Source organism: Eubalaena glacialis, chromosome 16 (genome assembly GCF_028564815.1).
Source record: "Eubalaena glacialis isolate mEubGla1 chromosome 16, mEubGla1.1.hap2.+ XY, whole genome shotgun sequence".
In the NCBI taxonomy this organism is placed as follows: Eukaryota; Metazoa; Chordata; class Mammalia; order Artiodactyla; family Balaenidae; genus Eubalaena; species Eubalaena glacialis.
Genome location: NC_083731.1, coordinates 38,426,690 through 38,570,868, shown reverse-complemented (window position 1 = coordinate 38,570,868; position 144,179 = coordinate 38,426,690). Strand labels below are relative to the sequence as shown.

Genomic DNA, 144,179 nt, shown 5'->3' with positions numbered 1-144,179 from the left:
TACAAAGAATTCAGTTTGGAGAGCAATACTTTTGAATTATCTTGTCTTTAGGATATCTAAGAGGGTTTGCAAAGTAGGCAGAAATCATTTTGACTCTGCTATAAACTCAACCATGTCTCCACAAAATTCATATGTTAAAGCTCTAACCCCCAATGTGACTGTATTTGGAGATAGGTTTTTTAAGAAGTAATTAAGCTTACATGAGGTCACAAGGGTAAGGTCCTAATCCAATAGGATTGATGGGTTTATAAGAAGAGGAAGTCTCTCTCTGTCTCTGTCTCTCTATCTCTCTCTCCATGTACTTGCAAGGAAGAAAGGCCATGAAAGCACACAGTGAGAATGTGGCCATCTGCAAGCCAGAAAGAAAGCCTTCACCAGAGCCCAACTATGCTGGTATCCAGGTCTTGGACTTCCAGCCTCCGGAACTGTGAGAAAATAAATTTCTGTGTTTATGCTTCCCAGTCTCTGGCATTTCATTATGGCAGCCCAAGGTGCCTAACCCAGACTCTATATCTCAGAAGATATGGCTGAATGAACAACCAGAGAAGAGGCACTGCAACAGAAACAGGAACGCCAAAATCATAAATAGGCTTATTAATCTCTGCTTGTCTTTTTATTTACCTTATTATGTCTGGCCATGTCTTTTTTTATCCCTGATGAAGTTTTAAAGATTCTCGTGTCTGTGTATACCAGATCTTTGTATATTAAGAATATCAACTCTAACTCCACTGTTTCAGGTGTGTTTTGTCAATTGCGGTTGATTTTCTGTGATGTTCGAATTGATATTTACAGACATGAGTCACTTAACCATATAGTATTGCCAGTCTCCAAATCGTGGTAGGATGTTCTAATATGTTCTAATATCTAATATTATCTCTAATATCTAATATCTCTATTTCATACTTAAAGTGATTCTTCTTTGTGTAAACTTACTTGTACATGTAATGCTTTATGAGAGATAAATGTTGGGCTAATTTCTCATTGCACTAACAAAAAATCTTTTCAGCAGTGGAACGGATGAGGTGTGCTGCCTAGCAACACTCTTCCATATATACTCTGAGTTGCTTAGCAGCAAACTTTTGATAAAATGCTACCTTGAATTGGTATAATTCCTCTCTTCCTTGAGTAGAGAAATGCATGGCTACCAGATCCACCTTCTTTAATAGCTACATTATGGAATCTGGACAGGGCAGCAAATTAATATTGCCAGTTCCTTTTGGCTCCTATATTCAGAAGCCTGTCTCCTCAAACAAATTTTCTTGACCTACCAGAGGCCTGAGGGTGACTTAATGAATAAGAAGACTAATCTCTCTCTCAAAGAAACTCATATTTTATTGGTCTTATACTTCAGGGTTGTGGGACCTAGCATATATATTTAAAACCAGGATAAAGAGAAAAATTTTTTACCATAGGTTTACCAGTTTTTTACCACAGGTTTAGCAAATGTATCATGTTACATCATAACATATTTTTTCAAAAAACAATTTGTTAGAATGATGAAAGATGCAATAATAATGCATCATTTGGCAAGACCTGAGTCTCAAGCCATTAATTGATTTCAATTCAGTAGTGTATGCCCTTACTGTTCCTCTGTCAATTTTGATATGTTTATGATCATTTTTTAGTCTCATTTGCATTGGAAATGTTACCAAAGAGATCAAGTTTTTAACATCTTGATGGGGATATTACCTTCACAAAATCTAGCCTTGGGTTTTATTATGTTCATTTAAATATGAACCTAAATAAAGAGAGTACAGGATCTTAAAGGGGAGTGTTTTCTAAATGAGAAGAATAACCCATGTGACTTGTAAACTGGATGCTTGATGACATTTATCCTGTTTATTTCTTTTTAAGGCTTATCTCAAGTGGAAATATATAATTTAAAATTAGCAGAGTGGGCAAAAATCATAAAGTCTACTTAATAACTAAGGAAAGCTGTCAAAAAGAATATGAGGTACTTAGGACAGTCAAATTCATAGAGACAGAGGGTAGAATGGTGGTGGCCAGGGAGTGGGGGGAGTGGGCGATGGGGAGGTATTGTTTAATGGGTACAAAGTTCCAGTTTGGGAAGATGAAAAAAGTTCTGGACATGGATGGTGGCAATGATTACACAACAATGTGAATGTGCTTAATGCCACTAAACTGTATATTTAAAAATGAATAAAATGGTACATATTATATTTTGTATATATTGCTGTAATAAAAAAGAATAAATCAGTGTAAAACAATATTTATATTATTAAACCAAACTAACATATAATAAGCTTATTATTTTTTCTGAAAAAGAACAGAAAATATTCAGAATTAATTAATAATGATTTAAAATTATATTATTAAGAGAATAATCTTATAAATTGCAAACACTATTATATTCATTTCTCAGATGAAGCAGCAGAGGCACACATAGATAAAGTTACTTCCCTACATCACAGGGTGAAGAAGTAACAGAGCCCAGAGATTAAGTATACAGTTTATATCCTTAACCACTGTGTTACACTGCTCTTATAGAGATAATTTCTTTATACTAAGAACTTACTATGTGTCAGATACTTTTTAAAATACTTTACAAGTATTACCTTGTTTATTCAGCAGAAGACTGGACTATTAATTAACAACAATAACAAGTGTTATATAAATATATTAATCTATTAATCTTCATACCTGTATTATATGGAGTAAATAACCCTATGCATGTTAAAATATTAGCTTGGTTTCTCATATATATTAGACAGTAAATATGATATACTATTAACAATACTATCTTTAGGTGTGTAGTCTCAGAATCACTTTTTTACCAACTATCCTGTCGGTCATATTTTAACATCATTGTCAATAATTCAGAAAAAAAGTATCATTTAAATCCTATGAATATTATTTTTTTTAGTAAATCTCCTCTCTTTGTCCTTAGTTTATCTCAGTCAATGATACCTAGGGTAGGTATTATCTTTCCCCAAATTTTTATTGTAGATTTCATTATTGTAATAACTGCCTAATTCATTTTTATGCATCAGAACAAATTGGTGGAGAGGGTCCTTTGAGTAGAAACGTTAAAAGTCTATTCATCCTACATGTATAGACAATATATGTTACATTTAAATCATAGAATTTTAAGTAGAATTGAAATACTAAGTAAGCAGCATGGTTGCTTTCTTTCTACTTGTAAGCTATTAGGCTATTAAGAGGTTTATCCTATGTAGGATGCAGCCAACTTTAAGTCAAGGTTAGCAAAAATAATACACATTCACCAGCATACTAACAAGGTGCATCATGATTTATGTGCTTACTTTAGATATGAGGCGGGAAGAGTGCCTTCATTTTAACAAGCTAGCTTTTAGTTTGAAAGTAGAAATTATTAGGCTCATGTTCTCACATAACATTCTCAAGAGAACAAAACTAAAATAGGAACTGAAATAGATGTCATATTAAGCACAGTCATTTCAGCAATGTTTTTGAAAAAAACTCACATTCGTCCAGTTCACACTTTAAAAAATTACAAAACTTATAGGATGAATAGATTTATAAGCTTATGCTTCAAAAGCTATGTAACTGTAGCTGTAACCAAAACAACAGCAATACTTATACACATACGTACAAGGCTAAATACTCTCTGATGCTCATACCTCGAATCCCATTCAGTCCATCTTTTGAATGGAATTCCTCAATCTAGCCTATATATTCTTTAAATTTCTTGCTCTCTTCCACAAGTCATCTTGAACTGTTCACAAACAACATTTTTAAAGGCTTGAGCTGATTAGCTTGATTGCTTTATTTTCCCTCACAAGGCTTAGAAAATTCAACTATCTTGTCCAGAGAGAATAATTTGGTCAAAAAAAAGGGTTGAAATTCATCTCAGGCAGTCATCCTACCAAACATGTGTTCTTATCATCAATGCCACCCAGAAGTTTAAAAGAATGAAAATGTAAGTAAAACTAATACTAACCACCAATGGCACAGTGTATTATATTCATATGAGAGTTTTATTTTAGCAAAAAAAAAAAATGTTTTGGATATTAGTAGCAGATAACCACTTCCTTAGAACTCCTCAAATGAAAATCAAATGATAGAAACTAAAAGACAAAGAGATTTTTGTTTCGGTTCATCTCCAGACCTAACCTATATCTAAATCCTGAATGCAAGATTTAAAAATATAGTTTTTTGTTGTTGTTGTTTTCCTTTTTTACATGACATAAAATATTGATATGGTTTGGTGAAAATCCATTTTCTATTCAGAATCCAAAACATAGTAAAATTTCAATAGTTACTGTTAATATTTTGAGGAAGACATATGCACATTTATGTAGAGTTTCTGTAATGTGTTCTTTTTTTTTTAATTGGAGTATAGGTGCTTTACAATGTTGTGTTAGTTTCTGTTGTATAATGAAGTGAATCAGCTATATGTATACATATGTCCCCTCCCTCTTGGACATCCCTCCCACCACCCCATCCCACCCATCCAGTTCATCACAGAGAACCGAGCTGAGCTCCCTCTGCTATACAGCAGGTTCCCACTAGCTATCTATTCTACACATGGTAGTGTATATATGTTAATCCTAATCTCTCAATTCATCCCACCCTCCACTTCCCCACCATGTCCACATGTCTGTTCTCTCTGTCTGTATTCCTGTATTCCTGCCCTGCAAATAGTTTCATCTGTACCATTTTTCTAGATTCCACATATATGCATTAATATACAATATTTGTTTTTCTCTTTCTGACTTACTTCATTCTGTATGACAGACTCCATGTCCTTCCACATCTCTACAAATGACCCAGTTTCGTTTCTTGTTATGGCTGAGTAATATTCCATTGTATATATGTTTCACATCTTCTTTATCCATTCATCTGTCGATGGATATTTAGGTTGTTTCCGTGTCCTGGCTATTGGGCAACTTTGCTAATATGTTACTGTAGTTTCATTTGAGCATGTATCTATGTTCTTATGGTTTTATTATATTGCATTATACCGTATTGTGTCTTATAAAATTATTTTCCTGTACGTGGTTTGAAAGGTTTTCAATTTTGTGAAATGTCAGGGCACAAAATAGAAAGGATTCAACACATTTTTAAAATATAATCAGGTTTGAGATGACATGATCATGTAAATGTGGTTGAAAGTTTGAGGGATTTCTAGATTACTAATTGTCAGTCATATTTTGGCTCTCATGCTACTTCTTTATAGAAACCTTCCATAATCACCCACTCTACTGCAGTCCCCTCTAACCTGCCACTGGGTATCACATTAGTCTGTTTATTAACTAAAGAAGTTATATCGATAATTTATATGATCTTATTACTTTGTATATTATGTCTATTTTCCCTGCTGTAATGTAAACTCCACATACAAGCAGGATCTTGTTTCTGTTTCTGACCACTGCATTTTGATCTAGAAGGGAATCTACTTGTAGGGCTCATAAATAAAGGAGTCTATGAATGAATAGATAAGTGAGTAAATAAATAGTATCAGTATAATCATTTTTCTTATATTATTATGTATTGAAATTACACAGACCAGAGGGAAAAAAATAACTGATAGTAAACACTGATTATGCAACTTCATTTCTACTTGTGTTTCATTGTTCAGATATGATTATCTGAGATAATATAAACTTTTTAGATACCAAAATTTGAAAAAAATTAATTAGATACTTTTTTCTAATCTAATTTCTCATATGTAAAACCTATTTAATACAAAGGACTCTGAAAGATGTGAAATCATAATATCCACTCAAGAAAACATCCCCTTAATAAACCTTAAAATAGTCACATATCCTTACAAATTCCCAAGCAGTTGGAATCAAAGAGCTTTGTTTTTATTTTGTTAAGTATAGCTATTTCAAAAGCATGTAAAATGAAAACCCAAAAGGGGATTATGGTACTTTAACATATCATACTGATTTTAACCATATCGTTAATTATTTCTTATGCAAACTTTCCTGACAGATAAATTTGGTAAGTCTGATTTACTTATGAATTCTTGAAACTGGGTAAATTGATATATTACTCATTGTTCTCTATGTAATCACAGAAATTGCAATCAAATGTGACACTGTTAAATCCAATTGTCAAGTCTTATCCATGAGCAGGTCTTATGAACAGTCAGAGTAGGCAGCTGAATATGTCATATGATTTGAAAGCACTGGGAAATTATTTTTACTTAAAATATCTTCCTCATTATCTTTTTCTGTGCATGAAATTTCATCTTTAAAAAGCTCTCAGGGCTTTAACTTTAGTTTTCACTTAATACTTGGAAGTTTGAGTCTTCTCTTTTACAAATGCTTTTGAAGAGCTCATCTGGAGATTCAGTGAGGACATACTTTCTTAACAGCCACCTGAAGAACTCTTTTCCTATTTCAGGGAAGTCTTTTCTGTCATGAAATTCAGGTATGATACATAAAGAAGAGAAGAAGGTGGCCCTTGCAGCTGACCAGATCGGCCAAATCATACCTGGGGACAAAGGCAAGTCACTCATGTTGTAGCCAGACAGCACTCATGTGCCCTCAAGAGGTTAGGTGACCAACATAAAGGCCAGGAGAAACATGGTGAGGAAGAGGAGAATCCAAACTATAAGATCTTATAATTTTGTATTTATGACAATATTCAGCGCTTCATCTGAAGTTTAGCCCTCCATTCTACCAAGGAACTGATGATACAAGAGATTATTATTTTCTTAGAGAAACACAGATAGTTCTTGATGAGAAATTTACCCACATTTTCTGAAAACTGTCTCTTTTTCTACTATGTACAATTGTTTCCTATCCTGGAATCAGGAACAGGAAAAAATACATTTGGGGTTTAATTATTCTTTTCTGTGTGTATGTGTTCTTATTTTGTTGTTGGTATTGTTTCATAAAACTTGTTTTGAATGGATCACCCATTAGAATGAAGCCAATGTATTTAATTTGTAAACAAATAGACATAAGGAAAAAAATTAAACTTCATTCCATTACTTAATCATTGTTTGTTCTACTTCCCAGTTTTGAGTAATAAATATAAAATATTCAATCACCAATATTTCCCATTTTCCTTCTTCTTTTATTTTACATTTAGCAATTAATACTCTTTGACATACCATATGTTTTGCTTATGTATTATATTTATTGTCCATTTCCTGCACCCTTTGCCAGAATTAAGCTTTATGAGGCCACAGATTTTTACTGATTTTATGTATTGCTCTGTTTCCAGTGCCCCCAACAGTATGACACATATTCAGTATTCGATAATATTTTCTGAATGAATGAATGGATGAAATTTGAGACAAGAGAACCACAATCTTCATTAAACTAAAATGTTAACAGTAGCACCTCCACCACTAATACATATTATTTCTAGTGCCAGACATAATCAATGCATGGGGAAAATGCAAATGTTTGAAACAGGCAGTGACAAACGAGTCAAGGAGAACCCATAGCACACAGTCATATTACAGAAGAGCAAATCTCGTCCTTTAGTGGTCTGTTACTTTACAGTCCAGATGTCCTTCTTAAGTGAGTACTATTTTGCAGCTTCTAAAGTTGAATTGTAAGTGATTGCATGGTTTGTTGGATTTATTTCTCTGTTTCCTCTTTTCTTTTCAAGATTTCCTAATGAATAAAAGATAAAAATATAAAGAAATTGACTTCAATCTTCATGTATTATCCAATGCTTTTCTGTGTATATGTAGTACCTAGATGTTCTTTAATTAGCTACGTTGGGCAGAAAATGTCTGGTTTAGAATGTTAAAAAAATAATAGGATTCAGAGAACAATTAAAGGTAAATGTAGCGTTAGATTGTCTGGTGAAAGATGAAAGTTGTTTGATGTTATTATCTTTTTTATAGTATATGTTATTTCACTGTAAGATGAAAATTTGTCAGTAAGCAGTTGGGACACAAACATAATTAAATACCTTTGTTCTCTACATTTCTTGAAAATATGAGAATATTAAATAATTTGTTAGTTGTTTCATACAGTGTGTGATCACTGAGATCACAATCAATATTTTTAATCTACCTATAATGATTAAGTTCACTGTTTATTTTAAGGGTATATAACCATAGTGTTCATTTTCTAAACTTACTAGAGAGAGAGCTCTCTTAGCAAAACTGTGCATCCCTGTTTGTTTTGATTTTGGTTCACCACTTAGCATCTTATCTTGTCTTTAATCAACATAAAGCTTGTCTAATTCATTGGCTTTATATGTGATTTAAGGTTTTCATGGCATGTGAAGAATGTGATTTAAACATGTAATTTTATTATGTGTTAACATAACCTTCCGAGTTAAAAAAGAATAGTTGAGGGAATTCCCTGGCGGTCCATTTGTTAGGACTTTGTGCTTTCACTGCCAAAGGTTCAATCCCTGGTCATGGAACTAGGATCCCTCAAGCCACACGGTGCGGCCAAAAAAAAATAAAAGTTGAGGCAGTTCAGTCTAATACATAAATTAGCCCTTTATCACGAGCTAGGTGTTTAAGAATAAAATCCTAGTTACAAGAAGGCCTGCATCTCCAACAGCCTTAATCTTATGGTGCATAATCATGATAGTAAAACTAGAAAAAAACAAAACAGAAAAAAATCAGACTATGAGAGAAGTAGTTATAGACCATCTGTAACCTAGACAAATCTATGCAACATAAAGAAATAAGAGTTCAATTAGTGCAGGAGATAGAAAAGAAATACAAGACCATTATCCAGACACTTGAGGTCATTTATTGTAGGCGTAAATGACTTCTATAACTAAAAAAACGCTATGTTACTACATAATCAATTTTACAGTAAGCCTTTCTCATAATTAATTTTTTAAATTATGTTCACAGTTTTTTCTTTTAGGTTAGCTTGGAAGTTCATAATTTAGGAAGTTTTCTATTAGTGAATTCAATAGAGAAATCTAAGTATTTTGGCATTGCTCAATAAATAATAATAACAATAAGGTAAATAATGAAAAGTTATTTTCCTTTCTTTTTCCTTCCTCTCTTCCTGCCTCCTTCCCTCCCACCTTTTTTCCTGCAAATATCTAAACAATATTTATTACACACAAATTATACACTAAAATTCAGCTTGTTACTAAGGCTATAAATACAAATGAGGTAAAAATCTCTGACTTCAAAAAGCTTGTAGGGGAGAATCTGGAAATTTGCAAATAAAAAGATGCCATCCCTCCCTATTTAAATCAAATAGACATTTACAAGATTCTTGCTATAAAAGAAGTTGCTGAGATAGATTTCATTATCCCTTTTTTCTGTACTACACTTACCACAATATTTGGCACCTTAAAGTTGCTCAAAATAATTTTACTAAATTAATATTTTGTGTGTGTATTCTATGTGAACTTTCTGTGTGGGACTCTTAATGTGCAAATACTACCTTGTTGGTGTTAATGTGGTAAAGACTTTTTCTGTAAGTCTGTTGATGATTGGAAGAAGATAAGTAAACTTCATCTAATGATATTTAAAAATTAATTAGTACATAATAGAGAAATCAAACATCTCTTCTACTCTCTCCCTTTATATGTCTATGTATCTTTCTCTCGACAACATATATATTCAGTAGAGGCACAAATCACAACTTACAGATGTAAGGGGGAAAAAAATGAAGAAATAAGTCTTCAACATATTTATCTCAAATCAGAGTATCATGCATTTATGAATGATAGAGTCATCCGTATTATAGGATTTTGATTATTAATTAATTTAATTATTATAGGATTTTAAAACATGTACCTTTCAGCCAGAAATAATGGTTTCTAAACCAAAGCAAAAACTACCTGATTGACAGTGGCCTGCTCTTTGCTCTTCGTCACTAGACTATAGGCTCTGCGAAGGGAAGGACTTGTCCATCAAGCTCATTGATGTATTTCTAGCACATAGCACAATACCTAGTACATAGTAGTTATTCAGTGACTATGTCTTTTATAAATAAATGGTTTCCAAAGTTTAAAAGCCTTTATAAGATTTTGTAGGAAAGCAGATAATATTCATTTTTAAGCTTGTTTTAGATCTTGCCTCAAGCAGCTTTCCTACGTAACCCCAAAGTAGATTAAGTCTCTTGATAAATGCTCCAGGAACACCTCATAATTGTCTTATGTGGCATTTACTACATTACTGCATTTGTTAATTATTAGGTGACTTTATTATTTTACTTTCTGTCTTGTCCTATAGATTGTAATTCATAAAGACAGAACACACCTACTTAGTTCATCAGTTTGTCTCTGCTAAGTATAATATTCCCAGAAACAATATTAATAACTTGGAAAATATTAAATTATTTAAGGAATTACTGTGCTTCAGCTCATAAGCTAATACAAACCTTTGTCAATTTTGCCGTGTTTTTGGTAATATTGCTACATTATGTTAGAAGTGTAAAATTATAGGTTTTATATGATGTTTCCCTCCCTTCTCAAAATCTAAAACTCATGGGCTTCCCTGGTGGCACAGAGGTTGAGAATCCGCCTGCCAATGCAGGGGACACGGGTTCGAGCCCTGGTCGGGGAGGATCCCACATGCCGCGGAGCGACTAGGCCCGTGAGCCACAACTACTGAGCCTGCGCGTCTGAAGCCTGTGCTCCACAACAAGAGGGGCCACGATAGTGAAAGGCCCGCGCACCGCGATGAAGAGTGGCCCCCACTTGCCGCAACTAGAGAAAGCCCTCGCACAGAAACGAAGACCCAACACAGCCAAAAATAAATAATAAATTAATTAAATTTAAAAAAAAAATCTAAAACTCATAAAGCTCACCAATCTGCAATTAAGTTAGCCCACCTAATTCTAATTTTGCATACGTTAGATTACCATTCCTTTATATATTTCCTTAAATTTATGTTTAAAAAGTTATTATTTGTTATTAAAACAGGATATACTAATTTTAGGCAAGGAATCATATAGTTAAAGATAAAGGAATAACTCTTAATTAGTTTTCAATAAAGCTTTAAACTCATTGTCCTTTTCGACTAGAGTTATATTGCCTTTTAACAGCTAAAAATATGAGGAACAAGGTAACCTTTGAGAAAAGAGAAGAGAAATGTCATCTTTATTGCCAATAGGGCACAAAAACATGACAGATTTTTTTATTGGTAATATTCAGGAAACTGATGACAAAGGTGTCCTGTCAGTGAATGATAATTGTTGAATATCCATGAGTGTGTTAGAATTTCACTGTTCCTGTGCAAAGCTGTGAGGTGAGAGCTGCATGCTTCTTTTCCCTCTTAGTTTCTCATTCAAATTTCTCTCTCAGCACCTCCCCTCACATGGTCTCCATGAGTGCCCAGTTCACTCACAATTCCCCTTCATTGTACACAGTTCCTCATTTCAGCACCCCACAGAATTGAAATCTCCCCTGACCTACGATCCGAGGTATTTATTACAAGCCCCACAACCAGTTCTCCACATTCTAGTTTATTTTCTCAGCTATTGTCATGAAACAAAGTAGTCTAATAAACTAAGTCACAGACAGCTGATAGTGTGTTTTATTATCCTTTGCCTTTTATTTATTTTAAGAGTAGATGTGTAGAAGTTACACTAGCTTAACTCAAATTAGTGTACCAATGATCAGGCAGATTATAAGGCCCTTTGTAGGTATATTTAAGGCATATTAGGCAGAATACAATTTTCATTGACTTTAAAATTCTAAGTCCTAGTTGCCTATACTATTCTGATACTTTGATTTGTTGGAAAAGTATCATTCAGTAGTTGCACTTATTAGGCCTTATGAACAGAGGCTATAGACTTTAAGTTTTTAAAAGTTATCTTCTTCGATCATCTTAGGAATAAAAAAGAACGATGCTTGTGTTTAAAATGATTAACCTAAGTAGTGTTATATTTATCATCAACACTGCAATGACAGTGCCAAGATTATCAGAATGTTGCTGCGATATGTGAAGCTGCACTTGTGCTACATGTAAGGCCTTTTAGAAGTGTACCCAGGAATTCCTTCTCAGTACGTAGGAACCACCATCACCACCAGCATTGAAACACAGTTTAAGTCTCTTGGCAAAGAAGTTGTAATAGTGTCAATATTTGAAAGAAAACTACAAAACTCCCCCTGCTGGCAGAAAGTACTGAAAAAATTATCCATAGTATATAAATCTTTTTTGCAGGCAACAGAGAAGGAAAAAAAATGATAAGAATCAATCAGTTGCCCAAGGAAATATAATAATCAGAAACCAATCAGCAAGTTAACTGCTCTGGGGCAGTGAGTGGCTTTCTAATGGCTGATAGATAATGATACATAGTCAGAAAAACAGGCTTATAGGTAAGTAACCTTCATTTTTTCCAAAGGCAATGCACACCATCTATTATACTGTCATGATTCCATAGCTGGAGGCTTAGAGAGCTCTTAACTTGTAAATAGATTTTAGATAATGGTTAACTCCAAATGACTTCATTCTTGAGGCAGATTACAAATAGCAATTTTTAAGGAAGGTTTGATGGCAAGACTAGCTAGTTGCCTTGTAATTTTCCACTGTTGTAACATTTTGACGCTTAGAAAAATGCTGAAGTATTGCTGTTTGACCCTTTTTCTTGTTGCCAGATTTCTGCTGGCACTGTTACAGTAGCAGCATCTTCTCAAATGTCTAAGGTTTACATGATCCATCTAAATGATTTTCAACATTAACTTTCAGAGACAATTTTAAAGCAGAGTATATATAACTAGTAAGGCATAAACTGGAGCCACTCTCTTAGGTAGTGATATTTTAACAGAAACCAAAGTCTTAATCCAAAGACACTCTAATTAGAATTTTAGGCATTGGCACACATTTGAATAGATGAGATTATTTGGGGGACATATTTCTCAAGGTAGAATTATTCTGTTCTTTTTTCCTATAAAGATAAATTGATAGGTTTACATCAGTATTTCTGCAAGGTATTATTTCTACATACATGTGTTAAAAAGTTCGGGAAACACTGCTTAATATATAGTATCTCATAGTATCCCCAATGTACATCCATATATTGAATTATCTAGAGTTTACAAAATATATTTTTGTTTGACACAGCTTTCCCAACCAAGTATGACCATGAAATTTTTTCAATGTAAATTCATGTAACATCCTATGATACACTATAAGAATACTGTTCTAGAAAAGGACATTGACTTGTCTTTGATCCTATTGAATGAAGGCATGGTAAAATATATTAAGATTTTTTTAATCTATAGAGTTAATTAACATTAGATATAAAATTATGTCATGTTGCCATATGTTAAATTATTTTAGGTGTTCACAATAGTCACTCCCATATTTATATCCTCTCCACAAGTATTTTTCAGTACATACAGCTCATGGATGCAACATATGATGATCACAGGACAATCTTTCTCACCTGAAATATTACAACGATGTGAGTCACGGGAGAGCAGAAAGCGAATTATAGATTCATCGTGCTCTCATATGCTCATAGGTGAGAAAGAACATTGCAGTTTCAGGGGAGTAAGGATGGCTCAGCACAGATGGAGGCTCCCATGTCTGCTGATCTAATGTGCAGCATAGAAGGGAGATGAAGATGCAAAGAGAGGCAGTGGTCGGAACATGAAATGCTTTGCCTGCAAAGCCAAAGTCTTGGAATATGACATATAATCTATGAAAAGAAGGCTTTTATGCAGGGGGAATAACTGGAAGAATAAAAATGTTCATGGACTGCATTTTTCTCCTGCAAATTACAAGGGCTTTGTTGATGTCTATGAATAATATATATATATTCTTATAAATTGGATGATCTATTTTCTTGAATGGAAGAATGTTACTGAGAAATTGACACTGCTCTTTAATAATGAAAGTTAATATTAATATCTAGAAATCTTTTGGAATGAACAACAGAAACGGCCTTATCATGCACTCCTCTCATTTGTGATTTGCTTTAGAATTTGCCTGGCTTGTGAGATCTCATGGCATGCTCACTTTCAGAGAAAGCAACGAAAGTTCAGAAGCTTCAGGTTACTTTCTCAGTCTCACACTGAGGAAGAGCTGGAGATTCAGATTCCTTTCAATGGGGCATTTGTTGAGCACCTATCGAGTGTCAGGTACGGTGTTGGGCATACAGAGTAGAGCAATAAATAAAAGTCTTCCGTCAGTCTTTCCAATACCAGGTCTTTTTTTTTTTTTTTTTTTTAAATGGAGGCTCTCCATCACCTTGGGCTAGTCCACCTGATGTATTGTTGCCACCTGTGATCTCTAGGGTATCCTTGCTATCATTGGATTTCTCTCCAAATCCTAGACCCAAGTCCCAGGGCGGGCACAACACTGCATCATTCACAGACAGAGCATTTCTACAGATTTCTTTTGCTAAACCTCTTTTTTATTCTCGAGGTTGTGGTTACATGCTGGTTGTACCATACTCACTCTACTTCTAGTGTTTCTCCTTTGCAAAAATGGAATGCTGTACTTGAAATCAGATTGCAAAGCTAATTATATATATATATACGCTGGTGGTGGGCATTGAGTTGCTCATGCCTGTGCTGCTGGAGAGAAATCGTCAGAACGATTTGTACCAGGAGTGTACTGCAACTTAGAAAGATGATTGAAGCTTATTTAGAACAAATAAGCCTTTCTACTTAGTGTAGAAAAAAAAAAAAAATCTAAAGAGACAAGACTAAACACCAATTGGGAGATAATTTGGAAGGTCATTGCTGAAAGCAAACTAAGAAATGATGAGGGTCCAGCCAAAATAGAGGAAATAGAGAGGATTGACTAGGAAAATACTTAGAGAATAAAATCAAATGTATTTAATGGCTGACTAGGTATAAATGAAAACAGAAGTCTAACATAACTTCTATATTTATGAGTTGTACATTGTAATGCCCCTTTAAGAAAGGAAAAATGGGAAATGTGACTTACCCAGCTTTGAAAAATTGAGCCTATGTATGTCTAGTCACACATATAAAGGTTGCTATTTCCTTGCTAACTTCTTCCCTTTCACACTCAGATTCCTAGGAAATTCCACTTATTTTTGTGGTTTAAACTAGTACTTATATACTCATAATGAATAACTATAAGATAAAATAAAATAATTAATATAATATAATATACTTATCCTGGCTCTTCCTCCTAAGCATCCTACTTTTATATCCAGCTCCCTATTAGACCCCTCCAACTCTATTTCCCACTGGTGAATTCATTCAATATGTCCTAATCTATACTCATAGTCTTTCCATCCTAAATTGTCCTCCCTGCTATATAGTATCCTTTCAGTTCTCTAAATTCATTTTCTTATCTATAAAAGAGAAATAATAATATCTACACTAGATTATTTCTATGAAGTTTAAATGAGACAAAAGTATTAGCATTATGCTCTCATACTAGTAAAAGCTCAACAATTGGAAGTTGTTGATGATTTGTTCATCCATTCAATCATTAATTCTTAAATATTTATTGAGTAGTTATTATGTGCAGGTATTATTATAGGTACTAAAGATGGAGCAATAAACTAAACAAGGCCTCATATCTCCTATAGTTTCATTCCAACTGGGGGAAAGCCAATAATAAAAAATAAATATACACTGAGGTTAATGATATAAGAGCTATAAAGATAAATAAGTCAAGCTCTGTGAATCCACATTGGTAGCGGTGCTCTTTCTGATAAAGAAATCACTGAAGGCCTTTTGGAAGTGGTGACATTTGATCAGACATGGTAAAGTGAGGAATGAATGGAAGGAAGAACTTTCAAGGCAAAGACTAAGGAACTGAAAAGACAGGACCATACTTGGTGTATTTAAGGATTAGCAAGAGACCAATATGAGACCGGCTGGGACCTGGGACCCTATGCTGCAGTGCTTACACCTGGACAAACATCTCCTCCAGCAACAAAATACAAACTCTAAGGGACTAAAATTAACTACGTGCATGAGCAGATACGACAAATTATGAACAACAAGATATAAAAAGACCAAGCACCACCAAGGGGGTGGGCAGATCACCTAAGCTACCCCTCTGGCTGGACCCTATCCTCACCCCATATAAGGAATCAGCTTGCCCTGCCTCAGGGACAAGCAAAGAAACCTGCTACTTGTTTTTGTTCCCTCCTGCTGCAGCAGGGGCCTCAATAAAGCCTTGCCTGTATTTCTTGTCTGGCCTTTTATCAATTTCTACTGATTAAGTAGGCCAAGAACCCTGGTTGGTAACAAATATGGCTGTTGTTGAGTGGGGAAATCCACAGGAAATAAGGTCAGAGAGAGAGAGAGAGAGAGAGAGTCACAGGCTAGATATTCTGGTGTTACTGTACACCATGGATTGCCATTTGTTCTAGAAACACCAGAGGGAGATACAAAATAAATCTCTTTTAAAAATCTGTTATAAATATAATAAATAGAAACAATAACAACAAAATCTTATGTAATGAAAATAATAATGAAAAATTATTTTAAATAACTCAGAGTGTATTGTGATCAGCCTAAATTTAAATTTAGTCTGGTATTATTGTTTTGTAGATGTTCAGGTGTATAGCACTAAATCAGACTTTACTTTGTCCTCTGTATAGTTTGGCCCTTCATTTACATATTTCCCTTGAATACAGCTTACTTAATCCAGGAGTTTTTGTTTTGGGTTTTTTTTTTTTTTTAACTATTTTTAACAAGTGGTAAAAATTGTACCTTTAGCTTATTTTAAGTTTTCCCTTTAAAATAAATTTAGCTTATTGTAAACATTAAAGTTGCAATCACTTTCTATTTTAAATATGCTCTACAAAATTTCACAACTATAGCATAAATGTTATACTAAAATTTTACATATCAGATTGAATCAAAGATTTTGCACTTCCCATTTTTTATAAGGCATTTTTTTCATAAGAAAATACATACTAGCTGACCCTCAATCCAACAAAAAGATATTTTCATAATTTGAATTTGTGTTTTGGGATGGTGATGATGGAAAATGTTTAATATTTACACAAAATACTTTCTCAGGATTATAAACAGAGAAATGTCATATTTCTTTTAGTTGGCTACAACATAGCTACACTCAAGAACTTTTTAAGAATTGATGCAGTTTTATAAGAAAAATCATGTTTGTGTTTATTTCCCTCATAGTGGTATATACCCATCCTGAAAGCTTGAATTTATTAGTACTCAATAAAGTACTAGGTTTGTTGGACTGATCCCATAAGACACTTTACTGCAGAAGGAGAAACAAAGACCTCCAATAATAATTTATTTGGGGGTTGAATTTAATAATATGCCAGGCAAGGAAGTGTCTTAAGGAAGAGTCTCCCCAGCTCTGGAGTATGAGAGTGTCATATAGAACAAGGTGGAAATACCTTCCAATTAGTATAAGATTTGAAAAGGCATTTACTGATTGCTTATAGAAGGGAACTGGAAATCTGTCTTGCTCATTATTGTTGCAGTGTCACATCATTGTTGCAGACATGAAACTAGGCTCATTTCTTTAAAAGGTCTGGAATGCTGAGACTTGGCTTAGGGTCATGAAAGGGTCAAACCCACATATGCATGTGCAAGACTGAATAGAGATTTCCTTTATCATTACTTACACTCATTTAGTGCCTGCCTATAACCTAGAGGATAAAAACCCCAAGTATATATTTCAAGTTGTTATATGGTCCACTAACTGTTGGTCTATTCAGCGTAAAGCCTTTATACTTTTCTGTTTTTATTTCATGATTTGACTATCAGGAATTGGTTGCAATTAGCCCATATTTAGTATGCTGTTGACACTGAAATGTCTTTACACACACTGTTTCCTTTGCCTCTAATCACCATCTTAATAAATATTTATTAACAATAATGTTAATATACATTAATTAAGTGCTAACAAATAAGATAGATAATGGTAAACTAAAAGTATCACAAGATTTATTAATTCAGTAAGTATTTCTGTTTAATATATAATTTGTGCTAGGTATGGTTCTAACAAATAAGGGTACCATGGTAAGCTGAACATAAATTACCACTATCATGGTGTTGAAGGAAACCAGAATACGTCACCTCCAAATACGTCTCTCTGACATAAAAAATTATTTTGAACAGAAGGTATTTAAGAAGCAGCAAATGTAGAGAGAGCTTTCTCTCCTTCTTCTTTACTGCCTAAAACACACAAATAAATTCTCCCTTTACTGCAGACAGACTCTTATCAGCCCAGAGGTGGCACCAGAGAAATCTGTAAACAAACCTTACTCCATTAGTTTCCTCCCGTATATTTTCCTTTTCACAGTTTGCCTTGGAAGCCTTAAACTGCTTTCCTTTGTCCTGATATTTCTCTACAAATGTATTTTTCTTTCTTGAAGTAAGCCAGAGTTCCAAACCACCACTTTGAGTTACTTTTCTTTGAGGTTTCTCCCATGTGATGTACACTGCATGTGTTAACAAGCTGTTCATTTTTCCCTTGTTAGTCTGTCTTTTTATTAAAAAGCCCCAACTGAAAACCTATGTTGGGTTAGAGGTGAATTTTTGCCTAACTTACAATGTTTACATTCAAGTGGAGGGTTCAGAAAATAAACAAGAAAATAAATGATATAAAGTTAGTATGATGAACAGTATCAAAGCGAAAACTGCAATGGACAAAGTTAAACAGGCAAGGAAGACTTTTTCCAAGATTATTACAATTGGGAAGGGAGGCCAAAATTAATCAGAACTCAAATCTACTGAAACAAAGAGCAGGAGAATTTTTAAAGTTTGCAATAAACTAGTGGAAAAGTACTGGAAGATGTTTTGAGAGCAGGCTGATCAGAGGGATGTATAAAGTACATTGAGTTATTTCCTGAGTTTGCAGATAATTTTCTCTGTGATTAGACAATCTGTGTTTGCTAATTGGCTGCCATGGAAGTTAGTATCCTATTCTTTCCACAGAGACTGAGAAATAAGAGCATTATCTTTCTTGATGACTACATTTCAAAGGGATGTCTTCCAAGTCTATGAGAAAAAACATTCCTGGGTTGTAAACTGTCAAGAGGCTTTTTAGAAAGACTTACATTTATCTCAAAGGGGCAGAAGGAATAACTCACAATTACAGTTGACCATTGAACAACACAGGTTTGAACTGCATGAGTCCACTTAAACACAGATTTTTTTCCATAGTGAATACTATAATACTATATGATCTGTTTTTGATTGAATCTAGGGATACAGAACCATGGCTATGGAGGAACCATGACTCTAGTTATATGTGAATTCTTCACTGTGCAGAGTGTTTGTACCCCTAACTCCTGCATTGTTCATGAGTCAACTCTATAACTTTTCTAAAGAAAATACTGTGAGAAAAGAGAGGGCAGGGACCTACAATGAGGAAGAAAACTATATAAAGTTTAGTCAAGCTGAGGGAAGTGTGAAGGCTACCTTGGTCAAGAGAAAGCAAGCAAGAGAGAATAATAATGGGAAACAGCTCATTTAGAAAGCATTTTAAGGAGATGGCAGAGGAGGTGATATGTCAGCGATGACAAAGAGGTGAGAAATCCTGGGAGCCAAAGTTTCTAGGCAGGGAGAAAAGAAAGGATTTTTTTTTCTGATGTTCCCCTTTTCACTTCCATTCTCAACATTGTCATAAAGCAGGAGGAGAGTTAAATGGTTTCTGTGGTCTTCTCTTTTATATCCTGGGTTAGAGGACAACCTTGATCAGGAGTATTTGTCTTCTGGTCCCCAGCTCTTCAGCTGATATGGAAGATGGTTCCATAATGAAATGTATCAAAACACAAGGCTAATGGAGCCTATAGGTCCACATACATTTCTTATAGCAAAGAAATGTTCTCATGTATTTCATTCACTGTGTTGCTTACATGAACACACAATGTGAACTGCTATTTCTTTACCCACTATTATTGTTTAAGTACTGTTTAATCTACAGTCTCTTTAACTTATATTCAGTACAATTATTTGTATAAAAATGTTAGAATGGAATTCTACACTGCCATACATTTTTATTACTTTTATACATTTCCAATGACTGACAACTATATTTGTAATTGAAATTCTTTTTAGTTACCTCCTTATAGTAGGCTATGAACTCCAAATTAAAATGTGAGTCAGCCTGTCTGAATTTAAAATTTAAAATGAATTATAGAATTTTTGAGACAATACCGTATCATTGCTATTGTATTCATCCATCCCAAACAATGCTAACAAAGTGGAGATCTTCCAAGTGGAGGTCTTCCAGGTCCTTCTTTAATGAATAAATAAACTTCATTAACACTTTATTTGCATATTAATAAGAATGAAGTACTTGAATATTCTCTCAGGTATATTAAATGTTTCCCATGCAATGTTATTTCCTTATTATTAAAATTGTTTATTTTTATACAAAACTAAGGAGGAAAAGAGTAAACTCTAGTCACAGAAGTTCAATTCAGTAAAAGTCATTATTACTCCCCCTCCCTCATAAACACACACAGTGAAGTGAACTTTCAGAAAATGGCTTACATCCTAGCTGGATTTATAAAGCTGAATGATCTATAAATAACTTAAATAAGAATCAAAATATTTCACGAGGAGTAACTGCACAAATTGAGTTTATATGACAGTGTTTTAGAACTACTGCTCAGTTTGAGTAGTAATAATTTTAAGAAAAAATGTATATCTGCCTCATATTCATATATTATTTATTGTAGCAACTATACGTATTCATATTTCAGTAAACATTTTAAATATAAACGAAGTCTTCATCATGGTGAAAACAGACAATATGAACAGCAACAAATAAGTCCTTAATTGTTCTAAAAGTACCTACTTTTTCAAAAAAGAAACTTGATTAGTGAAAATGTTATGGTAGAACATAAAAAAAATTAATGAAACATTTCAGAATTGAGTAAATTGTTTGCTTTAAAACATTGCTACTAGTATGTGAATGGAAAAAAATCTGACATTACAAAACTCCTTGTTTAAAAAATATCTTTAATTATACTATAATTTAAGTACATAGGAATTATTTCCCATGTAATGGAATTTGCTCTTCACCAAAACAATGAAGAGCTATAAAACTGATTAACATTAGCTAACAAATTATTTTATTACTGAGAATGATTTTTACTTTTTAGTAATTTGTTAATTTTAGTTGACATTTTCCAAGTAACTGAATACATTAACAATTTATTAGAAACAATTGTGCTTATTTAAAATGTAATATATTCTCAAATTGTAATGCAGCCATTGTGTTCTTTGTTATGTAAATATCGGTTGACCACTATGCAGAGTTTTCTTTACCTGAGGATTTGACTATTCCCACGTTGTCAAGGATAAAAATCCCCAATTGTTATGCATTATCACCAGTGTAGGGTACAAAATAAAGGCACTGTGTAGCAAGGAGGAAGCGGTCAACATCTCATTAGTCCACTGAACAAGATTTACACTGCAGCACATCCTCAAGCTTCAATCTGTAAATTATGTAGAACCTTTACCCCCAACCCGGGGACATATTTGAGGCTGCTATTCAAAAGGTAGGCAAAAAAATCCTTTCATGTGCTGAATTTAAGTAAAGGCATGGGTTCTAAAAAAGCAAGTTTAACATAAACTTTAAAGTTATGTAGATGGATAAATGTAATTTTTATAAAATAGTATTCTACAATGGTGGATATTTAATATGTTTGTAAGTCTCTTTAAAATACATAATAAACTAAAAGGCAGATAATTATATGAGATTAGAACTTATTTTATAAAAAAAGAATTGATAATTATTTTTGAATAACTTGTATTTAGGCCTTAAGTGTTTGTGTGTTCTTCTGTACTCTGGATTTATTTTTCCCCCAGAGGTCTTAAAAATAGAAAAATAGCATAAAGCCCATTCTATTAAAACACCAAAGGTATTTTAAAGAGGCAGAATAATAGTTTTCTAGAGTAAGTTGGGGAATTTATTATGTATCTTTCACAATTCCGATAAACAAAGAAAGAATTAATAGACATCATTTGGAAAAAGAAGTTAGTGGGACCCGAATTTGACAGCTGATGCTTTTAAGGGAAGTGAGGATGGGCATATGATTTAAACATTCTGATGCTCAGTTTGCTCATCGAATAAAATGGGGGTAACCATTTCTAATAATAATTATGAAACAAAAACTTGTGTAAAACTCTTAACATATGTGCATTAGGGTCCCTCAAATAATACGCATCTCTAAATATATAGGCTATTGTTGTTTTATTTTTATTCTTGGCCTTAACAAATGTCTTCATTATTACTATTTGTAATGACGCCATAGTGACTTATCAGTAATGTAATGTTTTAGAGCCTCTTATTCATTACATCATCACCCTATTCACAAACTTTCTCTTAATTTCTTTAATCAAGTGTTTAAGTGCCTCTACTATTTTTCCCCTAAAATCTATTTTTTCTTTCCTCTAGCTCTCTTCCCCAAACATACACCTCTGTCAAACTATATGACTTCATATTTCTTAGAAATTTCTTCCTCTGTGCCTTTACCTGCATCATTGTTTTCTCATTCTCAATTACCTTTCCCTCACTGCTGGTCTGGTCTACAGAAATTTCTCATTTTTTAAGAATTAGTCAAATCCTGTGTATAATTTTTACTGACTCTCGTCTTTCCCCTCCTTTGTGCTGTTTTTGTGTATAGTATTTATATAACATACATAATAAATTGCCTTATGTTACAATTGTATAAACTTTTCATTTACTTTCATGAATTATAAAATATTTGAAGGCCCCACTACTGTCTTATATATCCCTATAACCGTGACATCAAGTATATTATATATGTAGTTTTTTTCTTGAAGAATAATACTGTGCATTGAGTTTACCTGAAATCATGTCTGCTCACAGAAATGAATCAGTTCCCAAATGAAAATCAAACAATTTGATGTGCTTTTTTTTTTTGGCCATTAAACTTAACACTTAAATATGGAATATATACTACACTGTGTGATAGTATTGCAGTCCCAGTTTTATGTAAATGGCTTCTGACAATTTAGAAAGCAGTGTGAGTGCAAGAGTGATAACCTTGAAACAGAATTTTTAAATTATTTTTTCATATTTACAAAAGGTTAAGATGTAACTTTGTTGAGAAACATATATATCTGGAATACCAAAACACACATTTATTGAAAGTATTCTACAAATGAAGGCACAGAACAATTTTACAAGACTTTATTATGAGATGATTATAAGCTAACCTTGAGGTTAATGGAAAGTTTGCTTAAGAGTACTTTACAAAAAAAAAAAAAAAAAACCTGGTAATACTCAGTAAGTGAATGTCACTAAAAACTTTCAAGGAAAAGGGGTTATTTTATAATCAATATGTTGTTTAACCTGTAATTTGGATAAAAATCAGAAAGGAGCATGAAAATATATTCAGACTGACATCTTTTGCAGGAAAAATCTGGCAGCAGCATCCAGCACCAGCTGGAGTTTATGCAGGTTCCTCTTGGGCCAGAAGCCAGGAGAGGATTGCAGTAATCTAATCCTGAAATAGCAAAAGCGTGAAAGACTATTTCAAGGTCTAATTCAAATAGACGTGATTACAACCTAATGGGGGTTCCTTTAGGAGAAAGGAAGATAGAATACCTTCCCTAGGAAATTAAATATTTTAAAACAAAATAAATCTAGAAAATATAGAAAGCAATAATAATCTTTTATGATTAGTCATTTCTACCAACAATTAAAACATTTAGTTCAATAGAAGAGGAAAACTTCAAAAATAAACTACCATATGAAAGATAATTAATACAGAAAAGGAGCATATTGCAGCTTCAATTATTTCTGTAAATATTCTTCCACAGTCCATAGTGAATATATATCATACAATTATACTGTAGGTAATCTGGCTGGCTAAATTATAGGAACCAGGAAAATATATACTGCTACTGACTATTCTTTTTGCTATATGATTGGAATCTAACTCCTCTAGAAATATTTTAAAATGTATAAAAATAATAAGCAATACATTAAAGTGATGAATTAACAGTTAATAATAAAATATTTGTAATAAAATGAAGAAACATTTTAAAAAGCCAATTGTATAACAGACTGAACAAAGAAGAAAAATAAAAGACAGAACTGTTTTGTGAATAAAAATAGTAAATTAATATTACATATATGTGATTATAAATTACTCTGATTGAAGCAGTTATATATGTTATACACTATGGCTGCCATCAAATGTCAAGTTAAGCTCAAAGGGAATCAGTTGACCTCAAAATAATAATTTTGTATTGTTATTAGCACTATTGGTACTTAAATATAAACAGGATTTTATATTCAAAACATTTTCAAATCTTGAATTTCTGTTCAGTTGAGACTATCAAATTATTTTAACTTCTCAATTCATTCAAACCAGTTCATTTGATCTCCCTTCCCCCCTCTCATCCTCAATCTCCCTCTGTCTCTTCCTCCCTCTCTCTCTCTCTCCACACGCAGACACACATAGGACACATATTATATAATCTGCTTATCATAACTGAAAACTATTTATTAACTTTGATATTTAAAATGCTAGGTTCATCTATAGCTCTATAAGTTCACATGAAGACTGAGCTGACAGATCTTTTGACCAATGGCTAGCATTCCAATCCTTAAATTACACTGCAGGCAGATGTGACCCTCTAGGTCACATTGAAGGAATAGAAATGGTCATGCCCAGATCTTTTATCGATCCTAATGGTAAAGATCTGCTGATATTCCACAGCATCCTAAATGAAGCATTTATAAATAATTACTTGATAAATTTATGGAATCTATCCATTCCTTGAGATTAAGCAGTCAAAATAAGAATTGTGGTCTTGAAAAACTAAGAAGCAAGTTTGTTGTAAAATTTGCCAAAATACCCACAATAAATTATGGTATAAAATATCCAAATGTTTAAACCATTAAATTTAAAAATATATCTATTCATCCATTCCTTCTTAATAAAGAAGAAACAGAGTCTATTCTATTCAACCATACCTAACAACAATTTCTATTCACTAAACAATCAATTTGGAAACAAGGATTATGAGACTATAAAAACAGATCAAAATCTTAATAGATGCTTGAAGCTTCTATTTAGTGAAAATTTGAGTCATTTTGAAAATTTATGAAGGAACGGTTCTACATTTCCCTTTGTGAATTTTATGTAAGAGAGCTTGAAGACCAAAATATGGAATACTATTAAGGCCATACTGAGTTTGGCACTAAAATACAAAGAAAAAAGTGAGTGTAAAATAGCTCTTTCTAAAGAAGGTAGAGAAACAGAAGAGGAGGAAAAAAAAAATGGAGGAACTGAGTTCAAGCACATAAGCTTAGGAAAATCGAAGAGAAGTTTACGGAGTAAAGTGGTTAAAATGTTCCCCCTGGATTGTTGTAATGAAGTCATGAAAGTAAACTGTTTCTGGAGGGAAAAGCAGGTCTTTGATCTATACCTCACCTCAAAGCCTGAGGGATGTAGGTGGATTATATTTTGAAAGCAAGATCAGAAGGCTGTAAGAAACAACCAAAAAATCTATAAGGAAATATTTGGTGTTGGCAAAGGAAAGAGGTATTGTCTTATTTATTCATATTATCAAAGGAGTCAAGATTCCCTGACTCTCAGGACAGTCTCTGATACGGACAAACCAGGGTCCTCTCGTCTTATCTTTTATCGTTGATTTTTGAACCTAGATAAAGACCTTCAGATTTATCATCAGAAAATCATTTTAAAAGAGTACAACCTTCCAGTTTGGGGAGTCTTGCTTTTGAAAAATCAAAAAGTAACAGAAGCACAATAAATTATTATCAATGATATAGCTTCCCTCAGCACCTAAGCTGCAGAACTGTCGATTGGTAGGAGTTCTATTGGGAACTATAAACCTCAGGGCTGCCATTAGTCCTCATGTCTACCCTTCAAGTCAGAGGAGAATATTTTTTTCTTTTTCTACCTTCCAAATATCATGTAAGTATGTAGTTTGGACAAAATTCAAACTGGATTTTTGCTGACAACATTGTCTGGAAACATGATTCTTGTTTGCCAGTATGTTTCATAATAGAAAAAATTCAAGAGGACATAGATGATCATTCTATCAAAATACAGTATCCAGAAACATTTAGCCATTAGTTAACAATCAGAAAACTAAAGTCAAAAAAAAATTGAAAATGAAATGTAGATGCTAGATGTGAGGAGCAGAGAAAGATCCAGAACTTTTTTGTTTTTTGGTCTAGCAGTACATATTGGCTGAAATCTGGAGTGGAAGAGAATAGGGAGGTAAAGATCAACAAAAATAGATTTATAAGTGCTACCAAAGTTATTGAGGGAATACTTAAGAACCTTTCAACTACTTACATATTTTCCTAGGACTGACCTTTACACTTTTCTCAGTGAATCAACCATGGAAGAGAGTAAGCACGTCTATTTGTAACTAGAGTGTGTAATCTGATATCTCTGAAGAATAGTGGCCAGGTATATTTACTGAGGTTGAAAATAGCATATAATGAAAAATAGTAAATAGTAAAAAATAATAATTAATTAATTGTCATATGACTGTTATATGATTTATTAAGAATTAAATAGAAACACTGCTATTGAGAGCTGGAATTATCTTTAAAGATCAACTTTTCTAATCATCTTATTTTAAGTATAAAGAAACTGAGGCTTAGAAAGTTTAAGTGTCTTGATACCACACATCTAGTAAATAGATCTACGCATAATAACTTTGTCTTCTTATTCCTAATATTGTGCTTTCTTTGTGATACCATCTTTAGGTTATGTAGTAGACAACTCTTGTTTTTACCCATTCAGCCTCCATTTTGCTACTTCTAGTATTATTCCTGTCTTGGTTAGGGAACAATCATACCATTGTTGAATCATTGTTGAACCATTAAACAAGTTGCCAGATAATCCTTCTTTCTACATTACAAGTTACATGTTTCCAAGTTACATGCTCCTGACAAAGCCAGGCTAAATAAATGCTCTATGCCTTAAATTTAATCAGTAGTAAAGTATATAGGACTGAAAAAAATTAGCAGTCCATTTCTACAGTGGTGTCTTAAAGAAACCATGCATTAAATTCTCCTACATAGCTCATTTCCTATTTAAGAATAGATATTTTTTCTTTAAATTCTGTGATATGATTCACATAACTTCAAAACATTCCTTCCTGCATCCAGTAGGCAGTATAATTATTGTTATTTGCAATCAATCCTAATCATACAGAAATTGTTACCAGAGAATGAACACTCAGAACAGATGGTCAGGGAAATGTACATGATTGTGTAATGTGGGGTAGAGTAAAAGACAGTGAGATTCACTAAATATTAGTTCTGAGTTTACTTGAATCTTTCATAAATCTGGATATCACTATTATCCTTGAAACAGAGTCATGTATTATAGGAATCAGATGACAGACAAAGTTTGATTTTGTAGTGAGATCCTTTATCAAAACTTTCCCATTTCCTCCATTCTTGAGTACATAATAGAAAAAGATATACTCAGCTTCTAGAAAAATTCTAGCATAAAATTAGAGTAATTTTGGTTTTGAGGGCTAAATAGAAGACATTGAATCTCTTACTACCTACCATGTACATTCCTGCATAACTACTTGAAACATTCAGTAGTAAAGATTTTTAAAACTAGGTAAGGCAATGACTCCAACTATAATTGCTGTTCCAGATAGGGGCTTCCCATAAATTGATAAGGCCTCTGGTTCGTGGTATATGGTTATCAGCTTGACAGATGCTTTCATCTGCAAGGGAAATATATATACATATATGTATATATATACACACTATATTAATATAATGTGTATATGTATAATGCATACACACTATATTAGTAGAGATTGATTAAAGCTGCTGAGCCAGTTATATAGAAATAAGGGGTTTATTATAGATATTAAACCATATGCAATTGAGGGAGCTGGTGGAGAAGTCTAAAAGGCTGTTGCCTCTGCATACCGTGTTAGACTTTAAGCCACCATAATTAAGTGAGGCTGGTAGTCATGGTGTGTAATGGCAGAAAGCATGGAAAACTGAAACACAAAAGGAAAAACTGAAACTTATAACAATATGGAACCGTCAAGGACAAAATGGGATGACGAATGAAAAAGTAGAACTCATGTTTGCCTGGTGGGATTATGGAGCTGGCTCATTAGCCCATGAGAGGCCAAATGGTAAATGTTAAGAATTTGTTGAGACAGTTAACATAATATTGGTAGGTTGAAATAGGCCATGGTGAGAAAATTTTCACCATTAAATTGGCAAATTCTTCTAATTAGAGATTTTACTTTCTGGAAATCCAACTTCTAAACTTTACCACTACAACACTACATCTACCTCCAACCACCTCCAACCCCAATGACGTCACTGACTGATGTCACACCCTCCACCACCGCGGAGCAGCATGACTGCTTAACCCAGGACTCCGAAAAGCTGAAGGAGAAAGTCTATGGGAGCTGGAGCTGCAAGCTGGGTGATCCCACTCTCAAGGAGATGAGGCAACAACAACATGTGATCTGATGTAAGCTGAACACCTTGCCCTGAACTTCAGAGCATAAAAGCAGCTACAGCTTCACTTCTCCCTCCAAATGTTACTCAATTTTTCCACATTGTAAACCCTATTTCAGAAATATTCAGGGAAAAGAATTCTAGAAAATGTAGTTCTAACTAAGCTAAATTGACAAAGCACAAAACCACTACACAGCCAGACACCATGCATTTGCACTTGTGTGGGACAGGTATAGTTCTTTCCCATTTTGTTTTAGAGACATGTTAGCTCTCTGAATATGTATCATTCTGCAGGATTGCTAATCATCTACCATGCTGTTGACACTGTGTTGATAAAATCTGAAAAATGTGTTGTATTTAGATTTCCAATTAGGGGTCTCAAAATAAGCCCTTTTGGTGTCCTGGATCACACGTACGAATAACACTGTGGCAGGTAAGTTTCATTCCCAATTCTTCATTTCTCCTTAGTACTACAATAAGCCACACACTCTCAATGGTTTCATTGTGAGAGGAACACACTTCCATTTTCCCAAACCATAATTTTGGTGAGGCCATGTAACTTGCTTTAGTCAATGAAATGAACGCATCAGCATGAGATATGTATGGATGTTTGGATTTAGTACTCTTGTGCTTCTGCTATTGCAAAGTGAAAGAAATACTCCAGACAGCCACTATCCATGATGTCTGGAGCCGAGGCCAGCTGAGCCTAGCAGAGGCCAGCTGAGTTCATGGAAATTTCAGCTAACCTGCAGATTTGTGACTTGAAGGAGAATCATTTTAGCTAAACTGGAGAGCTATGGAAAAGAAGATAAAAGAGGATAAATGCTTATTATTGAATATCAGTGAATTTTCCGGTAATTAATAAGCATTATGGTGGCAAGAGCTAACTAACACAGCTACTTTATAAGGAGACTTTCTTTTGGTGCAGAAAACATGTTTTAAATTAACTGAAAACAATGTGTGGCTTAAATAGATATTTTATAAAACTTGATTATAATATGTCAGTTTGAATCTAGACAAAAACATTTCCATTTAAAATGTTAAGAGCGAGACTGGCTTTTAGCTTTGTATAAATTCGATGGTTTACTTGCTGAGTCAGTCCCAAAACTCAAATTCAGGACTACTACCAATGGACTTCATAAATATAAAGAATCAAATAGCCATCTTTCCAGGACAGTGTGAAAGAACGGAACATGCATGCTATTGATGGCAAAGATATAGCATCTGCAAACAGCCATTGTCAGATGTGTTCTTCCTGCCCCAACTGTATGAGAAAGGACACAACCTAGTACCTGACGACACATCACTGAGGCCTCTCTCAATATTCAGCAGGCACCTTTTGCCTTGAGTGACAAGAATCACCTCTTTCATTACTTTTTAGTATCACCCTTATCTTTTGACCTGAAATCAGTGGAAATAGCCTGATAAATAATTTTTCTCAAATCTCTTAAGGATCTGTATTACTTTCTTAGGGTTGCTGTAACAAATAACCACAAACTAAGTGGCTTGAAACAATAGGAATTTATTCTTACATAATTCTAGGGACTAAAGGTCTGAAATGAAGATTTTGCCAGGGCCATGATCTCTCTGAAGGCTCTAGGAAAGAATCATTCCTTTCCTCTTCCAGATTCTAGTGGCTTCCAGCAATCCTTGTCATTCTCTAGTTTGTGACTGCCTTCTAATCTCTGCCTCTGTCTATGTATTGTTCTCTCCTTTTTATAGGACACTAATCACTGGATTTAAGGTCTACCCTAATCCAGTATGATCTCATTTTAAATAATTACATCTGAAAAGATCCTATTTCCAAATAAGGTTGAATTCTGAGGTTAAAGGTGGACATGAATTTTTGACCACTGTTCAACAGACTATAGTTTGCCCTTGGGTCCCCTAAAATCCATACCCATCCGACATGCAAAATATTTACATTCATCTTGTCTCAACATCCCCCAAAGTCTTAACCTATTCCAGCATTAACTGTAAATCCAAACTTTAATCTAAATATCATCAACTGAAAATATTCCAAATCTTGTCATCTATATCATATATGGATGAAACTCTGGACATCATCTATTCTGGAACAAAATATTTCTCCATCTGTGGACCTGTAAAATTAGAAAGCAAGTTATTTGCATTCAAAATGTAATGGTGGAACAGGCAGAGTGTAGGCATTCCCCATTCAGAAAGGAAGAAAATGGAAGAAAAAAATGGGATTACTGCTCCAAAGTAAGTTTACAGTCAAGCAAATCAAATTCCATTAGATTTTAAGGCTTTGGAATAATGTTTTCTGGTTTTATGCTCTGTCCTCTGGGACCTTGGCTGCAGTGGTGGCTCCACTCTGCAGACCAAACCACAGAAAACTTAATGTCTTAAATAATAATTTATTATTATCACTAAGGATTCTGAGGTAAACTTGGCACAGCTTGTGGTACTTGCTTGGATTTTTCATACTGTTACAAACAATCTGGGGCTAGAGTCCCCTTAATGTTGGGCAAGCCAGATGGTTTGTTGAAAAGACTGGTAATTAATATTTACCATAGGATGGGACTGTTTACTAACTTATGACATGGCCTCTCTGTGTGTCCAGGCTCTCAAAACATGGCATCTGTCTTCCAAGAACAAGAGTTCTAAGAACAAGAGTTTCAAAAAGTGGAAATCTAAAGCTACTGGGCAAATCAAGGGCTACTTCCAGAACTACTATCATGCCACTTCTACCATGTTTGATTGGTCATAACAGTCACAAGCATGTTCAGCGTCAAGAGGTCTGAGAAACAAAAGCCATATCTTGATGGAGGAGTTTCAAAATCACATTGCAGAAGAGCATATGAGATGGGAACTACTGTTTTGACATCTTTTTAGAGATACTAGTTTATTAAATATATATATGTTTTGCATGTTATCTTGTTTTACTATGTAATATGAGTATATTAGTAAGCATTTTCCAGAGAAACAGAATCAATAGTGTATATATATATATATATATATATATATATATATATATATATATATATATATATACGCACAGAGAGAGAGAGAGAGAGAGAGAGAGAGAGAGAGAGAGAGAGAGGAATTGGCTCATGTGATAATGGAGCAAGTTGAGAAGTCCCATGATCTGTCATCTACAAACCGGAGATTCAGAAAAGCTGATGGCATAATTCCCATCCCAGTCCAAAGGGCTGAGAATCAGTGGAGCCTATGCTGTAAGTCCTGTTCCAAGGGCAGGAGAAGATGGATGTCCCAGCTCAGCAGAAAGGCAGGAAGCAAAAGGGATAAATTCCTCCTTCCTCTCCCCTTTTTGTTCTATTCAGGCCTCAACGGATTGGATGATGCCCACCCACACTAGGGAGGATAATGTGCTTTACTGAGTCCACCAATTCATATGCTAATCTTATCTGGAAACACCCTCACATACATACCCAGAAATAATGTTTAATCTGGGCACTCCTTGGCCCAGTCAAGTTAACACATAAAATTAACCATCACAGTGGGTCACATTTTTCTCCAGCATCCAATGAAAAATTTTATTTCTTCCAATCTCCTGAAGGCCTTCAAATCTCTGCCCTCTGCACAATCCTAATACTAATGTCACATAATTATTTTTTAATAACAGTATCTCATTCCAGGAAGTAGTTTCTGTTCCAATTATCTATTCTTGCATGCCAAGCTACCTCAAAACTTAGTAGGTTAAAACAATCATTTATTATTAACATTTGTATTTCTGTAGATTGTCTCAACCTAGCTAAGTGGTCTTTCTTAGCTCTCTCATCAGTTAGTCAGGTGACAGGTAGGACTGGAGTTGCCAAGTAGGGTCACTGACATGGCCTTTGATGCTGTTTGTCAATTGGGAATCTCAGCTGGAGCTTTCAACCAGAGTACTTATCCTCTTAATGTGGCTTGGGCTACAAACAGGATGGCATCTTTGTTCCAACTGGGAGCATCTCAAAAATCAGCATCCCAAAATATGTGAAGCTGCAAACTTGATTGAGGACTACCCCCAGAACTGGCAAGGTGACATTTTTCCTAATCTATGTGTTAAAGCAGTCTCAGGCCCTGCTCATATTCAAGGGGTTGGAGAAATAAATGCAAATTCTTGATGAAAGTGGCAATGCCACTTTGCAGAATAGCATATGGGAATGAACATATGGTTGTGGACATCTCTGGAAAATATGACTATGGAAGGGGTTTCTCTTGTAAGAGAGACTAAAAGGTAACTGCTCTGGTCTGACATTTTGCCTCCTCAAAATTCATACATTGAAATCCAGTCCACCAAAAGTCATGGTACTGGGACATGGGACTTTTAGGAGGTGCTTAAGTCATTAGGCTGGAACTCTCATGAATGGGATTAGTGTCTTGTAGAAAGGCTCCACAGAACTCCCCAGCCCCTCTGACCATGTGAGGATACAATGAGAAGTCTGTGATGCAGAAGAGAACCCTCACTCAACCCTGCTGGCATCCTGACCTCTCTCTTCCAGCCTCCAGAACTGTGAGAAATATGTTTCTGATGTTTATAAGCTACCTAGCCTCAGGTGTTTTCCCATAGTATCCTGAATGGACTAAAACAGAAACCATCTAAATACATTTCCATTTCACTTGAGGCACAAAGCTAGAAGACATTTGTAGTTTCTTTAACTTTTAGGAATGGCCATTTCACTGACATCTTAGAATGAACTTAGAAATATGTGTACCACCTCCATACCTGAACCATGATTCTCCCCATTGTGTTATTTCTGACATATTTTTCTGTTTTTAGTTGGCTAGGACAGTGATACCCAAGGGCAATCTGGGAAACAACATGTTGAAGATGGCAGAATCTCTGTAACCCTGTGTCCCAAAGTGACTGTGTGGATTAGACAGAGCCATTGCTGACACAAGCCACTTACCTTGATTCTTCTATGTGTAATGTGTAATGAGTGTAGAATTCTAATATGACAACTCCCACCCCATGACCATCGCCCTAATTCCCTCCTGTTGAATGTGGACAGAATCTATAAATATGATGAGATATTTCTTCCATGCTTTTATTACTGATATATTCTATAGCAAATGAGATTTTGCAGATGTAATTTTCAAAATCATTTGACTTTCATATTGGGAAATTATTTTAGGTAAGCTGGACCTAAGGGGCTCTTTCTGGTGAAAAATATTCAAAGACAGAAATCTGAAGCATAAGAGGGATTTGATGTGATGGAGATTCTACATTGTTGGTTGTGGCAAGGAATGTAGATGGCATTTAGGGCCTAAGAGTGACTTCTGGATGACAATCAGCCAAGAAATGAGGATTCCAGTCTACAGTCACAAGGAACTGAATTTGTCCAACAACCTGAATGACCTTGGATGTGTACCCCAAGCTCCAGATGACCACACAGACTGCCAAAACCTTGATTTCAGCCTGGCACGGCCCTAAGCAAAAATCCCAGCCACATAGAACCTCAACTTCTGATGTACAGAATAATGGGGGTGTGTTGTTTTTAAATTTGCTGTATTTTCCCTTTATTGTACAGGTAAACCAAGTGTAATTTTTAAAATTTAATAAACTTTTTATACTTTAGAAAAGTTTTAGGTTGACAAAAACATTGTGTAGAATGTACAGAAAGTTCTTTCTCTGAGCACAGTTTCTCCTATTAACATATTGTATTATTGTGGTACATTTGTTATAACTGATGAACCAATATTGATACACTATTATTAACCAAAGCCCATAGCTTAATTAGGATTTACTCTTTGTGTTGTGTAGTTCTATAGGTTTTGACAAGTGAATAAAGTCATGTAACAGCCATTACAGTACTGTAGTATACAGAATAATTTCACCAATCTAAAAATTCTTTGTTCTACCACATTTCTCTCCTAAACCCCTAGCAACCAGTGATCACTTTACTGTCTCTATAGCTTGTCTTTTCAGAACGTCATTTAGTTGGAATCATACAGCATATAACCTTTTCAATTAACAATATGAATTTGCTTCATCTATGTCTTTTGTGATTTGATAATTTCTTTTTATCACTGAATAATATTCCATTTTATGTATTTACCAAAGTTTATCTATTCAACTACTGAAGAATATCTTGGTTGCCTCCAATTTTTGAGTAAAGTTGTCATAAACATTTATGTGCAGGTTTCTTGTGTAGACATAAGTTTTCAACTCATTTGGACAGATATGTAAGAATATGATTGTTGGATTAGATTCTAAGACTATGTTTAACTATGTGAGAAACTGTCAAATGGTGCTCTGAAGTGGCTGTACAATTTTGCATTCCCACCAACAATGAATGAGTGTTCTTATTGCTCCACATCTTGACCACCATTGGGTGCTGTCTGTGTGGTACAGTTTAGCCAGATATGTAGTACTACCTTGTTTTCATTTGCAATTCCCTAATGACTTATGATGTTGAGCATCTTTTCATTTGCTTATTTGATGGCTGTATATCTTCTTTGGTGAGATGTCTGTACAGATCTTTAGTCTTTTGGGTTTTTTTTTTTTTTGGTCTTTTTTTATTGTTGAGTTTAAAGAATGTTTTGTATATTTGGATATAAGTCCTTTATGAGATGTATGTTTTGCATATATTTTTCTTCCAGGCTATGACTTCTCTTTTCATCATCTTAACAATAACTTTCACAGAGCAAGACTGTTTAATTTTAATGAAGTTCAACTTATATTTTTTTTCATGGATTGTGCCTTTGGTGTAGTATCTAAAAATTTATCACCAAATTTGAGGTCACCTACATTTTTTTCATTTTTACCTTCCAGATATTTTTATAATTTTGTATTTTACCTTTAAATCTATATTCTATTTTGTGTTAATTTTTATGAATGTTGTAAGGTCTAGAGAGTTGTATGTAGATTTATTTTCTTGTATGTAGATGTCTATTTTTTTCTAGAAGCATTAATTGGAAAAAAAAAATCTTTTCTGCATTGAATTATTTGCCTGTACTTTTTTGTCAAAGATGAGTTGACTATGTTTGTCTGTGTCTACTTCTGGGTTCTCTATTCTATTCTATTCATGGTTTTGGCTATTTTTTCCCTAATACCATAATTTCTTATTTGTTGTAAACTTATAGAAATACTTGAAGTCAGGTAGTGTCAGTCTTCTGACTTTGTTTTTCTTCTCTGGGTATTGTTTTAAGCATTCAAATTTGTGGTATTTTCTTACTAATCATTGGAACAGCTATATAAGGTTAGAAATGAGTAAACATTGTTATCTTTACAACACAGTTTGTGTGTGTATGTGTTATTTCAATACAATCTATCCTAAATACACCACTTATTATTATCCAGAAAAGTTTGGTAATTTTGGAATCTTTTGTTCCATGAATGTCTTGTAGAAATCTCTGCTTGAAACTTTCTAGCTTTAAGTGTTATTTATGGAAAGGTTGATTACTGATTTGAATTTTCTAAACTTTATAGGAGTATTCATTCTTATGTATTTATGAGTCAGTAATGCAAATTTTGGTTTTCTAGGTATTTTTCCATTTAATTCAAATATTTGGGCATAAAATTTTGTTTAATGTTCCTAATTGATTTTTTGTGTCTTCACCATCTGTTGTGATATCCCTCTCTTGTTGCTAATATTGTTAATTTGTACATTCACTGTCAGTTTCATGCTCATGAAAAAATTTAATATTACTACATCTTTACAAAGACTTTTTTGAGCAAGATGCTGGCTTAATTAAATTTGGTCTTTCTATATTTTCCAATATTTGATCAATTTTTGTAAATGTTTTATGTATGCATAAAAGGAATGACTATTTTATTATAATTGAGTGCATTTTTCCATATATGTATATTAGGTCAATTTTTAATTTGTGTTGTGCAATTCTGTTATATTCTAATTATTTTTGTCTTCTATAAATTACCAGAAAAGATGAATTAAAATCCCAATATGATTGGGGATTTGTCTCTTACTCCTTACAGTTTTCTCTCTCCTTCTCCTTGTTCACCTCCCTCTCTCTATTTCTTTCTCATTCTCTCTCTCTCTCTATATATATTTATATAATGTATTATATATATAATATATATTTACTTATTATTTACACATGGAATTACTTTGCTAATGCATATTTTGCATTAATTAACCTTAATGTTTGGTATTTTCAAATTCTCTATTTTTGTTTATCTGAATTCATTATTTAGTCATAGAAAATATTTTTGCTTGTTATAAGTTTTATAAGGCATCAGTTGTTTCCTTTCAGCATTATTAAAAGTATCATGCCTCTATCTACTGACTTGTATTGTGATCTTCTGCTTAACTCCATGTCCTTTGACCTCTTTTCCATCTTTTCCATCTATTTATCTTTCTTGTTACTACATCCTGGATAATTTTTTTGAGCTGTTTTCCAGTTCACTAATTTGTTGCTAACCTATGTCAACTGGGCTGTTAAACCTGTCCTGTGAGTGTTTAATTTTGATTATTATTATTTTTTCCAGCTTTAGAATGCTTGAGATTTATTTTTCATTCTTTAACCTTCAAATTACATTGATTATTATTTTTTAAAGCTTTACTCCTTAATTTTCTAAATGTCACTGGACTCAGTCCATATTTTTAACTTGATTTTATTTTTTCAAACACAGTAATATTTTTAATGTTTGTGTCCAATAATTCAAGTCTCCTCATACACTTGTATTAATCTATTAGTGCAATACACTATGTAACTCTTTCTGCTCTCTCTTCCCTCTAATACTTTTCTCTCGTTATGTTTCATTTTCTTCTGTGTTAGGATATTTTTTACTATCTTTCACATGTTTTTTTTTCTTTTGACCACCATCCTTCAACTTCCCCTCTCCCGCCCTCTGTCTCTGGTAACCATAAGTCTGATCTCTTTTTCTATGCGTTCCTTGTTTTTTGTTTGTTTGTTTGTCTCTTTGTTTTTTTAGATTTCACTGAAAAGTGAGATCACACAGTATTTGTCTTTCTCTGTCTGAGTTATTTCACTTAGCATAATACCTTCAAGATCCATCCATGTTGTTGCAAATGGTAGGATTTCCTCATTTTTTTATGGCTGAATAATATTCTATTGTGTGTGCATATATACATACACAAATATATATCACATATTCTTTACACATTCACCCATCAATGAACACTTGAGTTGTTTCCATGTCTTGGCTATTGCAAATAATGCTGCTATGAACAGTAGGGTGCCAATACGTTTTTGAATAATGTTTTTGTTTCTTTTGGATATATTGCCAGAAGTAGAATTGCTGGATCATAAGGTAGTTATATTTTAAATTTTTTGAGGACTGTACATACTGTTTTCCATAGTGGCTGCACCAATTTACAATCCTACCAACAACGGTTTCCTTTTCTCCACATCCATGCCAGCATTAGTTATCTCTTGTCTTTTTAATGATGACCATTCTAACAAGCATGAGATGATACTTCACTGCGGTCTTAATTTACATTTCCCTTATGACTAGTGATGTTGAACATCTTTTCATGTACCATTTGGCCTTTTATATATCTTCTTTGTAGAAATATCTCATTAGCCTTTTTCACTCATTTTAAAACTGGGTTATTTTGTTTTTGTTTTTTTGTTTTGTTTTTAATTTTTTTTGCTATTCAGTTGTATGAGTTCTTTGTATCTTCTAGATATTAACCTCTTGTCAGATATATGACTTGTAAATAATTTTCCCATTCCGTAGGTTGTCTTTTCACTTTGTTGATGGTTACTTTTACTGTGCAGAAGCTTCTTAGTTTGATGTTATATATATTATAATTTTTGAAGTATTATTTATGAGATATCTTTGAAGGTTGGGATAAAGATATTATCTTCAAGAGAGTATTTGGGTATGCTTCTTGTAGACTCAAATCAATACATATTTAGTTTATAATTTATAGCTTGAAGTTTATGGGACCCTGGGGATGAAAGCTTGGGCTGTAAATCAGTGTGCATGCCAAAGGTATTTGCTGCTTCTCAGAAACAGTTTTTCTTCTTCCTGCCCTATTCAGCAACAAAGAATCTAAGTGTCAAAGTATTTACTACTGCTTCAATTGTCTCAAGAGAATGTATCTCTTGAGGTATCCAAACTTAATACCGGGAAGATCTCCTTTAGGCTGCTCAATTTGATTGTATTTGGACTATGATTTCTGAAGTCCTTATTCTACTAGGTCATCAAAATTATAGTAAATTTCTTTAATATTGACAAATGCTGTCAGGAAAGATGTGGTATTTTGTCTTTCCTTCCTCTCTGTAATCTAGCTTTCTCTTAATTTTAACCTTTATGTTCATAAAACTCCTATGTTTTAAGAAGACTTTTAAATTGTTCATCCACATTTTTAGTTGTTTTCAGTAGGAGACAGGACTAAATATTCCAGTACACTGTATTCCTGAAATAAAATAACGTGTACCTTAAATAAAAATCTTGTCACATTTACCTGGAGCAAGAGCTGAAGAGAGGTCAATATGTAAACTAATTCGTGGGCAGTGGCTAATGAACCAGCCAAATGTTAAGTAACCTGTTTGTAGCAAAAATAGATGGCTAATGTCAATGATGTTTTGGAAGGAAGAGAAAAAATAGACCTCTTTAATTACACAGAAATTAAGACTATTCGTTGACTGTGTATGTTTATCAAAAGATTCAAATTACAGAATATGTTCTTAAAAATCTGCTAGAGAAGGTGACCATTCTTAGATTAATGACCTTGTGAGCATAATGAGAATTGTGATAAAAATTTTGACTACAAATGGGCTCAACAATATGGGCTGACAGAGACCTTCAAGATGGTGAGAGAATAAGATGTGGAGATCACCTTCCTCCCCACAAATACATCAGAAATACATCTATATGTGGAACAACTCCTGCAGAACATTTACTGAACCCTGGCAGAAGACCTCAGACTTCCCAAAAGGCAAGAAACTCCCCACGTACCTGGGTAGGGCAAAAGAAAAAAGAAAAAACAGAGACAAAAGAATAGGGATGGGACCTGCACCACTGGGAAGGAGCTGTGAAGGAGGAAAAGTTTCCATATGCTAGGAAGCCCCTTTACTGGCGGAGATGGGGGGTGGCAGGGGGGGAAGCTACAGAGCCATGGAAGAGAGCACAGCAACAAGGGTGCAGATGGCAAAGCGGAGAGATTCCCACACAGAAGATCTGTGCCAACCAGCACTCACCAGCTCAAGAGGCTTGTCTGCTCACCCACCAGCCAGGACGGGTCGGGGCTGGGACCTGAGGCTCTGGCTTCTTCGGAGATCAGATCCCAGGGAGAGGACTGGGGCTGGCTGCATGAACAAAGCCTGAAGGGGGCTAGTGTGCCACAGCTACCTGGGAGGGAATCCAGAAAAACTCTGGACCTGCCTAAGAGGCAAGAGACCATTGTTTCAAGGTGCACGGGGAGAGGGGATACAGAGCACCACCTAAACAAGCTCCAGAGAGAGGTGTGACCCATGGCTATCAGCGCAGACACCAGAGATGGGCATGAAATGCTAAGGCTGCTTCCGCAGCCATCAAGAATCCAGTATACAAGCACAGGTCACTATCCACAGCTCCCCTCCTGGGTGCCTGTACAACCCACCACTGCCAGGTTCTCGTGCTCCAAGGACAACTCTGGGAGAACATACGGTGCACCTCAGGCTGTTGCAATGTCACACAGGCCTCTGCCACCGCAGGTCAACCCACTTTCTGTACCCATCCCTCCCCATGGCCTGAGTGAACCAGAGCCTCCTAATCAGCTGCTACTTTAACCCTGTCCTGTCTGAGCAAAGAACAGATGCTCTCAGGAGACCTGCATGCAGAGGTGAGGCCAAATCCAAAGCTGAAACCCAGGAGCTGGGTGAACAAAGAAGAAAAAGGGAAATGTCTCCCAGCAGCCTCAAGAGCAGAGGATTAAATCTCCACAGTCAACTTGATGTACCCTGCATCTGTGGAATACCTGAAAAGACAACGACTCATCCTAAAATTGAGGCGGTGGAGTTTGGGAGCAAAGATATATCGATATTTTTCCATTTTCTCTTCTTGTGAGTGTGTATGTGGATGCTTCTTTGTGTGATTTCATCTGTATGACTTTGCTTTTACCATTTGTTCTAAGATTCTGTCTGTCCTTTTTTTTTTTCCTTGATTTTTTTATTTTATTATTTTTTTTAGTATAGTTTTAGCACTTGTTAACATTGGCGGATTTGTTTTTTGGTTTGATTCCTCTCTTCTTTCTCTCTTTCTTTTTTTTTTCTTTTTTTATTACTTTTTAATTTTTTAATTTTTAATAATATTTTTAAATTTTTTATTTGAATAACTTTATTTTATTTTATTTTTTTCCTCTTTCTTTCTTTTTTTCTCCCTTTTCTTCTGAGTCATATGGCTGACAGGGTCTTGGTGTTCTGGCCGGGTGTCAGGCCTGTGTCTCTGAGGTGGGAGAGCCGAGTTCAGGACATTGGTCCACCAGAGACGTCCCGGCTCCACGTAATATCAAATGGCAAAAGCTCTCCCAGCGATCTCCATCTCAATGCTAAGACCCAGCTCCACTCAACGACCAGCAAGATACACTGCCAGACACCCTATGCCACACAACTAGCAAAACAGGAATGCAATCCCACCCATTAACAGAGAGGCTGCCTAAAATCATAATAAGGTCAGACACCCCCAAACACACCACTGGACATGGTACTGCCCACCAGAAAGACAAGATCCAGCCTCATCCACCAGAATACAGGCATCAGTGCCCTCCACCAGGAAGCCTACACAACCCACTGAACCAACCTTAGCCACTAAGGGCAGACACCAAAAACAATGGGAACTATGAACCTGCAGCCTGCAAAAAGGAGACCCAAACACAGTAAATTAAGCAAAATGAGAAAACAGAGAAACACACAGCAGATGAAGGAGCAAGGTAAAAACCCACCAGACAAACAAATGAAGAGGAAATAGGGAGTCTACCTGAAAAAGACTTCAGAGTAATGATAGTAAAGATGATCCAAAATCTTGGAAATAGAATGGAGAAAATACAAAAAAGGTTTAACAAGGACCTAGAAGAACTAAAGAGCAAACAAACAATGATGAACAACACAATAAATGAAATTAAAAATTCTCTAGAAGGAATCAATAGCAGAATAACTGAGGCAGAAGAATGGATAAGTGACCTGAAAGATAAAATAGTGGAAACAATTACTGCACAGCAGAATAAAGAAAAAAGAATGAAAAGAACTGAGGACAGTCTCAGAGACCTCTGGGAAAACATTGAATGCACCAACATTCGAATTAGAGGGGTCCCAGTAAAAGAAGAGAAAAAGAAAGGGACTGAGAAAATATATGAAGAGATTATAGCTGAAAACTTCCCTAATATGGGAAATGCAATAGTTAGTCAAGTCCAGGAAGTGCGGACAGTCCCATACAGGTTAAATACTAGGAGAAACACGCCAAGACACATGTTAATCAAACTATCAAGAATTAAACACACACACAAAAATTAAAAGCAGCAAGGGAAAAACAACAAATAACATACAAGGGAATCCCTATAAGGTTAACAGATGATCTTTCAGCAGAAACTCTGCAAGTCAGAAGGGAGTGGCAGGACATTATTTAAAGTGATGAAAGGGAAAAACCAACAACCAAGATTACTCTACCCAGCAAGGATCTCATTCAGATTTGATGGAAAAAATGAAACCTTTACAGACAAGCAAAAGCTAATAGAATTCAGCACCACCAAACTAGCTTTACAGCAAATACTAAACGAACTTCTCTAGGCAGGAAACAAAAGAGAAGGAAAAGACCTACAATAAGAAACCCAAAACAATTAAGAAAATGGTAATAGGAACACACATATCGATAATTACCCTAAATGCAAATGGATTAAATGCTTCAACCAAAAGACATAGACTGGCTGAATGGATACAAAAACAATACCTGTATATATGCTGTCTTCAAGAGACCCACTTCAGATCTAGGGACACATACAGACTGAAAGTGAAGGGATGTAAAAAGATCTTCAGTGAAAATGGAAATCAAAAGAAAGCTGGAGTACCAATTCTCATATAAGACAAAATAGACTTTAAAATATAGACTACTATAAGAGGCAAAGAAGGGCACTACATAATGACCAAAGGATCAATCTAAGAAGAAGATAGAACAGTTGTAAATATTTATGCATCCAACATAGGAGAACCTCAAAATATAAGACAAATGCTAACAGCCATAAAAGGGGAAATTGACAGTAACACAATCATAGTAGGGTACTTTAACACCCACTTTCACCAATGGACAGATCATCCAAAGGAAAATAAATAAGGAAACACAAGCTTTAAATGATACATTAAACAAGATGGACTTAATTGATAAGTAAAGGACATTCCATCCAAAAACAACAGAATACACTTTCTTCTCAAGTGCTCATGGAACATTCTCCGGAATAGATCATATCTTGGTTCACAAACCAAGCCTTGGTAAATTTAAGAAAAGTGAAATCGTATCAAGTATCTTTTCCAAACACAATGCTATGAGACTAGATATCAATTACTGGAAAAATCTGTAAAAAATACAAACACATGGGGCTAAACAATACACTATTTAATAACCAAGAGATCACTGAAGAAATCAAAGAGGAAGTCAAAAAATACCTAGAAACAAATGACAATGAAAACATGATGACCCAAAACCTATGGGATGCAGCAAAAGCAGTTCTAAGAGGGAAGTTTATAGCAATACAACCCTACCTCAAGAAACAAGAAAAATCTCAAATAAATAACCTAACCTTACAACTAAAGCAATTAGAAAAAGAAGAACAAAATAACACCAAAGTAACCAGAAGAAAAGAAATCATAAAGATCAAATCTGAAATAAATGAAAAATAAATGAAGGAAACAATAACAAAGATCAATAAAACTAAAAGCTGGTTCTTTAAGAAGATAAACAAAATTGATAAACCATTTGCCAGACTCATCAAGAAAAAAAAGGAGAAGACTCAAATCAATAGAATTAGAAATGGAAAAGAAGTAACAATGGACACTGCAGAAATACAAAGGATCATGAGAGATTACTACAAGCAACTATATGCCAATAAAATGGAAAGCCTGGAAGTAATGGACAAATTCTTAGAAAAGCACAACCTTCTGAGACTGAACAAGGAAGAAATAGAAAATATAAACAAACCAATCACAAACACTGAAATTGAGACTGTGATTAAAAATCTTCCAAGAAACAAAATCCCAGGACCATAGGGCTTGACAGTTGAATTCTATAAAACATTTAGAGAAGAGCTAACACCTATCCTTCTCAAACTCTTCCTAAATATAGCAGAGAGAGGAACACACCAAAACTCATTCTACGAGACCACCATCACCTTGATATGAAAATCAGACAAAGATGTCACAAAGAAAGAAAACTACAGGCCAATATCACTGGTGACCGTATGCTAACACATATATATGGAATCTTAAAAAAAAAAAAAAAAAAAAAAAAGGTTCTGAAGAACCTAGGAGCACAACAGGAATAAAGATACAGACATAGGGAATGCACTTGAGGACACAGGGAGGGAGAAGGGTAAGCTGGGACGGAGTGAGAGAGTGGCATGAACTTATATATATTACCAAATATAAAATAGATAGTTAGTGAGAAGCAGCCGCATAGCACAGGGAGATCAGCTCAGTGCTTTGTGACCACCTAGAGGAGTGGGTAAGGGAGGGTGGGAGGGAGATGCAAGATGGCGTAGATATGGGGATATATGTATATGTATAGCTGATTCACTTTGTTATAAAGCAGAAACTAACACACCATTTTAAAGCAATTATACTCCAATAAAGATGTTAAAAAACAACAACAACAACAAAAACAATATGGGCTATTTTTACTATAAGTATCCTTGCCTCTGCTTAAACAAGTATTGCACAATTTTCTAGAAGCAATGCCTAACATGAACTCCCAATATATTAGAATGGTCAGTGATTTGTCTTTCATGTAGTAAGTAATTATTTTGTATTTTTATTTGCTTTTTCTTAACCTTATTTTTTTATCACTATTATAATCTGGACATTCACTGGAAATCTTTATGATATATAGGATTGCTTCCAAAAAGTAATTCATATCACAGTAGAAAGCTAGTACCCATGAAATATACATTTCCTAACATTTACCTTATCAGTGGAAGCAATTTGATTTTACTTTAAAATGGTAGTATGGCTTTGAAAATCAAAATGCTCCGATGCTTTCCAGCAGAATGTGGAATATGCTATAGATTTGTAACTTATGTATGATCATGTTCCTTCCATGTCAAGAGTACATGTTACTAGGGACTAAGGTATGAGGGTAGAAGAAGGGTCTATTATTATTATTCCTAGATATATTCCCTAAATATTAACTTTCTTATCAGGATACAATGGGCTGTGTTTGTTCTATTAGATGTTCTAATATTAAAACAAGGAATACTTTCACCAGAGATTGCTTTTAAGACAGCAACTTATCCATTCTCAAGTCTTCAGGGCAGAGGGTTACCCCGTCTTTCCTAAAAAGAAATGCTGTGATGACTGTAGTGATTTGTTCAAATTTACACATGGAAGTAGGAATGCTACCATATACTGAACACTGAGTATTGGTGAACTCTGAAGAGGCCCATGGGTCACCTTGTGTCCTAATGTGGCTGGGGATGACTTTAATGATTTGATGGTGTCAGAGTTGATGCTGGAAGATCTACTTCTAAAAAGCCTTTTTCAAATTTATGCACCTGGTGCCTTGATGCGGGTGAGTAGAAGGCTTGGCTCAGCTGGGTCTGATGTTCACAGATATAAACACAGACTCTCTAGCATGACAGTTTCTGCATAGTTGGGCTGAACTCAGCTCAGTTTTACATCAAACAAGATGGAAACTATGGGGCATTTTATAACTTGGCCTTAAAAGTTACATAGCATCATCTCTACAGTACTCTGTTTGTCAAAGTAGCCATAAAATCACCCTGAATTGAGACAAAGGGAAACAAATTCCAACCTTTCAGTGGTAAATATGTTACAGAATTTTAGACATAGAATTAGACACAGAAATGCATAGATATTTAAAAAAATAATCTAAACTCACTCTCTGATCACAAATTAATTACATACCTTTTACATATAAAATAAACTCCCTTCCAGGATCCCCAAAAGTCCAATCCTTTTATGATATCAGTTCAGGCTCATGGTTGAAGATCTCAATCACATCAGAATGCATATGAGTATCTTTGGATTTTGTTCTTCAGGTACAATTTCTATCAATCTGTAAACCAATGAACTAAAGAGACCAATTTTCTGCCACCTAATAATCAACATCAAATGGAAGAAAAATAATTACATAACCAATAACCACCTCTACTCACAATGGAAAAAAGGAAGGTGTACAGAAAGCACTGGTCCTAGCAAATCTGCAATCAAGCCAAGCAGACATGTCTCGTTTCTTGATTAGGCTCCAATCCTGCTTCCTGGGACTTTTGGTTATATCTTCTGGACATTAAGTTCTACCTTCTCAGTCACCTTTCCTTTCCCATTATAAATAGGCAATGTCTGTAGCTGAGTAAATAGCTCAACCTCCTTCCTGCCCATAGAATTTTTTGGAGTCCACTAAGATATTTTCAGGCTGTATTTTGTGCATAGAGTCCAGGTTGCTACAGTATTTTTAAACTGTGTTTCTTATGAAACTTTTCATAATTTAGTCCATTAAACAAAAAACTATGTTCACAAATTTCCTTGAAATTAACCCTTCTTTACCAAAGCTTCCTCTGAGCTTGCTATAAGACTACAATTATAAAATTCTTAGAAATCCTGTTGTTTCAGAGAGAGGGACAGTGAGGCACACCTTTGAGAACCTTTGTTTTCCTTATCTGAAAGATTCTATGAGACATTAGCTTAAGATTTTTTTTGTTTGTTGGTTTGTTTTTGAGGTTTTTTTCACTTTTTCCTTTTTATCTTTTTTATTTTTTTGAATTTTATTTTATTTATTTTTTATACAGCAGGCTCTTATTAGTTATCTATTTTATACATATTAGTGTATATGTGTCAATACCAATATCCCAATTCATGTGACCACCACCCTCTCCCTACCTGCTTTCCCGCGTTGGTGCCCATACGTTTGTTCACTACATCTGTGTCTCTATTTCTGCCTTGCAAACCGGTTCATCTGTACCATTTTTTCTAGGTTCCACATATATGCATTAATATACGATATTTGTTTTTCTCTTTCTGACTTACTTCACTCTGTATGACAGTCTCTAGATCCATGCATGTCTCTACAAATGACCCAATTTCATTCCTTTTTATGGCTGACTAATATTCCATTGTATATATGTACCACATCTTCTTTATCCATTCCTCTGTCGATGGGCATTTAGGTTGCTTCCATGACCTGGCTATTGTAAATACTGCTGAAATGAACATTGGAGTGTATGTGTCTTTTTGAATTATGGTTTTCTTTGGGTGGATGCCCAGTAGTGGGATTGCTGGGGATATAGTAATTCCATTTTTAGTTTTTTAAGGAACCTCCATACTGTTCTCCAAAGTGGCTGTATCAATTTACATTCCCACCAACAGTGCAAGAGGGTACACTTTTTTCCACACCCTCTCCAGCATTTGTTGTTTGTAGATTTTTTGATGATGGCCATTCTGACCAGTGTGAGGTGATACTTCATTGTAGTTTCGATTTGCATTTCTCTAATAATTAGTGATGTTGAGCAGCTTTTCATGTGCTTCTTGGCCAACTGTATGTCTTCTCTGGAGAAATGTCTATTTAGGTTTTCTCCCCATTTTTTGATTGTTTTGTTTGTTTTTTAATATCGAGCTGCATGAACTGTTTATATATTTTGGAGATTAATCCTTTGTCCATTGATTCATTTGCAAAGATTTTCTCCCATTCTGAGGGCTGTCTTTTCATCTTGTTTATAGTTTCCTTTGCTGTGCCAAAGATTTTAAGTTTCATTAGGTCCCATTTGTTTATTTTTGTTTTTATTTTCATTACTCTAGGAGGTGGGTCAAAGAAGATCTTGCTGTGATTTATGTCAAAGAGTGTTCTCCTATGTTTTCTTCTAAGAGTTTTACAGTGTACGGTCTTACATTTAGGACATTAATCCATTTGGAGTTTATTTTTTGCATGGTGTTAAGGAGTGTTCTAATTTCATTCTTTTACATGTAGCTGTCCAGTTTTCCCAGTACCACTTATTGAAGAGGCTGTCTTTTCGCCATTGTATGTCCTGCCTCTTTTGTCATAGATTAGTTGACCATAGGTGCGTGGGTTTATCTCTGGGCTTTTTAGCGACTTCCATGGATCTATATTTCTGCTTTTGTGCCAGTACCATACTGTCTTGATTACTGTAGCTCAGTAGTATAGTCTGAAGTCAGGGAGCCTGATTCCTCCAGCTCCGTTTTTCTTTCTCAAAATTGTTTTGGCTATTCAGGGTCTTTTGTGTTTCCATACAAATTGTGAAATTTTTTGTTCTCGTTCTGTGAAAAATTCCATTGGTAGTTTGATGGGGATTGCATTAAATCTGCAGATTGCTTTGGATAGTATAGTCATTTTCCCAAAGTTGATTCTCCCAATCCAAGAACATGGTATATCTCTCCATCTGTTTGTGTCATCTTTGATTTCTTTCATCAGTGTCTTATAGTTTTCTGAGTACAGGTCTTTTACCTCCTTAGGTAGGGTTATTCCTAGGTATTTTATTCTTTCTGTTGCAATGGTGAATCGGATTGTTTCATTAATTTCCCCTTCTAATCTTTCATTGTTAGTGTATAGGAGTGCTAGAGATTTCTGTGCATTAATTTTGTATGCTGCAACTTTACCAAATTCATTGATTAGCTCTACTAGTTTTCTGGTGGCATCTTTAGGATTATCTATGTGTAGTATCATGTCACCTGAAAACAATGGCAGTTACTTCTTTTACAAGTTGTATTACTTTTATTTCTTTTATTTCTCTGATTGATGTGGCTAGGACTTCCAAAACTATGTTGAATAATAGTGGTGAGAGTGGACCTCCTTGTCTGTTCCTGATCTTAGAGGAAATGCTTTTGGTTTTTCACCATTGAGTATGATGTTTGATGTGGGTTTGTTGTATATGGCCTTTATTATGTTGAGGTAGGTTCCCTTTATGCCAACTTTCTGGGGAGTGTTTATCATAAATGGGTGTCGAATTTTGTCAAAAGCTTTTTCTGCATCTATGGAGATGATCATATGGTTTTTATTGTTCAATTTGTTAATATGGTGTATCACATTGATCGATATGCATATATTGAAGAACCCTTGCATTCTTGGGATAAATCCCACTTGATCATGGTGTATGATCCTTTTAATGTGTTGCTAGATTCTGTTTGCTAGTATTCTGTTGAGGATTTTTGCGTCTATATTCATCAGTGATGTTGGTCTGTAATTTTCTTTTTTTGTAGGATCTTTGTCTGGTTTTGTTATCAAGGTGATGGTGGCCTTGTAGAATATGTTTGGGAGTGTTCCTTCCTCTGCAATTTTTTGGAAGAGTTTGAGAAGGATGGGTGTTAGTTCTTCTCTAAATGTTTGATGGAATTCACCTGTGAAGCCATCTGGTCCTGACTTTTGTTTGTTGGAAGACTTTAAATCACAGTTTCAATTCCATTACTTGTGATTAGTCTGTTCTTATTTTCTATTTCTTCCTGGTTCAGTCTTGGAAGGTTATACCTTTCTAAGAATTTGTCCATTTCTTCCAGGTTGTCCATTTTATTGGAATAAAGTTGCTTGTAGTAATCTCCTATGATGCTTTGTATTTCTGCAGTGTCCATTGTAACTTCTCCTTTTTCATTTCTAATTTTATTGATTTGAGTCCTCTCCCTCTTTTTCTTGATGAATCTGGCTATTAGTTTATCAATCTTTTTTATCTTTTCAAAGAAGCAGCTTTTAGTTTTATTGATTTTTTCTATTGGTTTCTTTGTTTCTATTTCATTTTTTCTGCTCTGATCTTTATGATTTCTTTCCTTCTATTGACTTTGGGTTATGTTTTTTCATCTTTCTCTAGTTCCTTTAGGTGTAAGGTTAGATTGTTTATTTGAGATTTTTCTTGTTTCTTGAGGTAGGCTTGTATGGCTCTAAACTTCCCCCTAAGAACAGCCTTTGTGACATCCCATAGGTTTTGGATCATCCTGTATGCATTGTCATTTGTCACTAGGTATTTTTTGATTTCCTCTTTGATTTGTTCAGTGATCTCTTGGTTATTTAGTAATGTATTGTTTAGCCCCCATTGTCTGTGTTTTTTTACGTTTTTTTTCTCCTGTAATTTATTTCTAATCTCATAGTGTTGTGGTCAGAAAAGATGCCGATATGATTTCAATTTTCTTAAATTTACCAAGGCTTGATTTGTGACCCAAGATGTGATCTATCCTGGAGAATGTTCTGTGTGCACTGGGGAAGATAGTGTAATCTGCTGTTTTCAGACGGAATGTCCTGTAAATATCAATTAAATCTATCTGGTCTATTTTGTCATTTAAAGCTTGTGTTTCCTTATTAATTTTCATTTTGGATGATCTGTCTATTGGTGTAAGTGATGTGTTAATGTCTTCCACTACTATTGTGTTTGTGTCGATTTCCTCTTTTATAGCTGTTAGCATTTGCCTTATGTATTGAGTTGCTCCTATGTTGTGTGCATATATATTTATAATCGTTATATCTTCTACTTGGATTGATCCCTTGATCATTATGTAGTGTCCTTCCTTGTCTCTTGTAACATTCTTTATTTTAAAGTCTATTTTATCTGATATGAGTATTGCTACTCCAGCTTTCTTTTGATTTCCATTTGCATGGAATATCTTTTTCCATCCCCTCACTTTCAGTCTGTATGTGTCCCTAGGTCTGAAGTGGGTCTCTTGTAGACAGCATATATACGGGTCTTGTTTTTGTATCCATTCAGCCAGTCTGTGTCTTTTGGTTGGAGTAATTAATCCATTCACATTTAAGGTAATTATCAATATGTATGTTCCTATTACCATTTTCTTAATTGTTTTGGGTTTGTTTTTCTAGGTTCTTTACTTCTCTTGTGTTTCCCACTTAGAGACGTTCCTTTAGCATTTGTTGTAGAGCTGATTTGGTGGTGCTGAATTCTCTTAGCTTTTGCTTATCTGTAAAGCTTTTGATTTCTCTGTCAAATCTGAATGAGATCCTTGCCAGGTAGAGTAATCTTGGTTGTAGTTTCTTCTCTTTCATCACTTTAAATATATCATGCCACTCCCTTCTGGCTTGTAGAGTTCCTGCTGAGAAATCAACTGTTAACCTTTTGGGAGTTCCCTTATATGTTATTTGTCATTTTTCCTTTGTAGCTTTTAATAATATTTCTTTGTCTTTAATTTTTGTCAATTTGATTACAGTGTGTCTCCGCGTGTTTCTCCTTGAGTTTATCCTGCCTTGGACTCTCTGCACTCCCTGGACTTGGGTAGCTATTTCCTTTACCATGTTAGGGATGTTTTTGACTATAATCTCTTCAAATATTTTCTCTGGTCTTTTCTCTCTCTCTTCTCCTTCTGGGACCCCTATAATGCAAATTTGGTGCATTTAATGTTGTCCCAGAGGTTTCTTAGGCTGCCTTCATTTCTTTTCATTCTTTTTTTTTATTCTTTTCCACAGTATTGAATTCCACCATTCTGTCTTCCAGGTCACTTACCTGTTCTTCTGCCTCAGTTATTCTGTTATTTGTTCCTTCTAGTGTTTTTTTGTTTTTGTTTTTTGTTTTTCATTTCAGTTGTTGTATTGTTCATCTCTGTTTGTTTGTTCTTTAATTCTTCTGGGTCTTTGTAAAGAGTTCTTGCATCTTCTTGATCTTTGCCTCCATTATTTTTCCGAGGTCCTGGATTATCTTCACTATCATTTTTCTGAATTCTTTTTCTGGAAGTTTTCCTATCCCCACTTCATTTAGTTGTTTCTTCTGGGGTTTTATCTTGCTCTTTCAACTGGTACATAGTCCTCTGTCTTTTCATTTTTTCTGTCTTTCTGTGAATGTGGTTTTCATTCCACAGGCTGCAGGATTTTAGTTCATCTTGCTTCTGCTCTCTGCCCTCTGCCCTCTGGTGGATGAGTCTATCTAAGAGGCTTGTTCAACTTTCCTGATGGATGAGACTGGTGCTGGGTAGGGCTGGGTGTTGCTTTGGTGGCAAAGCTCAGTAAAACTTTAATCTGCTTGTCTGCTGATGGGTGGGGCTGCATTCCTTCCCTTTTGGTTGTTTGCCTTGAGGCCACCCAGCACTGGAGACTACAGGATCTTTGGTGGGGCTAATGATGGATGCCGGGAGAGCTCACACCAAGGAGTACTTCCCAGAACTTCTGCTGCCAGTGTCCTTGTCCCTTTCCTCCAGGTCCCCTTTCCTCCAGGTTCTAAATGACATTTTTCTCTTTTTTTTTCAATTCTTATTAATAACTTTTTGTAGGCCTATCAGGTTTCTCTAACAGTGTCTTCAAAACTCTGCCACATCCTATCTGAATAGCCAAAGCAATCGTGAAAAAGAAGAACAAAGCTGGAGGCATAATGTTTCCTGATTTCAAACTATATTATAAAGCTATAGTAATCAAAAAAGTATGATATTGTGTAAAAAAAGACACACAGATCAATGAAACAGAATTGAAATAAGAAATAAACCCATGCATATATGTCAAATTAATTTACAACAAAGGAGCCAAGAAAATACAATGAGGAAAGGACAATCTCTTTAATAAAATGTGTTGGGAAAACTGGACAGCCACATACAAAAGACTGAAACTGGACCATACACACCAAAATTAACTCAAAATGGATTAAATACTTGACTGTAAAATCTTAAACCATAAAACTCCTAAAAGAAAATATAGGCAATAACCTCCTTAACCTTGGTCTTGGTGATGATTTTTGGATTTGCAAAAACAGTAAAAGCAAAAAAAGCAAAAGTACACAAGTGGGACTTCATCAAACTAAAAAGCTTCTTCACAGCAAGATAAACATCAACATCTAATACCTATATTAGATAATCGTAATCTATCACTTGTAAGAAGCAAGGAGCTGAATGACTGTGTGTGCCCTGAGGGAAACCCCTATCTCCTATAGCTGCAATACTGAGATTACTGAAAATCAAATACAGAATCTTATCCTGTAACTGGGTGAATTATAATGCAAATTGAGCTCCAAGCTTGGCAGCATGTTTACTTTTAAAGGGAGGGCATTGATTGGGAAAAAATGGTATATTTTAAATTATGATGATGGCATATGGGAAGACCCTTGATGAAACTGGAGACATTAGGTCCCTAAATTCTGCTGGAAGAGGTCTCCAGACTTCCAGTGATATTTGCCTTACTACCCCCATCTGCATTGCCTAAGGAAACTCTCATGGCCTTCCCTGAGGCAGTAGCCATGCAAGACAATGCTAATTCTCCTGAGTACCCACCCTCAGCACTCTTCTTTTTTTCTAGACCTTTAAGTAGACTCAAGTGCCAACAGGCCCATAAAGGTGAGGTACAAAGTGTATTACACTACAAAAGAATTATTTGCATTTTTAATTTATACAGAGAAATACAATTAACATGCATAGGAATGGATACTAAGGATGTGGGGTAATAGTGGAAGGAGGATATAGTTGGATCACATTGACTTTATGGATGTGGGTTCACTGAGCAGAGATTCTGCATTTAATGTGGCAGCTCCAGGAGTCAAAAAGGGTTGTAACAGTTTTTTTTTGTTTGGTTGCCTGAAGCATGGACCAAAATGTGACCCACCATGAGCAAACTGGAAATGCCCAAGCTGCTTTGGTTTAATGTGGATGAAGGGATTCAAAGGCTTAAGGAGATTGGAATTTTGAGGGAATTTTTAATATAAGACCTACTCACCCACATTGGGGGGTCCAAAAAGCATGGCTTCCACTAAGACTGTGAGAAATAAGTTTTCAATGGGCTCCCCAGTATCCTTGAAGGGCTCAGGGATTGCTCCTCTATATAGGGCAGACCTTAGTAGCAACTGCAGCCACTGAACTGGGAAACTTAAGTGCAATGAGAGTAGTTGTATCCCCAGGTATCAGGGACCAAGTGGCAGCATTAAACCACTAAAGGAAAGTTGGGTTTGATTACCTTAATAGACAGGGGAGTCAAAGTAGCAATCAGAAAAGTCTGACCCCTGCAAATCTATGGCACTGGTTAATCGATCACGGTGTTCTTAGAAGTGAAATAGGTATGAAGCCTACTAAATTCTTATTTGATCTGTATAAGTAAGAAAGTTCTAGATCACACACTCACCAATGCCATGACAGTTTAAAACTATAACTATAAAAGGCTAAAAAGTGGGCAGTGGCCCAATTCTTGGAAATCCCCAGTCCTTCCCTGAAATAGTTGGAATAATCCACCACTCATTAGCCTCCGAAATTACCCAACCCATAAAAACTAACCACAGCATATTTTGGGGCCTCTCGCCTTCTGAGATAGCCCACACTCTGTCTGTGGAGTGTGTTTCTGTCTAAATAAATCCACTTCTTACTTATCAAAAAAAAAAAAAAAGTGCTAGATCAAGTGAACAAAATTCTAGCTTGAATCATGAAAACAGCGAGTCACGATCCTCCAGTCAATTCTTAGATTTGTCTTTTACAAAACCAGAATCCCTTGAGTGAAGAAGAGAATAGATCTCCTTGAGGAAGGACTCTGGTTCATGCCCCAAAATTTATACTGTGAATCTTTTTCCCAGCCTTTTCCAAAGGGAACTACAATCTTTTACCAGGGTAACTATGCATTGGGGGAAAAGAAATAATCAGACCTTTTGGAGACTAGTAGACACTGGTTCTGAACTGACGCTAAATCCAGAAAACCAAAAACATCACTGTGGTTCACCACTCAGAATAGGGGCTTAAAGAGGTTAGATGATCAATGGAGTTTTAACTCAGGTTCATTTCACAGTAGGCCCAGTGTGGCTTCCAAACTCATCCTGTGGTTATTTCCTCAATTCCCAACTGAATTATTGGAAAAGGTACATTCTGCAGCTAGCAGAAGGTTCACATCACTTACCTGACCTATAGAGGGAGAGCTATGATGGTGAGAATGGCCAAGTGAAAGCCACTAGATTGGCCCTACTTATGAAGGTAATAAATTGAAAGCAATACCACATTCCTAGAGGTATGGTAGAGATTAGAATCACCAACAAGGTCTTGAAGGGTATAGCGGTGGCAATTCCCACCACATTCCCATTCAGATTTTCCCTAGTTGGCCTGTGCAGAAGACAGATGTATCTCCAAGAATGACAGTGACTCTCATAAGCTTAACCAGGGTGGTGACTCCAATTGCAGCTGCTGTACCAGATATGGTTTCATTGTTGGAGCAAATGAACACATTCCCTAGTACCTGGTATTTAGCTATTGATCTGGGAAATAACTTTTTTTTCTCCTTTCCTGTCAATAAAACCAACCATAAGCAGTTTGTTTTCAGCTGAAAAGGACAATAATACAATTTCACTGTCCTTTGTCAGAGGTATCAACACTCCAGCCCTATGTCATAAATTAGTTTGCAGGAATCTTGATCACCTTTTCATTTTACAAGATATTACACTGATACATTACATTGATTGAGACTAGTGAGCAAGACGTAACAACTTATTTGTTAAGTAAACATTGGTAGTAGTACTTATTGGTAAGATATTTGTGTGCCAGAGAGTGGGGAATAATTCTGACAAAATTCAAGGACCTCTATGTCAGTGAAATTTTTAGGGGTCTATTGATACAGGGCATGCTAAGATATTCCTTCTAAGGTGAAGGACAATTTATTACATTTAGCCCCTTCTATAACCAAAAAAAAGGCACAGTGCCTAGGAAGCCTCTTTGAATTTTGGAGGCAACATATTTCTCATTTGGGTGTGTTACTTCTCCCTATTTACTGAGTGATATGAAAATCTGCTGATTTTGAGTGGTGCCCAGAACAAGAGAAAGCTCTGCAACAGGCCCAGACTGCCAAACAAGCTGCTTTGTAACTTGGGCCATATGATCTAGGAGATCCAATGGTGCTTGAAGTGTTGGTGGCAGATAAGAGGAGTATTTGAAGACTTTGGCAGGCCCCTCTAGGTGATTTGTAGAGCAGGTCTTTAGAATTTTAGATCAAAACCCTGCCATCCTCTTCAAATAACTCCTTTTGAGAACAACTCTTGACTGGTTATTGGGCCTTAGTGGAATCTGAATGCTTAATCGTAGGCCAAAAATTGTGTGTGCATGGCAACACTCCATCATCAAATGTAGACGGTATATACATGATGGGGAAAGAACAGACCCTGAAGGCATAAGTAAATTACATGAAGAAGTGACCCAAGTACCCATGATCCCCACTCCAGCCCACCACATTCCCTCTTCCAGTCTGCACACGTGGCTACATGAGGGATTTCCTATGATCAGTTGACAGAGGAAGAGAAGATTCAGATCTAGTTTACAGATGGTTCTGCACAATATAGAGACACTGCCTGAAAGTGGACAACTAAATCCTTACAGTCCCTTTCTGGGACATCTCTGTAGGACACTGGTGGAGTGAACTCCTATTAGAGGCATAAGTTCAAGCAGTGCACCTCTTTGTTCATTTTCCTTGGAAGGACAAATGGCTAAACATGCAAGTGCATACTGATTTATGGGCTATGACCAATGGTTTGGTTGGATGGTCAGAGACTTTGAAACAACATGATTGGATAACTGGTAACAAAGATTTTTGGAAAGAGGTATGTGGATTGACTTTTCTGAATGGGTAAAAACTGTGAAGATATTTGTGTTTTCTGTGAATGCTAACCAAATGATGACCTTAGCAGAGGAGGATTTTACTAATCAAGTGGATAGGATGACCCATTCCATGGATACCAGTCAGCCTCTTTCTCCAGCCAACCCTGTCATCATCCAATGTGCTCATGAACAAAGTGTTTGTGGTGGCAAGGATGGAGGTAATGCATTGGCTCAGCAAAATGTTCTTCCATTCACCAAGGCCAACCTGGCTATGGCCACTGCTGAGTGCCCAATCTGCCAAAAGCAGAGACCAACACTAAGTCCCTGATATGGCATCATTCCCTGGGATGATCAGCCAGCTACCTAGTGGCAAACTGATTACTTTGGACCACTTCCATCAGGGAAGGAGCCTCCTTTTGTTCTTAATGGAATAGACACTTACTCTGGATATGGACTTACCTTACTTACACACGTGTTGCTGCCAAAACTAATACCCATGTATTTATAGAATGCCTTATGCACTGTCAAGTAATTTCCCACAGCATTACTTCTGATCAAGGAACTCACTTCACAGCAAAAAACCCTGCAGCAGTGGGCTCATGCTCATGAAATTCACTTTTCTTGCCATGTGCACCATTTTCAAGCAGCTGGTCTGATATAATGATGGAATGACCTTGTGAAGATTTAGTTACAGCATCAACTAGGTGGCAACACATTACAGGGTTGATGCAAGGTTCTCTATAAGGTTGTATATGCTTTGAATCAGCATTTAATATATAGTGCTATTTATTTCATAGCCAGAATCCATAGGTTTAGGAATCAAGGGATGGAAATGGGAGTTGCACCATATACTATTATTACTTTTGCTTCAAGTTTCCATGACGTTATTCTCTGCTGGTGTGTTTGTGTGTGTGTGTGTGTGTGTGTGTGTGTGTGTGTGTGTGCATAAAAGAGCCTCCATATCCCTGGAATGAATGAACTCAAATGCACAAATTGTATCCCTGATTTTCTGTCTTGTACACAAATGTAAAGCACTTACATTTATATTGTTTCTTATGTGATTTTTCAAAACAGTTTTATTTTCTTAGATAAGGAAATTAAAGTTTAAAAAATTAATTTACCTGTTTATTCATGATAAATTTATTAAATTTATCTATTTATTAAAAATAAATTCAAAATGAATTAAATACTTAAATGTAAGACTTGAAATCATAAAACTTTAGAAGAAAACATAGGCAATATACACTTTGACATTGGTATTCATAATATTTTTTGGATACGTCTTCTTGGTCAAGAGAAACAAAAGCAAAAATAAATAAATGGGACTACATCAAACTAAGAAGCTTTTGCACAGTGAAAAAAATTATCAGCAAAACAAAATGGCTGCCTACTGGATGAGAAAATATATTTGCAAACAATATATCTGATAAGGGGTTATATCCAAAATATACAAGTATCTCATACAACTCAACATCTAAACAAAAACAAAAACAAACGACTCAATTAAAAATTAGGCAGAGAATCAGAATAGACACTTTTCCAAAGAAGACCTACATATGGCGAACAGGCACATGAAAAGATGCTCAACATCACTAATCATCAGAGAAATGCAAATCAAACCACAATGAGATATCACCTAACACCTTTCAGAATGTCTATTATCAAAAAGACAACAAATATCAAGTGTTAGCAAGGATATGGAGAAAAGGGAACCCTCACACACTGTTGGTGGGATTGTAAATTGGTACACCCACTATGGAAAACAATATGGAGATTCCTCAAAAAATTAAAAATAGAACTACCATATGATCCAGCAATACCACTCCTGGGTATTTATCCAAAAAAAATAACCAAAAACACTAATTTGAAAAGATATCTTCCCCCTCATGTTAATTGCAGCATTATTTACAATAACCAAGATATGGAAGCAACCTAAGTGCCCATCAATAGATGAATGGATGCATATATATATATAGATATATCTCATTTCTTCCATATAATATATAAAATGAGATATAACTCAGCTACAAAAAAGAAGGAAATCTTGCCATTTATGACAACAGGGATGGACCTAGAGGGTATTATGCTAAGTGAAATAATTCAGATAGGGAAAGGCAAATACTGAATGATTTCATTTATATGTGGAGTCTCAAAAAGCAAAACAAATGAACAAACATAAAAAATTATAAACAGAATTATAGATACAAATAAACAGGTGCTTACCAGAGAGGAGGAAGGTAGGGGAAGGAAAGAAATAGGAGAGGGAGATTAAGTGGTACAAACTTCCTGTGGCAAAATAAATGAGTCATGGGTATGAAATGTACAGTGTGGGGAATATAATCAATAATGGTGTAATATCTTTGTATGGTGACATATTGTAACTAAACATTATGGTGATCAGTTTGAAAAGTATAGAAGTATCAAATCACTATGTTGTGTAACAAGAACTAACATAATGTTGTAGGTAAATTATACTTCAAAAACAAATGAACTCATAGAAAAACAGATCAGATTTGTGGTTACCAGAGGCAGGGTTGGGCATGGGGGGAATTGGATGAAGGTAGTCAGAAGGTACAAACTTCCAGTTATAAGATAAATAAGTACTAGTGTTGTAATATACAACATGATAAATATAATGAACACTTGATGTATGTTATATATGAAAGTTGTTAAGAGAGTAAATCCTAAGACTTCTCATTACAAGAAAAAAAACTTTTTTTTCTATTTCTTTAATTTTCTATCTGTAGGAGATGATGGATGTTCACTAAACTTATGGTGGTAATCATCTCATGATGTATGTAAATCAAATCATTATGCTACACACCTTAAACTTATACAGTGCTGTATGTCAACTACATCTCAATAAAACGGGAAGAAAAAAATAATTTATCTAAGTTTACAGAGCAAGTATGTGGTGGTCCTGGAATTTATACAACTTTCAAAACTATGTCACAAAATCAAAATTTAGAAGTCAACTTTGACTTTATACTTTGGGGCCTTGATGTCTTTCTTCCTATTTTTTGAGAAATCAGAATGAATTATTCAAGCATGAAGAGAGGTAGATTTGTTATGACATTAATAAAGTTTGGGTTTCAGGATCTCTTTGTACTCCCTAATATAAAGCCTCCTAAACTAGGCACAGTTTTCCAGATGACCCACCAGATTTTATTTCTCTTGTACTTCAGAACCCCCACTTGTAGGTTCTCCATGTCATCATATGAACATAATCATCTACAAGGCTTTACTTTGGTCTTGTGCTCGAGAAGAACTTATGGCCATCTTGAAAAAAAAATACTGAGCACTGTGTGGTTATAACCATAGATTCTCTCCCTCAGAATAATACACTTTACATCCCTTTTCAAGTGATTCTTAAACTTCAGCTCTATAGAACTTTTCAGAACCTTGGCCTTGAGTGTAAGAGACTTGAGAGCAGAGATCATGTGTTACTCATCATTTTACTCCTAGTACCTAGAATAGTGCTCATCAGTAAGTACCTTGATAAGTTGAAATATTCCTCTTATTACTGATGTAGTTATTTCAGGCAAGAATAAAAAGGTTAGTGTACTGAGGGTTATATACATTTATGAATAAATAAAAACTCTTCAGAAACAGTAAATATTTCCAGCAGGAATTAGCTAAGAATGAAAGGTATGGGCCTTCTCAAATATAGGAGACCAATATGGGTGGGCTTTAGATAAGAGGGAAGAAAATGCTCTGCTTATCTCTGACCCCAAAATAAAATTCAAATTGACCATGTATCCTCTTTATGGATGCCGACTGAGAGCAGAGACACTGAGACCTCAGAGTAAATTATAACCTGGAGATGTAATGAATAGGCTAAATTACATGATGCCATGTTATTGTCTGTGTATATTTCTAGCTATCTAGATATATGTATACAGCTTTCATCCTTGGGTTTTACTGTATCACACAACAGTACATTTTTTTCCACATTTCTTTGTTTACTGATGTAATACTTTTGCTACCAACAAATATGCAGAGGCACACCCATACCTAATAGGCACTTGCACACACATACACACTTTAAAAACAAAAATTTTGGCACTAGGTCTTTTACCTATTGGGGTCTTTATGTCTTTCTTTTATTTTTTAGGAGTTTTCAGCATTATTAGAATTGCATTAAAATAACATTAAAAACCTTATTAAATTTGTAAGTTCAATTAAAGAACAGCAATTTTTGAAGGGAAAACTTCTCAAATGTATTACTTTTAAAAAGTTCTCACTCATCAACTTTCTTAAAAGAAAATTCAGGGAAGAGCCCAGTCAACTATGCAAAAATTGATGAGCTCAAGGGCAGGGAGAGTCAGAAGAATTAGAGCCCTAGTGGAAAATCTAATATCATATACACACTCAAAATAGCCCTTATATTTCAAGAATCTAAAACATGTTCAATTATATTGGTGAGGTTGACAGAAATAATAGTGTCTGAAGCAAGAATTATATCACTAAGTATATTAAAACATAAAGCAGTATGTGGCAAAGCAATGGTAATTCTTATAACAAAAATTAGTGCTTTGGATATATGCAGCAGATGCCATTTTATCATATTGTTACTTCCTGCTACCAAATGAGTAAAGTCTAAACGGTGTTGTAAGATATAAAGTTCTCCATGAGCTGACCTTGACCAACCAACGTCCTTAGACTCAACACCTGACCAAACCTGCATGCTTTCTCATCCTCTGACTTTGTACAAGATGTTCTCTATAGCAAATAGCTGCCTAACCCCAGCCTATCTTGCTCATCCCTCATCCACATGAGAAAACATCAGTGTCAATATCTCCCGAGAAACATTTTATGGCCCCTTGCTGAGCTAAATACTTCTCAATCTCCTCTACTAGAGCATGAGTTTCATGGTGTCATAGGTTATTTCTTTCTTCCATTCACCAGGGACAAGATGAAGAGAGAAGCACCTTTTCTTACCTATCAATGTAAACATTTTTTCTTCTGTGTTCAGGACCCACCTCTTTCCAAGATAAAGATTCATTCCTACAGGGAAACAATACCTCTTGATGTGACTTTTCAGTCCCAGCATAGGGTGTACACAATGCATAATTAGTCAATGTACAAATCAATTATGGCTTTTATTTCCTTATTTGACAAAAAGAGAAGAAAAATTAGGTTATAAGAAAATGATGAATCAGAGATAGAAGATGGCAGTGTGGGAAGATGTCAAGTTAGCATCTCCCCACAACTAGGGCACCTGCAGGCCACTGGTGGGGGACCCTGACACCTAAGGAGATGGGAGGAACCCCAAGTGAACTGGTAGGAAGTGGGGGAACTGAAGAGGGAGGAGAAGTGGATGCCAGATCGGATCAGTGTCCCTGAGGCCAGGGAGATCAGGAGAGGCAGGCAGGAGGAGCCCTCCGGCAGGAGCAGGAAAGGAGTGGAGAGTATTTGCCCTGCCCACTCGAGCCAGGGAAGACTGCTGGGCTCCCAGGTGAGGTTCCCCACCCTCTGAGACCAGGGATGGGGGACACGCCTGGGTCCCTTCTATTCCATTGAGCCTAAGCCCCAGCCCCCACAGCCCCCAGGGCCTTTTACAGCCCTGTGGGTCCTAAGCATAAGCCCCACCCACTGCCCTTGCTTAGGCCCCACCGTCCTCAGCCAAGGCCTTTTCCCCCCACCTTTTTTTTTTTCCCTCATCTTTTTTACTATTGTGGTATTGTTGTACCTTCTGGTTTTTGGTTCATCTATAGTTTTATATTTTTATTCTTTCAAACATGTTTGTTAGTTTCCTAGTCTAATTTTATTTTTTACTTTGTTCTGTTTTTTTTTTTTTTTTGCCACCCCACATGGATTGTGGGATCTTTGTTCACAAGCCGGGTGTCAGGCTGAAGCTCCTGCAGTGGAGCTCTGAGTCTGAACCACTGGACTAAACAGGAAACCTCAGACCCCAGGGAATATTCATCAGAGTGAGGTCTCACAGAGGTTCTCACCTCAGCACCAAGATCCAGCTCTACCTAACAGCCTACAAACTCGAGTGTCGGAAGCCTCAGGCCAAACAACCAGTAAGACAGGAACACAATCCCACTCATAAAAAAAAAAAAAAAAAATAGTTGGCAAAAAATATGTCACAGATGAAGGAACTGGGTAAAAACCTACAAGAACAAATAAATGAAAAGGAAATAGGCAATCTACCTGAAAAAGAATTTGGAGTAATGATAGTAAATATGATCCTGAAATTCAGAAATAGAGCGGAGGCACAGATTGAGAAAATAAAAGAAATGTTTAACAAGGATCTAGAAGAACTAAAGAACAAACAGATGAACAACACAATAACTGAAATTAAAAATACACTAGAAGGAATCAAAAACATAATAACTGAGGCAGAAGAAAAATAAATGACCTGGAAGACAAAATGGTAGAAATAACTGCTGAGGAGCAGAATAAAGAAAAGGAATGAAAATAATTGAAGACACTCTCAGAGACCTCTGGGACAACAGTAAACACACCAACATTTGAATTATAAGGGTCCCAGAAGAAGAAGAGAAAAAGAAAGGGTCTGAGAAAATATTTGAAGAGATTATAGTGGAAAACTTCACTAACATGGGACAAGAAATAGTTACCCAAGTCCAGGAAGCTCAGAGAGTCCCATACAGGATAAATCCTAGGAGAAATACATCAAGACACCATTAATCAAACTAAAAAATATTAAATTCAAGGAAAAAATATTAAAATCAGCAAAGGAAAAACAAAAAATAACACACAAAGGAATCCCTATAAGGTTATCAGCTTATTTTTCAACAGAAACTCTGCAGGCCAGAAGGGAGTGGCAGGATATACTTAAAGTGATGAAAGAGAAAAACCTACAACCAGATTACTTGACCCAGCAAGGATCTCATTCAGATTCAATGGAGAAATCATAAGCCTTTCAGACAAGCAAAAGCTTAGAGAATTCAGCACCACAAAACCAGCTTTACAAAAAATGCTAAAGAAGCTTCTCTAGGTGGCAAACACAAGAGAAGAAAAAGACCCATAAAAACAAACCCAGAACAATTAAGACAATGGTAATAGGAACATACATATCAATAATAACCTTGAATGTAAAAGGATTAAATGCCCCAACCAACAGACACAGACTGGCTGAATGTATACAAAATAAAAAGACCTATATATATGCTGTCTACAAGAGACCCACTTTAGACCTAAGGACACATACGGACTGAAAGTGAAGGGATGAAAAAAGATATTCCATGCAATGAAAATCAAAAGAAAGCTGGAGTAGCAATAGTCATATCAAATAAAATAGACTTTAAAATTAAGACTGTTACAAGAGATAAGGAGGGGCATTACATAATGATCAAAGGATCAATCCAAGAAGATATAACAATTATAAATATTTATGCACCCAACATAGGAACACCTCAATACATAAGGCAAATGCTAACAACCATGAAAGGAGAAATCAACAGTAACACAATAATAGCAGGGGACTTTAACACCCCACTTACACCAATGGACAGATCATCCAAACAGAAAATGAATAAGGAAACACAAACTTTAAATGACACAATAGACCAGATAGATTTAATTAATAGTTATAGAACATTCCACCCAAAAGTGGCAGAATACACTTTTTTCTCAAATGCACATAGAACATTCTCCAGGATAGATCACATATTGGGTCACAAATCAAGACTCAGAAAATTTAAGAAAATTGAAATTTTATCAAGCATCTTTTCTGACCAAATTGCTATGAGATTGGAAATCAATTACTGGAAAAAAAATTGTAAAAAACACAAATATATAGAGACTAAACAGTACACTACTAAATAACCAAGAGATCACTGAAGAAATCAAAGAAGAAATTAAAAAATACATAGAAACAAATGACAACAACAACACGAAACCCAAAACATATGGGATGCATCAAAAGCAGTTCTAAGAGGGAACTTTATAGCAATTTAATCTCACCTCAAGAATCAAGAAAAATCTCAAATAAACAATCTAACCCTACACTTAAAACAACTAGAGAAAGAAGAACAAAGAAAACCCAAAGTCAGTAGAAGAAAAGAAATCATAGAGATCAGAGAAGAAATAGAATAGAAACAATGAAAACAAGAGCAAAGAACAATAAAACTAAAAGCTGGTTCTTTGAGACGATAAAAAAAAAAGTGATAAACCCTTAGCTAGACTCATCAAGAAAAAAAAGGGAGAGGATGCAAATCAATAAAATTAGAAATGAAAAAGGAGAAATCACAACTGACACCACAGAAAGACAAAGGATTATAAGAGACTTCTACAAACAACTATACACCAATAAAATGGACAACCATGAAGAAATGGACAAATTCTTGGAAAGGTACAATTTTCCAAGACTGAAATAGGAAGAATTAGAAAATATAAGCAAACATATTACAAGTAATACAATTGAAACCATAATTAAAAATCTTCCAACAAACAGAAGTCCAGGACCAGATGGCTTCACAGGTGAATTCTAACAAATATTTAGAGAAGAGGTAACAGCCATCCTTCTCAAACTCTTCCAAAAAATTGCAGAGGGAGAAACACTCCCAAATTCATTCTATGAGGCCACCATCACCCTGATACCAAAACCTGAAAAAGATACCACAAAAAATGAAAATTATAGGCCAATATTACTGATGAACATAGATGCCAAAATCCAGAACAAAATACTAGCAAACGGAATCCAACAGCACATTAAAAGGATCATACATCATGATCAAGTGGGGTTTATCCCAGGGATGCAAGGATTCTTCAATATACACAAATCAATCAATGTGATACATCACATTAACAAATTAAGGAATAAAACCCAAATGATCATCTCAATAAATGCAGAAAAAGCTTTTAACAAAATTCAACACCCATTTATGATAAAAACTCTCCAGAAAAGGTGCTTAGAGGGAACCTACCCCAACATAATAAAGGCGATATATGACAAACCCACAGCACTCATCATACTCAATGGTGAAAAACTGAAAGCATTTCCACTAAGATCAGGAAGAAGACAAGAATGTCCACTCTCTCCACTATTATTCAACATAGTTTTGGAAGTTTTAGCCACAGCAATCAGAGATGAAAAAGAAATAAAAGGAATCCAAATCGGAAAAGAAGTAAAACTGTCACTGTTTGCAGATGACATGATACTATATATAGAAAATCCTAAAGATGCCACCAGTAAATTAGTAGAGCTAATCAATGAATTTGGTAAGGTTGCAGGATACAAAATCAATGCACAGAAATCTCTGGCATTCCTATACACCGACAATGAAAAATTAGAAAGAGAAATTAAGGAAACACTCCAATTTACCATCACAACAAAAATAATAAAATACCTAGGAATAAACCTGCCTGAGGGGAAATACTTGTACTCAGAAATCTGATGAAAGAAATCAAAGATGACCCAAACAAATGGAGAGATATACCATGTTCTTGGATTGGAAGAATCAATATTGTGAAAATGACTATATTACCCAAAGCAATCTACAGATTCAGTGCAATCCCTATCAAACTACCAATGACATTCTTCTCAGAATTAGAACAAAAAATTTTACAATTCGTATGGAAATACAAAAGACCCCAAATAGGCAAAGGAATCTTGAGAAAGAAAAACGGAGTTGGAGGAACCACGCTCCTCGACTTCAAACTATACCAGAAAGCTACAGTAATCAAGACGGTATGTTGGGCTTCCCTGGTGGTGCAGTGGTTGAGAATCTGCCTGCTAATGCAAGGGACACAGGTTCGAGCCCTGGTCTGGGAAGATCCCACATGCCGCAGAGCAGCTGGGCCCGTGAGCCACAGCTGCTGAGCTTGCACGTTTGGAGCCTGTGCTCCACAACAAGAGAGGCCGCGATAGTGAGAGGCCTGTGAACCGCAATGAAGAGTGGCCCCCCACTTGCCACAACTAGAGAAGGCCCTCACACAGAAACGAAGACCCAACACAGCCAAAAATAAATAAATAAATAAATAAATTAATTAAATGCAACTGCGGAAAAAAAAAAAAGACAGTATGTTACTGGCACAAAAACAGAAATATAGATCAATGGTATAGGATAGAATGCCCAGAGATAAACCCACGCACATATGGTCACCAAATTAACGACAATGGAGGCAAGAACTTACAATGGAGAAAAGACAGCCTCTTCAATAAGTGGTGTGGGGAAAACTGGACAGCTACATGTAAAAGATTGAAATTGGAACATTATCTGATACCATACACAAAAATAAACTCCACATGGATTAAAGTCCTAAATGTAAGACTGGACACTATAAAGCTCTTAGAGGAAAACATAGGAAGAACACTCTTTGACATAAAAGACACCAAGATCTTTTTTGACCCACCTCTTAGAGTAACAGAAATAAAAACAAAAATAAACAAATAGGACTTAATTAAACTTAAAAGCTTTTGCACAACAAAGGAAACCATAAACAAGACAAAAAGACAACCCTCAGAATGGGAGAAAATATTTGCAAATGAAACAACAGACAAAGGATTAATCTCCAAAATAACAAACAGCACATGGATCTCAATATCAAAAAAAAAAAGATCCAATTGAAAAATGGGAGGAAAACCTAAATAGACATTTCATCAAGGAAGACATACAGATGGCCAAGAGGCACATGAAAAGATGCTCAACATCACTATTTATTAGAGAAATGCAAATCAAAACTACAATGAGGTATCACCTCACACCAGTCAGAATAGCAATTATCAAAAAATCTAGAAATGGTGAAATGGGAACCCTCCAGCACTGTTAGTGGGTATGTAAATTGATACAACCACTGTGGAAAACATTATGGAGATTCCTTAAAAAACGAAAAATAGAACTACCATATGACCCAGCAATCCCACTACTAGGCATATACCCTGAGAAAACCATAATTCAGAAAGAGACATGTACCACAATGTTCACTGCAGCACTATTTACAATAGCCAGGTCATGGAACCAACCTAAATGTCCATCAACAGATGAATGGATAAAGAAGGTGTGGCACATATATACAATGGAATATTACTCAGCCATAAAAAGAAACGAAACTGAGTTATCTATAGTGAGGTAGATGGACATAGAGTCTGTCATACAGAGTGAAGTAAATCAGAATGAGAAAAACAAATATCATATGCTAATGCATATATATGGAATCTGAAAAAAAAAATGGTACTGACGAACCTATTTGCAGGGCAGGAATAAAGACGTAGACATAGAGAATAGACTTGAGGACACAGGATGGGAAGGGGAAGCTGGGGTGAAGTGAGAGTAGCATTGACATATATACATTAGTGAATGTAAAATAGTTAGCTAGTGGGAAGCAGCAGCATAGCACAGGGAGATCAGCTCAGTGCTTTGCTATGACCTAGAGGGGTGGGATAGGGAGGATGGGAGGGAGGCTCCAGAGGGAGGGGACATGGGGACATATGTATGTATATGGCTGATTCACTTTGGTGTACAACAGAAACTAACACAGTATTGTGAAGCAGTTATATTACCATAAAGATCCATTAAAATAAAAAAGAAGAGGCAGAGATAAATTTCAAAAAGAAAGAGACTGATGAGAATTTTGAAGTACATTTAAAAATAATATTTTATAATATGCTAGAAATTCACCATGAATAATCAAATGAATTAATGAAATATAAATTATTCATGTTTTAGGGATATAGAGTATTTTCTGAGTCTATTTGTTTTCATTTCCCTCTCTCATTTGCTATTTTAGCAAATTTTCTAACAAATATATTTGAATTTAAGAATTCTTATTCAAAAATCATGTGGTTTCTTTACTTTTTAAAAATTATTAGTGAGTAAGAATACTGCTAGTTGAACTTATTTAAAGCACTGAAATACTTGGTTTTGGTAGAATTATGTAGAAGAAATAAAATAATTAAGCAGTGAAGAGAAGTGGCCAGGAAATCAAGGTCTGAAATCAGATTCGTGCTCAAATCTCATTTCTGATGCTTGCTAACTTGTGACTTTGGACAAGATCATATTGAATTTTCCTGCTTATAAAGAGGAAATAATAAGAGTTTTTCCACTTGGGGTTATTGGAGGGATTGAACGAAATAAGAATTATAAAAAAAATTTCACAGTGCCTGGAACGTAGTAGATGTTAAATAAATATTAGCTATTCTACACTTTAATAATAAGAGGGAACTAGCATAATCAATAATACAGGAAACAATGTGAAAAATGAAACCAACCCAAACTATCCAGGCTCTCTAGCTGAGGATCCCAGGAAATACACAGATACTAGGATTATGAATTGTAAGACAGATGAAAGTCTATGTGAAAATTGGAGACTGAGATAGGAGGGTCCACTAACGACCTTGGGGAGAAAAAACAATCAGCAGAATCACGGATCCATAAAACATGCTGCAAGGTAGCCTAAAGGAGATCTTCGAAAAGAGAAAATCAGCACAGAATAAAGAGGCACAGAATTACAGAATCAATTTGGAGAAAACCATTTTGAGAAGTTTTGAATTAGTTTTTATTTTTACTTTCAAAGACATCTTGATGAAAGTTCTTTAAATGTATTCTGCAATTATTCTTTTAAAATCTAAAGGAAAGAAAACAAATGGAACAGGTGCTGACTGCAAAAGAAATTCTAAATAAACCATAAAGAAAAAATATCCTATTTTTATTAACACATTTGATATCGTAAAGTATATAAGTAGCAATATGCTTTCTTTGTTGTTGTGTCAATGAAATATTGTCACAAACTTATTTTTTTAAGGAAAGGTAAGTTGTTCATTTATTTCATGATTTTAAAATGTACTAACTTTTAATTGGTATCGTTCTCTAAGGAACTGATTCAAAACTATATTATTTTTTAAAAATCAGCAATGTGATAGTGGATTGAAGAACACATATAGCTACATATTGCATAAAAGGAAAATATTAAATCAATATACTGTAATACAACTGTAATCCTGTTACCGATAACCCAAGTTTTCAGTAAGTCTGCAACATAGTTATATTTCTGTCTGGGAATTTTTTTTATTTTTAATGGCATGAGTAAAAGTTCCAGCTAAAGGAACCCCAAACCATTCTTCTTTCAGATATCTGCCTTTTAATATGGTAGAGAAGTAAGATGATCCAGAATTTGGTAATTTCAGTGAATTCTGAAAGAAAGACCAAGGTGAATTGGTTGGTTCAACATTGTGATAACCTCATTCTTCGATAATTTCTCTCATTATGCCTTGGGTCTCAGGTAGTACTGATATCCCTCTATCCTATAAGAGATATGACTGAAATACTTCTTAATGCCAAGATGTTAGAAATGATTTAAGAATAAAACTTGATATAATCTAGAAAAACAATTTTGAACAAAGAAGTTGCATAAGCAGATAAGTAGCAAGCAGAAAAATCTAGGTACAAATTACAAACTAGTTTTAATTTCAAACCAAACAAAAAAAAAAGAGAGAGAGGTGAATTTTTAAAAACATTTTATTTTGAATGTTTTGGAATTAAAGTAAGATCACCCACCCTCCCTCAAAAAAAAGTACAGAATTCTTTTATACTCCTCACTCTGTTACCCAGGAGGCAAAAGTGTGAGGAGAAATGGAATTTGCAAAATCTCAGTATCTCTCCCAAGATGCTTATCATCTACCACAAGAGAAATGGTAACTCATGCTGCCGTTGAGAAACAGGGCAGACATCGACTAAACCACGTGATTAAGGTAAACATCTAATGAGAATCTCTATCATAAATGCCTGAAAAGAAATGTTAATTTTTAACAAAAGGAAATCTATCACCAAATGTTCCATAGCACACCTTGGATATTATACAATGAGAATCTCAATCACTGTTCAGTAATAAATTCTGTATCAGACAACCCTAAAGAAAAAACCCTAAATACTATTTAAGAGAAATGATTCTACCTAGAAATGTGTTTATGTAATCTTCATAGAGTTTTAAAAATGAGGACATTTTATAGTAAATTAAGAGAGTTTTTTTTTGTTTGTTTGTTTGGTTTTTGTTTGTTTTTTTTGTTTGCTTGTTTGTTTGGTTTTGGTCTTTTGAAAAGCTGGAAGATCTTGCCAACCTAGGTTTGCATTCTCACATGGTAACTGCCTCCGTTAGACAGAGAGAAACTCTTCAGTTAGCCCCTGTCCCCACCACTTCCATGGCCTTACTTCAGAGAAACTTCACTTTTCTATGTTACCTGGTTAACATAGGTAAACCAGGTAAATGCCTGGTTATGTAGACATTTGATTCTGTGCTCCCCAATGTGTAATATTGTGCCACGTTTAACCCTACCCTCACCTTCACTGTGGGTATGTGTGTGTGTGCATGTGTGTGGAGATAGATAGATATATAGATATATATATACATTAGTTAATTATTTATTAACTTAGAGGAGGATAGGAGAGGAACTACAACAGACTTAACACATATCTCAGAGTTTATATAATTAGAATGGGATGGTGAGAAGGTTACTTACTTTTATTTTTCTGCTTCTCTGTATTTGAATTTTTAAAATAAACAGGTATTACTTTTGAATTCAAAACAAATCTCATAACAAAGATGCTATTAAAGACAAAAAAAGAATGAAAGACATAAAGATAGACATAAGGAAAAAGAAAGAAGCAAATTATCACTGGGATCAAGAAGCATGGCCATATGCATTCTACCAGGATCTAAGTGTGGGAAAGAATTCAGCATAAATAGGTCTAGTTTTGCCAAATCTCAGCATATAGTCAATATTAAGAACTTATAGTTAACATGTACTGGAAAAAAAGAAATTTCAGGAGGCTGAAGAGTCTAAATCCCTTTCCTTGAGGGATTCACAGTCCATTGGGAGAATATGAACAATAACAACAAATTAACCAAAAAACAAAACAAAACAAAAATAGCAAACAAATAGATCAGAGCATAGTTTAAACCTTAAAAACTGACTTCAATTTTCTAAATATGTGTAATATATATGTTTGCAAGTCTACAAGTCCATTAATTTATGTTCATAACATATTTAGGAAATAAGGAGGTATGTATCATCTTTCTTGTATTTCAGGTGAAAAAAAATGCTCAGAAAGGAATTTAAATCATCATGTTTACACCAAGCTGGAAGAAAAAGCAAAATTGTCTGATTTTTCCTTAGACAACTTTTACTACAATATTCCGTCTTAGAAAGTATTTAAAAAAGGTCATATGATTGAGTATTCAATTTCTTCTTCATAAAATGGAGATAGATGCCTACAAAGTTAATATTTGAACTTCATTTTGAGTGGAGGCCTATTAAGTTATCTTTAGAACATTTTCTCTTAATAGCTGTCTGGCATTGGTCAGCCTCATTAGAATCTTCTGATGGTGATAAAAACCTCAAATTTTCAGTTGACAAAATACAGATTTTTAGCACCAGCTCCATATATGAATTAATAAGTTTGGGCTTGGTATAAAAAACGTGCATTTTTAAACAAACTTACAAAGTTTTCATGATAAAGAAACTTTTGATGTTTATACAAATGTGAGACCTCTGGTTGCTAAAATGAAAAGGAAAGAGAAGAGAGTTCATATATATTGAAAATGTGAGGGGAAAAAAATAAGGATTCTGAATAGGTTTTGTTGTAAAAGAAGAACAATGTGCAGACAAACTTGGCTCATGTGGAACATTTAAAAGTTTAATCAGGACAACTAGTGTATTTGAAAGGCTTTGTCAACTGGGCTCCATCTGGCCTTGATTCTGCAATTTTGAGAGTAGCTTCTCTTTCAACTCAAGGTCAGCATCAATGTAGTCTTAAAATACCAACGGGAGTAAATTTGATTCTGCAGGATCCTGGAGCTATTGCTTGTATTTCTCTGGTTCTGTGTCTTTAACTGAATGACCATTCAAATAATCATTCACATCATATATTAATAACAGAACTTTTAGGTTAGGTACAATGTTTCTAACAAAAGTGCCCTGAGGAAAAGTATCCTGAATTGATTCTATAAACTTTTAATAAATTGAAACTCTTTAATCAGTGCTTAACATTTACATTGCTTTGTTTTGGGTCGAAGAGTTTTGCAAGGTGGAGGGTCAGTTAAAGGACGGAATGATCAAAGACTGGGTGAACAGGAAGAAAATTATTTAATAATCCCCATAAAATACGATAAAGATTTGAACTAATGTTAAATGGGAATGGAATAAAAAGGCATTTGTGAAAGAATTCAGCAAGAAAGATTTGAAAATTTTTGATGACAGAATAAATATAGAGGTAGATAATTAGATAAATATCAAGAATGTTGTTGAGTTTAGTTTCCTAACAAAATTATGATGCACTTTTTTTTTTCTAAAAAAATAAAAAAGGAGGTCCAGAGAATAATCTGATTTTTAAAAAATATTGATGAGTTTTCTTTTCAGCATGTTGAGGAATTTAAGGTGACAGGAATGCTAGATGGAGATTAAAATAATTTATAAACTTGAATGTTCAAAATTGACTCTAAACTTAAGAAGCAGTTATGCATAAACTCTTAGACATAGGAAGAGCAAAAGTAGTTCTTTATATCTTGTATCAAATTCTGTGGTGGTTTTAAAATATTTCCCCTGAAATTTTGGACATTCTCCCATTGAGAGATGGAGTGTATGGCCATCTCCTTGAATCTGTCCTGTTTTATGACTGCTTTGAAAGATAGAGCCCAGCAGAAGACACAGTATGTGACTGCCAAGTCCACTTGGTCCTCTCAGGATGCTCTCTCTCCATCAACCCCCTCTCATACTGTCCCTCTAAAACACAGCCACCATGATGCAAAAAGCATAAGTCAATGACAAAGCCATCTGTTGGCTCTTTGGTTTGTAGTCCCAGCTGAGCCCACCCCACGGTCATTCAAGACCTGGTTCCGGACATATGAATGACAAAGACATCTTAGAAATGGATCCTCCAGGCTTAATTCTTCTACTCCTTAGCCTTAGTTCCATCTTTAAATTCCCAGTACGCAGAATCTGTGAGCTTAATAAAAATTTGTGATGTTTTACACAAAAAGATTAAGAAGCTGTGTTGCATAGTAATAGTACCAGAGCAACCTCAGTTGGTCACCCTCAGTCAGTCAGATCGTCCCAGCTGAGGCCTAGGCATTATGGTGCAGACAGAAGCCATACTTGCTGTGCCCTGTCAGAACTCCTGATCCACAGAATCCATGAACATTATGAAACTTTTTTTTTAATACCACTACATTTCATTAGTTCATTATCCAGCAATAATAAAAACATATAGCCTTTTGAAAATGTGATGAAATTCATGTATGACTTCCTTATATTGCACCCAAAATGTTGCTTACAACTCTGAGGAGTTCTCAAACGTTCTTGTTTTTATCGCACTAATAAAAACAGTTATCATTGAACAGATGCTTATGGAAAAACCTACCAGATGATTTCTCTGAAGAAATTGATCCGTCTTTCATAACAAACTGTGGAGGTAGGTACTCTAGTGATCTTTATTTAACGTATACAGATCACTTCCCCAAACTCTATAAGGTAATTATTACTATTAGTTCAATATTACATATAAAAAAACTGAAGCTCAAAGAGAGTAAGTAATTCTTCTGAATTTATGTGATGATTTAGCTATGGAGAAAGTGTATAAATTCACAGTCTAGCTTAGAGTCTTCACAGAGACTCTATGCTCTTAACCTCTATATTATGATGGATCTCAATTAACCCTAGAGAGTACACATACCTCAGCTAAGATTAAACCCTTAGTTACAGACTGTATCTAAATTAAATTTTTGTTTCTTAACTCTAATTCCATACTCCTTCATTCAGTCTGCCTCAACAAATCACTAATTAATAATTCTACTTTTCCATGTGAATTGAACAGTGATTAAATTAAGATGTCTTTTACTAAAAATATAAGGCTGAAAACCTACACACGAAGTATGTACATTGAGCATAGCAGGATACCAATCAGGGTCATTAAATAAGAGTAAGTTAATTAAGGTCATTAAACTGTTTCTAGGCATGGTGATCTGACCTAAAACTATGCAGCCTTTTTCTGCTTTATTAAATTTGAATTGTGCCATTGTAGATCTCTCCCTTTTGGAAAAAGCTAAAGTATATCTGGAAGAAAATCAGAACATTGGGGAGTATTTACAATCTCATAAGAATCTTTCATTATTTGAACTTGTCTCAAATTGTTTTCATTATGGATGTTTTAACAAGAGATGAATGCTTATCATGAAGGAAGAGTAATTTTTTTTTTCAAGGTTGATATTCCTTTAACTAGGAGGGATACATGTGAACTGAGGAATGACAGAAAGGAAAGAGGTATGTCAGATAAATCAAGTGATTCACATTCTGTTAATAGAGGGACAGCTGTTCATCTTAATCACTCTCAGGCCCTCTTTCACTGCTCTGTATTTCCATACTGTTATCTTCACAGTTCCCTTGGGTGTGTGCTATCGCTTCTGCACCAACATGCTAACAGGGGTTAGCTATAGAAGGCAATGTGCACATGACATTTGTGTGGCACAGTTCTCTTGCAAGCATCTTCAACATAATGTTGATTCTATTATTTGTGGTCTTGTTCATTTCAATCATGCAGATATAGATAAGCTTGGATAAAATGACACAACTCTCCTCTATTTAATGACCTTTGTTGTCACACCTCTACTAAGTTTTTGGTTTTGTTTTGTGATAATATAGTTCTTCAATGCAATCAGTTCTCTATTTCTACAGTTAAACTTTGAAATTTTCTCCATCACTCTCCTTATTAATGGCTTCCTTCTTGATATTTTATTTATTTTATAAATTTATTTGATATTACTCATTTCGTGCCTCCTTTCTTACAGGAAATGGCAGACAAACTGATTTCTGATTGTTTCCTAAACTGTTGCTTAGGTTTAGAATAATATTTCCTTTTCCATCAAATCACATGTAAGTCATATGCAAGCAAACAGGCATCAGAGGCAGCTTTTCCAAACTTGTTTTCTAGTTACTTTTTAATTCTTTTCCTACTTCGAGTTTAGTTTTACTCACTTCATTCTTTATATTAAATTGTTTTTATTATTGGATTTTATCTCACTACAAAGTGAACAGTAACAATTCTCTCTAATCCACTCTTTATTTTTACAACGTTGGTAGCATGAATTTCTCCTTGACACCATTTATTTTTAAATAAAGACTGTCATTTCCATGTGACCTTTTGATTTATTTTCTTGATTTTCTGATGATGATGTATATTATATACTATACATATGTATGTATAATTTGTTATTTATAATAATGTAAGTATTGAATTCATCTTATATATTATAATATACACATATTAAACTGTTTTATTTATTTAAAATATTACATTAATTCCTGTCTATGTTAGTGATTAATTCAAAGTTAATATCCCTTTTTGATCCTTAGCTAAATATCTTTTAATTATAACATATTTCTTCTTATGATCAAGGGTCCATCATTTATAGAAGTAATAAGATGGGGGGAGGGGCAAGATGGCGGAAGAGTAAGACGTGGAGATCACCTTCCTTCCCACAGATACATGATAAATACATCTACACGTGGAACTGCTCCTACAGAACACCCACTGAACGCTGGCAGAAGAGGTCAGACCTCCCAAAAGGCAAGAAAATCCCCACGTACTGGGTAGGGCAAAAGAAAAAAGAAATAACAGAGACAAAAGAATAGGGACGGGACCTGCACCAGTGGGAGGAAGCTGTGAAGGAGGAAAGGTTTCCACACACTAGGAAGCCCCTTCGCGGGTGGAGACTGTGGGTGGCAGAGGGGGGAAGCTTCAGAGCCACGGAGGAGAGCGCAGCCACAGGGGTGCAGAGGGAAAAACGGAGAGATTCCCGCACAGAGGCTCGGCGCCGAGCAGCACTCACCAGCCCAAGAGGCTTGTCTGCTCAGCCGCTGGGGCAGGCGGGGGCTGGGAGCTGAGGCTCGGGCTTCGGTGCTAGCCGGGAGGGAGTCCGGGAAAAAGACTGCAGCTGCCAAAGAGGCAAGAGACTTTTTCTTGCCTCTTTGTTTCGCGGCGCGCAAGGAGAGGGGATTCAGAGTGCAGCCTAAACGAGCTCCAGAGACGGGCGCGAGCCGCGGCTATCAGCGCGGATCCCACAGCAACAGGGGCGCAGAGGGAAAAACGGAGAGATTCCCGCACAGAGGCTCGGCGCCGAGCAGCACTCACCAGCCCGAGAGGCTTGTCTGCTCACCCGCCGGGGCGGGCGGGGGCTGGGAGCTGAGGCTCGGGCTTTGGTCGGATCGCAGGGAGAGGACTGGGGTTGGCGGCGTGAACACAGCCTGAAGGGGCTAGCGCACCACAGCTAGCCAGGAGGGAGTCCGGGAAAAAATCTGCAGCTGCTGAAGAGGCAAGAGACTTTTTCTTGCCTCTTTGTTTCGCGGCGCGCAAGGAGAGGGGATTCAGAGCGCCGCTTAAACGAACTCCAGAGACGGGAGTGAGCCGCGGCTATCAGCGCGGACCCCAGAGATGGGCATGAGATGCTAAGGCTGCTGCTGCCGCCACCAAAAAGCCTGTGTGCGAACACAGGTCATTCTCCACACTGACCCTCCCGGGAGCCAGTGCAGCCCGCCACGACCAGGCTCCCGTGATCCGGGGACAACGTCCCCAGGAGAGCGCACGGCGCGCCTCAGGCTGCTGCAACGTCACGCCGGCCTCTGCCCCCGCAGGCTCGCCCCACCTCCTCCGTACCGCTCCCTCCCCCAGGCCTGACTGAGCCAGAGCCCCCGAATCAGCTGCTCCTTTAACCCCGTTCTGTCTGGGCGGGGAACAGACGCCCTCAGGCGACCTACATGCAGAGGCGGGTCCAAATCCAAAGCTGAACCCCGGGAGCTGTACGAACAAAGAAGAGAAAGGGAAATCTCTCCCAGCAGCCTCAGAAGCAGTGGATTAAAGCTCCACAAACAACTTGATGTGCCTGCATCTGTTGAATACCTGAATAGACAACGAATCATCCCAAATTTAGGAGGTGGACTTTGGGAGCAGGATATATTAATTTTTCCCCTTTTCCTTTTTTTGTGAGTGCATATGTGTATGCTTCTGGGTGAGATTTTGTCTGTATAGCTTAGCTCTCACCGTTAGTCCTAGGGTTAGGTCCGTCCGTTTTTTGTTTGTTTGTTTGTTTGTTTTACTTTAAAAATTTTTTTCCCTAATAAATGTTTTCTTAATAATTTTTTCCTTATTTTCTATTTTTAAAAAATTAAAAAAAATTTTTAATAAGTTTTTCATATTTTTTATTTTAAAAAATAAAAAATTTTTTTCTTTATAAATTTTTTTATTAATAATTTTTTTTCTTATTTTTTATTATAAAAAATTAATAAATCTATTTTTAAAAAATTAAAAAAAAATTTTCTTAATAAATTTATTCTTAATAATTTTTTTCTTATTTTTTATTATAATAGCTTTATTTTGTTTTATTTTATCCTCTTTCTTTCTATTTTTTCTCCCTTTTATTCTGAGACGTGTGGATGAAAGGCTCTTGGTGCTCCAGCCAGGCATCAGGGCTGTGCCTCTGAGGTGGGAGAGCCAACTTCAGGACACTGGTCCACAAGAGACCTCCCAGCTCCACATAATACCAAATGGTGAAAATCTCTAAGAGATCTCCATCTCAACATCAAGACCCAGCTTCACTCAACGACCACCAAGTTCCAGTGCTGGACACCCTATGCCAAACAACTAGCAAGACAGGAACACAGCCCCATCCATTAACAGAGAGGCTGCCTAAAATCATAATAAGGCCACAGACACCCCAAAACACACCACCAGACGTGGATGAGCCCACCAGAAAGACAAGATCGAACCTCATCCACCAGAACACAGGCACTAGTCCCCTCCACCAGGAAGCCTACACAACCCACTGAACCAACCTTAGCCACTGGGGACAGATACCAAAAACAACGGGAACTACGAACCTGCAGCCTGTGAAAAGGAGACCCCAAACACAGTAAGATAAGCAAAATGAGAAGACAGAAAAACACACAGCAGGTGAAGGAGCAGGGTCAAAACACACCAGACCTAACAAATGAAGAGGAAATAGGCAGTCTACCTGAAAAAGAATTCAGAATAATGATAGTAAAGATGATCCAAAATCTTGGAAATAGAATAGACAAAATGCAAGAAACATTTAACAAGGACGTAGAAGAACTAAAGAGGAACCAAGCAACGATGAAAAACACAATAAATGAAATTAAAAATATTCTAGATGGGATCAATAGCAGAATAACTGAGGCAGAAGAACGGATAAGTGACCTGGAAGATAAAATGGTGGAAATAACTACTGCAGACCAAAAAAAGAAAAACGAATGAAAAGAACTGAGGACAGTCTCAGAGACCTCTGGGACAACATTAAACGCACCAACATTCGAATTATAGGGGTCCCAGAAGAAGAAGAGAAAAAGAAAGGGACTGAGAAAATATTTGAAGAGATTATAGTTGAAAACTTCCCTAATATGGGAAAGGAAATAGTTAATCAAGTCCTGGAAGCACAGAGAGTCCCATACAGGATACATCCAAGGAGAAACACACCAAGACACATATTAATCAAACTATCAAAAATTAAATATAAAGAAAACATATTAAAAGCAGCAAGGGAATAACAACAAATAACACACAAGGGAATCCCCATAAGGTTAACAGCTGATCTTTCAGCAGAAACTCTGCAAGCCAGAAGGGAGTGGCAGGATATACTTAAAGTGATGAAAGAGAAAAAACTACAACCAAGATTACTCTACCCAGCAAAGATCTCATTCAGATTTGATGGAGAAATTAAAACGTTTACAGACAAGCAAAAGCTGAGAGAGTTCAGCACCAGCAAACCAGCTTTACAACAAATGCTAAAGGAACTTCTCTAGGCAAGAAACACAAGAGAAGGAAAACACCTACAATAACAAACCCAAAACATTTAAGAAAATGGGAATAGGAGCATACATATCGATAATTACCTTAAATGTAAATGGATTAAATGCTCCCACCAAAAGACACAGACTGGCTGAATGGATACAAAAACAAGACCCATAAATATGCTGTCTACAAGAGACCCACTTCAGACCTAGAGACACATACAGACTGAAAGTGAGGGGATAGAAAAAGATATTCCATGCAAATGGAAATCAAAAGAAAGCTGGAGTAGCAATTCTTATATCAGACAAAATAGACTTTAAAATAAAGACTATTACAAGAGACAAAGAAGGACACTATATAATGATCATGGGATCGATCCAAGAGGAAGGTATAACAATTGTAAATATTTATGCACCCAACATAGGAGCACCTCAATACATAAGGCAAATACTAACAGCCATAAAAGGGGAAATCGACAGTAACACAATCATAGTAGGGGACTTTAACACCCCACTTTCACCAATGGACAGATCATCCAAAATGAAAATAAATAAGGAAACCCAAACTTTAAATGATACATTAAACAAGATGGACTTAATTGATATTTATAGGACATTCCACCCAAAAACAACAGAATACACATTTTTCTCAAGTGCTCATGGAACATTCTCCAGGATAGATCATATCTTGGGTCACAAATCAAGCCTTGGTAAATTTAAGAAAATTGAAATCATATCAAGTATCTTTTCCAACAACAACGCTATGAGACTAGATATCAATTACAGGAAAAGATCTGTAAAAAATACAAACACATGGAGGCTACACAATACACTACTTAATAATGAAGTGATCACTGAAGAAATCCAAGGGGAAATAAAAAAATACCTAGAAACAAATGACAATGGAGACACGATGACCCAAAACCTATGGGATGCAGCAAAAGCAGTTCTAAGAGGGAAGTTTCTAGCAATACAAGCCTACATCAAGAAACAAGAAACATCTCGAATAAACAACCTAACCTTGCACCTAAAGCAATTAGAGAAAGAAGAACAAACAAACCCCAAAGTTAGCAGAAGGAAAGAAATCATAAAGATCAGATCAGAAATAAATGAAAAAGAAATGAAGGAAACAATAGCAAAAATCAATGAAACTAAAAGCTGGTTCTTTGAGAAGATAAACAAAATTGATAAACCATTAGCCAGACTCATCAAGAGAAAAAGGGAGAAGACTCAAATCAATAGAATTAGAAATGAAAAAGGAGAAGTAACCACTGACACTGCAGAAATACAAACGATCATGAGAGATTACTACAAGCAACTCTATGCCAATAAAATGGACAACCTGGAAGAAATGGACTGATTCTTAGAAATGCACAACCTGCTGAGATTGAACCAGGAAGAAATAGAAAATATGAACAGACCAATCACAAGCACTGAAATTGAAACTGTGATTAAAAATCTTCCAACACACAAAAGCCCAGGACCAGATGGCTTCACAGGCGAATTCTATCAAACATTTAGAGAAGAGCTAACACCTATATTTCTCAAACTCTTCCAAAATATTGCAGAGGGAGGAACACTCCCCAACTCATTCTACGAGGCCACCATCACCCTGATACCAAAACCAGACAAAGGTGTCACACAGAAAGAAAACTACAGGCCAATATCACTGATGAGCATAGATGCAAAAATCCTCAACAAAATACTAGCAAACAGAATCCAACAGCACATTAAAAGGATTATACACCATGATCAAGTGGAGTTTATTCCAGGAATGGAAGGATTCTTCAATATACGCAAATCAAGCAACGTGATACACCATATTAACAAATTGAAGGAGAAAAACCATGCGATCATCTCAATAGATGCAGAGAAAGCTTTCGACAAAATTCAACACCCATTTATGATAAAAGCCATGCAGAAAGTAGGCATAGAGGGAACTTTCCTCAACATAATAAAGGCCATATATGACAAACCCACAGCCAACATTGTCCTCAATGGTGAAAAACTGAAACCATGTCCACTAAGATCAGGAACAAGACAAGGTTGCCCACTCTCACCACTGTTATTCAACATAGTTTTGGAAGTGTTAGCCACAGCAATCAGAGACGAAAAAGAAATAAAAGGAATCCAAATTGGAAAAGAAGAAGTAAAGCTGTCACTGTTTGCAGATGACATGATACTATACATAGAGAATCCTAAAGATGCTACGAGAAAACTACCAGAGCTAATCAATGAATTTGGTAAAGTAGCAGGATACAAAATTAATGCAAAGAAATCTCTTGCATTCCTATATACTAATGGTGAAAAATCTGAAAGTGAAATTAAGAAAACACTCCCGTTTACCATTGCAACAAAAAGAATAAAATATCTAGGAATAAACCTACCTAAGGAGACAAAAGACCTGTATGCAGAAAATTATAGGACACTGATGAAAGAAATTAAAGATGATACAAATAGATGGAGAGATATACCATGTTCTTGGATTGGAAGAATCAACATTGTGAAAATGACTCTGCTACCCAAAGCAATCTACATTTTCAATGCAATCCCTATCAAACTACCACTGGCATTTCTCACAGAACTAGAGCACAAAATTTCACAATTTGTATGGAAACACAGAAGACCCCGAATAGCCAAAGCAATCTTGAGAACGAAAAATGGAGCTGGAGGAATCAGGCTCCCTGACTTCAGACTATATTACAAAGCTACAGTAATCAAGACAGTTTGGTACTGGCACAAAACCAGAAACATAGATCAATGGAACAGGATAGAAAGCCCAGAGATAAGCCCACGCACATATGGTCACCTTATCTTTGATAAAGGAGGCAAGCATATACAGTGGAGAAAAGACAGTCTCTTCAATAAGTGGTGCTGGAAAACTGGACAGGTACATGTAAAAGTATGAAATTAGAATATTCCCTGACACCATACACAAAAATAAACTCAAAATGGATTAAAGACCTAAGTGTAAGGCCAGACACTATCAAAGTCTTAGAGGAAAACATAGGCAGAACACAATATGACATAAATCACAGCAAGATCCTTTTTGACCCACCTCCTAGAGGAATGGAAATAAAAACACAAATAAACAAATGGGACCTAATGAAACTTAAAAGCTTTTGCACAGGAAAGGAAACCATAAACAAGACCAAAAGACAACCCTCAGAATGGAAGAAAATATTTGCAAACGAAGCAACTGACAAAGGATTAATCTCCAAGATTTACAAGCAGCTCATGCAGCTCAATAACAAAAAAAAAACAACCCAATCCAAAAATGGGCAGAAGACCTAAATAGACATTTCTCCAAAGAAGATATACAGATTGCCAACAGACACATGAAAGAATGCTCAACCTCATTAATCATTAGAGAAATGCAAATCAAAACTACAATGAGATATCATCTCACACCGGTCAGAATGGCCATCATCAAAAAACTCTAGAAACAATAAATGCTGGAGAGGGTGTGGAGAAAAGGGAACACTCTTGCACTGTTGGTGGGAATGTAAATTGATACAGCCACTAAGGAGAACAGTATGGATGTTCCTAAAAAACTAAAAGTAGAACTACCTTATGACCCAACAATTCCACTACTGGGCATATACCCTGAGAAAACCATAATTCAGAAAGAGTCATGTACCAAAATATTCATTGCAGCTCTGTTTACAATAGCCAGGACATGGAAGCAACCTAGGTGTCCATCATCGGATGAATGGATAAAGAAGATGTGGCACATATATACAATGGAATATTACTCAGCCATAAAAAGAAATGAAATGGAGGTGTTTGTAATGAGGTGGATGGAGTTAGAGTCTGTCATACAGAGTGAAGTAAGTCAGAAAGAGAAAAAGAAATACAGTATGCTAACATATATATATGGAATCTAAGGAAAAAAAAAAAAAAAAAAAGGTCATGAAGAACCTAGTGGCAATACGGGAATAAAGACACAGACCTACTAGAGAATGGACTTGAGGATATGGGGAGGGGGAGGGGTGAGATGTGACAGGGTGAGAGAGTGTCATGGACATATATACACTACCAAATGTAAAATAGATAGCCAGTGGGAAGCAGCCACATAGCACAGGGAGATCAGCTCGGTGCTTTGTGACCACCTAGAGGGGTGGGATAGGGAGGGTGGGAGGGAGGGAGATGCAAGAGGGAAGAGATATGGGAACATATGTATATGTATAACTGATTCACTTTGTTATAAAGCAGAAACTAACACACCATTGTAAAGCAATTATACTTCAATAAAGATGTTTAAAAAAAAAAAAGAAAAAAAAAGAAGTAATAAGATGCACATCACGATCTTTTCATTTTATACAAAACCTTTCATTATAGAGTTATTGCTCATCTATCCAGTCCCAGCCCTTGTCACGACCCTTTCCTCTCTATACTACAGCAATAATAAACTATTTGTAATTTCTGAGATATCACAGTTACACCATAGAATAAAATGTTGGCATCAAAGGAACTCTTGTGGAAAAGAAAGGGAAATGAAGAAAGACTGGGAAGAAGTTATCCTGAAATGAAGGCCCTGCAAACCCTCAGTCAGTCCCATCAAGAGCTCTGCAACAATATGGCTTTTCAGAGGTGTTCTGCAGAGGCTCAAAATAGCTGCATTTTTATACCTCTGGCCGATGCAGGCTGTTTAGGGAAGGGACCCATTGGTAAAAGTGGTTCTATGAAGTTGCCACAAACCTTGAAATAGATAACAGCTGGAAAATGTATTGGTACCTGGCACAATTTCTTCCCTTTGACAGGGATCTAGGGGGCAAATCCCCATGTTCCCTTGAACTTGGAAGATATAGTGAACTAGGGTTTTCCTCTGAACTAATATGATTAAAAAATGTGAATGCTTTATAAATGAACTGGCTATGAAAGAAGGAGAGGTGGCTGGGTTAGGACTGGTCCCATATCCCATGGTTTGTCAGAGCGAAGGATGCTTAGAACACATACCCCATGTGCCAGATAAAAGCTATGAACTGTAGGAAGCCAGCATGGGTTGCATAGAACTCTTCAAGACAGCTTGCTAAGGGGATGAGAAACCTCAATAGAAAGCACCTAGAGGTGTACCTCCCGATATCTAGGTATCAACCAAGGAGTTGAAAACAACAAGCCAGAATAAAGATGCATGTTAATTATTGAAGTTAAGTTGTCTTTATGACTAGAAGTGCCTAAAAATCTCTTTTATTATTTGAGAATCATCAGAAGAATATAGAATGCATCCTAGTTTTCTTCTAGAAAGATAGGGAAAAATTCATCTTGCAGAATAAGATAAATGGAGAGTGATAGAAAAGTTTCAGGTTCTTTTCTCATTATTTTCTGTACACCCTACTTGTTCAACAAAATAGTGTACTCACATTGAACTTCGTATTTTTATGCTTGCTTAGATCATTTTGCTTAAATTATGTGTAAAAAATATACTTTCTAAAATAGGAAGTAAGGTTAAATTTATGATATGAAGTTATCGTGATTCATTTCTTCTTTATATATACTTAACCCTTTCATATTTTGAGGTATTTTTTAAAAAATTCGGTAAACAAAGCTTCTACAGAACTTGCACTTTAAAACCACTGGAAACGTCAAAATTAGGAGGAATCAAAATATCATATTAAGCAATTTCAAGTGGAAGAACTTGGATTGTGTGCTGGGTCCCTATACTTATTCCCTTATCACTTGAAAAAATTTTCCATCTTGCTCACAGAATAGAACAGCAAGCCTAGTCTTTGATAATGACATAGCTTTGTTTAGACCAAATTAGGAGAGACTTTAATAAATAATGGGTCTTAATACATAATAATTACTGGAAAGAATGGCTCTGTAACTACAGTTTTTCTTTTCTCTTTTACACACAGTTTTGCCTATTAGAACACATAGTGGTCATTTAATCCTTACTTGACTAACCTGTCATACTCTATAATCAGTAAAATAACTCAGCTGTAGTTTTAACTTGGAGTGTTTTCATTGACAAATTACAATAGAGTGTAATCAGAAACTCAAAAAGGAAATGACTGCATATTGCTTTTTTCACCCACTTAATGTAAGTTACCATACTTCATAGTTAGTGAGTGACATTATTGCTGGGAATATTCACCTTGTGTAAAAATAGAAATCAATCACTGGAGTAATCATATCCTCTGGGAATAATAGCATAATAGAGCTAGAAGGATCTTAGCAATTATCTAATCCATTGGAGAGCTGGATGTGTGAGAATTCGTTTCTCCCAGGGATGCCACAAGGACTGCCTTGGGAAAAGGGGACTGATTTCTGGGTTTCTTTCTGTTATCTCACCTAAAATGCATCAACTTTTTATCTATTCAATAGATTGGGGGAAAAAACAATTTGATTTACTAAAAAAAAAAATATTCAAAATCACAGAGTTCAAAACACTTGTCCTGCATATAAGAAAACCAAAGCTCAGGAGAAGAAGTTTCCCAAACATGGATAAAATGAAGTAGTAGAAGAGGACAGGTTACAGTGATATAGATATGGATTAGCTGTCTGTGACTTATTTAAGCAAAATTTATACTTTGAAGTATTACTTTATCACCATAGAAGATTCCTACAGTTCATGTCTACAATTCATGTCCCCCTTTAACTCTTAGTATAATCTTTTTATTATTTTTCTTTGTGACAATTGTAATAGTTTCCTAACTTGCCTTATTGCCTGTATCCTCTCCATCTCTAGTCAATAGCCTTATGCTACTTCCTCTACTAAATTTCCTTCATTGGCTCCATCACTGACAAGATGCATTTTAAATGCCGTAACAAAATTGACTAATTATTTTATAACTAGAATCCACCACTCATTCCAATCTCAGCTTTAACCGTTCTATCCTATACACCCTGTGCTACACGCCCACTGCTCCTTGTTCATACAATGTTTTTCCACATGATCCCCAGGCATATTATTTCCACTTCCTGGAATAATGATTAGATGTCTTTGCCTATTAATTTTTCTTTTTCCAGAATCTAGTATAAACTCCTCCATGAGGCTATCTCAGGCAGGTCTAGCCACTGCTGTTTCTGTCTTCACCGATGTTTTCCATATATCCATTGTGATGTGGATTGTATTATTTAACCAAAGTGTGTGTGTGTATACACACACACACATATATGTATATACTCATTACCTCATATTTGTAAAAGAGATGCAAGCCTCTAAGAATAGGAGATCCTTCCTCTGTTCATTTGCCAACTAATTAGCACATTGTTTTCCATCCAACTCCTTTTCTGGATACTGTCTTTTGCCATTCCAGTGCATCAGCAAAGAGGCATTTTTATTCTTAAGAAGACTAATCTTAATAGAACTAAACATGGTTTGAAGAGACAGTCCATTTTTCCTGGCTATGAGATCTAGTATCTGTAGTCCAGTGAGGTGCTCCACTGAGCTGGCTGAATACGTACTACCAGTGTTTAATTCCTAATGTCCCCTTGGTGTCTATGACAAATCACAACTATTGCAGAGCTATCTTTACCCCATCCCAGTCTTTCTTCTTTTATTATTTATAGCTCCATTTTTGAATGTTCCATGGTCTCAGGCAGCCATGTTAATGCATCTTTGTAACTGACACTGTCTCTGGTGTCACATTTCCCAGTGGCATTTATACAAAATTGTAACAGACTCATAGACATAGAAAACAAACTTATGGTTACCAGAGGGGGAAGAGGGGTAGGGAGGGGTAAATTAGGAATTTGGGATTAAAGTGTACACACTACTATGTATAAAATAGATAACCAACAAGGAACTACTGTGTAGCACAGGGAACTATACTCAATATCTTGTAATAAACTATAATGGAAGAGAATGTTAAAAAAGAATATATACATTTATAAATATACATATAACTGAATCACTTTGTTGTACATCTGAAACTAACACAACATTGTAAATCAACTATACTTCAATAAAAAATTTTTAAAAAAAGAAAGAAAATAGCAATATGTACAAAGACATGGAAGCATGAAAATTCCTGGCACTTTCTGGGAATTCCGTAACTGATTTTGACTAAAGCAAACTATCTGAGGGGTGAAACAGCAGGGACTGAACCTAGGGAGAGAAGGCTGTGACCAGATAGGGAAACACTGTTTATATAGGAATAAAGCTGCAGTCTTTATCTGTGACATGAAGGATACTGAAAGTTTCCACAATAGTGGTATACAGGGAATAGTGTTATATCTTAGAAAATCAGCTTAAATTCAGGAAGGATTGGTTTGGTACAAAGAATGGAAACAACAAGATAAGTTAAGAAAATTTGGAAAAATTCAAGGTGATGAGGAACTGAATGAATGTGGTGACCAACTTGATGAAGAGAAATGAATGTATTAGAAATCTCTTTGGAATGTTGATTATAGGACTTCATTGGCTATCATGAGTGAGAGAGAAGAATTGTTAATTACAATTGGATTTAATGCACTGGACATATCAGTCTCTAGTCTGTTTGATATCACAGTAATATGTTCATGGAGAATTTGAAGCTGAAATGGTTGAGATGCATAAAGCTAGTGTGAGCACTAAAAATAAAGGTCTTAATGCACTTTTAATTCTATGCAATTAGAGTTGAGAAGAATTTGTGTATGTGGGCTGAAAAACACCACTATTCTCTGTTAATGTTCTGATCTTTATCAAAAAACTTTTTAGCAGGGTCTAAAAGTTTTTGACTCTGAGGCAGAGTTAAAGCATAATAATTAGCCTCTGATTAGTCTCGTTTGCCTCTCAACATGATTTTTAGTTTTAGCAAGAACTGATTTACTGAGAAACCTCAGTAATCAGAAATTGGCATGCTTATTTTCTCTCCTGGAAGTGAAACCCAGACTCTGAAGGATAGATTTCTAGAAATAACATTTTAGGAAACCCATAGGCAATCTTTACAACAAGTTAGCTAATTAGCCATGACTTTAATCTCCTAAAACAAAAACTTTTGGCCATCCTTTATTGTGGCTCTGCTTTACTAAGAGCATTATAAATAAAATGAATCATTAAAGTAATTAGAATATTCAAGAGCATAGGGTGACAAAGCTTTAAAAATGATCAATTTATATGAGATGAAAACCAAAACTGATTATGTTTTGTTATTCTGTGAATGAATTAAACCATACATAATAATAGCTAGTAGTTCTTGGGTCTTAAAAATCAGTGATAGTAGAAAGAGCAAGTGCCACTCCCTAAAGGTGGAGATTCTTGCCAAAAGCTATTTACTATTGCCCTTTTATGATAAATACAAGCACAGATATTTATAAATACTAATTTTGGATGATTTGGGTATTGCTTGGCAGAAAGCACACAAAGTTGATTGGAAAAACTAGGAGTGGACAAGGTAGGAAAATATTTGGTTAAGAAATGTTTGCGAAAAAACACCTAAGAAAGTAAAAATGAAGTAATTAAGAGGTTATGCAAGTGTGGAATTAGGGAGAACTTTTGAGGGGCCTCTATTTTCATGTCTAGGAAAAAAAACCAGCAATTCCTTTTTGTAGAAACTAGAAGGAAAAAGAATGTTTAGTTCACGTTGTCAGAGAGAGACCTTCTGGAAAGAGCAATTTCAGTGAAAACATGAGAGTTCTTTCTATGAGAAACCAGGAATAACAAAACAAAACAAAATAAACAAGTAATACACAAAATATTCTATCTTGTTAGTGATAAAGGATCTTACAGTTAACCTTGTTATTTCTGAAGCATAAGCAGGGGGAGACTAATCCAATAAATCAAGCTTTCCATTTGGACATTGTAAAGCTATCTATACTGACTGTCCTTCATCAGAAGTTTGTTTGAATTTTTGAAATTGTCCAGAAGAAGAAATGCCTGCACACTGAGTGACTATAGCATTTGAAAAAGTACTGTGGCTTTTGCTGAGTACCATTTTGCTTCTGCTTATTTGCACCTGTTACAATATAAAAAGTTCCTCAAATTGAACTTGTTTTGTTTGTCTAATTCCTGTGCTAAGATTAACTCTTTACCTTTAGTCATTCCTGATTTGAATCACTTCTATTTTATTTTTTAAATTCATTCTTCCTCAATTGATGTCTGAATAATTTCAGCTTCTATATTCCCACCACCTATCTTCATTCTGTGATTGGTCTAAGCTTGGGAAATCTCCAGTTTTACTCAACTTTACCACAAACAGCAGGTCCCCATTTATGGCATGTGTCACAGTAGTTGGCAGCATTTCATCTGGGCACAGTAGGGTAATTTACTTACAGATTGCAAGTCACATCATTATTAGCAGTCTCTTAACTGCTCTGAGGCCAAGGCTGAAATACTAAAAAGGTCTGAAGAGAATCTCCAGATATACTTGTGGAATTCCCATTTTATATGATGTGGTGAAAACTAGTAGGCAACACTTCATAAAATTCCCTGAGAATGAGTCGATTACATTTTTATAAGCCAGCTGACAAGCTAGGCAGAGAAGTGGGTTAGGCCAGGTATAGGACTAAAGTTTGCTTAGATCAGTATAAAAAAGTCATGGTTGAAATATGACAAGGTTTTGGAAACTCCTACATGCTACAAGATGTATAATCACAAGCACACAGTTACATCATGGTACCAGGAATCAATCTAACAGGAGGTAGCACCTTCTTCCTCCCAGCTCAAGAGATGACTGAAACAAATCAATAGCTACCACCTACTCTTAGTGAAGAAAGTTTCTGAGAATTCTCCTGAAATGATTTTCTCTTAATATGCATAATAAATAAACTCCCCAACCTCATAATTCATGCATCTTGGTGGAGGTAATGTTCATATCTTAGATATAAGTCTAAGCCATCATCCTGTGTTAGCAATATTGTCCAATGGGGCCGATTTCAGAGATTGCCTTGATATAGCTGTGCATGTTGGATTAGCATGAGAGAAACCTAGCTTCTAATAAAAACACAATACCAGTTAGCTGAAGACCAAACTTTGTTTTTAGTGTTGCCGAACTGATCATTGTATTTGGGTCTTATTTGAAACTTTGTTCCTCTGCAACATAGAATTAATACAATTAGCCCTTTCTGAATAAATTCCTACATCGCTACTTGTTTTGCCTACTATAATGTCCTGAGTCCTACCTAGCTCTTGAAATTTCTCCAGGAATTTTTCCTTAATAATCAGAAACTCTCCTTTCTATATGCCACACACGTCCTGCCCTGGTTCAGCCTGTAACAAAAGCAGAGCATCTATGAATTACTTATGATAGCTAATGGGTCAGTGTGGCCTGTTCCAAGATTGCACTCACAACCACTGGCCACTGACATTCTGAACACATAGTAAGAAAACCTAGATTATGCAATTCATGTTTTCACAGCCTTGTGAGGTTTCAAAGGTGTGATGAATTAAAGAATCTCCCAGATGCAGTTCATGCTAATCTAGACTGGCTGAGAATGCATTTCTGAAAAACAATTGAATCAACGGATTATGCTACTTAGAAGTTATAATATCCATGTGACCCAGAAATGAAAGACCAACTAATGCAAACTGTTGTGGGTTATTTTTAATGGACTCACTTTCTATATACTGAGATAAAGAAATGCAAATTTGTCTACCAAGGCTTCAGCATGGAGACATCTGCTCACACACTACATTACCTCCATCTATTTCTTTTTTTTGTTTGTTTTTTAATTTTTATTTATTTATTTATTTATTTATTTATGACTGTGTTGGGTCTTCGTTTCTGTGCGAGGGCTTTCTCTAGTTGCGGCAAGCGGGGGTCACTCTTCGTCGCTGTGCGCAGGCCTCTCACTGTCACGGCCTCTCTTGTTGTGGAGCACAGACTCCAGACGCGCAGGCTCAGTAATTGTGGCCCACGGGCCCAGTTGCTCCACGGCATGTGGGATCTTCCCAGACCAGGGCCCGAACCCGTGTCCCCTGCATTAGCAGGCAGATTCTCAACCACTGCACCACCAGGGAAGCCCTCCATCTATTTCTATTTTCCTTCCTGCACAAACCACTGGCCCTGGAGAGGGGAGTGTTCTCCTATGTTACAGGTCACTTTCCATAGATAATAAACCCTTCTTGTTTCCCCATTTTTCTGAACTATAATTTTAGACAAACTGAGGAGAGATGCATTTTAGCTTGTAAAGGAATATAATTCTGAAAATATTTTTAAATAGTATACATTCATATTATCAAAAAAAATATTTGACCATATGTCAGAACATATCCAGAATCTGATCATGTCTTGCCATTTGTGCTGCCACAGACCTGGTCCAAGCCACTGCCATCTTTAGCCTGGATTATTAGAACAGTTTCAAAACTGTTTTTCAGGCCATTGTCCCTGCCCCACTCTAGTGTATTCTCAAACTAAGCAGCCAGAGGGATTCTTTTAAAATATAAATCAGACAGTATTGTTTCTATGTTCAGATTTCCCACCACAATCAGTATAAGGGCAAAGCTTTTACTGTGGCCTGTATTACCATGGCCTCTTTTACCAAGGAGCTTCACACCTGCCTTTTTCTGACTTTATTTCCTACTAGCTCACCCAGCATCCAATCCCTGTCTTGTACATTCTGCTTGGGTTATACTAACCATCTCTTTCTTTGATCTCTGTTAGCACATTCCACCCTCAGAGTCTTTATCCTTGCTATGAAACTCTCTTTGCACAAATATCTCATCCACCAGGCTCACTCATTCACATCCTTTGCATTTCTCCTCACTTATTACCTTAGAGAGCAGTCCTTCTCTGACAACACAAAATAAAACAGCACATGCTCCACCCCACTGCAGAGCATGTCTTTACTCATCCATGGCTATATTTTTATCCATAATACTAATGTGACTGATGTCTTAGCTTTGTGTGAATTCATTACTAGACTGAAGGCAATAATTCTGTCCATACTACTCATTTATGTTTCTGTAACACCTGGAATGATGCTTAGCATCTGATAGGTACTAAATTAATGAATAACATTTGTTAAATAAATGACTGGGAACATTGGTTAATGATTAATGATAGAATTTCACAACTACTAGATTTAATAACTGGTTTTAAAACAACCTTAGATGGGTTAGGGCAACTTCTTCACTTCTAGTCACTTTATTTATTTTTTTCACATCTTTATTGAAGTATAATTGCTTGAAAGCGGTGTGTTAGTTTCTGCTGTATCACAAAGTGAATCAGCTATACGTAAACATATATCCAGATATCCCCTCCCTCTTGCGTCTCCCTCTAGGTGGTCACAAAGCACCAAGCTGATTTCCCTGTGCTATGTGGCTATGCGGCTGCTTCCCACTAGCTATCTATTTTACATTTGGTAGTGTATATATGTCCATGCCACTCTCTCACTTCGTCTCAGCTTACCCTTCCCCCTTCCTGTGTCCTCAAGTGCATTCTCTACGTCTGTGTCTTTATTCCTGTCCTGTCTTTAGGTTCTTCAGAACCACTTTTTTTTTTTTTTTTTTTTTTTTAGATTCCATATATATGTGTTAGCATACAGTAGTTGTTTTTCTCTTTCTGACTTACTTCACTCTGTATGACAGTCTCTAGGTCGATCCACCTCACTACAAATAACTCAATTTCCTTTCTTTTTATGGCTGAGAAATATTCCATTGTATATATGTGCCACATCTTCTTTATCCATTCATCTGTTGATGGACACTTAGGTTGCTTCAAAGTCCTGGCTATTGTAAATAGTGCTGCAATGAACATTGTGGCACATGACTCTTTTTGAATTATGGTTTGCTCAGGGTGTATGCCCAGGAGTGGGATTGCAGGGTCATTTTTTCAGGTTTTTAAGAAACTTCCATACTGTTCTCCATAGTGGCTCTATCAATTTACATTCCCACCAACAGTGCAAGAGGATCCCCTTTTCTCTCCACCCTCTCCAACATTTATTGTTTGTAGACTTTTTGATGATGGCCATTCTGACCAGTGTGAGGTGATACCTCATTGTAGTTTTGATTTGCATTTCTCTAATAATTAGTGATGTTGAGCATCCTTTCATGTGTTTGTTGGCAATCTGTATATCTTTTTTGAAGAAATGTCTATTTAGGTCTTCTGCCCATTTTTGGATTGGGTTGTTTGTTTGTTTGATATTGAACTGCATGAGCTGCTTGTATATTTTGGAGATTAATTCTTTGTCAGTTGCTTTGTTAGCAAATATTTGCTTCCATTCTGAGGATTCTCTTTTCATCTTGTTTATGGTTTCCTTTGCTGTGCAAAATCTTTTAAGTTTCATTAAGTCCCACTTGTTTATTTATTTTTTTATTTCCATTTCTCTAGGAGGTGGGTCAAAAAGGATCTTGCTGTGATTTATGTCATAAAGTGTTCTGCCTATGTTTTCCTCTAAGAGTTTGATAGTGTCTGGCCTTACATTTAGGTCTCTAATCCATTTGGAGTTTATTTTTGTGTATGGTGTTAGGGAGTGTTCTAATTTCATTCTTTTACATGTAGCTGTCCAGTTTTCCAAGAACCACTTATTGAAGACAGTGTCTTTTCTACATTGTATATTCTTAACTCCTTTATCAAAGATAAAGTGACCATATGTGTGTGGGTTTATCTCGGGGCTAACTTGTTCCATTGATTTACATTTCTGTTTTTGTGCCAGTACCATACTCTCTTGATTACTGTAGCTTTGTAGTATAGTTTGAAGTCACAGAGCTTCATTTTCTCTCCAGCTCCATTTTTCTTTCACAAGATTACTTTGGCTATTCGGTATCTTTTGTGTTTCCTTACAAATTGTGACATTTTTTCTTCTAGTTCTTTGAAAAATGCCATTGGTTGTTTGATAAAGATTGCATTGAATCTGCAGATTGCTTTGGGTAGTATAGTCATTTTCACAATGTTGATTCTTCCAATCCAAGACATGGATATCTCTCCATTTCTTTGTATCACCTTTAATTTCTTTCATCAGTGTCTTATAGTTTTCTGAGTACAGGTCTTTTACCTCCTTAGGTAGGGTTATTTCTAGGTATTTTATTCTTTTTGTTGCAATGGTAAAAGGGAGTGTTTCCTTAATTTTCTTTCAGAGTTTTCATCATTGGTGTATAGGAATGCAAGAGATTTCTGTGCATTAATTTTGTAACCTGCCACTTTACCAAATTCATTGATTAGCTCCAGTAGTTCTCTAGTAGCATCTTTAGGATTCTCTATGTATAGTATCATGTCATCTGCAAACAGTGACAGTTTTACTTCTTCTTTTCCTATTTGGATACCTTTTACTTCTTTTTTGTCTTGGATTGCTGTGGCTAAAACTTCCAAAACTACGTTGAAAAATAGTGGTGAGAGTGGGCAACCTTGTCTTTTTCCTGGTTTTTGTGGAAATGGTTTCAGTTTTTCACCATTGACAATGATGTGGGTTGTGGATTTGTCATATATGACCTTTATTATGTTGAGGTAAGTTCCCTCTATGCCTACATTCTGGAGGGTTTTTATCATAAATCAGTGTTGAATTTTGTCAAAAGCTTTTTCTGCATCTATTGAGATGATCATGTGGGTTTTATCCTTCAATTTGTTAATATGTTTTATCACATTGATTGATTTGCGTATATTGAAGACTCCTCGCATTCCTGGGATAAACCACACTTGATCCTTTTAATGTGCTGTTGGAGTCTGTTTGCTAGTATTTTGTTGAGGATTTTTGCATCTATATTCATCAGTGACATTGGCCTGTAGTTTTCTTTTTTTGTGACATCTTTCTCTGGTTGTGGTATCAGGGTGATGGTGGCCTCATAGAATGAGTTAGGGAGTGTTACTCCCTCTGGTATATTTTGGAAGAGTTTGAGAAGGGTAGGTGTTAGCTCTTCTCTACATGTTTGATAGAATTCGCCTGTGAAGCCATTTGTTCCTGGTCTTTTGTTTGTTGGAAGATTTTTAATCACAGTCTCATTTCAGTGCTTGTGATTTGTCTGTTTATATTTTCTATTTCTTCCTGGTTCAGCCTTGGAACATTGTGCTTTCCAAAGAATTTGTCCATTTTTTCCAGGTTATCCATTTTATTGGCATATAGTTGCTTGTAGTAATCTCTCATGATCCTTTGTATTTCTGTAGTGTCAGTAGTTACTTCTACTTTTTCATTTCTAATTCTATCAATATGAGTCTTTTCCCTTTTTCTTGATGATCTGGCTAATGGTTTATCAATTTAGTTTATCTTCTCAAAGAACCTGCTTTCAGTTTTATTGATCTTTGCTATCATTTTCTTCATTTCTTTTTCATTTATTTCTGATCTGATGTTTATGATTTTTTTCCTTCTGCTAACTTTTTTTTGTTTTTCTTCTTCTTTCTTTAATTGCTTTAGGTGTAAGGTTAGGTTGTTTATTTGAGATTTTTCTTGTTTCTTGGTAGGATTGTATTGCTATAACCTTCCCTCTTACAATGGCTTTTGCTGCATCCCATAAGTTTTGGGTTATCATGTTTTCATTGTGATTTGTTTCTAGGTTTTTTTTGATTTCCTCTTTTATTTCTTCATTGATCTCTTGGTTATTTAGTAGTGTACCATTTAGCCTCCATGTGTTTTGTTTTTTTTACAGTTTGTTTCCTGTGATTGATATCTAGTCTCATAGCATTGTTGTTGGAAAAGATACTTGATACAATTTCAATTTTCTTAAATTTTCCAAGGCTTGATTTGTGACCCAAGATATGATCTCTCCTGGAGAATGTTCCATGAGCACTTGAGAAGAAAGTGTATTCTGTTGGTTTTGGATGGAATGTCCTATAAATATCAATTATGTCCATCTTGTTTAATGTGTCACTTAAAGCTTGTGTTTCCTTATTTATTTTCATTTTCGATGATCTGTCCATTGGTGAAAGTGGGGCGTTAAAGTCCCCTACTATGATTGTGTTATTGTCGATTTCCCCTTTTATGGCTGTTAGTATTTGCCTTATGTATTGAGGTGCTCCTATGTTGGGTGCATAAATATTTACAATTGTTATATCTTCTTCTTAGATTAATCCCTTGATCATTATGTAGTGTCGTTCTTTGCCTCTTGTAATAGTCTTTATTTTAAGGTCTATTTTGTCTGATATGAGAATTGCTACTCCAGCTGTCTTTTGATTTCCAAATTCATGGAACAACTTTCTCCATCCCCTCACATTCAGTCAGTATGTTTCCCTACGTCTGAAGTGGCTTTCTTGTAGACAGCATATATACAGTCTTGTTTTTGTATCCATTCAGCCAGTCTATGTCTTTTGGTTGGAGCATTTAATGCATTTACATTTAAGGTAATATCGATATGTATATTCCTATTACCATTTTCTTAACTGTTTTGGGTTTGTTATTGTAAGTCTTATCCTTCTCTTGTGTTTCTTGCCTAGAGAAGTTCCTTTAGCATTTGTTATAAAGCTGGTTTGGTGGTGTTGAATTCTCTTACCTTTTGCTTGTTTGTAAAGGTTGTAATTTCTCTGTCAAATCTGAATGAGATCCTTGCTGGGTAGAGTAATCTTGGTTGTAGGTTTTTCCCTTTCATCACTTTAAATATGTCCTGCCACTCCCTTCCGGCTTGCAGACTTTCTGCTGAAAGATCAGCTGTTAACATTATGGGGATTCCCTTTTATGTTATTTGTTGCTTTTCCCTTGCTTTTAATATTGTTTCTTTGTATTTAATTTTTGATAGTTTGATTAATATGTGTCTTGGCATGTTTCTCCTTGGTTTTATCCTGTATGGGACTCTCTGTGCTTCTTGGACTTGAAGAGCTATTTCTTTTCCTATATTAGGGAAGTATTCAACTATAATCTCTTCAATTATTTTCTCGTCCCTTTCTTTTCCTCTTCTTCTTCTGGGACTCCTATAATTCAAACGTTGGTGCATTTAATATAGTTCCAGAGGTCTCTGAGACTGTCTTCAATTCTTTTCATTCTTTTTTTTTTATTTTGCTCTGCAGTAGTTATTTCCACTATTTTATCTTCCAGGTCACTTATCCGTTCTTCTGCCTCAGTTATTCTGCTATTGATTCCTTCTAGAGAATTTTTAATTTCATTTATTGTGTTGTTCATCATTGTTTGTTTGCTCTTTAGTTCTTCCAGGTCCTTGTTAAACTTTTCTTGTATTTTCTCCATACTATTTCTAAGATTTTGGATCATCTTTACTATCATTACTCTGAAATCTTTTTCATGTAGACTGCCTATTTCCTCTTCATTTGTTTGGTCTGGTGGGTTTTTACCTTGCTCCTTCATCTGCTGTGTATTTCTCTGTCTTCTCACTTTGCTTAACTTACTGTTTTGGGGTCTGCTTTTCACAGGCTGCAATTTCATATTTCCTGTTGTTTCTGGAGTCTGCCCCCAGTGGGTAAGTTTGGTTCATTGGGTTGTGTAGGCTTCCTGGTCGAGGGGACTGGTGCCTGTGTTCTGATGGTTGAGGCTGGATCTTTTCTTTCTGGTGGGCAGCACCGTGTCTGGTGGTGTGTTTCAGAGTGAACTTATTATGATTTTAGGCAGCCTCTCTGCTAATGGGTGAGGTTAAGTTCCTGTCTTGCTAGTTGTTTGGCATGTGGTGTTCAGCACTGGGGCCTGCTGGTCATTGAGTAGAGTTGAGTCTTAGTGTTGAGATGGAGATCTTTGGCAGAGCTCTTGCTGATTGATATTACATGGGACCAGGAGGTCTCTGGTGGTCCAATGTCCTGAGCTCAGCTCTCCCACTTCAGAGGCTCAGGCCTGACATCTGGCCGGAGCCCCAAGACCCTGTAAGTCACACAGCTCAGAAGAAAAGGGAAAATAATAATAATAATAAAATAAAATAAAGTTATTAACCTAAAAAATCAAAAGGTAAGTAAAAAAAAAAGAAGAGAACAACCAAACCCATAAACAAATCCACCAGTGATAACAAGCACTAAAATCTACACTAAAAAAAATCGACAGACAGAACCCTAGGACAAATGGTAAAAGCAAACTTATACAGACAAAAATCACACAAAGAAGCATACACAGACACACTCACAAAAAGATAAAAAGGGAAAATATATATATATATATATATATATATATAAAATAAAGGAAGAGAGCAACCAAGTCAATAAACAAATCTACCAGTGATAATAAGCTCTAAATTCTAAACTAAGATAAACATAAAACTAGAAACAAATTAGATGCAGAAAGCAAACCCCAAGTCTACAGGTGCTCCCAAAGTCCACCACCTCAATTTTGGGATGATTAATTTTCTATTCAGGTATTCCACCAATGCAGGGTACATCAAGTTGATTGTGGAGATTTAATCCACTGTTCCTGTGGCTGCATAGAGAGTTTTCCCTTTCTCTTCTTTGTTTACACAGGTCCTGGGGTTCAGCTTTGGATTTGGTGCTGCCTCTGCCTGTAGGTCACCTGAGGGTGTCTGTTCTTTGCTCAGACAGGATGGGGTTAAAGTAGCAGCTGATTAGTGGACTCTGGCCCACTCAGGTTGGGGGGAGGGAGAGGTATGGAATGTGGGGTGAGCCTGCAGTGGCAGAGGCTGGCATGACTTTGCAGCAGCCTGAGGCACCCTTTGTATTCTCCCAGGGAAGTTGTCCCTGGATCACAGGACCTTGGCAGTGGCGGGCTGCACAAGCTCCCAGGAGATGTGTGGAGAGTGACCTGTGCTTGTACACAGGATTCTTGGTGGCTGCAGCAGACTTAGCATTTCATGCCCATCTCTGGTGTCTGTGCTGATAGCCATGGCTTGCCCCCATCTCTGGAGCTCGATTAGGTGGTGTTCTGAATCCCTTCTCCTTGTGCACCCCAAAACAATGGTTTCTTGACTCTTAGGCAGTTCCAAACTTTTTCCTGGACTCCCTCCTGGCTACCTGTGGTGCACTAACCCCCTTCAGGCTGTGTTCATGCAACCAACCCCAGTCCTCTCCCTGGGATCTGACCTCCAAAGCCTGAGCCTCAGCTCCCAGCCCCCACTTGCCCTGGCTGGTGAGCAGACAAGCCTCTCAGGCTGGTGAGTGCTGGTCAGCACTGATGCTCTGTGCAGGAATCTCTCTTCTTTGCCCTCTGCACCCTGTTGCTGCACTATCCTCTGTGGCTACAAAACTTCACCCCCACCCACCCCCAGTCTCCACCAGTGAAGGGGCTTCCTAGTGTGTGGAAACTTTTCCTCCTTCACAGCTCCCTCCCAGAGGTGCAGGTCCCATCCCTATTTTTCTGTCTCTGTTTTTTCTTTTTTTTTTTCCCTACCCAGGTATGTGGAGTGTTTCTTGCCTTTTGGGAAGTCTGAGGTCTTCTGCCAGCATTCAGTAGCTGTTCTTTAGGAGTTGTTCCACATGTAGTTGTATTTTTTATGTATTTGTGGGAAGCAAGGTGATCTCCACGTCTTACTCTTCTGCCGTCTTGAAACCCCCTCTCTAGTCACTTTAAAACCAATTTAATCCCTAAATATTAAAATTATCTGAAGAGAAACCCAAATATATATTTATGTGAAGGCATATTTTTTCAAAAGTGTTTCTCTACCCATATTATTTGCTTCTTATAAATGTAGTCTCCAGAATATTCAGTTCACTGACATAATGTGTGTGATACCCGGTAGTTTCTCATCAGCAGATGATCACATTCTATGCCTCTTTTTCAATATGCTACAGAAGTGTTTCTGAGAAGTACATTATAAACGGAGTCTGATTAGGATGTAAAGGAACCTTCAAGGATACCTAATCATTCCTTGAAAGGTTATGTGTGTTACAAGGTTAACTCAAAATCTGTAGCATCTGTGACAAAAAATTAATGCAGAGGACATTGGGGCTTCTCCTTCTACTGAACCCTAGATGGCTCTATGATACTGAATTCATTCTATATTCCTGGCCACAGATGAAATTGTGACACATTTTATTTAGAATCTCTTCAGACCCTATTTCCTCACAGATGCCGTACATTTGTATAAAGAAAGTCAACACTTGATGGTCTTTAAGAATCAAGTTATGTCAATTTTTCACCATTGACTGCATTCCAAAGACCTTCATAAATGCTGACACATCTGTGTGGTGATACTGAAAGTGCTCTATTTGTAGGAAAGCAAGGTGTCTACCATACAGTTCTAGAGAAATTACTTTCAATTTATACTAAAACCTGAAGTATCAAGGGATGTCTTCTGGGTCATGCTGTCATTTTGGGTGCTAACAAGATCGATATGTTCACTAATTTCATGAGGAAGCAGAATAAAATTAGTGTGAGCTTGAGTGAGAACTTTTTTTTTTGTCTTTCTTTGCACTTCCCAAAAGCGACGGTGTCATTCTCACTTACAACACTATAGAATGTCACCTCAAAAGTGATGAAAACCTTTGTAATAGCTTTTAGCTCATTTTCTCATCCATGTTTTCATTAATCCTGATATTAATTCATATTCATATACATAGCAATTTAGCTTATAGATAAAAACAAATGAGGACTCCATTTCTCAAAAATGTGATTGTGAGGAGTTGTATACCCAAGGCTTGGTGGAAAAATTTTCAGGATGATAAATAATAAATATTTTTGTGTTTTCTTCATTGAAAAATTATGGCTACTCCTTTATAAATTTCACAGAGTTGTGAGGATACCTGTATTATCAATTCAATAAAGCTAAATAAAAGCTTAAAATATTATTTATTTAAACTTTAATTTTTCACTGGAAATGGTGATCAAAATAATAAAAATAAAAGCACATTTGCAGTGAGAAGTTGTCTTGAGCAGATACTGATTCTCCTCTCCTGAAGCTTTGTTGTCTGGTTTTCCCTAGTGCTCTGGCTCCACCCTCTGAGATTTTTTTCTTTGCGATTATATACTTTGGGCTCATCTGAAAAGGTGTTGGAAAACACGCTTTCCTTGCAGGGGAACAATCAAGATGGTGGAGTAGTAGGACATGGAGCTCACCTCCTGCCACAAATACATCAAAAATACATCTACATGTGGAACGATTCTCATGGAATATCTACTGAATGCTGGCAGAAGAACACAGACTTTTGAAAGGGCAGGAAAATCTCCATGTAAATCTCCACTTAATCTCTTTTGTCCTGTGTAGGACAAAAGAAAAAAGAAGAAAAAGAAAAAACACGCTGTCTTTGGCTCATCTGTCTTTGAATGAAGCCTGTCTCTCACCCACAGTTTGGTGGCCTGAAAGCTGCTTTACAGCTCAAAGAGGTAAAGGGTTTTTTTAATCTTGGCTCATTGTTTCTTAGGTAATATGGGTCTTTAATTGGCTTCTGATTTATTCACTCTCAGTCAGTTTCTTGCACAATTAATTGTTCTCAAATTTTCTTCTCTTGCTATGGTTCTCAAATGCATTTGATTCCTTTCTTTAACATCCACATGTTTCTCTCCCATCTTGATGTGGCTGCCTTGAGACCAAGAGTCTTATGTGGGAAGATTGTACCTTCTTTGACACCAGTCAGTTTTTCTAACTAAAATATTTTATTGGAGCCTTATCATTGAAAAGATGTTGAAAACTCTACCAAAAAGTGGTGAGCTTTCCCAAATCTGCAAGATTCTGAATTTATGTAATGTTATTTTTTGCATTTTTGCTTGCAGAGTGGGTCATGTCTATCTCGTCAACCTTGTTAAATGTAGCCAGTAATAAACAATACACTAGAAACATGTTTTTGAAACATTTCCTCTAAAGTGAAAGTAAGTATGTGGCCTGCCCCACAAGTGATTGCAGTTTTCCCTTTTACCAAGTGTGTTGCCACTACCCGACATGTGTCATGGTCTTTCCAGCACCTAATATTGATTTATTCACTGACTAGTATTTCTCTTCTAATTAAATAAGAAATGTTTTAGGGTTTTTGTATAACTATACCTCTCTTCTGATCCCAATTTATGTTTTAAGTAATGCTAACATCCCCAAATTTGAAAAGCCCTAATTCTCAGTTTATTATCCCTGACCCCGTCACCCCCAGAGGTATTTGTCACTAATATGAAGCGTAATGCAGGTTGGGCTGTCCTATTTCTTCTAACTACACCTTCTAGAATAATTTGCTTCCAAGATATCTCTAGCAGAGAACGTGAAGACAAGAAGATTGCATGGGATGATTTTAAGAGCCATGCCTAAAAGTGGCTTTATTTACTCTACTCAAGTCAAATGTGCCAAAACCTTGTCTTATGGGATCAACCTAAAAGCAAGGAGTCCGGGAAATGTAGATGAGGACATGAAGCATTGGTAAGAACTAGAAATGTTTACCACAGTGTTTCATTTATGAGAGAAACACAGAGAAAAAAGAGAAAAAACAACTGTAGCTAAAGATACATGGTAAACTGATTATTGAATACATTGATTGTAAGGTGTTTCTGAGGTGCAAGAAGTTAAATAAAAGATGAACATAAGGGGACTGCCCTGGTGGTCCAGTGGTTAAGACTTCACACTTCCAATGCAGGGGGTGTGGGTTTGATCCCTGGTCAGGGAACTAAGAACCCATTTGCTGTGCAGCCAAAAAAAAAAAAAAAAAAAAAAAGATGAACATAGGTTTGAAGTAAACAACAAACAAGCAAACAAGCTGTTCTAGAACAGAAGTTTAAGGAGCCTATGACAGAGACTCACAACCTCAAAGTCATAAATATACATGAAATATAAGGAATTCTTAAGACTTCAGAATAATAAAGAAAAACCATTGTGAAAGTACAGCAAGCTGAACAAGTCATGTACCAAAACTTGGAAGAAGAACTATTTAGAAAATATAAATGGAACAGTTAGCAAGATTTTAAGAGATACAGCTATTATGACCAAAATATGCATTCATTATATTTAAGAAAATGTATTTCTTTTTTTAGAAATCATTTGGAAAACAATTTTCAACACTAACTATTTTGCAAAAGTGATGTTTCACCATTTTACTAATGGAAAAGTCAGTACATTTAGGAATATTCAATAAAAATTTTAAATCTCATTTTAAAAGGCCATCATTTCAATTAAGAGTAAAAAAACTCTCAGAAAGAAAAAAAAAATATACTTGTTTATAATGACAGATGAAAGATTCCTTTTTTATATTACTACATAATAATCTTGAATATATTATATAGAACATCATGTTAGGAAATTTGGGTTGTAAAAGTATTGCACATTTCACAAAAATATATTTGTACAATTATTCTATGTTGGTTTATAAAACAGAAATGATCTTTTAAGAATACCCAAAATTTAAGAGAGAAGAAAGGAGTGATATTCAATCTAGTTTTGGGGATATTTGTAAATGCTGTGCTTATACCCAAGACCAACTTTAAGAAAGGCACCGTGAACTTTGCCGTGAAACAAAGAGACTGCTGAGCAGTAACTTGCAGATCATGTGTCATCTATCATTTTCTTGAAGGATATTTTGACATGAAGTTTAATTTGAGACATCAGTTACCATCGTTAAAAAGTCCCACAGTGCTGTTTTCTACCATCCCTTTTTATCAATTGCCAGGAATGAAACTAATCCAAAGTGCTTTTATGACCTACGCTTTCAAAAATAATGCTCATCCACCAAACTCGAATATGCACATGCATCTCTCTGCCTTGCTTAAGAAATAGTTTTTATTATTAAATTAAAAGGCCAACATTTCTTTCTCAGTTAAAGTATGAGAATAAATACAATAGCTCTTAGCTATTTCAGACAATGTGGAGAATGTAGAAAATGATATTTTCTAGGATGTGATGGGAAAGGGATGATGAGAGCAGTTTATATTCAAGACCAAGAATGATATTTAAAAGAATCAAGGACATGCCACAATTTTACCTTTGAAAATTAAAATAACTTTAGTTCTGATAAAAATGACATTGTGCTATATTACATAAAAGATTAGAATTTATGGACTGAATGTAGATAAAGAATTGATGTTTTGAGGGATACACATAGGTTTTTGTTTAAGAATACTGATATTTGAAATTTTAATTAGCAGTAAAAGGATTCAATTTTATTATCAAATAAAATACAATATTTTACAGAGGGAGTGTATAAGCTAATTTTGAAAGTAGGAAAACAGATCTAAACGTATTTTGAAAACTCATAGATGCCTTATATTTCCCCAAGTGAAGCTAATATTTAAACACTGCAGAATAATTTTTACTGAACACATGTATAAGTGATAATAATCTTAGATTCTTCTCTGGGAATTTTAAATAGTATGTAAATCACTATTCCTGAAATGATAAGTTACATAATATCCAACTACTCAGTTAACTGATTTATGTTAATATAAGTGATTAATGGCCCCTATGTCAAGATAATCAAAATTGTTCTCCTCATATTTCCATAGTGATACCCCATTTCTTGAGCATATCAATATAACCCATTCAAGTGGAAAATAAGCCATTAGCAACAGTAATTTGAATTCAAAATTTCTTTAAAATTCCAGCAGTGAGATACAGACTTCCAAGAAACAAATTAGAGAAGGCATGAAACAGAGTTTATCATTTGTTCATCACAACAAATATTATTAAATGCCTATTTACACATGTAGGAATATGATTTTGAATTTCTATTGCTTTCTATATTAATAGCAATATCATAGAAAACTAGAAATATCATTGGGTTATAAGTTACGAGACCTAAAATCTAGTAATGATTCTATTAACCAACACTATAGTTTCTGGTAAATCACTTAATCCATTTGGACAGACTATAAATGGATTGGTTCATTTTAAAGTTTCTTTATTATTTTATGAACTAGTGATTCTTTTACCAGATAACTTATAACATATATGGACCACTAGATAATTGTTAAATGAAAAATCATTTAAGAATTTAAACTACCTATATCTATCTGAATAGAATGATTAAATGCATTTTGTACAGTGTCAAAAGAAGAATCATATTTAACAAAATAGTTGTAGCTTACTTTCTTAATATTGTAGCTTTATTTATATTGTGTTGATATAGAGACACTAAAATGACAACACAGAGCAGAGGTTAAGAGCATGTACTCAGGGAGCTGGGGTAATGAGGTTCAAATCCCAGCTCTGAAACATATTAGTTCTGTCATCTTGAAAAAGTTATTAAACCTCTATCTTTAGAGTTTTCTCACCTGTGAAGGGAAAACAATAAACACATTTAACTCATAATGTTGATGTAAATAGTAGATAATAGAGCCTTTTCGAGCTTATGCTGAGTTTTGTTTCTATGATTACTATATATATTTCCCCCACATTTTTAAGAGCTATTAAAAAAACAATGTTTTTTGTCTTAAATAATTATAATTTGAAGACAATTTTCAATGTGGTTTCATAGAAGTAGACCTATGCATATTTAGTTTTTTTTTTTTTCCCATCTTAGAAAGCCTAGAGTATGGAATTGTGTGAATTTTAGAATGTCTTAATTTTTATGTAAGTTCCATTTATTTCTACTTCTTTTTGCCCTCCATGATATCTAGAGAATGCTGTGCAAACAGTAATCACACTGCGAATATTTATTACTTTTTATTGTATTGCACCGATTTCAGTGAAATTAAAATGTCTATATAAAGTTAGATGATGATTACATTTATGTGTTTTGAGAAACAAAGGTATACTGGGGTCCCGAAATTTAGCTAGATGAATTGGATAATATGCAACAGTTATCTCATACTTACCTAACTCACCCACACGGCTTCAACGAAGCAGAGACAAGTACCAGAAGCCTGTTTCAGTGAAGTTGACAAAAAAGGAATGTAGTGTAAATGGCTGTCATTCTTTGCCTTGTAGTCTTAGGATAAGATTCTCTTAATTCTTTGTGTATATCTGCCTGACGATATATGAGGTAGTAATGACTTATTTTGGACCAGACCTCAACTTTATTTCATTTGTCCTGCTTTAGCTATCTGTTCAAGGGAGAAGCCGAGTAAATGATTAAGTCTTAAGAATTATATAAAAAGCCTTATCACAGCAACCTCTTGTTTCCTAATGCCTGCCATAGTGAAACACTATTACTGATTGAGAGTTTCTCTATTTATTTTTTTACATATATCCTAAAATATAAAGAGGCTAGCAAAGATGCCTATTGTTTTATGAATCTTAAAATGACTGTTTAACTGGTGGAACATGTAATAATAAAAATGTCAAATATCAAATTGCCCCATTTGATCCCTTCTTCTGTACCTGCAGATAGGACTAGCTTCCCTAATTTTCTTTTGGAAATGTGGACTACCTAAGAAACAGAAGCTTTAGCTATAAAGACTATGTCAAAACTGATTCTGGGTGTCACCCATGTTTTAATGTCAATCTGAATATATTTAGTTGTGGCTTAATTGCTCAAGACATGGTCTAGTCTGAAAAAATTATACTGATAAAGGACTATGGACACACTCTCCCTTTAGAATTTCACTAAACACTTTTATTTTAAGGGTAATCATTTCCTTGATCATCTATTTCCTGGGAGAGTTCTTCAAATGAGAACATGTGAGATTATTTTAGGTTGACAGCTCTCCAGTGGCAGCTCACTTAAACCAGTAATAAGCTCATTAAATCTAAAGATTTCACAGAAACTGTGATAAGAGACACAATCAACTTCAGGGCTTTTCAGGGGAAAAAATTCATAAAAATATACTTTAAAAAAACTGAATAAGAGCTATTTGATTGTCACGTTTCCAAGTACTACCATGTCACTCTCAGATTAAAGGATAAAGAATACCAGAAATTCACCAGACCCACTACTCATTTCAGCAATGCTTACCTTGGTTGGAATGCTCTTCATTCGTTTCATCTATCAAAATCCTGTCCGTTTATCAAGATTGAGCTCAATAGTTCTTTTCCATAAAAATCTCTCTGAATCTGACAGCCTTCAATATTTTTTTCCTTCTCTGAATTTCTATGTCAATTTTAGTCTACATGATCTTGTTTAGCATTTCATCATAGAATTTTGTTTTCAAGTTCTATTTTTAGTGCTATAATCTCACTTAATATAATTATTTACTAAATACTTCTATTTAGCAGTACATGTCAAATTATCTGAGCTCCTCAAATCTGAAAATATTTTGATCTTTTGTAGGTTGAATTCCCTGGAAAGCAAACTCAGGTTCAGAGATTATTATACAGGATATTTGTTAGAAACATATGTATTTTAGGACAAACATCTGTGGAAGAGGGGGAGGGGAGACTGGAGAAAAACACAAGGCATTGTGATTTAGTCTTACAGTTATCTCATATAACCCTACAAGGAGCTGTGAAATTGGAATGGCTCTTCAGAGGTGTCTTACATTGGGACAAGGGAGGTAAGTCTTCATATTCTATCACTGAACAGTCGCTAGAAACAGGCTATCAAAAGAAGGTGTGTGAGGCAGCTCTCTCTAGTCATGAGCAATTTATGAAAATCGAGTGTTGTCTGCTGACAGTACCAACAACTGGAGAATTAAATCCTTCAGTTTTGAATAGAAATTTAGGTGGCATGTAACAATATCTACCATATATCCTCAAATAAAAACTGGAAAAAGAAAAAGTCAGGAAACAACTCAACAGAAAAGTAGATTTTGGACTGCTAGGTCTTTCCTTAATGCAATGCCAGCTACTATTAATAGGACAATAGGAGGCTACAACCACATGGTACATGTTTTTAGAGCATAGGCTATCTGATCAGTATCACTTTAATGAAATGTCAACACAGAGATATGCTGCAGGTAGAAGCCTGGTGGAGATCTGAGATTTTGAGGTGGTCCGAAGCAGCAATACATCATGAGAGGGGTGCGTGGGAAATGGTAGGTCTAAGGCATGAAAGTAAGAGTTGTCATCAGACAGCAGAAGAATTTAGAAGGGGAGAGGAACACTTAAAAGAGAATTAAGCAGTGTAGAGGTCATATTAAATGTTCAAGGGAACACTGTATCACAGCCAGGGAAAGAAGTGGATAAAGGCATCGGGAACATAAGGGAAATGAGAAATTTGTTTTGACACATCATGTTAAATAAAAGGACCAAACAGTAAATTCATTAACATAGGTAATAGAATGATATTCTCAATTTAGTTTTAAAATTGTGTATGTGTATGTGTTGGGTGTATGTTTGCTATGGATTATGGGAAATTAACAAAAAATGTGGTAAAAAGCAACATTATGGTGGTAAATGTGGTAAAATGTATAAATGTGGTAAAAAGCTAAATATTTAGTGAGTATGTGCCATGTAATGTACTAGACATTGGGGATTCAACAAAATAATCACTAATTCAACAAATATTTATTGTCTACTATGAGCCAGTAAGTGTTCTTGAGGTTGAGGATATAAAATGTACAAAATAGGTAAAAATTCCTGCCCTTATGCCCTTTACATTCTAGTGGATAAGTAATTACATTCTTGTGGATCTCTTATTCAATTATTTTCTAAGGTGTCATCACATACTGCAAAAGGTAAAATATTAAAAACTGAATGCAAGACTCTGTAGCTTGGATTCTAGGTGAAAACTAATGTTTCCACTTAGATGAAATCTCATGAGGTGTGGAATCAGAAATGAAATGAAAGCCATCTTCCACTCCCTTCTTTATTTTAGCTCTTTTTCTTCTGTTAAGCAAGTTGATGAAAGTTTTTCTACAGAGTTTGAGTTCAAAATTAGAGTTTGAGAGGCAATTGCAACAGCAGCAGAAAGAAAGATTCCTTTTTTTCCTTTCAGTTTTATTGAGATATAATTGACATACAACACTGTATAAGTTTAGGGTGTACAGTATAATGATTTGACTTACATACATCATGAACTACAAACCACAATAATTTTAGTGAACATCCATAATCTCATATAGATGCAAAATTAAAGAAATAGAAAATTTTTCTTATGATGAAAAAGCTTAGGATTTATTCTCTTACCTACTTTCATATGTAACATACTGCAGTGTTAATTATATTAGCATGTTTTACAATGTATGCCTACTACTTATTTATCTTATAAGTGGAAATTTCTACCTTTGATCACCTCCATCCAATTCCCCCTGTCCCCATCCCCTGCCTCTGGTAAACACAAATCTGATCTTTTTTTGTTTGTTTGTTTTTGAAGTATAATTTACCTACAACACTATGTTAGTCCATTACACAAGAGTGATTTGATATTTCTATACATTTCAAAATGATCACCATGATAAATCTAGTTACAATATGTCACCATACAAAGATATTACATAGTTATTGACTATATTTCCACAGACTGTTCATAGCAATCTATATGTAATGTGATTATTTTAAGTTGCTGATCTCTTAAGTTCAAACACATTTTAACAATTTTAACTCCCCTACCCCCAACGTTTACTGTTTTTGACATCATATTTTATATCTTTTTATTTTGTGTATCCCTTAACTACTTATTGTGGAAATATTGCGTCAGCCAAAAAGTTCGTTCGGATTTTCCCATAAGACGTTATGGAAAAACCCAAACAAATTTTTGGCCGACCCAGTACATGATTTTACCACTTTTATCTTTTAGCCTTCCTACTAGCTTTATACATGGCTGATTTACCATCTTTACTGTATATTTGTCTTTGTCAATGTGATTTCTCCTTTTGTAATTTTTATGTTTCTAGTTGTGACCTTTTCTTTTTTACTTAGAGAAGTTCCTTTAACATTTCTTGTAAAGCTGGTTCGGTGATGCTGAACTTTTTTAGCTTTTGCTTGTCTGTATAACTTTTGATCTCTCCATCAAATTTGAATGAAAGCCTTACTGGGCAGAGTATTTTTGGTTGTAGTTTTTTCCGTTTTATCACTTTGAATATACCATGCCACTCCCTTCCAGTCTGCAGACTTTCTGCTGAAAAATCAGCTGATAGATTTATGGAAATTCCCTTGTATGTAACTTGTTGCTTTTGCTTTGCTGCTTTTAATATTCTACATTTATCTTTAATTTTTGCCATTTTAATCACAAGGTATCTTGGTGTGGTCCTCTTTGGGTTGATCCTGTTTGGGACCAGAAGGAAAGATTCTTCATTCCAGCTTTGGGATTGCAGCTAAAGGTGTATGTTCTTGATTTCACGACTTGTGTTGCAGTCTCATAGATCAAAGATTCCTAGGTGAGTCTGTTGTTTTGATTTTACAGAACTCATCCTGGATACACAGTTTTGGCTGCTCTTACAGATATTGAAACAATTTTATTAGTGTCTAATTGCCTGTATAAAAATCTCTTTTTACTCAAAATACCAAGAGTGATTTCTGTTTCTCTCACTGAACTTGTACTCATAGTGTAAGTACAGCATTATCCTATCATTCAAGATTTTTATAGTATAGAGAAATAGGTTAGCATATACCTCTCATTGGAGGTTGAATATATTCTTTTTACTTTATTAATTTAATTAGACTGAATCAATCTATATGACAGTAAAATTAACCAAAATATGTAGAAATGGTAATCTAATTTGCTTTGCTAGATAAATGCAAATAAAACATAATTAGTTAGTATAATTATAACTATACTCAACTAGTTTCAGTGATAACAAAACAATACTGAACAATTCCTTTTCTTATTGTCAGTCGACTTTATTTTTCCGGTGTAACCAAATAATACAACTGCTGCCCAGTTCCTCGGTAAGAGGGATTCTTTCTCATTTGCTATTCAACTTTGACTAAGACATCATGCTGGAGAGTACCTTATATGTGAACATGCTAAAGAATCTTACATTCTTCAACTGTCTTTAAGTAATGTCTCTATCTCTAACTTTATGTATCCTATCTTCATTTATTCCTAGTTCAAATGAATTTCATTTCTCTTTCAACGTTAAATTCCATTTATAAGTAAATAAAATCAACTAGACTTCATGAACCTTTGTAAGTAAATGAGATCTCTTTGGTCATAAAATTTTTCATATTTCTGCGTGGCTCAGGCTTTAGTATTGAATGTCAGACATGAAATTTACTTAAATTCTAAAGTAATGGACCCAGAGACAACTTTCTTATCTCCTTTTTAGCCATTTGCTTATATTCCAAGGTATAGATCTTTCCCATCCTTCCCTCGAAGAGATGTGTTTATCTTAGAGAATAAAAGTTTATTTGTCTCTCTCTGGTGGAAGAACCACAGATGTGACAGCTGCCTTATTTAAGCTCCAAGTCTCATAATTTTGTCCTTTTCTGTGGTGCAATTTTTCCTATCAACTCATGTACACCTGACCTACATCCTGTCACCCTGTGGAGAACTGGGGCAAGAGGAACCAGTGATGTTAAGATAATCTGTGAGTAAATAAAATAACTCTCCACTGATCTAGAGATGTTGTATTTTCTGCTAGAATAAATGAATAAATATAGACATGGATAAACTTAACAAGGTCATATTTTCATGAAGGCTTAAATTATGGTGATTATTTCCCACATCAAAGTATTTAGAACTCAGCAACCCTTCAGAGACTCATATACATTTTCCCTACTCTTGTACTTTAAAATGCTTTTTAAAAAAATCCAATTTCATATCTAACTAAGATATAATATCATTATAAAAGAAATATAATGTAAGCCGGGTCTTCAAAAACTCATAATTCTGCCCTTAAGTTCAAAGTTTTAACCCTGCTTAGCATGTGTTATGTGCTATGTGTTACTCTTAACATATAAACAGACTATGTCGTCTTCCTGCAACATATTCCTATAAAACTCTACAATGACATAAATATTTCTGGATACTTTAATATTTACATGTACTTTTATTCAATTCTCTGCTTCTCTTGTGTTATCTTCTGCAACTTGTTTTTCAACAATATTCCCTTTTGGTCACCTTTCTTATCATGTTAATGATGATCATTTATATATATACTAATGGATAAATAATCTCCATAGTTTGTCATTTAAAATTAACTATCATTTATATATGAATGGGTTAATTATCTCATTCATAAGCATCCTCTGAGCCACAAATATCTTCAAATTTGTCATATAGTTCAGGAAATGTTTTGATTAAGATACCTATGCTATGGACCAACCTTGCTATAAATATATGCCTCAGTTAAATATTGAATTATACAAGAATTTTTAAGATGATAGAGTACAGGAAAATGTGGGAGCCTCTAGTAAACAATGGCAGATTGAGGATGGTTTATGATCAAGATGGTGCTTTGAGTTTCACATCTTGGAGCAATCTCTCTGCTACAAACACCTCATGGTAATTACAGCTCCTTGTCCTGTAATGGAGGACTAGTTGACCTTGTGGTATGGTGGAACTGTAAGCAAAATGGCTGGATTAATTACTAGACTAGTCCATTTAAAAGACCTGTGTATCATTCTGATTTGTCATGTATGAAGTGCCCACTTTGGGGGCCATACAATCTGTGAATCCAACATGAGCTACAGTTTGAGGGCCCATCAGATTTTAGGAGGCAAAAGGGGGTTTGCAGAATTAATGTGTGCTTTCTTTGGTAGTAGAGTCTTTTCGATAACTACTATCTTTCGATAAGAGTCTACCTGCTTCTTGCCTATTAATCATAGTGAATGACATTGACTGGACATTGATTTTAAGCACCTAAACTCTGCCTATCACTATCTTTTACTCAACGGAGTCTATCTTGAGTCTAAATGGAACTACTGGCTTTGATTGGAAGCCTATACTTTTAATCCTGAATCTGTCAGAAATATCTTAACCTTTGGTAGGGCAGCACAAAATATTAATATCCTGCTACTGCTGCTGCTTCAAAGCTGTTTCTTATAAGTAATCCATTGAGAGAATCAAAAGCTGCTGGATTTTAAAACACTTCAGGGCTGGAAATTATGGTGTTCTCAATTATCTTAGTTTTCAGACCTCAGGCAGATATTGTTGTAAGAAGAAATGTATTGTTTTTTATGGTTACTTGCACACTGGTATTTCTCACATAAATTTGTCTAGTTTTGGGAGCTTTGCTAAAAGTATCAATAAGCATCCAACACACACTAATATTCTGAATCTTTCCTTTTATTATTCCAAATGTTAAAAATTTGTTGGCTTCAAATTTGCTTTCAATACTATGAGTCAATTTTACCTAATCTTTTATCTTAGCCTAACAAGGATCATTAGCTGTCTAGCCTCCCATACTGAATTTTTTATACTTACTTTTTCACTACTAAGCCCATACTAAAGTACAGTACCTTAAGGAGGATAAAAGCTCAAGTAAAATTCCAGCTGTAGGCAGTTCAGGCCTAGTACAGCAATTTTCAGTCATCAAGGACCCATATGCTTACAGCTTTCTACTACTTCATCCATAGGATATGACAATCCTCTTAATGCATCAAGATGCACATCCATAATTCAAAGCAACACACACACACGCGTGCACACCCACACCCACACACGTAAAGTGTGTATTTTAGTAGTTCACATTGAAGATGGTTCAACAATTGAAAAGAGAAAATTCCTTAAAAGACCACTTTAATAGATGAAAGGACAAAAATATTGGGTTGGCCAAAAAGTTCATTTGGATTTTTCTATAATACCTTACAGAAAAACCCGAACAAACTTTTTTGCCAAACCAATACATATGAATATTTCAATAAATGGAAAACAAAACATTAAATAAAATTTAGAAGATATTTAATCAATCAACATCTATATATTATGGGTCAGTGTTATATGAGGTTGTAAAAATTCTAGGCATTATATGTAATAAGAAGTAAAAAAATCTGCCTGTTCTCATGGATAATTAAATTCTAATTAAAAAAAAAAAAAAACTCTCAGGAAAATAAGAATAAAAGAGAATAGCTCAACCTGCCAGATTATCAAAAGTATTTGATAAAAGGTTAACCTCCAAAATATAAGGAACTCCTACAACTCGATAGCATGAAAATTTAATAAACTGATTAAAAAATGAACTAATAAATTGAATAGAAATTTTTCCAAATAAGATTTACAGATGGCCAACAGGTATATCAAAAAAATGTTCAATGTCAATAATTGTCAGAAAAATGAAAATCAAAACCACAATGATGACCTCAAATCTGTTCAAAAGAACCAAAAGACAACAAATGTTGATAAGAATGTGGAGAAATCAGGACCCTTGTACACTATTGAATGTAAAATGGTGTAAGCATTATGGAAAACAGCATGGAGGTTCCTCAAAAAATTAAAAAATAGAATTATCACATGCTCCAGCAATCCCACTTCTGATTACTCATCCAAAAGAATTGCAACCATGTGTCAAAGAGATATTTGCACACCTATATTCACTGAAGCATTATTCACAATAGCCAAGATGTGGAAACACCTAAATATTCACCAACAGATGAATGGATAAAGAATATGTAGTATATACATAACAACAGAATATTATTCAGCCCTAAAAAAAGAAGAAAATTCTGCAAAACATGACATCACATAAGAACATTGAGGATATTATACTAAGAGAAGTAAGCCAGTCCACGGAAAGACAAATACTCCATGATTCTACTTATATGAGCTAATTGAAATAGTCAAATCCATAGATTAAAAGAGTGGAATGGTGGTTTCCAGGGGCTGAGGGCAGGGGGAAATGGAGAAGGCATAAAATTTCATTTAAGTAGGATGAGTAAGTCCTAGAGAGCTATTGAACAACATTGCACCTATAGTCAACTATAATGTAAACTTAAAAAAAAAAAAAAAATGTTAAAAGTGTAAATCTCATGTTAAGTGTTTTCACCAAAATAAAATATTTTTTAAAAAGCAGATTAGCTATAATACTTAATAATGACACTTTGTAAGCATTCACCTCAAAATAATGAAAAAGTATAAATGTCTTCTATGACTGCTATCTTATCTTATCTTATCTTTGCTATCAAAGATGTCCTGACAAGTACAATGAGAAAAGAAAATGACTTGGAGGGAGCACTTTTAGGAAGGAACAGATTACAGATTCTTCTCCTCTTATGAAATTGAAACAGAAGAGTAGAGTGAAATGGCTAAAACGTGATTGTCCATAAATATTTTCTAATAAAATCTACTACACAGAATGAATTGATGAACGTATCAGAGAGTACTTTCAAATCAGTGGAGAAAGGATAGCTTTTTAAAAATATGATACTGGTACAATTGATTCTTTTTATAGAAAATAATTACATTAAATATATGCCCTACACAAATAGAGCTTGAAGTATGAAGACCAAATCTTGGAAACTAACAAAATTTACAGAAGACCACCTTATATCCTCAATAATAGTATAGAGAAAAACACAACTCATTGAGGTGAGGATGGATTAATTTGAATACACTGATTTTTTTCATGTAAGAAAAGTGAAATTACAAGCCTCGTAATTTAACAATTTATTTTGCCACACATTAATACAAGCCAAAAAGGCAAACAGTTCAAGATATTGATGAATGAAGGAAATGGACAAGCATTTCACCCCAAAGAGAAAGTTTTATGTGAAAATACTCAGCCTCATAAACAATTAGAAAAACACAAGTCAAAATCTTGGGAAATCATTCCACATAATTTTAATTAACAATCGTTAAAATGTATGATGAAAATATTTGAGATATGCTTAAATAATACTGGTGGAATTCAGAATTTGTACAAATTGTTTTGGATAGAAAACTAGAAATTGATGACGATGAATCAACATATCCCCTTGTGAGTAAAAACCCTAAAGAAATTCTCAGTCACCTGCCCAAACTGCGAGTATGATCATCATAGCATTGTTTGTAACAGCAAAAATGGTAAATAACTTAGTACAATAAAAAAATTAATGAATAAAGTATATATTTTATAGTAAATCATATATAGAATTTAAGAGACATACAATATAAATAAGAATACATAAATTCTAAAAAGCATGATGGTGAATGGAAAATTACACTGTGGAGTGATAAGTATTCTGCAAAATTCAGTTTTTAAAAACTATTCAGATGTAGAAATAGTATGAAGGCATGCAAGGAAATGCAAAATATCAAATTTACTCTAGTAATTAGATCTAGAAAGAAAACTAGGGTAATGTCTGATTGCTTCTATTATCTTGTAGTATTAAAAAACTAGAAAGGAAAATATTGAATATCATGCTTTTTTTCTCTCTTTGAAGATTATTTTAATGAAGATGATTTCAGCAGAAAACAGTAATTACAGTTTTAAGATAGGCAATTAGTTACTAGGCATTTTCTGCGATGTAAAGGTCTCTAAAAGCAATAAACACTTGCTTCCAGTTAATTTTAAAGACCTTTGGTTCATTGTTACTATTTAATTTCGAAGGTAATTTCCATGTTAATTAAAACATTTAGTACCTGCAATGAAGGATCCTATGTAAAGCAACTTAAATTTTTATGAATCTAGAAAATAAATCTAACCTTTAGAAAATTTGAAGTAACAAAATATGATATTGGGGGAAGCATTGGATTACAGGGATAAAAGCAGTTTTCTCATAAGCCACTTCCTCATCCTGACCTTTCCCCTCAGGTAAAGTTAATTACCAAGAATCCATTAAACAGTGTGTGAATTTAGAAGAACAAATGTTTGGAAACAAGCTCTCATGATCTTTCCTTATTTTCAAAGTAATCATGAGCTTTTTTTCAAAAGAGATATTTACAACTGATTACAAATTCCCATATTAAAAAGAAGTTAAACGATTTGTATCTAAAATGTATTCAATCAAATAGTTTTGAGTAACAAATAGATGCACAGGTTGTGCTGGAATCTGAGGCTAAAAACAGGTGAAAAGGTATAGTCCTTGCCTTCAGGCACTCAATTAAGTTTAATTTATTTGATGGAGGTTGATATTAGAATAATTAAGGAAATGTATGCATAGGAAAAGAATCCATTCTGTAGCTACTTCAGCTAAAGCATCAAATCTAGCCCAATGTAACATCGTGATTTGAACCATCAGCTTTGGGCTCTGCCACACACTAATTATGTGACCTTGAAATTTTATATAAGTCTTTTAAGTCATGATTTCCTTATTGGCAAAATGAAGCTAATAATATCTCACAGGATCGTTGTTGGAATGAAATGATGTGATCCATTAATGTACATAGTACAGTGCTGGAAACAATGGCAACATTGTTATTATTGTTATTAAGTTCTCAACTCAAAATTTTACAATGCCAGCAAAATTATTTAATAAGCTGATTATTTTACATATAATATATTATAGGTTGATTATAAAATGAAAGTTCAGTTTGTGAATAAATAACTTACTTCTAATTATGACTTAAAAAAAAAACGAAGTTAAAATATGCAGCTCATCCCACCAATGTGGTCCTCATAAATGAACTGCATTTTGAATTAAGCTCTGAGCCAACTGCAGTTTTGAAATATCATATAGGTCATACATGTGGAAAAATTCAGTCCTAGTGTTTACACTGAAGTAAAAAGAAGATCAAAACTATAAATAAGAGAGAAAACAACCCATTCACAGTGTTCTAAAGAAGAATACTGGTAACTTTTAACAAAAATAAATGAGTTATAGGCACAAAGAATTATGTTTTGATTAAATACTTGATTATCAGACTTCAGAGTTGATATTACCAGATGAGTATTTGCGTAAGATAATAAGCTAAGGAGCAAAACCTACAAAAATAGCAAGTAAGCTAGTTTTGAATCACAGTAAAACTGGAAAAGAATCTCCAACTGTGAAATAATATATTCACTGCTAAGAAAGCCATGAGTTTTAGAAGATCTCATAGTTAAACTGTCTGTTGCTATATAGCACACTGTACATTCCTTTGTGTAATATGTATAGTTGCCTTTGTAAATCTTTGTCTAACTCTTGAAGACATGGACTGTATACTTGTACATTTACTCATTTATGAATTCAGTAAATGTTCATTAGGTGCCCACTATGTACCTGACATTCTAATAGATGATTTAATAAATTCTTAGATTTATTTTGTATCTTCTGTAACTGCTACAGTTATTGATGCATAGTAGATACTTGGCAAATACTTGTGATTGGCCAAAAATGAGTGAAGGTGATGTGTGCTAGACTGAAAGGTAAAAAAAAAAAAATCCAACACTGCCAGAGTAGTTCAATTATCAGCCAGAAATACTTTACAGAAAAAATTGGAAAAAAATATAATAGAATTCTATCTGTTAAAAAATACAGATCTGGAAAAGTATGAAGTCTCAAATATAATATTATGCAGATAAAAGAGCAAATAGGTTGTTCAATAATGGTGCAATGAACACTTGTGCAAAAGTTTTGCATTGACATCTTTTATTTCTTTTGGGTATATACCTAGGAATAGATTTGTTGAATAATACAGTCACCCTATGTTTAACATTTTGAGGAACTGCCAAACTGTTTTCTAAAGAGTCTACATCATTGTATACTCCCACCAGCAACATAAGAGGGTTTTAATTTCTCCACATCCTCACCAAAACTTGTTATTCTGTCTTTTTCATTATAGGTATTCTGATGGGTCTGAAGAAGTATCTAATTGTAGTTTGATTTTTGTATCTCTCAAATGTCCATCAGCTGAGGAATGGATAAATAAAATGCAGCATATCCATATAATGGGAAATTATTCAGCAATAAAAGAGGAATAAAGTAATGCCACAACTTGGATGAACCTCAAAAGTATTACCCTAAATGAAAGAAAGAGGCCAATCACAAAAGGCCGCATAGTGTGTGATTCCATTTATATGAAATGCCCAAATAGCGAATCTAGGGTGACAGAAAAGAGGTTACTGATTGACTAGGGTTTGGGGAGGGGTAGGTGTTGATGGAAGTAAGTAGGGAGTGACTGCTAAGGGGTACAAGATCTGTTTTGAGAGTGATGAAAATGTTCTAAAATTGGATTATGGTGATGGTTACACAACTCTGTAAATATACTAAAATACAATGAATTGCACATTTTAAAAACGTGAACTTTATGGTATGTAAGGTATACATCAATAAAGCATATAAAAATATGATTTTTAAAAATTAAATAAAATTTTAATAGAAAAACAATTAAATTGAATACCATAAAGTATTTCAAAATTGATCTGTGGGAGGAGGGGGCAAGATGGCGGAAGAGTAAGACACGGAGATCACCTTCCTTCCCACAGATACATAGTATGAGTGTGTTTCATGTTTGGTAATTGCAATCATTGTTGCTTTTGTTGTGGTCATCCATGTACAATGCTTGGTGTCAGTCTATTTATCTCTTATAAAAATAAAATACAGTGTGTGTGTGTGAAAAAAAAAAAGAAAAGAAATACATCTACACATGGAACTGCTCCTACAGAACACCCACTGAATGCTGGCAGAAGACGTCAGACCTCCCAAAAGGCAAGAAACTCCCCACGTACCTGGGTAGGGCAAAAGAAAAAAGAAATAACAGAGACAAAAGAATAGGGACAGGACCTGCACCAGTGGGAGGGAGCCGTGAAGGAGAAAAGGTTTCCACACACTAGGAAGCCCCTTCGCGGGCGGAGACTGCGGGTGGCAGAGGGGGGAAGCTTCGGAGCCACGGAGGAGAGCGCAGCCACAGGGGTGCGGAGGGCAAAGCGGAGAGATTCCCGCACGGAGGAGCGGCGCTGACCAGCACTCACCAGCCCGAGAGGCTTGTCTGCTCACCCGCCAGGGTGGGCGGGGGCTGGGAGCTGAGGCTCGGGCTTCGATTGGATCTCAGGGAGAGGACTGGGGTTGGCTGTGTGAACACAGCCTGAAGGGGTTAGCGCACCACAGTTAGCCGGGAGGGAGTCCGAGAAATAGTCTGCAGCTGCCGAAGAGGCAAGAGACTTTTTCTGGCCTCTTTGTTTCGCGATGCGCAAGGAGAGGGGATTCAGAGCGCCGCCTAAACGAGCTCCAGAGATGGGCGCGAGCCGCGGCTATCAGCGCGGACCCCAGAGACGGGCATGAGACGCTAAGGCTGCTGCTGCCACCACCAAGAAGCCTGTGTGCAAGCACGGGTCACTCTCCACACCACCCCTCCCGGGAGCCTGTGCAGCCCGCCACTGCCAGGCTCCTGTGATCCAGGGACAACATCCCCGGGAGAACACACGGCGCCTTAGGCTGTTGCAACGTCACGCCGGCCTCTGCCGCCGCAGGCTCGCCCCGCATCCGTACCCTTCCCTCCCCCCCACCTGAGTGAGCCAGAGCCCCCGAAGCAGCTGCTCCTTTAACCCCATCCTGTGTGAGCGAAGAACAGATGCCCCCAGGCGACCTACATGCAGAGGCGGGTCCAAATCCAAAGCTGAACCCCGGGGGGGAGCTGTACGAACAAAGAAGACAAAGGGAAATCTCTCCCAGCAGCCTCAGAAGCAGCGGATTAAAGCTCCACAAACAACTTGATGTACCTGCATCTGTTGAATACCTGAATAGACAACGAATCATCCCAAATTCAGGAGGTGGACTTTGGGAGCAGGGTATATTAATTTTTCCCCTTTTCCTTTTTTTGTGAGTGTATATGTGTATGCTTCTGGGTGAGATTTGTCTGTATAGCTTTGCTTTCACCATTTGTCCTAGGGTTCGGTCCGTCCGTTTTTTTTTTTTTTTTTTTTTTAACTTAAAAAATTTTTTTTCTTAATAAATGTTTTCTTAATAAATTTTTCCTTATTTTTCTATTTTTAAAAATTAAAAAAAATTTTTCTTAAGAAGTTTTTTCATATTTTTTGTTTTAAAAGAATTAAAGATACTTTTTTCTTAATAAAATTTTTTCTTAATAATTTTTTTCTTATTTTTTTATAAAAAATTAATAAATTTATTTTAAAAAATTTAAAAAAGATTTTTTCTTAATAAATATTTTTTAATAATTTTTTCTTATTTTTTATTATAATAGTTTTATTTTATTTTATTATATCCTCTTTCTTTCTTTCTTTCTTTCTTTCTATTTTTTCTCCCTTTTATTCTGAGCCATGTGGATGGAAGGCTCTTGGTGCTCCAGCCAGGCATCAGGGCTGTGCCTCTGAGGTGGGAGAGCCAACTTCAGGACACTGGTCCACAAGAGACCTCCCAGCTCCATGTAATACCAAATGACGAAAGTCTCCCAGAGATCTCCATCTCAACACCAAGACCCAGCTTCACTCAACGACCAGCAAGCTCCAGTGCTAGACACCCTATGGCAAACAACTAGCAAGACAGGAACACAGCCCCATCCATTAGCAGAGAGGCTGCCTAAAATCATAATAAGGCCACAGACACCCTAAAACACACCACCAGACGTGGACCTGCCCACAAGAAAGACAAGATCCAGCCTCATCCACCAGAACACAGGCACTAGTCCCCTCCACCAGGAAGCCTAAACAACCCACTGAACCAACCTTAGTCACTGGGGACAGACACTAAAAACAATGGGAACTACGAACCTGCAGACTGCAAAAAGGAGACTCCAAACACAGTAAGTTAAGCAAAATGAGAAGACAGAGAAACACACAGCAGATGAAGGAGCAAGGCAAAAACCCACCAGACCTAACAAATGAAGAGGAAGTAGGCAGTCTACCTGAAAAAGAATTCAGAATAATGATAGTAAAGATGATCCAAAATCTTGGAAATAGAATGGAGAAAATACAAGAAACGTTAACAAGGACCTAGAAGAACTAAAGAGCAAACAAACAGTGATGAACAACACAATATATGAAATTAAAAATTCTCTAGATTTGATGGAGAAATTAAAACCTTTACAGACAAGCAAAAGCTGAGAGAGTTCAGCACCACCAAACCAGCTTTACAACAAATGCTAAAGGAACTTCTCTAGGCAAGAAACACAAGAGAAGGAAAACACCTACAATAACAAACCCAAAACATTTAAGAAAGTGGGAATAGGAGCACACATATCGATAATTACCTTAAATGTAAATGGATTAAATGCTCCCACCAAAAGACACAGACTGGCTGAATGGATACAAAAACAAGACCCGTATATATGCTGTCTACAAGAGACCCACTTCAGACCTAGAGACACATACAGACTGAAAGTGAGGGGATGGAAAAAGATATTCCATGCAAATGGAAATCAAAAGAAAGCAGGAGTGGCAATTCTCATATCAGACAAAATAGACTTTAAAATAAAGACTATTACAAGAGACAAAGAAGGACACTATATAATGATCAAGGGATCGATCCAAGAGGAAGGTATAACAATTGTAAATATTTATGCACTGAACATAGGAGCACCTCAATACATAAGGCAAATACTAACAGTCATAAAAGGGGAAATTGACAATAACACAATCATAGTAGGGGACTTTAAAACCCCACTTTCACCAATGGACAGATCATCCAAAATGAAAATAAATAATGAAACACAAGCTTTAAATGATACATTAAACAAGATGGACTTAATTCATATTTATAGGACATTCCACCCAAAATAACAGAATACACATTTTTCTCAAGTGCTCAAGTAACGTTCTCCAGGATAGATAATATCTTGGATCACAAATCAAGCCTTGGTAAATTTAAGAAAATTGAAATCATATCAAGTATCTTTTCCGACCACAACGCTATGAGACTAGATATCAATTACAGGAAAAGATCTGTAAAAAATACAAACACATGGAGGCTACACAATACACTACTTAATAACGAAGTGATCACTGAAGAAATCAAAGGGGGAATCAAAAAATACCTAGAAACAAAGGACAATGGAGACATGATGACCCAAAACCTATGGGATGCAGCAAAAGCAGTTCTAAGAGGGAAGTTTATAGCAATACAATCCTACCTCAAGAAACAGGAAACATCTGGAATAAACAACCTAACCTTGCACCTAAAGCAATTAGAGAAAGAAGAACAAAATACCCCAAAGCTAGCAGAAGGAAAGAAATCATAAAGATCAGATATGAAATAAATGAAAAAGAAATGAAGGAGACAATAGCAAGGATCAATAAAACTAAAAGCTGGTTCTTTGAGAAGATAAACAAAATTGATGAACCATTAGCCAGACTCATCAAGAGAAAAAGGGAGAAGACTCAAATCAGTAGAATTAGAAATGAAAAAGGAGAAGTAACCACTGACACTGCAGAAATACAAACGATCATGAGAGATTACTGCAAGCAACTCTATGCCAATAAAATGGACAACCTGGAAGAAATGGACAGATTCTTAGAAATGCACAACCTGCCGAGACTGAACCAGGAAGAAATAGAAAATATGAACAGACCAATCACAAGCACTGAAATTGAAACTGTGATTAAAAATCTTCCAACAAACAAAAGACCAGGACCAGATGGCTTCACAGGCGAATTCTATCAAACATTTAGAGAAGAGCTAACACCTATCCTTCTGAAACTCTTCCAAATATTGCAGAGGAAGGAACACTCCCAAACTCACTCTACGAGGCCACCATCACCCTGATACCAAAACCAGACAAAGATGTCACAAAGAAAGAAAACTACAGGCCAATATCACTGATGAACATAGATGCAAAAATCCTCAACATAATACTAACAAACAGAAACCAACAGCACATTAAAAGGATCATACACCATGATCAAGTGGGGTTTATTCCAGGAATGCAAGGATTCTTCAATGTATGCAAATCAATCAACGTGATACATCATATTAACAAATTAAAGGAGAAAAACCATATGATCATCTCAATAGATGCAGAGAAAGCTTTCAACAAAATTCAACACCCATTTATGATAAAAGCCCTGCAGAAAGGAGGCATAGAGGGAACTTTCCTCAACATAATAAAGGCCATATATGGCAAACCCACAGCCAACATTGTCCTCAATGGTGAAAAACTGAAACCATTTCCACTAAGATCAGGAACAAGACAAGGTTGCCCACTCTCACCACTATTATTCAACATAGTTATGGAAGTGTTAGCCACAGCTATCAGAGAAGAAAAAGAAATAAAAGGAATCCAAATTGGAAAAGAAGAAGTAAAGCTGTCACTGTTTGCAGATGACATGATACTATACAAAGAGAATCCTAAGGATGCTACCAGAAAAGTACTAGAGCTAATCAATGAATTTGGTAAAGTAGCAGGATACAAAATTAATGCACAGAAATCTCTTGCATTCTTATACACTAATGATGAAAAATCTGAAAGTGAAATTAAGAAAACACTCCCGTTTACCATTGCAACAAAAAGAATAAAATATCTAGGAATAAACCTACCTAAGGAGACAAAAGACCTGTAAGCAGAGAACTATAAGACACTGATGAAAGAAATTAAGGATGATACAAATAGATGGAGAGATATACCATGTTATTGGATTGGAAGAATCAACATTGTAAAAATGACTCTACTACCCAAAACAATCTACAGATTCAATGCAATCCCTGTCAAACTACCACTGCCATTTTTCACAGAACTAGAACACAAAATTTCACAATTTGTATGGAAACATAAAAGACCCCGAATAGCCAAAGCAATCTTGAGAACAAAATATGGAGCTGGAGGAATCAGGCTCCCTGACTTCAGACTATATTACAAAGCTACAGTAATCAAGACAGTTTGGTACTTGCACAAAAACAGAAACATAGATCAATGGAACAGGATAGAAAGCCCAGACATAAACCCATGCACATATGGTCACCTTATCTTTGATAAAGGAGGCAAACATATACAGTGGAGAAAAGACAGCCTCTTCAACAAATGGTGCTGGGAAAACTGGACAGGTACATGTAAAAGTATGAAATTAGAACACTCCCTGACACCATACACAAAAATAAACTCAAAATGGATTAAAGACCTAAATGTAAGGCCAGACACTATCAAACTCTTAGAGGAAAACATAGGCAGAACACTCTATGACATAAATCACAGCAAGATCCTTTTTGACCCAACTCCTAGTGGAATGGAAATAAAAACACAAATAAACAAATGGGACCTAATGAAACTTAAAAGCTTTTGCACAGCAAAAGAAACCATAAACAAGACCAAAAGACAACCCTCAGAATGGGAGGAAATATTTGCAAATGAAGCAACTGACAAAGGATTAATCTCCAAGATTTACAAGCAGCTCATGCAGCTCAATAAATAAAAAACAAACAACCCAATCCAAAAATGGGCAGAAGACCTAAATAGACATTTCTCCAAAGAAGATATACAGATTGCCAACAGACACATGAAAGAATGCTCAACATCATTAATCATTAGAGAAATGCAAATCAAAACTACAATGAGATATCATCTCACACTGGTCAGAATAGCCATCATCAAAAAATCTAGAAACAATAAATGCTGGAGAGGGTGTGGAGAAAAGGGAACACTCTTGCACTGTTGGTGGGAATGTAAATTGATACAGCCACTATGGAGAGCAGTATGGAGGTTCCTTAAAAACTAAAAGTAGAACTACCATACGACCCAGCAATCCGACTACTGGGCATATACCCTGAGAAAACCATAATTCAAAAAGAGTCATGTACCAAAATATTCATTGCAGCTCTGTTTACAATAGCCAGGACATGGAAGCAACCTAGGTGTCCATCATCAGATGAATGGATAAAGAAGATGTGGCACATATATACAATGGAATATTACTCAGCCATAAAAAGAAATGAAATGGAGGTATTTGTAGTGAGGTGGATGGAGTTAGAGTCTGTCATACAGAGTGAAGTAAGTCAGAAAGAGAAAAACAAATACAGCATGCTAACACATATATATGGAATCTAAGGGGAAAAAAAAAAAGATCATGAAGAACCTAGTGGCAAGACGGGAATAAAGACACAGACCTACTAGAGAATGGACTTGAGGATATGGGGAGGGGGAGGGGTAAGATGTGACAGGGTGAGAGAGTGTCATGGACATATATACACTACCAAATGTAAAATAGATAGCTAGTTGGAAGCAGTTGCATAACACAGGGAGATCAGCTCGGTGCTTTGTGACCACCTAGAGGGGTGGGATAGGGAGGGTGGGAGGGAGGGAGACGCAAGAGGGAAGAGATATGGGAACATATGTATATTTATAACTGATTCACTTTGTTATAAAGCAGAAACTAACACACCATTGTAAAGCAATTATACTCCAATAAAGATTAAAAAATTGATCTGTGGATACTACAATATAATTGCAAATTTCCTGAGTAATCCATTCACTGACTCAATGAATATTGATTGAGAACCTATAACATGCCAGTTACCATGGTAGATATTAGAACAACAATAATAAAATAAATATTTCCTGTCATTATGCATCTTAGAAATTCTTAACATCTCTGCAAACATCACTGATTTTTATATTTTTCGGCAGAAGAACCCTTTCTTCAAAGGTACTTTTATGTGTATGAACATGTGAAGGAAGTGCTATTTTTATTGAATCAAGGGAACCTTATCCATTCATCTTACCCCAAGCTACCTTCCTTGTGGGCCCTGTGAAATCTTGAACACTTATGCCACAAGTGAGAATTACTACATATAGTCATATAGTTCTTGGTCCAGTTTTATCTAAACATTTATGATATCCCAAAGAGAATGCTATTGTAATTGTAAATAATAAGCTTTACAATTCTTCAATTTATTCTTTTGGAGTTAGCTTTAAAATCTAATTCAGGACTTCTGCTAGTATCAAAGTAGGTAATTCTGAGGAAATCTTTGAGTAGACCAGTAATTAAAAATCCCTTTGACAACTCTGGAAAACTTCACCTCACAGGGCAATGAAGAAATATTAGGCAGGATCCAGAAGATGGAAGCCCAGAGATATGAGCTCTGATTTGGGGGACATTTTTGCACCATACACATCTGCAAATACCCTAAGAGACAGCAGAGAAGCAGAGATGCTGGGCAGAGCTTTCAACATTAACCTGTGTTAGGAGGAGATCGTCAAAGAGAGGCCTAATAACCTCCATTCTCCATACGCTCATACATGCACATTCACGCAATTGTAATTTTAACCCTGAAAAGTTATACCCCGGACACGAGGGTGAACTGGAAATGAACCAGCTGTGCAGAAACTGAGTCTGAGGTTTAAACCTCTTTAATTTGTGATTTAATTTGAGCATTAAGTTGATTCAGTATTGTAACAGCCCTTAGATGCCTGCCAGAGAGCAAACATATATCTGCTTTGGAGATTGAAAACCTTGTCTTAGGTTTCAAACTATGCCTAGATTTATTGATTTTAAGATGACTGTTTACTGTCTTCAAGGAAATAATGACTGGTTTGAGACTTTCTTCAGTGAGCTGGAATCAATGCTACACAACCAAATAGTAGGTTTTAGCTTTTCAAAAATATGAAATTTTATTATTAGAAAAATTAGCATGTGTTAAGAGCCATCTTATTTCCTAATTCTAACCTAACAAGGTATTTTAGTCACTGAATCCCATGATTTGTGCATATGACAGAATTTTAGGAATCAGGGAATTATGAATGTACATTCTAGAACTGAGAAATACTTAAAACTCAATGGATGTATTTAACAGCAGATTCATTTAAAATGAAAACTAATAAGAACAAGTAAACTGGAAAATAGGTCAATAGGTGCACTGAACCATAGAGAGGCAAAAGAATGGAAAATATGAGCATGAGATATAGGTGTTAACAGTGAAAAGGTTTAATGTGTATAATTGAAATTTCAGAAGGAATTTTTTGTTCCTAGTCATACTTGTTTATAATGTGACTAATGTCTTTCTTTTAAATAATAAACAAACCATGTTTAACTACTGAAAACAACTCTCTTTTAACTCTTGATATTTTTTTACCTTGTTTTGCCTCATATTCTTCATTTTTTATTTAAGTTTTAAAGTAAAAACTTTGTTTACATACTCCAGTCCTCATAGAATATGTCATTCAGTAATCTTAAATATTCCATCCTAAATATTTCTGGGAAGGCAAGAGAAAATAATTTATGTAACTGGAAATTTGAGAATACTGCTTGTACATTTTGATACTTTTGGTCTAAAACTACCAAGACTCCTAATTCATCTAAATCTTTTCATCCCAAGATTTGGTCTTTAAACAAAAGCCATCAAGACTTCCCTGGTGGCACAGTGGTTTAGAATCCGCCTGCCGATGCAGGGGACATGGGTTCGATCCCTGGCCTGGGAAGATCTCTCATGCTGTGGAGCAACTAAGCTCATGCACCACAGCTACTGAGCCTGCACTCTAGAGCCTGAGAGCTATAACTACTGAGCCTGTGTACCACAACTACTGAACCCACGTGCAACAACTACTGAAGCATGTGTGCTCTCAGGCCTGCGTGCTGCAATTACTGAAGCCCACGTGCCTAGAGCCTGTGCTCTGCAACAAAAGTCACCACAACGAGAAGCCCACGCACCACAATGAAGAGCAGCCCCACTCGCCACAACTAGAGAAAGCCCACACAGAGCAGCAAAGAACAAACGCAGTCCCAAAAAACAATCTAAGAATAATAAAACTGGAACATAAAAGAAATAAGAACATATGTATATTATAGTATATTGCAAAATAAGGTTTAGGAAATACGTAGATGAATAACTTACAGATATTGAAAATATAAAAACAATTATAGTTTTTAAGTCCTTGTAAAACTAAAGTAGTAGGTTTTAACTTTTTAAAAATATGAAATTTCATTATTAGAAAAATTAGCATGTGTTAAGAGCCATCTTATTTCCTAATTCTAACCTAACAAGGTATTTTAGTCACTGAATCCCATGATTTGTGCATATGACAGAATTTTAGGAATCAGGGAATTGTGATGTAGACTAATAATTATGAATTATAGTTTCATTCAAATCCTTAAACATTTTAGTTCAGTATAATTAAAGTTTTTTTTGAAAATTGGCTATGGAAGTTTAACAATAAATTGAATATACTTTATTAATTTTTGCCTCATGGTCTTAGTTAAAGTTCCCCTCAAGGCTAGTTTTTTTTGTTAAGAACAAAGGGTCTGCTGAATCCTGCCTGCTGAGTGAGCTGGGAGAAACTAATTGTTACAATGCTAGGTCTTTGGCTAAGCTCAGTGATAGGCACGGGCTGAGTGGGCTAATTTTGCCCACTCCAAATCAGACTCCTCTGAAGCTTTCTCTAAAAGGCAGAGGTATTTCTGCATTTATTAATATTCTAATCTTGAGTGGTCAACAAGCAAATATTAACTGTTTTGTATCACCTCCATTCTCTTCATATCAAATATGATTGAATATATTGCTTCAGTCCTTCAGTTTAAATTTTGATTCTTGTGGCTCTTGGTTTTAACTTTCTGGTTGGAGTGGGAATAGAAAAGACTATGGTTTTTTTTGTTGCTTGTTTTTGTTTGCTTGTTGGTTTGCTTTTGTCTTTTTTTTGTTGCTGTTGTTGTCAGTCTTTCCCTCTGATTATGGCTTTGTGTATCCACAGCAAACCTTCTGGGGAACATTGTTTCCAGCTCAACATGGCTATTGAGACTCCACCTTCATTTTGTCCTACAGCATCCTTCTCTGTCCAATCTGGCCTCCTGGACAGAAACTGTACAATGTCAGTGCAATCACTAAGGATAAAACAAGTTATAGCTCTCTAAAATCAAGACTTCATTCATTTAAAAACCATCCCTCAAGTTTCTAACTGGACTTGAAATAAAAGAGAAAAAAAATATATACTGTTTGTTTTCAAGACAATTTCTGTCAAGGACAGCAAAGCAATAAGTAAATAAATTATAACACAGTAAAGTGTTTTCTTTGGATTGGATGATGGACAGGATATCATGAAAATATATACAGTACAATAGTCATCTTTCATTTTTAATCTTAAAAGTACAGGAAGACTTTTGTATATGTTGATGTTTCATGTTTTTCCAGGGAATAATGATTTAGGAAAAATGAAAGCTTGACAACAAAACATTCCCCGCCTCTAAATTTCCCTTTCCAAGGCATCTAAAGGGATAAAACTGTCTTTCACCCTTGCTACATCTGAGATGATTTAATCGCTAAATCCTAGAAATACATGCCTTTGTTAGGAGCTCTGCTGTCCAACTACCAGAGAGAATCTATAGTCACTATCTTTTATATGGGCATCCTGTCCTGGTAGCAGCATTTAATTTGGAACAATTTCATTACTGTAGCAAATTGGCAGTCAACCAAGAAAAATGACAATTTCTATGAAACAAAATATGTGGACTGTGGGGAGGTGAAGGAGGAGGATATACTGCAGATGGGGGTAATGAGACTCATTACATTCCTGATACTAATCAGTTCCATAATGGGTTCGAGGCAGCAAAGGTTTCCAGGCTCAAGCAGCCTGTTCCTAATGAATCTTTGGCTGGCTTAAAACCTGACCTTCATTTTAATAGAACTGTATAAATACCAACGTTATCCCTCTCTTGGGAATTTCCACCAGGTTGTTTTAACTTGAGAAATCTTCTAATATTAAATAAAGTTTCCTGGGGAAAGGTTAAAGATTATTATTAACATTCAGTCTTAACAAAGTGACTAAATATTATGTCACCATATAAGGGTGATGAATGCTTTTTTTGTTATTGCTGATTGATGGACCTAGAATTTTGAAAGCATTCTGTAACTTTTGAACTCACAGCCTGACAATGCTACCATTCTTTTTATATTTATGCACACGCACACACATATACACACAGAGTTTTAAGAGATTCTTAGCATAAAATATATTTATATATTCAGTAAAGACATGATTTAATCATGTTATTTCTCAAGATAAATGTGTAGTCTATAAATGGCCCCAGGGTGTCAAGAATTGTGAAAGGCCTGAGAATTTACCCTGCATGCACACTAATGTCATAGTCTGTGACATTTTCATGGATGTTGGCTTAAGATATGAGACTCCTGGTCTGAGACCAAGGACTTTCTTATTCATGGCACAGAAAGCAACACAAGCATATTTACATGAGTTCACCTTGCCCCCTAGTCCTGAAGGGGCAAAGGGATGGGCACAGATGGATGCCAGCCCATGTACTGGACTGTGTTACAGGAAAGGAATATTGAGCTTAGGGAACCTGGCTCTTTTAATGGGTAGTAAGCATGCTTACCCTCTTCTCTAAAGAAGCATATCATCATCATCAGACTAGAGAGTAAGCATGCTTGTATTTTCCTCTGAAGGGAGACACTGTATCTTCCAAGGCTGTGCACTATGCAAACATTTTTGAAAAGATGGTCTAAAAAAAAGGAGGTAACTAGTTAAAGTCTTGCTCACAAGAATGAATAAACATGAAATATGATAGACATGTGGAGCATTGTCTCATGAGCATGATGCTTGGTCAACCATTCTGATTAATCTATCCTACAGAGACTGGGACCATATCTACTCAATTGTCTCACTTAACATTTAATTAAGGCTACTGTCAACAGGTCCCCAAGTAGCAGGATGAGGCCAACTTGAGTACTGACCTCAAGCATCCCCTCAATGTCCTGGACAAAATCAGCTGAACAAATCCCATAATGCATCAGAGCCCACCTTAAAAAGCCATGTGACTTTCTTGTTAAATTTCTGTACTGATCTTTCCACCTTCCCCAAGGCATTAATCCACATTTAGAAGGTTGAATCAGGCCAGAGGCACTGTAGTCACAACCACACCTCCCAGAGGAAGGCTGATCTTGTGGAATCTCTATCTGCAGGGTCCAGCAGGTGAGTCCTGGGATGAGAAATGCCTCGGTCCCCCGATGCTGAAGGCCTCTTCTCCTGGACTTGTAAGTAAGTAGTTTGTCTCACACTACCCATCACGCAATCCTACCACTCATGGGTTCCTCAACTTTCCACAGTCAGAGTCATGGTGCTGCGGTGTCCCCTGAAGAAGTCTGCACAGAACCCTCTCTGTCTCAGATGCTGGGAACCTGGAAGGACTTTCTGAAACCAAAACGGGGGAGTGAACTGCGCATATGCAGGCCACGAACCTATAGCCTTCCAGGAACCCTCAGTCAGTCCAACAGTCCTGTTTGTCTATGCCTCTAGATAAATGGGACTCATCCACCCATGGTCTGACTCTGTTATGGCTGTGGAATCAGCACAGGAAAAACATCAGGAAATGCTGACGTATGTGTTGTGTGGAAGCCCTGCTGTTTCTGACATCTCAGTAAGATCAAGATGGTGATCAGATCATGGTCAGTGAAATCTGTCAGGGGATGGAAAACCCAGCAGTCAGTTAAACAATGTGCTGTAAGGTTTGGGACACATGCTCCATAGTGCTTTTCTATTTTGAGGAAGACTTTGGGGTGAATTGTAAAGAGATAGATCATTAATGTTCCTCCTTTAGACTTTCTTGGGTCTAAAACACCTCAGAGAGGTGTTTGCCATAAAAGTCAGAGGTCTCATTCTAATAGGTATAATCTCACCCTTTTTCCATGTATTTCTTACTCATATGAAGACCTTTCATCTGGAAAAGTCAGTTCAAGGACAAGGAAATTTTTTTTTAAATTGCAGAGTTCCATGATGATCTCACTTTGGCCCATTGTAGAGGGACTTGGCAAGCAGTGTGCTTGACTAAGTAGTCATTATTCTTGTGATCTAGGACTCTTTTAATCAAACAAAATAATCTAGATGACTGAATCAAAAATTAAATTTGAATGCTCTGGGACCTCTTCTGTCCAGCCTGACACCTGGATTGTAGGTATTGTAGGTAAGGAAAGGAAAGAAGCAGTATGTCCCAGAATGAACAGGTAGACTCCTGAATTTTTAAAATAGGTCTATATAAATTTCCCAATCCTTTTCTTCTGAGCATTAACCATGAAGCAGTAGAGGGAGGTAATCCCATTCTGGGGATAGATGCATAGAGTTACAAAATTTCCTTACTACATTTACCTGAGGAAAATTTTGCCTTTGGGGAAAATAGCATAGTTACGAAATTAAAAAATATATATATAATTTTGCTATTTGTTTGCTTTAGTCAAATAACCCAGCAGGTCTAAAATAAACTTAATTTAATCTTTTTCTCTTTTCCAGTTCAATGAAAAAGAGATTTCAAACACTGTTTTAAAAACTAAACACTTTTTTATGCTATGGAGAACATTATAGCATCTATCCTAAATAAAGAGGCTGCATATTATACTGAGAAGAACATTGAGCCTGGTTCTAGCTGTGTTTTAGAAAATTTTATTTGCTTCTCTGTATACATGATTCCCTGTTTGTAAAATGAAAGGACTGGGCAAGCTGGTCAGTAACATTTCTTAAGATCTAAAAATTAGAGATAGCTCCTGGAGAGTTTGGCTGGGTTTACATTTGCTTTCCTGTAACAGATATAAATAATTTATAAATAATTGGGAGATTTTTTCTATTCAAATTATTTGACTAGAAATCCAGAAATATCTCTATTATTTTTTGTATCCTACACTTTTCTATTATGCCTGTCTCTTCCCTAATTCCTGCTCACAATGGTGGCACAATATCATAGTATATTTTTACCAACATCTTCGAGATATAATTAATTAACATATAACATTGTTTAAGTTTAGGTGTACAATAAGGTGATCTGAATTTATATTTTCAGAAATGTGAAATGATTACCACAATAAGGTTAGTTATTGCATCCATCACCTCACATAATTACCTGTCTTTTTTTTCTTTTGATGGGATTTCAGATGTATTCTCTTAAAAACTTCCAAGTATATAATAAATATTATTAACTATAGTCACCAAGCTATACATTAGATACCCAGAACTAATTCATCTTATTACTAGAAGTTTGTACCCTTTGACCATTTCCCCATTTCTCTCATCCCTCAGACCCTGGCAACCACCATTCTACTCTTTGTTTCTATGAGTTTAATTGTTTTTAGATTCCACATATAAGTGAGATAATACCATATTTGTCTTTCTCTGTCTGAATTATTTCACTTAGTCTAATGCCTCAAGATTTATCCATGCTGTCACAAATAGCAGGATTTCCTACTTTTTTTATGGATGGCTAAATAATATAATCTAATAATATATGTAAATATAACAATATATATATAATTTGATATATATAGGTATATTTATTTATTTACACCACATTTTCTTTCCATTCATTCATTGATGGACTTTTAGGATTTTTCCATGTCCTGGCTATTCTGAGCAAAGCTGCAGTGAACATGGGGGTACATATATCTCTTTGAGAGAGTGACTTTTTTTCCTTTGAATATATATCCAGAAGTGGAATTGCTGGATCATATGGTAGCTCTATTTTTAAATTTTTGAGGACTCTTTATACTGTTTTACATGGTGGCTGAACAAATGTACATTCCCATCAATAGTGTACATATGTTCTCTTTTCTCCCTATCCTTGCCAACTCTTGTTATTTGTTGTCTTTCTGATAATAGACACTCTAACAAGTGTGAGGCGATATCTCATTGTGGCTTGGATTTGCATTTCCCTGATGATCAGTGATGTTGGGTATTTTTATTTTGTGCTTTTGTTGTCATATCCAAAAAAATTGTTGACTAGACCAATGTCAAGAAAAATTTTCCCTATGTTTTCATCTAAGAGTTTCATGGTTTCAGCTCTTACGTTTAATTCTTTAGTTTATTTTGAGTTAATTTGGGGAATGGTATAAGATAGGGGTAAAATTTCATTCTTTTCATGTGGCTATCTGGTTTTCCCAAGACGATTTATTGTCTTTCCCCATTAAATATTCTTGGCTCCCTTGTCAAATAGCAGTTGGTATTTTTGATGAATTAGTTAATAAATATAAGCCCACACTTCTACTAAAGTAGTTATAGAACAAAGGGAAAAGATACACAGTGGAAAAAATATGGCAAAGGGAATATTAAAAGTAAATTTTCTTTGTTTCCTGTACTCACAGGAAACACCTATGAAACTAGAAATCTAGTCATAGTACTGATACAAATCCATTGGCATTTCACTTACCCCCAGTGGTTTCCTTAGCTCGACTCAAGTCTTTGAAAATAATCCCTTTATTAAAGTATCTTTAATTACCCATTGAAGGTGCCATCTGTTTTCTCCCAGGCTTATGACTGATTTAGGTAGCTTGGCATGATTATCATCATTTAACAGTAGAGAAGTCAAACACACAGAACTATATGGCTTGCCTAGAAGCCCATGGCTAATAAGTCATGAAACAAGGACTAGAACTAAGATCTTCTCATTCTAGTGGCCTTCCATTTAACCATGGTGGCTTTTTTATTTAATTCTCTTGGCATCAGTTTGCTTATCTAAAATTTTTAAATGTGAATTTATTGAAGTAAATATTGCTGAGGATGCTCCCTCTTCTAAAATTCAATGATTTAATAATGCTAATCTACATAATATTTGCACTATGGATCTACAAGAGGACACTGTCCTCTGCAAGAGGACCTCTGGACACCCAGAGGTGTCTAAGTACATCAATGAACATAAGACTCCTACCTTAAATTGTGTTCCTAAATCCTCTATCTCCTGACTAAAGATAAGTATTCTTACAATATTGACTTTATTGGTTAATTTGAAGGTAGCATTTATGACCACAACCCAATTCCAAATATTTTTAGTGAATTCTAATATTTAAAAATAATTTCTCCTACCAGAAATTTTTACACATTTAAGAAGTTATACCAACATTTAGTTGCTTAACATTTTACATATGATTAGGACCCAAACACTTACACTTAGTTACTCTAGGCTAGGCATGCTCTAAGTGTTACTATATTTATTCATTCATTGAATCCCATAACAAATTTATGAGGAGAGTGAAGCTACTTATTACCATTTCCATAGATGAAGAAATTGAGGCACAGAGATACAATTTAATTTGCCCAAGCTCACATATCTAATTTAACTACTCAGAGATGAAATCACTGCAACCCAGATAGCTGAGTTGAGCTGCCAAAAGTAGCACAGCTGCGCAACAGATCAGTGCCAATGCTAAGGCTAAAATCTATTTTATACAATCTCCAGATACCTATGCTAGCCTTCCTTCCCATTCCATGGCAATTTATTAAAGCAAGGCAATCCAAGTTAATATTAGGCTAGTTATATCTTCAAGAAAATATATGTTAACAAGTCTAAAATTCAATAGTGGATCTATTGTTTAATTATTAATATATTGGTGCCATTTTTCTCTGAATGCCTTATAGACACACAAGAGTTATCACTTGTTTGGCATATACAATGTCTAGTGTTTCTTTCACCTTAGTTTCAATCATGATCAAGCAATTTTGAAACACAAGACACAACTTTTGGTTAAAGAAATGCCACAACATCTGTTGACAAAATGGGGAAAATGAAGAAATTTCTGGGGCAAGATTGGTCTTAGAAATGTACTTCAGGCAGAGTGAGAACTTGCCTTATATGAGAGGAAATGAGATTTTTTTTTCAGCTCTAAAGATACCAAAGTATAGAGCAAATTTTTCTTCCCTTAAATTTAAAAAGAACATTGTTCACTAATAAGTAAACTCTAAAAATAAAAGCTTCGATAAAAAATAAATTGGAATAGAAATTATTAAAACAAACTTGTGTTGACTTTCTAATTGGAGTTTAATCCAACATTAATTGTGTGGGGGAATAAACTTGCCACCCCAAAATGTATTCTTGGTATAAGGATTATTTTGAGCAGAAAACAATAAAAACCCAAATGACTTGGGAAGAAACTTTGATCTTCCCTCTAACTGCCTAAAAGAATGTACATAGAGGACCTGTTCCAGGAAAAGAACTGCTGTCAGCATAGATAACTATAGTATGAACTAAGTGTGTAGACAGGGAGGAACCTAGCAAAGTCTGTTAAAATTCCTTTTTGTGTCTCATTGTCTCTGGACAGCAAACGTTTGTTTACCAAACATTTGTTTTTCCGTCTCCGTGTAAATTGGCTTCCTCCCCTTTGAAGTCCCAAACCAGTACCCTCAACATCCTCTTGTTTTTAGCTGAAGATGGTATTTAAGGTGAGGGCTTCAGCTATTTTGGAGAGTTACTCAGTTCTCCTGGGTCTCTCCCATGTAATTAAATTTTTGTTTGATTTTTCCTGTTAACCTGTCTCATATCAATTTAATTTTTAGGCCACCCAGAATCACCTAGAAGGGTAAAGGAAAATTGCTTGCTCCCTGACAACTGTAAACTTCTTAATACAACATTTATGGGTATTATTATTATTATTATTATTAGGTCTCGATCTACACTCAAGTTGAAATTTCTGGTATTCCATTTATTTATCTTATATTCAGAGACCTCAGATTCAAATTCCCACAGGGTTAGTAAATAATGTAATAAGTGAAGCATGCTGTATTTGTTTAATAATGGTGATTCAAGTGCATATTAAAGCTGAATAAAGAGAGATATATTTTACTTCCCTAAAGTAATATGTCTTCTGTGTTTTCTTACAAATATTTCCATATATTGATACAAAACATACTTCAATTTCTTCTTAACTTTATTGTTTGAAAAAGAAAATAAAAGAGAGCAGCGCGAGGTTGGTGATAAATGATGACTCCAAGCTTTATTGTCAGGGACACAAAAGGGAATATTGGAGACTATATTAAACATAAGAATGAATGTTTCATATAAAAGATGCATGTGCTCCTGGGATTCAGACAAATTTTTTATGAGGTAGTATAGTTCCAGTGTTATAGGATCTTCCAAAACTTTAGAAACATATAGAGAGCTAAAGAATAGTCTTAGACATTTAGGATTAAGTAATAGTCCAGACAAGAAGTCTTACCCTCATAGAACTCACAGTCTACAGGGGAAAGTACCAGCAATATACATACTAAATGAGTGAATTATATAATCTCTTAACATATGATAACTGCTCTGGAGAAATAATAAGAAACAGTAGAGGAGATGGAGAATAATGTGTGGGGTTGAAATTTTAAAGAGAGCAGTCAGTGTGATTTTAACTTGTAGGAAAAGAGGTAACAATCATGCTGGTATCTGGGGACAAGAGGCTGTTATTGTACAAGATGGTATGTTGAAAGAAGGGCAAGGAAGCCAATGTGGCTACGGCAAAGGGAGAGAAATAGGCAGTGAAGTCAGAGAGGTAAGGCTACAGTGTGGGCAATTCTAGGTTCCTATACAGAATTGTAAGTAATTTTGTATGTTTCTGAATGAAACGTGGATCCATTGAAGAGTGTAATTTTTTTTCCATGTGACATCTCAAGCTTTTAAAAGTTGGCAACTATTTACTTTTTTTTTTTTCTTTTTTACCACTGTGAGGGTCAATCTGAATGCACTTATGTGCAGCCAAATTCATGTGGCAGTCAGCCAGTCTGCCGTTCTGCCACTGAAATGTTTTTATTGCCTCATCCTTTCATAATTATATCTTGCCTTTTAAATATTCTTTGTCTTGCATTTAAAATATTTTTTCTTAATATCTTAAGCTGAATTGTTACATAACCTATTTCTATTTCTTAATTAATTTAGAGGATTCTCCAGTCCTACCTACTGTGCCCTGTCTAAATTTTGTTTCCTGCCATGTCATGCATCCTTGGGCCAATCCTTGCTCTTCCGTGTGACTTTGACTCCTAATTAGACTGCTAGCCACTGTCCTTTCCCCTGCTTATTTGCAGTTCATGTTGAGTGGAACATGCTCACTGATATCGAATAAATCTGTCCTACTGTCAGAAGTAGCCTCTTCTCCTGACACCTCTTGTCCTTCTGATTCCTCCCATTATAAATGTTCGCTCTTCAATCAACTTCTCACAGGTTTGGCACTCTTACATGAAGTCAAGGAAATTAATCCACCCTGTTTCATTGCAAAACTCGACTGACCCAAAGTGGACTTACTGAAATATTTTTAAACAGAAGGCAGTAGAGGTGGCTTTGGAATAGTTATCAGCAATGTTATATTCTTTTTCACTGACAAAATTTTGCCTGTAGAAAATGGAACAGCTACACATTTAGATGAGACACTTTTATAAGTAATGAGATCTTAGAATTTAAATGAGAGAGACATTTAAGCTCTACTGCTTCTAAATTTTCAAGTTAAATGGTCAAAAGAGTCATCACATATATAGCTCTGCTTAGGGCAATCAACCTGCCCCAGGCCATCAGAGCCTTAGCTAGAGTCTGAATTTTGCTAATAATTCATTTTGCTGCTGAAAAGACAATACCTCATTCTCAATTAACATGAATAAATTACTACTTTCCAACTTCATTTGAAAAGGAATTAGATTAAATGAAATTGTTTGTATTGAGTATTTGCTAAGAAAGATATTTTAAAATTGGTAGTATTTTGGAGATAAAATAATAGTGGATTCCACCTTTGCAGAAATGAGATCTTGACCATTTAGATAAGAAATATAGTCTAAAGGAAATCCTGAGTCAACATAAAGCAGTAGGTTTTTTTCCTCACCCATAGAGGTGAAACCACATAACAGGTGAATGACATATTATTATGTAAAACATGAATTAAAGAAATAATATAATGAACAATTTTTAGTAGAGTTTTGGCTTTAGTAAAATACAAATTTTTCTGCAGGATTTTTAAATAAATTCCATGGAGACTTCTTTTAAACATGTCTTTCTGAACATAATTCTCCATGATATAATGACGATAGATGTTCTGGAATTATTCACTTTGGAATCAAGAAATATTTTATGGAAATCCAAAAATTATTTTTAAAAATAATAAAGTATCATAATAAAATGCATTCACCAGATTATATATGAAGATACACAAATTTTAAAAAACAGACAAGCATTCTGAAATGCTTTCAACATTACTTTTGGATGATTTATTCTGTGATTGTTTAAAATGTTATCAGTAACTCTGTTTTATTATTGCTGTTCTGTTTGTTTTTATGCACACAGACTAAAAGGTTTACACTTAAAAGAGAAGATGCCTACCTCAGTCACTTATGCCACATAAAGTAAAACCATGAAATCTGAGCTTGTGTAACATCGAAAATCTAATAAATGTAAAAACTAATCCCAGTGGCAATAAATCACATTATTACTAACAAGAAATAATACTAGATGAATTTTCATAGCCTAGAAAACACACGTTAGAAGTTAATTTATAACTCACTATCCAGTAAGAATTATAGAGAGATTTACTTCTTCAGAAATGTGTCTGTATTTCAAAGGAGGATGCTACCCGGGAGAAGGAGACATTCCATGGCTTGTAAAGTTGGAAACAGTAGTCTTATATCTCCCCTGAAGAGGTTTACTTGCACTCCAAAGAGTGAGGGCCCAGCATCCTTCTTCTTACATTTCTCAAAAGACTCTCTCTGAAGGGAATGGGAGACTTTCCTATATAAAGTCCAGATTTTTGTGCTTGGTCCCTCACCTACAGTACAGACCCTGTATTTGTAGGATGACATCTGGTTTTCATTGTACCACTGCAGTGGTAAAAAATGGGGCACAGAGGAATCACACAGTTCTTATTTGCTGTAAGTAGATAATAATAATCTGTTCTGCTCCAGAAACTTTGTACATATATTTAGGATAATAATAATAAATATAGATATTAAAAAGCTAACAGTGAGAAAAATACTCTCTACTTAAAATTAGAAATCATGATCTTGAAACACAACATAGTTACTAGTTATATTATCTTGCACAGTTTTGTTTTTGTTTTAACTTCCTTGGGGCTTTGTTGCTCTGTGTAAGTCGGTCATTTTTACAGTGCCATTGTAAGGTTAAATGAAAAAGAACTTGTTAAAAATGGTAATTTCTCAAGAACTATATGGAGAAAGGAAAGATGATGAAGAGGAGGAGGAGGAGGATGATATTGATGGTGATAGATAATAAGTGGAAATTATTTGGTAAATTATATTAATATTTCCAAAAAGCTTAGTTGGGTCAAACAAAATAATTAATATTGCCTTTCTTTTTCCTCTTGTCCTTCCTTCAAAATCCAGTTCTTGAAGTTAGATTATTTTATATGCTAAACTGCTAAATTGTTGCCAAGCCAAAGGCCTGGACATGATAATCTATAAATGGTTTAGTCTGTTATCATGATGTGATGTATAGATGGGACAAGAAGAAAAAAAAGTCACAACTTTTTTCAAATGATATTCGAAGATAAGGCGTTTGAGCAGAGAGGTATGAGAAGTCAGTCTCAGATGGCTGGTGTTTGAGAAAAGCATCATTTCGAAGGTAAGGAGCAGATTGCTACCCTTCTAGTCTAGTCACTCTAAAGGAACTTTATTAGAAATGTTTGGTTTGACATTATGATGATTTCAATAGTGAAGAAACTTTACATTGACTAATAAAATAAGAAAATGGATTTAATTGCAACTGAGAATATGTATACATGTGAGAGGTATGTGAAAAAGTAAAGCAATAATCCTAATAATTTGACAGAAAAATAAAGCTTTTTTTCCAGTATGTAGACATTTTACAGACAAATATGTTAATTTTTTCCCTTTTGTTGTATTTTATATTTAGCTTAATTTATATTATTTCTCCAATTTAGTCTCATTGTAATTCTCATCTCTATAGGAAGATAGTATCCTGGCAAGCAATTCATGCAAAATAAAAAAGAATTCAGTTTATTTAATTTTAAATACAGATGGCAAATTTTAAGAGTGCAAGAAAAGAGTTCCACTAATATCTTTAAACATATCCACATACCTAACCATACAGACTGACAGAAACACAGTGCATAATGCTTTAAAAATCACTGTTAGATCCATTTTTTAAAAAAATCTGTTGAAAAGCAAAGAAAATATTTGAGAGACTTTTCAACTTATTTCATAGGATGAATAAATTAGGATCTACAAATGAGAGAAAGGAGAGACCAGGAAGGTACCCGGCAAATTAAGAAAGCAGTCCATCTGGGGATGCTGAGAGAATGGGAAATGTGGGAGATTGAAACTAAAGTCTGCTTCCATTTCATGTATATCTAGGTACTGACTAATATTTTATGCATTTTATGAGGCTATACATTGGATTATATCTGTTAGGTATAAAATAAAACCCTAAGATTAGATACTTTGGGTTTCTTTTTTTTAAGAAAATATTCCAGATAAACATGTTAATTTTGGTCTACTGAAATTAATTCCTTGTCCACAGAAATATTCTGTAAATATGAAACACTTCAGAATAATTACCTATGTCTTTTATGCTGAAATCAGCCGAAAAACCTCCTAAAACACCAACAGATATTTACATATAAAAGCCAATGGAAAACTTCCCTTTTTCCTTCCCTTTTTTGGCTTAAATTTCCACATCCTAATGTATCATAATATCTGGGTCTTATTGACTGGAAAGCTACAGAGTTTTTTATCCTCTCATTTTCACTTACTTCAAGTAGCATAACAAGCTAGCATCATCAAGTATAATAGTCCACTGGATATGGTCTAAAGAGATTCATATATATCCCAAAGGCACAACATTTTTACTTCAGGTGCCAAAAGTAGGCTAGATTAAATTGCTACATATCTAATCAGTTTTCAGAGTTTTGTGGTTCTAAAAGTTTTAAGAAACAGAGGTGTCATGAATTATGTTATTTACAGGTACATATTTTATACTAATCAGACTGGATCACTTGCAGCCCCATAGACCAAAAATTAATGCTAATCATAAACCCATTTGTCCAGTTACTACTACTGCAGACAGATACTAAATTAGACATGGCATAGGTAAACCAACAAAGTCTATTAACCCAGAAAAATTGTGCCATATAATGTTCATCTGCTCAAAGCAGTGACTCATTTGAAACAAAGTCCTCAGGACCTAAACTTCCAGGGCTGACTATACCATTGGAATACATATTGTGGTTTACCAGATGCTTAACTGCTTTTTATCAGTGTGGCTTCTCTTGATATTTAGACTAGGGGTTGCATGGTGATTTATTGATTTCAGTATCTTACTCCAAAAAACCTGGTTTCAAAATATTCTGAGAACTGTGTCATGATATCATAATATATATCATGATATGTGATGAAAACAATATATATCATGATATGTGATGAAAAGCAATTCAATGCTTGAATGTAATTACTGCTATATAGTAAAAGTAATGACAAGTGGGAAACCATATTTTGAATGAGTGCTATATGTCATACAAGAGCTATATTACTGCCTTAGTCTGTTCAAGCTGCTATAACAAACTACACTAGACTGAGTAGCTTATAACCAATAGAAATTGTCTTGAACAATAGCTGGTGGCTTCAGTTGAGATGACTGACTAATCTCTTTATCAAATGGTTGTTTGGTCACACCCTCATTTTTTACAGTATGAATAGGCTGAGGATTTTCCAAAACTTTAATTTCTGCTTCCTTATTGATGAACAATTTGATCTTCAAGTAATTTCTCCCCTCTCATTTTATTATAAGCCATCCAGAGAAAGCAGGCCACCCCTTAAACATTTGGCTTAGAAATTTCTTCAACTAAATATTCAGTTTCATTGCTCATAAGTTCTACCTTCCACAAAAGCCTAGAACATGACAATCCAAGTTCTTTGTCACTTTATAAGAAGAATGGCCTTTCCTCCATTGTCCAATAACATTTTCATCATTTGTACCTGAGACCTCATCGGAATGGCCTTTACCATTCATATCCCTACCAATATTTTGTTCAGGATTACTTAGATATTCTCTAACATTAAGGCTATCTCTATAGATCTTTCCTTTTGCAACTGAGCTCTCACCAGAATTACACCTAATGGTTCATTCATAGCAATGTAGGTTTTTGTTAGCATGCACCTCCAAAATCTTCCAGTCTCTATCCATTACCCAGTTCCTCAGCCCTTCCACATTTTTAGGTTTTTGTTATAGTAGCACCCCACTTCTTGTACTAATCTTTGTCTTAGTCTGTTTAGGCTATTATAACAAACTACCATACACTGAGTGGCTTATAAATAATAAAGTTATTTTTCACAGTTCTGGAGGCTGGAAAGTTGAAAATCAAGACCCTGGCAAATTCAGACTTTGGTGAAGACAAACTTCCTAGTTCTTTACATGGTGGAAGGGATAAAGCAACTCTCTGGAGCCTCTATTATAAGGGCTCTAATCTCGTTCTTGAGGACACTGTCTTCATTATCTAATCACCTGCCAAAGGCTTTAACGCCAGATACCATCACATTAGGAAAGATCTCAATATATGAATTTTGAGGGGACATAAACATTTAGTCCATTATATTTATCATTATCAGCCAAAAAAATTTAAATATACCTATGATTATTTAGAGTTAAGGAAATAGCTGTTAAGAGACTCACCTAGAACCATACAGTTAGTAAATCACAGAGATAAAATTTCAACTCAAGTATGTCCAGCTACAGGCTTACAATATTTTCCTAATATTACCCTGCTTTCTTAAATTCTGAAGCAGGGCAAAAATGGATGGTGACTTTTAAATTTTCCTTTACTAAAATTAACAAGCTCTAATATAGAACACCTAACCTCCTCTGTACCCTCAGTTATTTCATAGTAATTATCTCACCAAACTTCCCTTTTTCTCTGAAATTGTCTCCACAGAATTCTTCTCTGAACTTGTCAGGACCTGTCCTTTTAAAATTAATCTTCCTGAATCTAAAAAAACCCTAACTTGAGTAGGACCTTCAAGATGGCAAAAGAGTAAGAGGTGGAGATCACCTGCCTACCCACAAATACATCTACATGTGGAACAACTCCTACAGAACACCTACTGAATGCTGGCAGAAGACCTCAGACTTCCCAAAAGGCAAGACACTCCCCACATACCTGGCTGTGTGACTGACAGGATCTTGGTGCTCTGGCCGGGTGTCAGGCCTGAGCGTCTGAGGTGGGAGAGCCAAATTTAGGACACTGGACCACCAGAGACCTTCCAGCTCCATGTAATATCAATTGGAGAGAGCTCTCCCAAAGATCACCATCTCAATGCTAAGACTCAGCCCCACTCAATGTCCAGCAGGCTCCAGTGCTGAACACCCCATGACAAACAGCTAGCAAGACAGGAACACAATCCCACCCATTAGCAGAGAGGCTGCCTAAAATAATAATAAGTTCACAGACACCTCAAAACACACCACCGGACGCGGTCCCACCCATCAGAAAGACAAGATCCAGCCTCAACCACCAGAACACAGGCACAAGTCCCCTCCACCAGGAAACCTACACAACCCACTAAACCAACCTAAGCCACTGTGGGAAAACACAAAAAAACAATGGGAACCACAAACCTGAAGCCTGTGAAAAGGGGACCCCAAACACAGAAAGTTAATCGAAATAAGAAGACAGAGAAATACACAGCAGATGAAGGGGCAAAGTAAAAACCCACCAGACCAAACAAATGAAGAGGAAATAGGCAGTCTACATGAAAA

The 144,179-nt window shown here is 35.5% G+C and overlaps 1 pseudogene; it reads left to right on the top strand.

Annotated features, from left to right (window-relative positions):
- Positions 1 to 28,150: 28,150 nt before the first annotated feature.
- Positions 28,151 to 137,698, top strand: LOC133076352 (uncharacterized; annotated as a pseudogene).
- The last annotated feature ends 6,481 nt before the right edge of the window (positions 137,699 to 144,179 follow it).